The sequence below is a fragment of the Notolepis coatsorum genome (genome assembly GCF_963971535.1).
Source record: "Notolepis coatsorum genome assembly, chromosome: 17".
Classification (NCBI taxonomy): Eukaryota; Metazoa; Chordata; class Actinopteri; order Aulopiformes; family Paralepididae; genus Notolepis; species Notolepis coatsorum.
The window spans coordinates 72,677,076-72,821,254 of record NC_140181.1 but is presented as its reverse complement, the minus strand read 5'-3'; the positions used below and the strand labels follow the sequence as shown (position 1 = coordinate 72,821,254).

At 43.8% G+C, this 144,179-nt stretch overlaps 1 protein-coding gene across 2 annotated transcripts; it reads left to right on the top strand.

Moving 5' to 3' along the window:
- The first annotated feature begins 57,010 nt into the window (after positions 1-57,010).
- calcoco1a (calcium binding and coiled-coil domain 1a) lies at positions 57,011-137,570 on the top strand. 2 transcript variants are annotated; one of them, XM_084332887.1, is made up of 15 exons: positions 57,011-57,113; positions 91,849-92,014; positions 92,825-92,927; positions 103,177-103,379; positions 103,604-103,816; positions 105,279-105,427; positions 112,937-113,006; positions 113,143-113,298; positions 121,208-121,462; positions 123,870-123,995; positions 126,536-126,631; positions 129,757-129,844; positions 130,145-130,497; positions 135,192-135,283; positions 135,735-137,570. In XM_084332887.1, the coding sequence occupies exons 2-15, from the start codon at positions 91,883-91,885 to the stop codon at positions 135,760-135,762; spliced, it is 2,064 nt and encodes a 687-aa protein (XP_084189013.1). In that variant the 5' UTR covers positions 57,011-57,113; positions 91,849-91,882; the 3' UTR covers positions 135,763-137,570. The 2 variants fall into 2 exon arrangements, with proteins under 2 accessions (XP_084189013.1, XP_084189012.1); XM_084332886.1 differs by lacking the exon at positions 57,011-57,113 and adding an exon at positions 90,342-90,478.
- The last annotated feature ends 6,609 nt before the right edge of the window (positions 137,571-144,179 follow it).

Below are 144,179 nucleotides of genomic sequence, written 5' to 3'. Positions count from 1 at the left end.
CCTCAAAAGTGTGTCTATAGAAACTCATCTGAAATGTCTTGTCATGTCAAAATAATACCTTCAAAAGTTGCTGTACTACTTTGCAGATGTTCAGCCAATAGGTCCAAACTACTCAATGTACCTTGTTCTTTATTTTTTATGTAATATGTTTACATTTGAGAGTTTTACAGTTCGAATTTTCTTAACAGTCTATAGCTGGCATTATTGTAATTTCATCCAAGTAAGTTTTAGAGTTGAAAGAGTTTATCAGAATCTCAAAGGCAACATCCAAGTCCCAAACGTTTGTTTCTCGAGGAACAATAGGAGGCAATGGGCATAAATGCCACTCTGCTCTGACTGCTTCCATTGCTTGTAGGCAGTGGTAGAGTTAGTGTTCTCAGTACAGAGTACAAGGCGATATACCAGGAGCCATAAACGCAACACAGAAGCGTTATTATTAACATATACAGAATATGAACTTATACAGAATATGAACTGGTCAATTACACAACTAGAGTGAATAAAGACACAATAATTGATTAATAAAATAACTATTCACCATTAGCTGGACTCAGTTCCGTTTCACTTGAATGAATCGCTTGGGAGTCAGCAGCAGCAGACCATCGATCTTGTATGCTGAGAGTGGGACTGTATCCTTGAGACCTTGTAGGCAGTAGTATACTGCCCTGTCAAGGGCTAACCGCAGTAACTTGAAAAAAGTAAAAATTTAGTTATGAGTGAAATTGACCTTGTCAATAAATGTTTTATCTTGTGACCAAGTTTCAGATGTTAATGTCGCTCAGTTTTGGAGATATGGGGTTTTAAGAACTGCAGTAACTACAAAATCACACTCAAAACCCAGGCAGACCGCAGTAACTTCCAAACAGTGAAAAATGGCTTTAAAGTGTTTTGACTTGCCATCCAAAATGTGTTATAGGTAAATAGATGATAGTACCCAGATTTAACATGTATTAATGAAGTAATCTTTAGGCATACAAAAATATGACATAATTATTTTAATTAACCCCAAAAAAGCAGATATTGCACTCTGCTGCACGATTTCCTTAAATAATTATACAGGTAATGTACAGGCAAAGTGCAGTAACTTCAAATACAATGTTGTTTTCCCTCCAGCTTTCATAACTTAACCTAGCCATTTTGAAAATGAAATTTAATACCTGAATATATTGGAATGATGATGATCCAAATAAAATGGCTAGGTGAAGTTATGAAAGCTGGAGGGAAAACAACATTGCATTTGAAGTTACTGCACTTTGCCTGTACATTACCTGTATAATTATTTAAGGAAACCGTGCAGCAGAGTGCAGTATCTGCTTTTTTGGGGTTAATTAAAATAACTACGTCATATTTTTGTATGCCTAAAGATTACTTCATTAATACATGTTAAATCTGGGTACTATCATCTATCTACCTATAACACATTTTGGATGGCAAGTCAAAAAACTTTAAAGCCATTTTTCTCAGTTTCACTGTTTGGAAGTTACTGCGGTCTGCCTTGACAGGGCAGTATAGTTAGTGTACTGTATAGTGTTCTTAGTACAGAGTACTGTAGTGTTCTAGTTATCATTCTGCAAACATAGCCTGCTCTAAATGACGGATGGTGCCTCTGACATTCTGACTAACTCTTTCAATGAAAACACCATCTTGTTCCATGATACATCATGGAGCAAATACATGCAGCTGCATTTCCATATGAGGTATGTGCACTATTAACAGTATTGCCAGCTGTATAGCATGTAATGTGGATTGGTATTTTGGTTCCACATTGGCAGGACCCAATATACAGCACAACGTTTGTGAATTTTACATGTGCCAAGCGGATTGACAATTTTCAGATAATCTATACATTTTATTCTGTACTGTACATAGATACACTGTGTTATCCCAACGGTCACAATAGTTGCCGTCAACATGTTTGCTCATTCTATGACCACACTATACAAATTTGAGTAATTCAGCCAGGATGTAAACGGCTCTGGTCATGTGCACTGCACATATTGAGACCCTTTATTATTTCAATATTTGCTGGAAATTCATTGATACATCATTCAGTAACATTTTCAGAGCCTTATAACAAACATTATTACACTATTGTGGCCAGAGGGATTAAATGTGTAATATACATTACATTGTATGTACATGTTATAACATGCATGTATTTATTTTCTATATATATTTTCTATATATATATATTTTCAATTTTAACATTGCCATAATGTTGGAGAGGGCAACACAATGTTTTTGTAAGATAAATAGATGTATACTGTTTGAATAGAAATAAATATAAAGAGTTTGAAGTTGTAACACAATGTTTTTGTAAGATAAATAGTTTCGATGAAGAACAAAACCTCCTAAATGCATACAAAAAAAGGGGAAAACTTCATATCTGCACTTTGCAAGGCACTAATACCTGGTCGGTATTGTTAACATATATAGTCCAAAAACAGTGTACGGTGTTTACAGTGTTATTGTACATTGCTAACATACAGATTATATATGTATACTCTTTGAATAGAAAAAAATAAAAGAGTTGTTTGAAGTTGATATAATGTGCTTGTGTAGTTATTTTTCTGTTAACTTATTCACATGGATTTTAAAACTGAACCTTAAGTTATAGTAACTGCAAATATTTGAGTTGATTAACTTAAAAATTTGAGTTGATTAACTTAAAAGAAATTAGGCATGGGATGGCCTCAATGTCGTTGAGTTCTGTTAACTTAATCACATGGATTTAAGGTTGAACCTTAAGTCACAGTAACTGAACATATTTGAGTTGCCTCCACTTGAGAACCTTAAGTCACAGTAACTGAACATATTTGAGGTGACTCTACTAGAGAACCTTAAGTCACAGTAACTGAACATATTTGAACTGCCTTAACTGAGAACTGTAAGTCACAGTAACTGAACATATTTGAGTTGACACCACTTGAGAACCTTAAGTCACAGTAACTGAACATATTTGAACTGCCTTAACTGAGAACTGTAAGTCACAGTAACTGAACATATTTGAGTTGACACCACTTGAGAACCTTAAGTCACAGTAACTGAATATATTTGAATTGCCTTAACTGAGAACTGTAAGTCACAGTAACTGAACATATTTGAGTTGACACCACTTGAGAACCTTAAGTCACAGTAACTGAATATATTTGAATTGCCTTAACTGAGAACTGTAAGTCACAGTAACTGAACATATTTGAGTTGACACCACTTGAGAACCTTAATAAGTCACAGTAACTGAATATATTTGAATTGCCTTAACTGAGAACTGTAAGTCACAGTAACTGAACATATTTGAGTTGACACCACTTGAGAACCTTAAGTCACAGTAACTTAATATATTTGAATTGCCTTAACTGAGAACTGTAAGTCACAGTAACTGAACATATTTGAGTTGACTCCACTTGAGAACTGTAAGTCAGAGTAACTGACCATATTTGATTTGACTTAACTGAGAACCTTAAGTCACAGTAACAGACCATATTTGAGTTGCCTTAACTGAGAATTGTAAGTCTTAGCCAACTGAAAACATTTGAGTTTATCAACTTAAAGAAATTGAGGCATGGGATGGCCTCAATTTTTTTAAGTTCTGGAAACTTATTCGGGTTTACAGTGCAGTCGAACTGGAAAGGTTTACCAAACAACACACACTCCCGGCATTCATAACTCGGACAATTATATTATTATTAACGTCCCGCATTCGAAAAAAAGATATCCGGACCTCATACGTTCATCTTCCATACGCTTAACCATAACATAACTGACTTACCCAAACTACGTGTTCCCGGGTCCACATTCACACACGAATCCGTACTCTCAAAACTTTAGAAAAACGCTTCGATACCTGAATCCACAATCATCCGATGTCTGGAAGTTGACCCATGGTCCATTCGACCTTAAATTCTCGGCTGATGACGTGTTAACACGTCATTCTCCGCCATGCGTAATCTGCCAATAACGCTGTAAGGCGTCTTTGAGATCAATATTTCATATTTTCGTCATGGTATTCACATTTCACCCATGGAGTCTTGGCTGGTGCTGTAGGACTCCGCTCAACTCTGCAACGCTTCAATACCGCCACCTCGTGGCCGATCGACGAGTTGCCAAACCGAAAGTGGCAGGGAAGTGCTTGGTCCGTCCCCTATTCCGTCCGGCCACTCGTTATCGCACCTGGGACTCAATCCAGACACCGTGGATATCGATCCGTTGCCATAACTCAATAAACAACATGATTTGGACGTATATTAGTATTATACAAACCGGAACTGGATCACCTCGATCAACATCACATAACTGGGATCTGTTTGCGCCAGTGTGATCGCCCAACGGTAAGAGGAGGCTGACGTTACTTTCAGCCTGTTTGTTTATTATTATCCATACAAACTGCTCTGATCAATATATCACCCATACTACATAAATGATTTAACGTCGGCCACGGAATTATAAACGACCCCCCCCCCCCTCCGTTCACCCGCAGATGATAAGTCATAACGTCTAGGACCATGTACAGTTGACATTTTTTAATATAACGTTCATCGGTGTCAAGCGGCATTTGATAATCTAATATATGCATTTATGTCTATATCTCACGTTCTAGGAAATACTGCAGAAAACGATAAAAACATATTTATACTCTAGACGGTATTTTTGTATGAATGTGTGAATGAAAAAGTAAAACGTTCCTACATCCTGAACGATAGATAATTGATGTTGAATGGGCCATAGTCATGTCAATTTAGCAATACAATTTAAAAAGTTATAGCCCTGCAAAGAAGGTGAACATCTCCATAGACAAATAGCGCTGGCAGAGATCAAACAGCGATGGATATAAGCTCCGGCAGAGAATGGGTTAATAAACGGACGGCCACCGGTCCATAACCGCATTCTATAGAAGAATAAGTCTTTATTTGTCGTGCAGATGAACACACATGCAAGATGGAAGACCGACAGGAACACGCACGTTGCGTCATCCTGCTCTGCTGAGCTCTGACTGAGAGAAGGAAAGACAGACTGCCCTGCCCTCTGCTGGCGCGTGCTGTGCACTACAACGAACCAGCCGTCCCTGTTAAAACTCTGTGTCAATGAAAAAAGAGCCACTGGCTGTCTCCACATGTGTCGGAGGAAGCAAGTGGTGGACTTCAGGGTTCCCTTGTACCGACCAGTAGGAGGAACATGCACACAACAACCAGGTAGGGGAGGGGGGGAATTGGCATAACGACTAAATTGGGATGGGGAGAAAAATAGAAAATCAGGCGGAGACGTGTACGTCACGGTATTGAAAATCATACCGACGGGATTTCGAAATACCCTGGTATACCGTAATACCGTCATACCGCCCAAGCCCAACAAAAAATGCTCTGAGTTTCGTAAAAGTCAGTCAAAGCTTACTAAAAGCACGAGCAGTGAACTCCAAGCCCACGTGACTGAACTCAAACTAGAAAGAAACAGACTAAGAAACGACGTAAACTCCATGATCAAAACTGCAAAAAAGAATTTCATCAATGACAAAACTGAGGAAAACAAAAACAAACCACGTGAACTTTGGAAATTACTCAATAATCAACTAGGATGCAGTAAAAAACTTAAAACCAGATTCTCAAACATAAACATAAAAACGGACAACACGCTCATCACAGACAAGCTGGATGTAGCCAATTACTTAAACATTTTCTTCACAAACATAGCCACAACACTGGTAAACAAACTACCCTCCCACTCAGGGCTTTATGGGGTAGAACACATAGTAGCTTACTACAAAAACCTAGGGGTCCGCAAGGACGACTTCAAGCTGGAAATGGTAACAACAGATGAGGTACTCAATAAACTGAGCGCCCTCCAACCTAACAAGGCCACTGGCCACGACAACATCCCTTCCAAATTCCTCAGAGACTCAGCAGCCGCCATCACCCCAATCATCACACACATAATAAACCTCTCCATAAAACAGGGACACATCCCCAAGGACTTCAAAATTGCGAGGGTGACCCCTCTGCACAAAAAGGGCAGCAAATTAGACCCAGGCAACTACTGCCCTGTTTCTATTCTCACCTCCATCTCGAAAGTCATGGAAAAAATAGTCTACGAACAGGTCGAAAAGTACCTAGCGGAAAAAAATCTAATCTACGAATTCCAATCTGGCTTCAGAACATCCCACTCCACTGACACATGCCTTCTCTATTTGAATGACCACATCAAACAAGAGGTGGACGCAGGCAAATACTGCGGCATGGTCATGCTGGACCTACAAAAGGCCTTTGACACGGTCAATCACTCCATTCTGATTGACAAGCTAAAAGCAATTGGTTTTGATAGTCTATCAGTGAGCTGGATGCAATCCTACCTTGAGGGGAGGGAACAGATGGTGGAGGTAAACGGTACCCTATCCCCCCCCCCTCACAGTGAGCTGTGGTGTTCCACAAGGAAGCATACTAGGACCGCTACTGTTCCTAATTTATGCAAATGACATGTCGTCAGCTTGTGACTGCAACTTGTTCCTGTTTGCGGACGACTCAGCCCTGCTGGTCTCTGACAAGAACAAGTTACAGGTTGAAAAAACCCTCAGCTCGGAACTAGGCAGAATCTGCATATGGCTCGCTGATAACAAACTATCATTACACATGGGCAAAACAGAGTCCATTCTCTTCGGTTCAAATAACAAACTCAGCAAGACCGACGGCTTCTCAGTTACAGTGGGTGACAATATTGTCACAAGGAAAGATGAAATTACCTACCTGGGTTCCATCCTAGAGGCTAATCTCTCCTGTGACAAAATGGCATCCAATGTAATTAAAAAAGTCAACCAACGAACTCGATTCTTGTACCGGATCTCCTCTCTGGTAAACAAGAATACCCTGAAGACTCTGGCAGGAGCACTCATTCAGGGGTACTACGACTATGCTTGCACCTCATGGTACCAAAGCACCTCAAAGGCGCTAAAAACAAAATTACAAACATCTCAAAACAAACTGGTCAGACTACTGCTTGACCTTACTCCTAGAACCCACCTCACCCCTGCCCACTTTGACAACCTAGGATGGCTTAGAGTAGACGACAGAGTACAGCAACTTGCAATGGGCCTGGTCTACAAGATACACTACACGACCAAGGTACCCATGTACATGTCAAAATACTTCCCAAAGGTCAGTGAATACCACGATCACAACACCAGAGGGAGCTCCACAAATCATGTTAAACCCAGATTCGGCTCAAATAAGGGACTAAACACGTTTCGCAATTATGCCACATCAATGTGGAACGCCCTACCCAAAGCTGTAAAGGAATGTGGATCACTACCCACTTTCAAAACCTCTCTCAAGGGACACCTACGGGAGACTGCAATTCAACACTGGCCCCTGTAAATATCCTAACCCAACCCCCTCCAATGTACAGTCATTTACCTAGTATGGTTTTGTCAATAGTCCAATGTACAATTTTGTTTGTTTGTACAGTGTCTCCCCCCCCCCCCCCTCAATGTACAGTTTTGCTTGTATATACAGTGTGCCCCCCCCCCCCCCCCCAACCACCTCCAATGTAGATTACCCAGTATGGTTGTCAATATCCCAGTGTACCCAACCCCCCCCCCACCCAACCTCCTCCAATGTACAGTTTCTACATCAAATGTATATACTCCCTTTTCCTGACTCCTTCTGTATCACAAACAGTACTGTATTTGCAAATCTGGTATGTCATAAATGTATAGATGTAGCAGTACTGACTATCTGTATGTCATGTATGTCATATATGTCCAGATGAATTGAAAATGGGGGACCCTGATGTAAACAAGACGAAAGTCTTTCTCTGGTCTGCATCCCCTTAACAATTGTGTGTATTGAGCTGTACTGTATTGTACCCATTCTGCAATCTGTTAATAAAGTTTTCAATCAATCAATCAATCAATCAGCCTAGTTAAGCGCAGAGGAGTATCGCATCGGCGATCCTACGAACAATGCATGCGTGTGTGTTCCGGTGTGTGTGTGTGTGCTAACCGTGTGTGCTAACCGCTAACATTGAGTGTCGTTGCATGCCCATTGAAAGACCTCTGCGACTGGTCCTGCATTATATTATATACTTCTGCAGACAACGGGCTAGTACTTTGGCAAACATTTTTAGATCGGCCCGAGAAGACTCAGGGGCCTATAGCTGCCACAGTCATTGGGGTCCTTGTCTTTTTTAAGTAACAAGGAGATCAAAGCCATATTAACATCTCTCGAGAATCCCCCCTGTTTAATAGTATGTTTAATCATCTCAAACAGCAATGGGCCCAACTGGTCCCAGAATGCTAAATACAACTCAGGTGGAATCCCATCCCAGCCCGGTGCTTTACCCCTCTGCATCTCAACAATTGTCTCTCTGAGTTCTACAAGAATGATTGGTCTCCCCAATTCCCCAGCCTCTTCCTCTGATAATTTTGGTATTTTAACACTTTCTATGCCAGAGACGCCTAAATTCGTCATTCCCCGCCATGCTAATTCTGCCAATGACGCCGTAACACGTCATTGAGATCAATATTTCAAAAATCTGTGATCGCAATCATATTTCTCCCCCGGAGACTTGAGATCTACTGTTGATCCCCTCTCAACTCTCCAACGGTTCAAGAGCGCCATCTGGTGGCCGATCGGCGGATTGCCCAAACCGGAAACAGGAAACGGAAGCTGGTGCGCATTCCAATTCGGTCCAATCACTTGCTAATAGTCCCGGGACTCGAGCTAGACACAATGGATAGCAATCCGTTACCAATAACTCAATAAACAACATGATTTGGACGTATATACTATTATACAACCTGGAGATGGATCGCATATTTCAACATCCCATAATAGGAATATTTCTGCTCCACGCTCATCGCCCAACGCTACGAGGAAGCTACGGTGAGTTTTCGTTTTTTTTTAACGTGTTCGATACTAACTGCTCTAATGATCATATCACCCACACTAGATGAATCATCTAACGTTGGCCACGGAATTATAAACGACCCCCCCCCCCCATCCGGTCAACATCAGATGATAAGTAGTAACTTCTAGAAGCACGTCCATTTGACATTTTTTATCTCGCGCAGATCGCTATCAAACTGTATTTGATCATCAATATAATGCATTTAGGGCTATAAATCACGTTCTGGAGAAAGCTGCAGAAAACGATAAAAACATACTTATACTTTAGACCGTATTTTAGTATGAATATGTGAATGAAAAAGTATAACGTTCCTACGTCCTGAACGATAGATAATTGACGTTGAATGGGCCATAGTAATGTCAATTTAGCAATACAATTTAAAAAGTTATAGCCCTGCAAAGAAGGGGAACTTCTCCATAGACAAATAGAGCTGGCAGAGAGGGGTATAATGATGTACATAAGCCTGGCGAAGAAAGTGTTAAAGGGGAACTATCTTATAAATTGCATTTTCCAGTGTTCAGCATTGTTTTCTAGCAATGTGTGTTTGTATCAATGGGGTCTATGTCTCTAATTCAAATTTCCGCGCATTCGTCTAGTTTACATGTCACGAGATTCTCCCTCACTGAACTAAGCCATTCTTTTTTTTTATCTACTTTTTCTCCTCCTTTTTCTGTATTTTTCTCCCATCCCAATTTAGTCGTTATGCCAATTCCCCCCTCCCCTTCCTGGTCGTTGCGCGCATTTGCCCCCCATTTTCCGGTCTGGGGAGGGTTGATAGATACTATCACATGTCCCCTCCGATAAATGCGGAGTCAGCCAGCTGCTTCTTTTCACCTGACATCGAGGACTCTCACTGGGGGAGCGTAACGCGTGGGAGGCTCACACTACTTCCCCCAGTTCCCTCCCTCGCTGAGCAGGCCCCCCGACCGACCTGTAGGAGTCGCTGTTTACAACGACCAGGATACACGAAGTCAGCATTGCCCTGCGGCTTGGGCCGGTCGTCATACTAACTCGTTTGGCTGAGTTAGGGGGAGGGAAGTCGTGGGTTGTAATCTGGCATTGTGGACAGCGACGCCTACAGGTCAGGTATGGGCGCCTGCTCAGCGAAAGGCAGGAAATGGTGAAGGAAGCGTGACCTCCCACGCGTTACGCTTCACCAATGAGAGTCCTCGCTGCCAGGTGAGAAGAGAGCCACTGGCTGTCTCCACATGTGTCGGAGGAAGCATGTGGTGGACTTCAGGGTTCCCTTGTACCGAACAGTAGGAGGAACATGCGCACAACAACCAGGTAGGGGAGGGGGGGGAATTGGCATAACGACTAAATTGGGATGGGGAGAAAAATAGAAAATCAGGCGGAGAAAAAGAAGATAAAAACATTTTAATATCTGATAGTGTATGCGCGTTCACGCGAGGGGGAGTCGGATTCTGGCAGGAGGTCCGAATTCGCCACAAAATGCCACCGGCCGAGGCATTATTTGTAGCCGAGTTGAGAGCTCCCCAGAGTCCAGACTACAGCTGGGCGATCGCCTACAATGGCGATTGCCTAGAGCAAACTATTGAATATTATTATGACGAGGAAGAGGACAAACGGTGATGATCCATCCATAACATAAGGTGCGTTTTCACCAGACTATGTTGGATTCTAGTATTTTCAAACAGGCTGGATGTAACGTTGGTTGGTGACTGTCACTCAAAGCGCTTTGCGAGTATGGGCGGAGCCCAGTCCAAAACAGCTTGAAATCTTCAAGTGGAAAAATGCTGCTTTAGAGTACTTGATTAGAAATACAAAACAATGAAAAATAAAAAATAAAAAATTACAAATGTGTTCCATAGACTCACAGGAATTGTGTAAAATTGCCCAAATAGTGAAAGAAATAGTAAGATAGTTCCCCTTTAAGACCGCCAATAAATGTAAAAAATTTTGAATGATCGGGCGCTCCAGTAGCACACCATATAGCGCGCAGAGTCGCGAAGCGGTCGTCCCAGGTTCGCTTCCCACACCCGGTGACCATTTGCAGTTTTTTTGCAGTCTTTCCTACTTCTCCTCCCGTTCTCCCTCTCCTCTGTCGGTCCTGCGTGGCCAGAAAAAGCTGTAAAAATGCTAAAAGATAATTAAAAAAAAAACAATATTTGGAATGATCAAAGTTGACCTCTGAGCTATATAGTTGTGAATAGAATTCTCTAAAAGTGTCATTAATCTTTTTAAATCAGTGGTAACTAGGGGTGTAACGGTATGTGTATCCGTTCCGCAAATTTACGGTACAGGCTTGACGGTGCGGTACGTGCAGCCATACAAAGAATACGTCTCATACCACTAGGTGAAACTAGGGTTGCACATTTTACAAATCTATGCTCAATATCTTTACTTTACTTTACACTGGCTTACATTGATCTTTAACATTGAATATTAAGCTTGTATTGCCAAATTTAGATAATGAATAAAACGTTGAAGCTTGTAAACGCAGGCACGATGACAAGCACAGAACAAATAAACAACACGCACTGACCCTCTGCACTGCAGGCTGTTTCTCCCCTCCCCCTCCCCTGCATTACTACAGGTGTCGGGTGTCCCTAAAACAAAACTATGAATTAATTATATCATGTTTGTAACACAGCAGGGTCATTACAATTTTACAGTTTTCTTTCGTTTTCTTGTTCGCCCAATAATGTTAACCAATGGAAAGACACACACACAGACACACACCAAGTTGGTGTGTCACCAATACACACGCCGACTTTCTCCGCAGACTTTCTCAGTCACAGCTGATCAAAAAAAATTAAAAGCACTAAATACTTTTGGGCTGATCATCTGAGCTCCTCTCCATGGGCCATGTTCCTCGTACCTGGCTAACTGAGTTAGCCGGATAATTTTCAGCATAGCTTGACTTAAGCCATGCAGACCTTTCCGTTCCCCGACGTTGGATTGTCTAAATCACCATGGTAACAGATCAGAAAGTTTGAACCTGGTCGAGGGTAGAGTTTAGTTCAGCTGGATAACCCATGGCCACACCCTCGCAAAGAAATGCAGCTCCCTTCCTGAAATAATTCTCACAGTCTAGATCCCATTATACCATTCTGAATTATGTTTTTGTGCTTCGTTTTTCTAGAGGGGGCTTTTGAAATGTAAAATAATAGACCTAAAATGCTGATAATAAATCATATTCAGCCTATGAATTTACTTTGTCCTATATAATGCACGTCATATTTATACGGATACGGCGCTCGCGATCGTGACACACAGTTATTTTAATAACAGACTAAACGGATCATTGCAAATGTGAATCCTGCGGGGATATTTTTAATGAATGAAACCTATCGGGCGTTTGGCTCTGATTAGTTTAAAGGGGCTATGTACTATAAATGTAATTTTTCAGTCTCTAGCATTGTATTATAGTAATAGGAGTTCGTATCAATGTGTTTTAGTGTCTAAATACCATATTGGCGGATTGCTCAGATTCAGCCCAGCCCCTTTCCTCCTCCAGTAAATCAGGCAATTATTTTTTTGAACGGCCGATATACATCATACGGCCGCTGGGTAGCGCACAGTGATGCGATTGGCTCTGTGGTTGGAGCTAATGCCCGCCCCCATTCTACCTAGAATAGAGAGGTACCTAGAAACAGGAGTACGGTCACTTGCATATCTTCCACGATGAGCAAACCCCGCAGGCCTTACAGGACATGTTCTGTTCCTGGCTGTAAAGCTACTACTAATACGTCTTTGCACGCTTTTCCCGTGGATGCCGAACTTCGCCAGCAATGGACAAAGTTCGTTTTTGGGGACCCTCCTAGTTCTGTCGCAACGTCTCATACTCGGGTTTGTACTGCACATTTTTCCGCCGAAGACGTTGTCAATCAAGGTCTTTTTTATGCTGGGGCGGCATCCTGGATTCTTCTAAAGAAAGGAGTTGTGCCTACTATTCGGGACACGACAGAAGTAGTAAGTAGATATGTCGTAATTAGTCAGCTAACTAACTAACTGTTGCTACGTTCACTGTGTGTGTGTGTGTGGGGGGGGGAACCATTGTTTGGGGGGTGGGGTGAGGTATGTTTTCATCATTACAATCTAACGTTAGTGTGTGTGTTCGACGGTGGAGTATATAATTCATTTTTTGATGCTGGGGTGTTTACCTGGATTGTTCTAAAGAAACGAGTTGTACCAAATATTCGGGACGTGACAGAAGTAGTAAGTAGATATGTCGTAATTAGTCAGCTAACTAACTAACTGTTGCTACGTTCACTGTGTGTGTGTGGGGGGGGGAACCATTGTTTGGGGGGTGGGGTGAGGTATGTTTTCATCATTACAATCTAACGTTAGTGTGTGTGTTCGACGGTGGAGTATATAATACATTTTTTGATGCTGGGGTGTTTACCTGGATTGTTCTAAAGAAACGAGTTGTACCAAATATTCGGGACGCGACAGAAGTAGTAAGTAAATATGTCGTAATTAGTCAGCTAACTAACTAACTGTTGCTACGTTCACTGTGTGTGTGTGGGGGGGGGAACCATTGTTTGGGGGGTGGGGTGAGGTATGTTTTCATCAATACAATCTAACGTTAGTGTGTGTGTTCGACGGTGGGGTATATAATTTCTGTTTATTTATATTTGTGGCTTGGATTATATAATGTAATTGTTTTACTATTTGGCCATTCTTAGGCCACAAGCTCCAGCGCCCATGTATGCCTGCCTCCAGCTTCCAGGGACATCACCCATGTACGCCTGCCTCCAGCTTCCAGGGACATCAGTTGCCAGACCGACCCCCCAAATATGAGTTCTGTTGATACACAGCTGTCTATGAAAACTCTACGGTCACATGTCAAGAGTCGAGGTTTGTAACATTTCTGATCAATTAGCAATTAATGTACTCCAACACACATGTCGTTTTGGCAGCTATATATAATAGCCTTTACATATAACCCCCCCCCCCCCACCCAGTTTTGTGCCTGCTCTGATCTGACACCCTTCCCCCCCCCAACCAATCACTAAAGCACATTTTTAACTGCAGCCTGTTTAACTGCACATGACAATAAACAATCTTGTATCTATAGCAATATGTACAGTTTGAACTATAGTCTCCCTTGTTTGACTCCCTTGTTTGACTAAACTATGTTTTGTAAATAGGTGTTCAGGCGAAAGTCGTGTCTGTATCTGTCGGGGTGGCGACCACAACTACTGGCTACTGGTCTAGTCAACAGGGACCCTCCACGTCAACACCTGTGAAGGCGTTTAGACCCAGTAAAAGACCACGACTGGAGTCTGATGACGATGAAGTGACCTACAGCTCGATAGACGTTCCAGAGCCTCATGATTCCACGTTCAACATTGACTCATTGATGAGCGAGCCCTCGATTGTAGCGTAAGTTGTTACAAAAATCTCCATGGCCGGTAAATAGAAAAGCTGTATAGTTGTGCCGTGTTATTTATTTGTGTTTTTCTCCCTTGAGCGAGCAGGGAACCGTCAAAACCAATCTATGAGGTCCAGAAATACATTGTTTACGAAGACAGTCTACTAGAATTATTCCAACAGTGTCCGGTGTGCGATGCTGGATGTCATATCACGAAGACTACGCGAGGGACCTTCTTGGCTGTCCGCCAGCTCTGCCCGAGTTGTAAATATAGCCAAAAGTGGGCCAGTCAGCCAATCATAGGGAGCACACCAGCCGGAAATATCCAGCTGTCGGCTGCTGTTTATTTCACTGGCTCATCTTTCACCCAAATGGAGAAGGTATTTGATTTGATTGATTTGATTGACAAGTCAAATATACATTATGTTTTTGTTTGTGATTCACACATGCATATTAACAAAGCGTTATTCATTTATTCTTTTAGGTTCTCAATGCGTTACACGCCTCGACAATCAAGTACAGAGCGTTTCGGAAACACGCCAAGATGTTCTTGGAACCGGCTGTTATGAGTATGTGGAATACCGAGCAAGAGGTTACCCTCGCCAGTTTAAGCCAGGAGGAGATGGTCATAATCGGAGGTGACATGCGCGCAGACTCTCCAGGTTAGAAAACAGCTCCCCAATGTCAGATTTCGACTTTATGAATACATTTTTAATATTGCACTACATTGATTGAAATTGTTATTATTATTTTCAACAGGCCACAGTGCTAAGTACGGTAGTTACTCTGTGATGGAACTCGCCACCAATCATGTCATAGACGTCCAACTAATTCAGGTAATTAACAAGTCTGAAGACACCGCACCCTTCATTGTGCTCAAACAAACACATCTCACAAAGCTCTTGCTCTTGAATCTTGAATCGCTGTAGGTGTGAAGTGGTCTGGCTGTATGTGTGGGCGGGGGTTAGGAAATGGAAATTGTGGGATGGGGGATGTAGTGTTTTTAACACGGGTGACTATTTTGAAAAGGCTATTTCATTGCTCTCATTGCTCTGTGTCTCTTCCCTTGCTTGTACCTCAACAGAGCAATGAGGTAGGGGGGAGTTACCCTATGGAAAAAGAAGGCTTGAAGAGAAGCCTCGCTCTTCTGAAGGACCGAGATGTGACCTTGGACTGTATTGTCACAGATCGTCACCCGCAGATTCAAAAGTACCTGAGAGATCTGGGCATCAAACACTTCTACGATGTGTGGCACGTGGCCAAAGGTATGACACTTATGTCGAAAGGCATCCCACATTCAATCTCTTAGGATGTTGTTATCCTGTTCTGTTTAGATTGACGACTGTTATGTTCTGCTTAATTCAAATTCAAGGCCTGTCTAAGAAGCTGGACAAGGTGGCACAAGATAAAGACTGCAAGGTGATAAAAAAATGGCGCCAACACATATCTAACCACCTCTACTGGACTGCTGCCACATCAAAGACGCCGGCTGAGAGGGTGGCCAAGTGGAAGTCATGTCTCAATCACATGATGAATGTACATGAACACGACGAAGAACCACTCTATCCACGTTGTCTTCATGCTGACCGTTTGTCGAGAGATAGTAGCAAGTGGGTTAAACCTGGTATGTCTGTCTGTCTTTCATCATGATTATATACTCAACATATTTATTTATGTTCTCATTCTAGATTGGTGTGATTTACAAATGTATACTTGCTTGAATAATTCTAATCTACTGTAATATACTCTAATGAAATATCTGAATGCAATTTCTTTTTTACTTTAGACTCAAAACCGGCCCACCAGCTCGAGAAGGTGCTGCTAAACACGAGGCTCATCAAAGATGTCTCCAAACTAAGTCCACACCATCAAACGTCTTCACTGGAGTCCTATCACAGTGTCATTTTACGTTTTGCCCCGAAGAACGTTGTCTTTACATACATTGGAATGCTTTGCAGGTATTTTATATTGTGTACATTATGTTGCATTAGATAACCTCAGATCAACTACAAATATATTGCTTATCGAAATTTTCCTTTCAGACTATACCTAGCTGCAATGCATTTCAATGAAAACGCCAACCGCCAGCAAGCTACAGATGCTTCGGGAGCCCCGGCTTACAGAATGAGCTTCCCCAAGGCCAAAAAGGGTGGACACACTATAAAACGAAGGAAAACCGCTCCCACAGTCAGTAAGTCAAAATATCAACATTTATTATTGCACACACATGACCTATATAAATAGAACAATATTTACACTTACAGTGGAACAGCATTAACAACAATAACAATAAATTGAATAAATAATAACCTTTTTAACATGACAAAACAAATAACAATTTCTCATTTACAGACTATGTGAACCAGCTTATGGAGCTCCTGTTTGACTCCGTCATTCGTGACCCCCAACCATATCTCCAGGTGGTTGAGCAGATTCCCATCCCAGAACATCTGTGCGCACAGTTCGACAGGCCTTCCATGGAAGAAGCGGTTGCTGCCTATGTGTCACGCTTCAATCTTGTACCGGCCTGAAGCCAGTGTAGACACCATCAGCATCCGGAAATTCGGTGCGGATTCTTAGCACTACACAGGAAGGGATTACTACCCTCACTCTGCGTCCTAAGAACCCCCAACACCAGGCCACAAAACACCGGTACGAGATATATCTGAAACGGCTAAAGAAAAAGAAGGAAGTATTATATTTATGCACAAATAAAAAAAATAAACAAACGCTGTGAAATTACATGTCATGTGTCACATAGCAATGTCACAAGACAATATAGAATAAGCTGGAACGGGCTGTATGTGAAAACCAGCCCGTCCAGTAGTGCTTTTAAAGCACCGGTCCCAGGCAGGTAAAGAAAATAACACAAGGCGTTGTTCCAAATAGTAAATGATATTTTATTATAGCGGGGATTTAAACCCACTGTTCCCAAAGAGTAAATTATATTTATTCTTGTAGGGTAGGACTTGAAACCTCCTCTGATCTAACTGGGCAACAAAGGGAAAAAACAACCCACAAACATGTAAACAAATAGGGAAAAAGGTAATTGGAGAACAGACAAAGTGAGGTATAGGTAAATACTAAATATATATATATATTACCATATGATATAAGATATAGTATACTTCCGATAAATATATATATATATAGATACTTACTTCCACGCAGGAAGGCAAATGGCTCTAAGGCCCACAACACAATACCTATCAGGGGCAACCAATCCAATCAGGGAGATGAGTGGCATCTGTGAATAGAAACAGAAATTAGGACATGACACAACACCACACATAACAGACAACACAATAAATATACTAACCTGATGTTCAGATGGTGTCATAAATACAGGAATAATGATAATGCTCAACCCACGTACCCATGTACGTCACACCTCCCCCCATAAGAGCGAACCTGCAGGGTGAGCAAAACATTATTACTTATTACCCAACATGAGGTTAGTACACACACTAGGGAGAACAGAAACAACAACAAAAATTCTCCTCCCACAACCAATGCATGTATGCAAAAATAGACGCGCAGTGACGTCAGTAGCACACACCGGCTACCGTATGCAAACCGGTCTCAAAATGTGGTGAGATCTAACTCACCAATAACCATGTCAAATGCACATGGTCAGCTACACACCCAGCCTCCACCGCTTTAGAGCTCGCTTTAGAGTTTTTCTGCTCGGGCGACCCTGCTTGACGAATGCAACTTCAGGTGGTAGTGGTATGTCTTCCATCATCAACTCTCCAATAGAGGGTTCGGGAACTACCAGCTCCCCCTGAACGCTACATACAGCAACCTCTTCCATCTCTCCAACAGATGGCCCCCTGTCCTCGACACCGACAGAGTCACTCAACGCCAAAACTTGAGTTCGCTCTCCGTCCTGTGCCTTGGTGACAACACAAGCAGAAAACACATTGGGGTGATCATCAATCAATTCATCACAACACAAGTCGGTCAATAGAGCCTTTTTAACCTCCACTACAGGGATCACACTCTCCCCAGCAAACTTGTTTTTGTCCCCCATGACAAAATCAACCCTCACACCTTTTGGTTTCTTGGCTGACTTTCTTTTGTCCTGTCGCTTCCTCAGCGTATGACATCCTTTTACCACATGGCCTGTCTCTTTACAATAATTGCACACCACCGGTCTCCTAGACGGCGGCGAGCGTGGCCGGAATGCTGAATGCTCAATCAACGCATCGCACAGAACTTTCCCCCCAGCTATATCATTCCCCATGATAAAATCAATCCCGGCTACCGGAAAAGAGGAACGAACCGCCACGGGAAAACAACCTGTGACCAGTTTTTACCTCACATGTATCATATGTAACGGAGCGGGCGCGTAGCCCATCTCTATCCCGCACACAATAGCACTTGTATTACAAGACGACTCCACACTTAACGGCAATACATCCGCCAGCATAAAGGACTGTGAACCACCTGTATCACGAAGGATCCTCACCTCGCGCTGGTCACAGACTTTACCCGACAGTGACACAAAACCAGAAGATATAAAAGGATCAAAACAACTGTCTGGTTTCTCCCGCCCAGGGCGTGAGACAGTGCTAATCAACCCCACCACCTTTGGTTCCTGAGCTGGCCTGTCAGTATTTTGCCGATCGCGCACAAATGCATAACAGTCCGCCACCAAATGACCTGGCTTCCTACAATAATTACAATGTCTCTTTTCAGACGGAGGCGAGCGCGGCCGATACGCACGCTCGCCACTTCCCCGAAATGGTCATTCCCGAGAGGGAAACGCACCGTTTTTAACACACACAGTATCGTTACGCACCGAAGCATGTTTGTGCGTCAACGCCAATTCATCCGCCAAAACAGCAGCGTCTTGGAGAGTAGACACTTTCTGTTCATTCAGATACAGTTCGGTTCGTTCGGGCATACAGAGTTTAAATTGTTCCATGAGTACTAACTCGCTCATGGCTGCAAGATCCTGCACCTTACTCGCCGCGCACCATCGTTCAAAAAGATTTCTCTGTTCACGGGAGAAATCAGTATTTGTTTGAGAAGGGGATTTTCTGAGCGAGCGAAAACGCTGTCTATATGCTTCGGGAACCAACTCATACACACGTAAAACAACATTCTTCACCCGCTCATAATTTTGACTGTCAGCCATAGTTAACGACGCTACCGCTGCACTGGCTTTGCCAGTGAGCCTGGTCTGAAGCAAAATTACCCACATCTCCACCGGCCAATGCAGAGCCTGTGCAATACGCTCAAAAGCAGAAAAATAAGCCTCTACTTCTGATTCTCGGAACATGGGTACCAGATTAACGTGCTGGCCGATATTGAAGTGAGCCGGGGAAACCCCAGCTGGAGAGGAGGTAGCACTACCACTACCTGCTTCCAACCGCATTCTCTCTATTGTCAGTTGAAGTTCCCTGTCTTTCTCCCTCTCCTTTTCTCGCTCTTCCCTGTCTTTCTCCCTCTCCTCTCTGTCTCGTACAGCTGCTCTGTCCTCTCTGTCTCTCTCTCTCTCTTCCCTGTCTCGCTCCTCCCTGCGTAAAAGCGCTCTCTCCTCCATCTGGAGACGGGCAAAACGCAGACTAGAGCGCGTATGGCCAGAAGACGTGGATCCTTTATCTGAATCGCCCGCGCCCTCACTTTCAGCTCTGGGCGTACTACCATTCTTCCTAATAGCACCACCCTCCGGGTTAAGATCACGCAAGGGAGAGTCAACCCATTCGCCAGTGTTTTCAACCTCCTGGTCACTATGACTCACTACTCCCCGAGCCGTGCTGAACACCTGTTGCTCCACCAACCCCGCTATTACAGCCGCTTTCATATCAGTCTTGGACTGGGCACTTTGCACCGCAATATTATAATGCTTAGCAATAAGGCCTAATTCCGCCTTAGTGCAACCTTCCACCTGATCCTGTTGGATCCGCCACAAAGACTTCAAAAACAAACGCTGACGCCGCCATAATATGTCGTTCTGCGTGACTATGATATGATATATATAACGTCCTCACTTAGTCAACCATGACCGTGCGCAATAATAATAGACACATTCTGCTTTTATACCTCTTAACCAAAACAATCCAACTGACCACATCTACTAAATGAAAACAATAACAAATGTTCCTAACCACTCAATTAGGAGTCACCTGTGTCACTCTAGCCTATCCCAGCTAAACTACTCCACTACCTGGATGAAAAGGCTACACATATCTTCAGTCGCTTACCGATTTCATTGCGCACTCCACCGGAATCACGACTCGTGCCCCCCACCCTCTAGCCAAGCAGGTGACCCCCCCAGTTACCTATGTGGTAGAAAAAGAGATCTGGTTAAGAGCATACACGAATGGTTAATTATTATATAAAACACAGCATGGATACATAAATACCAATAAACAACAACGCCACTTTACCTGATACCATCAGCCCCTATGTCAAACGTACACAGCAGACCGGCATTGAGCCCCCCATGTCACAAGGACACGAAAGACCGGAAATGAGCCCCCATGTCACATAGCAATGTCACAAGACAATATAGAATAAGCTGGAACGGGCTGTATGTGAAAACCAGCCCGTCCAGTAGTGCTTTTAAAGCACCGGTCCCAGGCAGGTAAAGAAAATAACACAAGGCGTTGTTCCAAATAGTAAATGATATTTTATTATAGCGGGGATTTAAACCCACTGTTCCCAAAGAGTAAATTATATTTATTCTTGTAGGGTAGGACTTGAAACCTCCTCTGATCTAACTGGGCAACAAAGGGAAAAAACAACCCACAAACATGTAAACAAATAGGGAAAAAGGTAATTGGAGAACAGACAAAGTGAGGTATAGGTAAATACTAAATATATATATATAATACCATATGATATAAGATATAGTATACTTCCGATAAATATATATATATATAGATACTTACTTCCACGCAGGAAGGCAAATGGCTCTAAGGCCCACAACACAATACCTATATATTTGGCTACTGGTAAGTCCACACACAGTGGCCAACATAAGCACAAGGTAATCCACACCCAGTGATCAATCAATGGCAACCTCACGAAACTCTATACTGTCAACTGACAGAGTGAGGCGCCCCGATGTTGTGTCATCTCCACTCTATTAACCACCCATCTCCCCTGCCTGTTCCAAGGTGCACCAATCAGGGGCAACCAATCCAATCAGGGAGATGAGTGGCATCTGTGAATAGAAACAGAAATTAGGACATGACACAACACCACACATAACAGACAACACAATAAATATACTAACCTGATGTTCAGATGGTGTCATAAATACAGGAATAATGATAATGCTCAACCCACGTACCCATGTACGTCACATCATGTCATTGGACAGAAGCAAGCATTGATTATATGGGATGTGCAATAAGGATTCGATCGTGTTTGCAAGAAAGATTAGTATAGTCTGAGAGATGCAAGATGGAGAAACACCTGTAAAAAAAAATATAAATCTGTAATAAATATTATTTACTTATTGATTCCGCGGGCTGGTATCCGGCCAAAATCTGCCTTGTAGATATTGGTTGCCATTTGGATTGTATAGGGGTTGAAGCAGACTGGTGGCAATCCAGGATGAACAACCATGCACAGAAGTCCCTCGGGCTCCTGATTTATTCTCCTCCTGACCTATATATAGAAAATTAAATAGTTAGCCATATGCATGGTTTTCAGTGCTACCAAGATGCAAGGTTGTGTGACATTACTACTGTACCTGAGGAACCTCCATGCAGCACACATTCTCCGCCTCGGTTGGCATCCTTTCACAATTTCCACACGTACACCTAGTAGATTGATTTGAGGGTGAAGGAAATCAATCTATCAATGATCAAAATGGCTACAATACAGTACTGCTCAATACCAACACAACTGCTATAGGATGGAGACCAGGAAAATACTTTCGTCTTGTTTACATCAGGGTCCCCCATTTTCAATTCATTATTACAATTGACATACAGTGGATGCATGCATGTTCCCAAATAACTTTTCTTTATAATTGCGGGGGGACATTAGGTCAAATGTGCAGTACTACCAAAGGTCTGGTCGCACGTACAGAACTGTTGCATATAACGGTATGCTGCTCTTTATAAAGTAACGTTATAGCAAACTATTGAAGCAAGCTACTGAAGCTAGTCATTACAATACAGTACTGCTCAATACCAACACAACTGCTATAGGATGCTAGGATGGAGACCAGGAAAATACTTTCGTCTTGTTTACATCAGGGTCCCCCATTTTCAATTCATTATTACAATTGACATACAGTGGATGCATGCATGTTCCCAAATAACTTTTCTTTATAATTGCGGGGGGACATTAGGTCAAATGTGCAGTACTACCAAAGGTCTGGTCGCACGTACAGAACTGTTGCATATAACGGTATGCTGCTCTTTATAAAGTAACGTTATAGCAAACTATTGAAGCAAGCTAGTCATAATTAAAAACTGCTCAATACAAACACAACTAGTCAGAGGTAAACAAGGTAACGTTACTTATAGCAAGCTATCGAAGCAAGCTGGTCAGAAGTAAGTACTAACGTTACTCGCTCTTTTCGGCAAGCCATTATACTAACGTTACAACATAAACTTACCACTCGGAAACGATTTGCAAGCCTCGCTGTTGCAACTCAACTTCTTCTTCCGAAACATAGTCTGGGTCGCTCTCTGGATCCCAAATATACGGTACAGCCATGTTGTATTAGTAGTATAAAGTGTTCACCTGGAAGGAAGGACGGGGAGATGGGCGGAGCTATTTGGTGGGTGGCTGTCACTCAAAGCATTCTGCTAGTATGGGTGGAGCCAAGCCAATAACAGCTTGAAATCTTGAGGCAGAAAAATGCTGGTTTTGAGTACTTGATTAGAAATATAAAACAATGATTATTTTTGGAATAAACCTTACAGATGTGTTACATAGACTCACAGGAATTGTGTAAAGTTGCCCAAATAGTGCTAGGAATAGCAGTACATAGCCCCTTTAATATTCTTCGCTGTGTATTTGCTTAACGGAGCGCCCGGATTGTTTGAGCATATGCGTGGATTGTGGATATGAATTATGAGGAATCTGAATCTGTGGATTGTTTAATTGTATCACTGTCACTGTGACAGTATCACACGTTATTGTGATATTGTAACTGGGTTTAAAATATATGAGGAGATGCGCTGTTTGATGGATTTGATGACGTGACGTGACTTGATCAATTGAATGAGCCTTTGACGTTTTTGATGAATGAATTTGAGAAAATGCATTTATCTTTTCAAGCACTGTTATCTGATGATGAACATGAGGTGTCACTGGTATAAACCAAAGGTTAATCAATTCAATGCATGTATGGATTATGTCCGAAACAGATTAAAACCTGATTAATAGTGTAACTGCAAGCCTCCCTCCAAGCCTCTCTTTGGGAACCATGTATAATATTATATAGTACATAATACCTAAGCACATACAGTACAGATATCCTCATAATATAATTCGTATCAATTAGATATACTATTTGGGCTTGTTTTTATCCTTATTCTGAAAGAGTTGAACTAATTATTTTCGCTAGCAAGATCTCATTTGATTATTCATTCCATTAAGCCTACTGCCAGCAGGCACATTTAAAGAAATATAATCTGATTGATTGGGGTAATGAGGGACTTAAAATTAGCCTATAGATTATGCATTTAACTTGTCGGCTAGGCTATTGAGCCATACTATATTGTACCCATTCTGCAATCTTGTTAATAACGTTTTTTTTTTTATATGTCTGTTTATTGGTTTTTTTTCCAGTGCAACCAACATTTACAAATTACATGTACTTGAAAAAGTTCTATTTGAAACACAAAAACAAAATACAAAGAACAGCGGACATCAAGACAAAGTAACATGTAGACAAAAAAAGAAAAAGAAAAAAACAGTTTCAGAGAGAGATTATAGTGATGGTAATAAGAAATATATAAAGGAGAAAAAAAATGAAATATATATATATATAATAATAATCATAATAAAGTAAAAATAAAGTAAATAATAATAATTGAAAAATAAAAAGTTAGTTAGTTTTATTTTTTAAATAAGGCGATACCTTTGAAAAAGTGAGTACAGCAATTCATAGGTCAACCAACTCTGGTGTTGATTTGGTGCATCATAGGAGAAATTTTGAAGGGGAGGGATGGGTGAGTAGTGTACCAAGGGTATTGTGTGAGTGAGTATCAGTCTGGAACTATGGGAAGGTGGGTCCTCTCAACATAGGAAAAGAAGGGAGCCCACATAGAAAAGAACTTGTCTGTAGATCCTCGGAGTGTGTGTCGGATTTTTTCTAGTTTAATACAGTTAAGAATAGATTTAATCCAAAGGGCATGTGAAGGGGGTGAGACGGATTTCCACTGAAGTAGGATTAACCGTCTTGCTAACAGAGTAACAAAGGCCAAGACCTCTTTGTTATTATTTGTCAGTTGTAGTAAGGGTGAGGTAACACCAAATAGCGCAGTCAAAGGATCTGGTTCCACCTGAGTACTGCATATTTCAGAGAGTGTATTGAATATATTGAATAAAGTTTTAAATCAATCAATCAATCAATGCTGTTAGAAAATCAGGATTTCTGCGATCGACACCTGCTGTCTTTTCAACTGAGGCGGCAGCGCGCAATTATCCTGAGTATCAAGTCTGGTTAGAATTAACGAGACTGAATCAGCGTTCGAGGAACAGGGAAAGCCCGGATTCAAACATTGGGTTAATTGAATCTGGATAATGGGACTTTTGATCGACTTAGTTGAACCAGGTACGGGGAATAGGGCCCTTGCTGCCAGGGGCGGACCTAGCACATTTGGCGCCCTAGGCGAGGTTCACCACTGCTTTAAAAGAAAAGTATGTATTGTAAAATATGTTACACATATATAATCAAAATATAATATGCTAAATAAACAAACAAATAAATAAAAATTACAAATTTACTTTGTCTAAAGAACTATTTACATTCCACTCCCTATCATCACACTTCAAGGTTAGCCTGTAGCTCCTACTGGTTTCCATTTACAGTGCAATCCTTCTGGCCTTCCTCGCTGCAAAGTCATCAATCACATCAAATTGTCCAACTCCTGAGCCAGCTCCTTCCCATCCAAATCAGATTGCCCTCCATGGTTTAAGGTGTGTACAAGTGCCTCTGCTTGCTTCATCAGCTCTTGGTGTGGCAGGTCTTGGAAGTTGTACAAAATTCCATACCTTTCACCTTGGCACGTTTCTCGTCTTCTTCTTTTCTTCACTTTTTATACTGGATGGCCGGATGGCTTTTGCCTCTTTATAGTTCTCTAACGTTAGTCTTTCTTTCCTCAACGCTCAATTCTATAAACACTTGACCGATACCCATCAATGCACAGCGCTCTAGCATGTTCTGACTGTGAACACCTAAAGATTTATATTTGTGGCTCATTTTCCCTTGTTATAATTTTTTTATGTCAAAATAATGGTTGCCGATATAGAGGGGGCGCCAAAACTATGCATTTAAAATATTTTTTTGATTTTTTTTATATTTTGGCGCCCCCCTCTGGGTGGCGCCCTAGGCAACCGCCTATATCGCCTGTAGGAAGCTCCGCCCCTGCTTGCTGCTACTGTGTTTAAATCCAAAATATTGATAAATCCTCTGCCATTGTTGTGTAACATGTCATCTGGGGGCGCCCCAGTGGCGAACCACATAGCGCGCTCAGCCGCGACACGGCCGACCCGGGTTCGACTCCCGAACCCGTTGTTATTTGCCGAATGTCTTCCCCCCACTCTGTCTCCCATTCCGCCTCTGTCTCTCTCTACTGGACTGCCCAGTAGCAATAAAGCGATAAAAACGCCAAAAAAGAAATCTTAAAAAAAAAAAACATGTCATCTGTTCTCCAGTCTTCTTCAGTCTCGGCTTCACATGAAGTTAAATCCTCTCTACAAGTGAAACTGAAACTAAGTTGTTGCATAAGTTGTTAAGGGGGCAGTAGGCAGGCATGCGTTCGTCATGGGACGGGGTTGCACTCCGTGCAGGCCCAGGGTAAGATAAGTACTCGCTATAAGTAGCCTACCCACCTGGGCTACTTTGCATGTCAATAGCGCCGGTCGTCAGGTGTGTTAAATACGTTCTCAGATACATTCACACTTAACTTGTTGTGAATGATAAGTGTGCGCATTCGCGGGAGCGCGCGCACGCGCCGCCATTAGGTGCGTGCAACCCCAGTTGATTTCAGGAACGCACGCCCCTGCAGTAGGCAATTAATTTACTCATTGGATGCCTGAACACAGAATGACACCACTGACTACCACGGCAAGCCTATAGAATATCATTCTATTTAACACTTTGATCGCCGGGGTTAAATTCATAATTTACCATCCCTCGCCAGCCCTATTTAACATGGAGAAGTTCCCCTTCTTTGCAGGGCTATAACTTTTTTAATTTTATTGCTAAATTGACATTACTATGGCCCATTCAACGTCCTATATCTATTGTTCAGGGTGTAGCAACGTTATACTTTTTCATTCACATATTCATACTAAAATACGGTCTAAAGTATAAGTATGTTTTTATCGTTTTCTGCAGCTTTCTCCAGAACTTGATTTATAGCCCTAAATGCATTATATTGATGATCAAATACAGTTTGGTAGGAATCTGTGCGAGATAAAACATTTCAAATGACGTACTTCTAGAAGTTACTACGTATGATCTGATGATGACCGGATGGGGGGGGGGTCGTTTATAATTCCGTGGGCAACGTTATATCATTCATCTAGTGTGGGTGATATGATCATTAGAGCAGTTAGTATCGAAGACATTAAAAAATAATGCTGAAACTCACCGTAGCTTCCTCTCGCCGTTGGGAGATGAGCGTGGAACAGAATTTTTTCTATTATGGGATGTCGAAATATCCGATCCATTTCCAGGTTGTATAATAGTATATACGTCCAAATCATGTTGTTTATCGAGTTATTGGTAACGGATCACTATCCGTTGTGATCAGCTCGAGTCCTGGGACTATTAGCGAGTGATCGGACCGAATTGAAATGAGCACCAGCTTCCACTTCCTGTTTATGCCCTGGGCGATCCGCCGATCGGCCACCAGATGGCGCTCTTGAACCGTTGTAGAGTTGAGAGGGGCTCAACAGTACATCTCATGTCTCCGGGGGAGAAATATGATTTCGATCACAGTTTTTTGAAATATTGATATCAAAGACGCTGTCCAGCGTCTTCGGCAGAATGAGCATGGCGGGGAAAGACGTGTTTCAGCGTCTCCGGCGATTAAAGTGTTAATATTTATAATTATAATAATAATAATAAATATATAAAAATTTAAAGTTCCTGTTGTACCGAAATCGTACCGAACCGTGACACCAATACCGAGGTACATACCGAACCATGGCTTATGTGTACCGTTACACCCCTAGTGGTAACTACTCCTTGTTGTGTCCTGATTGAATGGATATCCGAAAATGTATCATTTGAGCGTATTTTCTTTGCCAGTAAATGGCTTGGTCTGGAGCCATGAAAGTAATAATTTTGCCTCATCCTATGTATTAAAAACGCAGTGTTGTTTAACTCAATCTGCGCCATCCACGTATATACGTGTTTGCTCGCCAAACGTTGAACGCCAATCACGTATATATATTTTTTTTCTTCGAATTTAATATTCTATTCAGTGTCACGGACCTCTATGTTACCGTTAAAATGCATACTGAGACCCCTAGAGTGCAGTACCGGCCAGATCCTGCTAGGTGGCAGTATCGCCCACCCTTTGAAACCCTGTTCCAGACTGTGTGTCACATCTAATCTCGTCCGGGCGGAGAATTTTGGTCCAGGCAAGTCTAGCTGTTCACCCGATCACATTGGAACACGTCCATGGCCCCTCGATGCGTGTGTTGTACCAGATTATGTCGCGGACCCGATGGACAATACAATCAATACTGGAAATCGTGATGAGACAATTGTAATATTATTTTTGGAATACCCCCAATCAAAGGTACGGACTATCTGACGTCAATTCCACCTTGATCCTACAATGATTTCATATCGATCCAGTCGATCAACGTATGTAGTGTTCAAAACGAATGCCGTTGATGACCATTCCGCCATTCTCACCAAATATGCAAATGTTGCTTGCAAAGGATGCATGCACACATTGCATTATGGTGCATGTCAAATGTGGAAGAGCCGGTATAGGCAAGGCAAGAGGTGGAACTCTTGGATTTGCAGTTTGAAAACATACTGATGTTACCACCAGTTACCACAGGTGTCACAAAATCCACCAAAGAGATGATTTTTAGGATTAACACTTTAAATCACCCTAACTATAAAAGGATCTCTGTCAGAATCTGTCTGTCTGCGTGAGTGTCTGTCCGTCTGTCCTGTGCTTCAAGAACCGTTCATCGGAACACCCAGGGAAGTTGTGTTGAATTTGGTGCCATTTGGCCAGATGGTGGCGCTATAGTGCGTGTCTGTCCTTTGCATATCTTGAGAATCGGCCATCCGATTGACTTCACACTTGGCGGGTTTATTGCTGAGGTCCCAAGGGAGTGCAGTGCCGAATGTGAAGTGCACGGTTCTCGAGAACACTTGCAAGCAGCAATACAACACACTTACGAGGGCCAAGCAATCCCCCCGTTCCAAATGGGCACATGCTCCAAATGGAAATATCTTTAACAGGCACTAGAAGCTTATAATGTGAAATTGTTACCCAAACATGTTGACAAACAAACATTACAAACATGTTGACAGAAGGCCAACAGAGTTGAGAATGTGGTATTTGTGTGCTGGTGTTCAACTCATTATTGTTCAAATCTATCATTACAAAGGTAAATGTGATAATGTACCATGATATCGATTTCAGGTCATAGCCTACCGCCCAGCCTTAGTTACTTGTGAACGTTTTGCACAGGGCTGTCCCTGTTGGAGTTATTCACATCAGTTATTCACATCAGTTATTCACGTCAAGAACCACACCGACTCCCATGTCATGGCCGCTACGCATTTCATAAAAAAATTGCTTTTCTAGCATCAAAATGATAAAAGTGGAAATCGTTTTCATAACTGTTCCTACATGGCAACAATATTATATTACTACCTACTATGTGTAGGGGATGCAAATAGATGTTTATTCTACCATCGTAATTCTACACATAGTGGAATCATTATGAACAGGTACATGGTCCTATCACAAGCGGGGGCGGGAGTTTTCAGAACCAGCCTATCAGAATGGAGTACCTGAGAGGAGTCCCACAGTGACGGGCGTGTCCAGGCATGTTGGAACGAGACGGGATGTTGAGACAAGACGTTGCCCAAGAGAGAAGCACGGAAAGATACTGTCTCTTCACGAAACTACTAGAAGTTGACGATTAAGCCAAAAACAACTTCTAAGAAGAAGTACCGAACATTAGAACGGACAGTCTAATAACCGTGTGTGGTCGCAGTGTTATCATAACGTGCGTTTTATGCGACAAGTACCCTTGTGTCTGAAGAGAATATCATGCTAACTACGACAATGGCGGCGTTCATTTCTGAAAAGTAACATTCGACTGAGAGCGAAAGAGCCTTCGTCAGTGCTGTGAGTTTCAAGAAATGTAATGACATTGTTGAAGAAAGGAGCAGATGAATATTCTGTGAGAGTTTTGATGGACTTTTAATAAGCTAAAAGTCAGTAGCTACCGCCGAGACTTGCGGTCAGTATGTGAAGTGTTAACGTGAAATGTAGCTTCGCGCCTTGAACGGCATGCGCAGTAAATACCAGTGAGTGCGTTATTGCGGTCGTGTTCGTTGATGTTCCTATCGTATCGAGTACAGAAGATGAAAGACAACCACAGCAAAGACTGAATTGTGCATTCGTTCTGGATTGAAGAAGACGGATTTTCGTTTAAAACACACGATCAATACATGGGGATACAAAAGGATAAAAGTCGCGACGCACAGGAATACAAAGGCGATACAAAAAGACGCACCAAACGTTCTTGCTGCCGACCGACTACATTACTTAACAGGTGCTTCCAGCTGTACTGATTAACGGTGCGCCAATAGGGACAGATTTATATAGGCATACGGTTATCGAACTCGGGTAAAATCCCACACGTCATTTCAAGGCATACATACAGTACATACTGAATATTATTTAGTAAACGGAAAAGGATATTGTCTAGACATGTTTAATCTCAAGTGGTCCGTTACACTCTCTCTGGGAAGTTGTAAAAGAGTTCTTGTTGTGAGGTAATTGCAACTATTATAAGTGAACTGTCATAATCATATGCAACTATCATAAGTGAACTGCCATACTTATATGTAACTGTTACAGGTGAACTGTTATAATATTGGGATATATTGAAATGTGCACTGTGAATCCATTTTTGAAGTAGAAATAACTATCTAGGTTATGTGTACACTGTGAATCCATTGAAGAAGTAATAATAACTATCCAGATTGGGTATTGGTTATAATGTGAGCTGAAACAGATGTTGTTGCTGTGAAAAGTGCATTATTGTGTTGTTTGGGATAATTGTCCTTAAAGGAAAGAGATGTCCAGCAGAAGGAAGGACTAAGAGAAAGAGAGTATTTCTCTTCCTCAAAATAAATATTCATTTTGATTGACAAACTGAATCAACTTCTCAGGTGTTCTTTAAGTAATGGTTTACCTTGGAGTAGGGGCGTCTCACCTATCCTGCTAGACTTGGGGAGGGAGGGTTTATGTTTCAGCTAAAGCTGTTGAGAGTTGAGCATAATTGTACACTTCAGGTTGCCACTGTGTCAGAGTTAAACCCTGAAGCCCACCTTGTCATATCTATTTATATTCATACTAACTGTAGAGTAGGGCGGGATAGTTACAAACATACTTACACACGTAGGTAGTGAGGCTAATTGTATTGGGGACGGGGTCTTAGCTCCTTCGTCGTCTCGATCTTCCAAGGTAAGAACACACCATATTAACCCCTACAAGGGCGGGCACACTTACCCCCGCTACATATGCTAATATGCCTTTACTACTATGCACTCAAGACTGTAGCACCCAATTTCAACACTGTTTGACAAACATTGTTACTTAGTTGAAAGAATTGTACCCTTCCTGCTGACCTGTACATAACTTGTAAGTCGCTTTGGACAAAAGCTTCAGCTAAATTACTAAATGTAAATGAATGTTATTCACTATGAACACATTTCAGTGAGTAGATGACTAATTCCCTCCCATACAATTCAGAACACAAAAGCTACGGTGGTTAATTAAAACCTCTGAAAAATCTGATTCAAGTAATCATGAGTCTGTAATTACATGTGTTTATTCTACCTGTTGTTCTGACTATTCCCGTTCTTGAAGTGGCATTTTTGCAGCAAAGTTTTAACATTGAAGTGAATGGGCACTTCCTCCCACCCCATCAACTAGTATGGTGGCTTCAGTAGTAATTATCTGCCAATAATGGAAGCTTCATCCTTCCCTCATGTAAAGTTTCAATGCAAGGTGTTGAAATGGAGAACTATGGTGTAACTTTTCTGAAAGTTCAGATAAATTAACATTCTTGTCTGATAAGCACTGATTTTCAAAATGATGTTTTGATGATTATTTTATATGTACTGGAGGTATGTGGTACAGTAGTCTACATGTACTGGAGGTATGTGGTACAGTGTTACGATGGCACCAGGTAAGAGTGTAGAGTTCCAATAGTGGTTGGCAATAAGGAGACTGGGAGTAGGTTTGTTCTTCACAATTCGGGTATCCTCTTTATTAGGAACAACCGTAGAGCAGTTTAGGTAAATAGGAGTACTGATCAACAGAGAACAAAAGGATAGAATGCTAGTTATTGCAGCACTTGTCTCTTGGTACCGCCGCATACTGGTTCTGGAGATTGTGTGAAGAGCCGACAAGGAACAGAGAAGACAGGAGTTATTTGAGGGCAACATACCAGACATTCCACACGTTCCACAGAGTGACAGCCAATACCAGGTGACAACCAATAATACAATCAAGGGAGAGGAAAGTGACAGGTGACAGGATGGTAGCCGGGATCTCAGGTCAACCAGACCCGAGAACCCAGAACGTTACAGTACCTCCCCCCGACGAACGGCACCCGACGTTCACCTAGGGGCCTCGGGATGCAGCCGCCGGAAATCAACGATCAGGCTGGGATCCAAAATATCCCTTTGAGGCACCCAAGAACGCTCTTCTACCCCGTACCCCTCCCAATCCACCAAAAACTGAAACCCCCTACCCCTCCGTCTACAACCTAGGATCCTCCGCACCGTGTAGGCCGGCTGACCCCCGATCAACCGGGGCGGAGGAACCGCGGGCAGAGGCGGGGACAAGGGCGATGAGAGGAACGGCTTCAACAGGGACACATGAAACGTCGGATGAACCCTCATCGAACTCGGAAGCCGCAACCTGTAAGCCACAGGGTTCACCCTATGAAGCGAGGAGCCAGCTTCCTGGACTCCACCCGGAGAGGGAGATCACAGGTGCAGAGCCAAACCTGCTGCCCAAGATGGAAAACCGGAGCCGGACGGCGCTTGCGGTTAGCCTGATGCTGGGCCTTAACTGAAGCCTTCTGCAGCGCCGTTCGAACCCGATTCCACGTCCGGCGACAGCGAGCCACATGTGCCTGGACCGAAGGCACCTCCTGCTCCTGCTCGGGAAACAGAGGAGGTTGAAAACCATATTGACACTGAAATGGAGACATACCGGTAGAGGAGGAGAGGAGGGTATTATGCGCGTACTCAGCCCAGGCCAAATTCCTACTCCACGTTGCCGGACACCCGGCAACGTAACACCTCAAGATCCCCTCCAGATCCTGGTTGACGCGCTCCGTCTGCCCGTTTGACTGCGGGTGAAACCCAGACGACAGGCTGACGGAGGCGCTGAGACTGGTGGCAAACGCCTTCCAGAACCTGGAGGCGAACTGAGGACCCCGGTCCGACACGATATCCACTGGGAGCCCGTGGACCCGAAAGACGTGTTGTACCACCAGATCAGCCGTCTCTCGGGCCGAGGGAAGTTTGGGAAGGGGAAGGAAGTGAGCCGCCTTGGAGAAACGGTCCACCACCACCAAAATGGCAGTGAACCCATCTGACAAGGGTAGGCCTGAAATAAAATCCAGGGATATGTGCGACCAGGGACGTTTGGGAATAGGAAGAGGCCGGAGGAGACCTGCTGGTGCACGGCGAGAGGTCTTACTGCGCGCACACACCGGGCAGGCCGCCACAAAGGAACGCGTATCCCCCTCCACTGTCGACCACCAGAACCTCCTACGGATAAACTCCAGGGTTCTAGTGGCCCCAGGGTGGCCGGTGAGTGAAGATGTGCCCACTGCAGCAGGCGTGAGCGTGCAGCCTTGGGCACATACTGCCGTCCCGGAGGACCCCCACCAGGATCAGGCTCCCCTGCCAGAGCCGATCTTACCACCTTATCTATTCCCCAAGACACGGGTGCCAAAATCAAGGCCTGTGGAATAATGGGATGGGGGCTCTTCTCTCGACCCGGAGGATCAAATTGGCGCGACAACGCGTCAGGCTTAACGTTTTTGGAACCGGCTCGATAGGAGATGGTAAATCGAAATCGAGTGAAGAATAACGCCCACCTGGCCTGGCGAGAGTTAAGGCGTTTAGCCCCTTGGATGTAAGCCAAGTTCTTATGATCAGTCCAAACAATGAAGGGATGTGCCGCCCCCTCCAACCAATGTCTCCACTCCTGTAGTGCCAATTTGATTGCCAATAACTCCCGATTACCCACGTCGTAGTTACGCCCGGCCGAAGACAGCCGGCGAGAAAAAAAAACGCAGGGATTAAGGCTGAGCCCGAACGTTCGAACGTTCGTTCGTTACGCTGACATTCGGACTTTAATTAATGGGTTTGAACGTTCGGTGAAAAAAAAATAAAGGAGGCGCACGGGGTTGAGGCGATGTGAAGCGGCGCGTCCCCCCGCGGCGCTCGGCTCAACCAGTATGGTCTGTCGGGCTGTAGCTGGATACTATTGTCTCAACCAGAGCTCTCAACCAATGCAATAGAACAATTTTGATTGACAGGCGATTCTGCCAATTACGTCACACCGCTTGCACCCGCCTCTGCTGTTACCACCAATCGGCAAGCGTTTATTCGTTTTTTACTTCCGGCAATGCCGCCATTGATCTGCTTGAGAGAAGCACAACATTCTTACCGTAGCTAATACGTTAGCTCCCCGCCGAGGAAGTAAAAGTCGTAACAAGGTTTCTGTTACAAAGGGTCAGATTAAACCGAATATATATATTTATTACTTGAGATATATTGTATAGTATTTGTATATCGTCTGATATCCCTTGTATATTCTTTGTACATATACACGGAATATCCCTTTAGCTAGTACAGGCCAGACCATAATATTCGTTCTCCTATTGGATAGCGATCCCCTAGGCGCCACGGCCATACCCCCAACAACATTTCTTAAAGTAGTTGACAGATTAGCACCCAGGAAGATGGTCAGGATAAAGCAGAGGACACAGCCCTGGATTAATGATGACATTTTAAAAGCTATTAAAATAAGGAACAATCTTTTTAAACTATTTAAGAAGTCCAGGACAGAACAGGCTTTCCTGGATTTAAAGAAACACAAAAACTATGTAAATAGTTTGATTAAAGGGGCGAAGAAGGGTTTTTTTAATGAAAAAATAACAGAGTATAGGAACAACTCAAGGAAACTCTGGAGGACACTTAAAGAGGTAGGATACAGTAAGAAATTAAAGACTAAATCGGGCAATATCAGTTTAGAAATAGGAGACAAAATTTCAGCAGACAAATCAGAGGTGGCAGACTGTCTGAATAGCTATTTTACATCCATTGCAAAAACTATATCTGATAAGATCCCAGCTAAACCCGGCAACAACATAGAGAGTGAAGTCCATAAATTCTACCTAGATCAGGGGGTTAAAGCAAATGCTTTCTCCTTTAGGAAAGTGACTGAGATGGAGGTCCAGGAAAAGCTTAAAAAACTTGACACCTCAAGGGCTACTGGATTAGACAACATCCCTGGTAAATTCTTGCAGGATGCTGCAGAAATCATTGCCCCATATGTAGCTCACATTACCAACCTAGCCATTGACACAGGAACATTTCCAAGCGAAATGAAATCGGCAAGAGTTATTCCTCTCCACAAAAAGGGAAACAAATTGGAACCGGGTAACTACAGACCCATTTCCATCCTGGGCATTCTATCAAAAACCATTGAGAGGCTAGTATATGAGCAAATAGACGGGTATTTCTCCACTAATAACATCATGTACAAATACCAATCTGGTTTCAGGAGGTCCCACTCCACAGACACCTGCCTGCTGTTCCTCACAGATTACATCAGGAAAGAGGTAGACGAGGGAAAGTTCTGTGGAATGGTAATGTTAGACCTCCAGAAGGCATTTGATTCAGTGGATCACAACATCTTGTTAATGAAGCTTAGGGCCCTAGGCTTTAATGAGGCAGCTCAGAAATTAATTGGTTCCTACCTAACAGGGAGACAACAGGTGGTAGATATAAACGGAGTACTCTCCAGTCCTCGGACAGTAGAGTGCGGGGTCCCACAAGGGAGTGTTTTGGGTCCGCTCCTCTTTCTACTGTATATAAATGACCTGAAAGCAGCTTGCTCATGTGACCTTTTTTTATACGCAGACGACTCCGCCCTATTAGTGTCTCACAAAGACAAAAAAGTGGTTGAGCAGACATTGAGTGCAGAACTAGAGAAGGTTAGCGACTGGCTAGGCCACAACAAGCTGTCCCTCCACGTGGGGAAGACTGAGTCAATTTTATTCGGGTCAAAGGTCAGGCTCAGAAAATCGCCAGGTTTTAACATTAGAATAGGAGATACTGTTCTCACAGACAAAACATCTGTGAAATATCTCGGTTGCGTCCTGGAAAACAGCTTATCAGGGGAAAGCATGGCTCACCAAGCACTTACAAAGATAAATAACAGGACTAGATACCTAGCCAGAATCTCTCATTTTTTAGATCAGTCAGCGATGAAGATTCTTGCTGGAGCTCTCATACAGTGTCACTATGACTATGCGTGTGGCTCCTGGTACAACAGTGCCCCCAAAAGTCAGAAAATAAAACTACAGACATCACAAAACAAGCTAATCAGGGTAATACTAAGGCTACCTGCTCGAACCCACCTTGACCCATCTCACTTTGAGGTCATGAGATGGCTTAAGGTGGAAGACAGAGTAAACCAGATAGGGATGTGCCTAGTTCACAGAATAGTGCATGGGGTAGTGCCAGTGTACTTTAACAATTACTTCAACCGAATCAGAGATACCCATGCTTACCAAACAAGGCGCAGCTCAACTGACTTTGTGCCAGTCAGATTCAGGAGCTGTATGGGGAAGGAGTCATTTTTATATTCAGCAGCTGTCTTTTGGAATAGTCTGCCCAGTGAACTGAAAACCATAGACAGTGCCGTTAGATTCAAGTCCAGCCTGAAGACATGGCTCAAAAGGGACTATACCTAGACACTTAGCTTAAGGCACCCTTGCATGTTGTATGAGTCTGTATGTATATAAATGTTAAATGGTATATGTGATGTGTTGTGATGTCACGTTTTGTATGATGCATGTGTTAAGCATCACATTCCCCCACCCCCCTACAAGGACCACAATGGAAATAAGCTCTGAGCTTTTTTGTGTTACATCCTTGGCAGTATATCCCGACTGTGCTCTTCTGTCACATGTTTATTTTTTATATTGTCAAATAAAGTCATTCATTCATTCATTAGTTCAAAGTCACCGCTAAGACATGCCTGGACATGCCCGGTTCTGCGCAGGAATACGAGACAGAAATAAGGCTGGTACTAGATTGTTCACCTTACGTATAAATACGGCGCAGGTGAATACAGCAGTTAGTTACCCCAATAAGTTGAAGCCTCACACCACGATACAACGTGCTGTGAAGTGGGCCCGTTTTGCCCCGAAATAGAGCCTTGAGACCGCGTGCGAATTGATAGCTGAAGTGTCAGAGTTTAACGCTGTATCGTCGAGTTCGACCTATTCTATTATTAAGTAATAGTCTATTATGTATAGTGTATCGTGCGGCTACCGTTCTACAGTGACCAGCATTACCAACGTTTCATCGTACCGAGCTAGTGTGCTTATCCAGGCTGGGCGGCCTAACCTGGTGCCGTCATCCGAGGAGCCCTAGACGAGAACCGTGTGGATATGTACACTGGATAACCTACCCGACGACTACAGAGCCCTTTTCGGCTGGATTATATTTGCTTTGGTCCTGTAGCTGTTGGAGCGGAGAATCGTCTACACCCACTACTGTGTGGGATCTACCCTGTGAGGAGCACCGTCGAGCCCGCCTCTAGTACTCTGAGGCTGGCTAGCTTTCCTCCATGCGGCACTGCATACCGGAGAATAGCTGTTGCTTCGTCTACGGATCAAGGGATTATTGCACTCCTGTACCTGGAGTCTCCTTATTCCTCGTTGACCCAGACTTTTGCTACCGACAAATCCTCTCCCCTGCTGGCTTACAACCGGAGGGAACCCTCTTAGTATCTCCAGCTGATCTACTAGTGTACCATATATAATTCTTATGATACAGGTGGTATTAATTATCTCCTGCGTAATATGCTCATGGACTTACGCTCTTGACCTATTCATGCACATTCTTCGCCTTACAAGCGCAACTCTCAATCTTGATAAGTAATGTAAGATAATCTTCGTGCTCTTCTAATAAATATTATTCTAAACAGTATTTCTTGTGAAGCCGTGTTATTGTGGGGGTGTTCATCTCATATACAATTGTACTGTATGGCCAGTAGTAATGTACATAACTCAGTAGTGGTTTAATGATACCATACTTATTCAATACAGTCAGGGAATTGTACCCCTCAGTTACAGTTTCCGTAGGTGAACCTGCGGAAGGATCATTAATGAATACCAGCCTTTTTCGGCCACGGAGCGCGAGCTTCATGGCGGGAGGTGGTTGCGTTGGAAACAACTCTGGCCGAGGGCGGACGGGCGCCAGGCGTGTTGGGAGCCCGGCGGGACCCCTCCGGTGTCTCTCTGTCTTTCTGCCGTCCCCCGTTCCGAGGTAGACGGTGGACGGGTCTGTTGAGGAGCCGAGGCACACGCCTCTCTCCTCTTCCCGTCGACCAAGAGTGAATACCTGTTATTGAACGTGTAACACTAACTATATAACGTTAATGCCACAAAACGAATGCCTTTGTTTATCTAGCCCCTTACGTGACTGCGGTGTGCAAGGGCTATTGTTTATCATAAGTAGTAACTTTGATGCAGTAGCTTGTTTATTTTCTTCTGAGTGCTTTGTTTAATTACATGTTTACATGAACAGCCACCACTGTAAACAACATGTTTTTCACCAATAGACTATGCAATGCCGCCCTCCGTAGAATCTATAATAATACAATAAAAAAAAAATATATTATTAAAAAAATAAAAAAAACGAACGTTCGAACGTTCGTTCGATAAACCCTGGCGAACGTTCGAACCCTAAAAACAGGGTTTGGGGACAGCCTTAGCAAGGATGCACTTTACCGTCCTTTAAACATCTCTGAGAGATCTCCCCCCCACCGCGATGTCAGAGGCATCCACCTCCACAATAGACTGAGCCTCTGCATTGTGGCGGATCAGTACAGGGGCGGAGGTAAATCGACGTTTGAGGTCGCAGAAGGCCGACTCTGCCCTAGGCGACCATTCAAAGCCAGGGAGAGAGGACTTAGTGAGAGCTGTTAACGGATTGGCTAAGGCGCTAAAATTGCGAATTAAACGCCTGTCAAAATTTGCAAAGCCCAAAAACCGTTGCAGCTCCTTGAGCGACGAAGGCCGTGGCCAATCCAAGACTGCACTCAACTTGGCTGGATCCATGCGAAGATCACCCTTCGTCAACACAAAGCCCATGAAGGAAACGGTGTCAGCGTGAAACACACACTTCTCTGCCTTAACAAATAGCTGATGCTCAAGGAGACGGCGAAGCACCTCACGAACATGCAGTTAGTGTTGCACCATATTGCGAGAAAAAATCAGGATGTCATCTAGGTAAACAAAAACTGACACCCCAATTAAGTCCCGCAGCACGTCGTTAACCAGGGCTTGGAAGACTGCTGGAGCATTAGCCAAACCAAAGGGCATGACTAAATACTCATAATGCCCATTAGGAGTATTAAACGCAGTCTTTCACTCGTCCCCTTCTCTAATCCTGACCAGATTGTATGCATTACGTAAGTCAAGTTTAGAGAAGACCTGTGCCCCCTGTAAGCACTCAAAGGCGGTGTCCATGAGAGGTAGGGGATAACGGTTTTTAACGGAAACGTTGTTCAATCCCCTATAATCAATGCACGGTCGCTGACCCCCATCCTTTTTAGCAATGAAAAAGAAGCCAGCGCCGGCAGGGGATGTGGACGGGCGGATATGCCCCGCAAGCAATGCCTCCTGAATGTAATCGTTCATAGACACAGTCTCAGGGCAAGAGAGGGAGAACATACACCCACGGGGTGGAGAGGCGCCGGGTAGAAGATCAATGGGGCAGTGGTATGACCTATGAGGCGGTAGTGCTTTAGCACGCGCTTTACTAAAAACTTCCGCAAGGTCCCAATAGATCTCGGGCACACCCATTAAATCAGGATTAGGAGGTATGACAGAATCTGCAACGCTCACCACCATCCTGGAGAGAGAAGAGGGAGACAAAAAAGAAGAAGGGGTGGGTAAACCCTCACCGGGGGACGACTCGACGCCGCTCCCCACCGAAAGTTTGGGCTAACCACGGATGACCCAAAACAACAACACACTGGGGAGATCTGATGACATAAAACTGTACCCATTCCCACCCCCCACCGACCACTTGGATGTGTAATCGCGCCGTCCTCTGGGTAATGATCCCATCACCCAGTGGCTGTCCATCCAACGCCTGGACCGGAATAGGTACCTGCAATGTCTCTAAGGCTAAACCCCACTGTTCAGCCAACCCCACATGAATCAAATTCCCCGCTGCCCCCGAATCCACCAATGCCCTGGTTCTTTTGAAAGTCTCCCCACAACCCACAGTAACCTCAAAAAATTGGGTGAAAGGAGTGAGTGAAATCCCGGGTGAAAGGAGAAAGGAGCCCACCTGCTAAAGCCTCTCCGGAGCCTAGCGAGCCCTCCCGTTTCCCGACTCAGCCCGACAACTGCCGAAGCGGTGACCGGTCCGCCCACACCGGAAGCAATGCTTCTGCTCCACGTACCTCCTCCTCTCGGCGTCGGAGAGCGACAGCGCTTCCAACTGCATTGGTTCGTCACCCAGTGGTTCGCCTGTGTATCGCGGAATGGGATCAGCACCGGAAGAGAAAGGGAATCGTACCTGAGGCTGAGACGCTGTTGATCCTCTCTCCCGTCCTCTCTCCCGATGCCAATTGTCCATCTTAATGGCTAGGTTTATGATGCCATCCAGGCAGGGCTTGACGTTGACACCTGCCCACCTGCCCAGGGCTAGTGAAAATGCTGAGTGGCTAGTGACTTTGGAAAACCACTAGCCACAGTGGCTAGTGAGCCAAAAAGTTAACGTCAAGCCCTGCATAGGTGTGTCAATGATAATGTTCACGCCGTTTGGAGCAATAATATAATTGCTAGGTTCAACACAGCCAAGGCATAGGTGTGTCAATGATAATGTTCACGGCATTTGGAGAAACAATGTAATTGCTAGGTTCAACACAACTCTTCCACAACTACACCCTCCATCTTGTCCCAGTCAGCCGTTGCCCCAACTGGAGCTCCTTTATGCGGCTGAGTCACTGGTCGCAGGCAGTAGTAAACAATGGAGTCAACAGTCAGAAGCACAGTTGTACAGTTGGCGTGTAGCAGTATGATTACAATGATACTGTCCCCAGCAGGGGTTAGTGAAGAAGAAATGACCTATATTTATAACTTTTTGGGTGGGGGCGCGAGTGCAGGGATTTTTGGCTAGTGAAAATGCTGAGTGGCTAGTGACTTTGGAAAACCACTAGCCACAGTGGCTAGTGAGCCAAAAAGTTAACGTCAAGCCCTGCATCCAGGTTCTCCGTCAACTCGCGAACTGACAGCTCATCCTTCATGCGAACCGAGAACCCCTGGACAAACAGAACACAGCAGGGTATTTCGGGCCAGGCCGCCTCCCGGGCCAGAATGCGGAAATCAATGGCATAATCTGCCACGGTGCAGAGGCCTTGCCGGCAAGCGATAAGCCGCCCACCGGCTTCATAAATGGAAATTACACAGGAAGTGTCGAACACACGTCTTAACTCCCCGGTAAAGGCGTCCGCATCGTGGCAGATCATCGACCCGCTTTCCCATTCTGCCGTAGCCCAGGAGAGGGCCCGGCCGGTGAGAAGGGTGATGATGTAGGCCACCCGGGACATGGCGGAAGGGAATGACAGTGGCTGGAGCTGGAATATAAGCGAACACTGGGTGACAAACTTTCGACACCCCTCCGGGGCTCCCCCGTAGCGCCCAGGCGGCGTCAGCCTCGGCTCCCGAACTTCCTCCGGAAACGATCGCCCTCCTTCGCTGCTGGAAGCCGCATTCTCCGACGAAAGACTTCCTGTAGCCCCCGTCCCGGCAACCGTCTGTCGAGCGATGTTGGCCGATGCCAGGGCCGAATCCGCCGTCTTCTGGGCAGTACCGGATATACTGCCCAGGCGTCCCAGCTCGCTGCCCACCTCCTTCTGACGCTCCACTACCACTCGCAGACCGTCCTTCTGTGTCTGGAGTTCCGCCCAGATCGCCTCCGTGGAACTCATCTTGGTCGGCTCTTCTGTTACGATGGCACCAGGTAAGAGTGTAGAGTTCCAATAGTGGTTGGCAATAAGGAGACGGGGAGTAGGTTCGTTCTTCACAATTCGGGTATCCTCTTTATTAGGAACAACCGTAGAGCAGTTTAGGTAAATAGGAGTACTGATCAACAGAGAACAAAAGGATAGAATGCTAGTTATTGCAGCACTTGTCTCTTGGTACCGCCGCGTACTGGTTCTGGAGATTGCGTGAAGAGCCGACGAGGAACAGAGAAGACAGGAGTTATTTGAGGGCAACATACCAGACATTCCACACTTTCCACAGAGTGACAGCCAATACCAGGTGACAACCAATAATACAATCAAGGGAGAGGAAAGTGACAGGTGACAGGATGGTAGCCGGGATCTCAGGTCAACCAGACCCGAGAACCCAGAACGTTACAGTACAGTAGTCTACATGTACTGGAGGTATGTGGTGCAGTAGTCTACATGTACTGGAGGTATGTGGTACAGTAGTCTACATGTACTGGAGGTATGTGGTACAGTAGTCTACATGTACTGGAGGTATGTGGTGCAGTAGTCTACATGTACTGGAGGTATGTGGTGCAGTAGTCTACATGTACTGGAGGTATGTGGTACAGTAGTCTATATGTACTGGAGGTATGTGGTGCAGTAGTCTACATGTACTGGAGGTATGTGGTGCAGTAGTCTACATGTACTGGAGGAGGTATGTGGTACAGTAGTCTACATGTACTGGAGGTATGTGGTACAGTAGTCTACATGTACTGGAGGAGGTATGTGGTACAGTAGTCTACATGTACTGAAGGAGGTATGTGGTACAGTAGTCTACATGTACTGGAGGTATGTGATACAGTAGTCTACATGTACTGGAGGAGGTATGTGGTACAGTAGTCTACATGTACTGGAGGTATGTGGTACAGTAGTCTACATGTACTGGAGGTATGTGGTACAGTAGTCTACATGTACTGGAGGTATGTGGTGCAGTAGTCTACATGTACTGGAGGTATGTGGTACAGTAGTCTACATGTACTGGAGGAGGTATGTGGTACAGTAGTCTACATGTACTGGAGGTATGTGATACAGTAGTCTACATGTACTGGAGGAGGTATGTGGTACAGTAGTCTACATGTACTGGAGGTATGTGATACAGTAGTCTACATGTACTGGAGGAGGTATGTGGTACAGTAGTCTACATGTACTGGAGGTATGTGGTACAGTAGTCTACATGTACTGGAGGTATGTGGTACAGTAGTCTACATGTACTGGAGGTATGTGGTGCAGTAGTCTACATGTACTGGAGGTATGTGGTACAGTAGTCTACATGTACTGGAGGTATGTGGTGCAGTAGTCTACATGTACTGGAGGTATGTGATACAGTAGTCTACATGTACTGGAGGTATGTGATACAGTAGTCTACAGACCGACAGGAAGAGAGTTGGTATAATGACTGCAATTGGGGGATGAGGGCAAATTATAAAAGACAAAAAAAAATTGATGCATACCAATCTTGATTATGGCATCGATTACCTGTGGGAGGAGGGGGGTGGTTCTGGTGTCGGCTGTAGAGGGGGGCGCCAAAAAAAAAAATTTTTTTTTTTTTTTTTTTTTTTTTTGCAGTCTTGGCGCCCCCTCTATATCTGCAACCATTATTTTTACATAAAAAATTTCTAACATAAGGGAAAATGAGCCAAAAATCTAAAACGGTCGGTCGGTCTGAGCCTCAGCTTTAGGTGTTCACAGTCAGAACATGCTAGAGCGCTGTGCATTGATGGGTATCGGTCAAGTGTTTATAGAATTGAGCGTTGAGGAAAGAAATACTAACATTAGAGAACTATGAAGAGGCAAAAGCCATAAATTAAATAAAAAAAAATAAAAAATTACTCGCCTAGGGCGCCAAATGTGCTAGGTCCGCCCCTGAGTAAGAGAAGTTAATTGACACAGGTGTGGTTGGTTAGGTTAATGAACCGCTCCCCTTTATCATTCACAGTGACACTGGGGCTAGAAGAACTCACTCGGCCGACTCCGGCCAAGTCTGGCAGAGCGGCTGCTTTCAATTCATTTCCTATGTAGAGGAGCATATGCAGCCACGAGGTACACGGAAATGAATTGAATGCAGCCACGCTGCTAGACTTGGCCGGAGGCGGTTGGAACGAGCCTTCACACACGGACAACGACTGAGAGAGAAGTCTGCAGAGTCTGGAGAGCTCTCTTAGGTTTACCTGTTATATTCAAGTTAAAAGTCTGTGTGTATGAATAAAATAAAGACCAGCATGACCGGTGTTCAGCACGGACTGTACCACGCTGGCCCGAACCCAGGGGGTAGCACCCACCACTGACACAGCGGTGTTATTCTCACAAAACAAAACAGAATCAACAGCTTGTCTGATCACGACGACGTTTGAAATGTGTTGTCCATCTGTGATATCTTACTGATGGTATCAATGTATTATATTGACGGTTGATAAAGCAGACCATATGGCCCCCAGATCCAATACAAAAAAGATTTGACCCAGTAAAATGTTGAGTGTGAAAGTAACGGCAAAGAGGAGAGATTGTTAAGCCTTGGTGGAGGTCTGCTTCTACGGAGTGCATTCTTCTAGTATTTTTAAGGAAGTGCCCTTTTTTAAGTTTCTCCCCCCCTGCTCTTGTAAAAGTGTGTGCACACTGCACGCCAGTGCGAGAGGCGGAAAGGGTTCAGAGTAGAAGGACCGTTTAGAACAGTCTCACCATTTTCAATCAAGAGGATTGCAAATCAGCTGCGTAAATCAGCGGTGCACAGCAGCGTCAGCAGCCCAACAATTCCGCTGTTGTCATAAAAATGAATTCGAACAGACGGAAAATCCCTGCAAGATGTTTGCTCCTTTATTTTAGCTTCAAGTATAATAAATATCCTATACAGTATAAGCAGCTTAAGACTATTGGTGTTTCAATCAAACAAAGAATATACATTAAGTCTAAGTGATTCACACTTACAGAAATTAAGATCTGCACCCAAGTCTGCCCTTATAGCTCCAACACTGGTGGCCAATTTCTCAGTGCTGCAAAATGTCACTAAAAGTCCACAATAGAGAGCTGGATACGTCTGCATGAGGAACCTCTTGGACTTGAATGCAGCCTTTGAAAATTGAACTTGACACAAGTACAAATAACAAGATAATTGCGGTGGATTGGTCCATCATTTTGGACTTGTCAACATAATAAAGGGAAATGTTTACCTTGTCCGGTTTAGCATGTTAATTTATTATAAAGATAATTGGTCTTGGATGCCAAATATCTTGTAGGCCAAAATGCCAAAACCTAAATAATAATTGTATTTACATTTACATTTACATTTACATTTAGTCATTTAGCTGACGTTTTTATCCAAAGCGACTTACAAGTTCTGAACGACAAGTCATCAGGAAGGGCACAACTCTATTTATATTATTATCATCATCATCATTATTTATAGATAATTTTTTATTAAAACACATTTTTCAAGATATAGTGAATTATCAATAAAAGAAATGTAGCGGCGTTAGTGACGGTGAAACTGCTTCCAGGTTCTTTCATTGCAGCATTTTGTATGATGTTTTTACCCTTAAATACCCATGTACAGTATAATGCAGAATGCTAAATGTCTAGTGGAGCAGTCGAAAAAAGATATGTAACCACCATGTATCAAATTGCTGTCAATAATTGTCACAGAAAACACCTTTTCCTATTAATTTCTATAGAAAAACAGCAGGGATTAGCATTACTGTTAAAGTGCTCCTGGTGCATGGTGTTAGGAGGGTTATAAAAAGGTATGAATGTCCTGAAACAGAATCAGAGAGTCAGTCCTGGGCTGTTGTTGTCTCTCAGAGGCATCAATCACTATACAGCACAGTGGTCTGAGCAAAACCTTCGACACATTGACAGTGAAAGCCCTGCTGGTACCACAGTTATGAAAGCTAATACTAGCTCGCCTCTTTTCATAATTGAGATACCATAGCTAACAGGCACTGAATTACACTGAACAGTTAAAAAACACTGCTATTCTCTTATACCTGGGACCTAACTTAATATTGTACACTGTGAAAGCGTCGTCCACAATGTTCTCATATTTCCTCTGCCAACAGCCACAACTCCATTCACGAAATATCATAAATGCTCTGACGATGTGCTGGCTAATTCATGCCAAAGCATGTCTGCCGATTCTACAGTGAGCTCTGAGTAAAGTGTTTGGTATTTTGACACATCCTCTGATGTTCTGACTCCATACTCTTATCGTTCTGGCTGTGAAATTACACAATGATAATCATGTTAATGTGAGGATTGGTAGCTGCTATTTGAGGGTATTTTCAACCATATCAGAGGTTTAAAAGGTTTAAAAGGCCTTTTTGTACATGGTCCCCATTTCACAGTGTCAAAAGCATGTGGACAGCAGACCTGGGTGTTTGCAAAATGATCCTTGGCATTTGTTTTAACCTGCCTGCAGTACCAGATGGATGGAGTTTGCCACATGGAATAATACAATGAGTGTTAAGAAGGTTTTAATCATTTATTATAATTTTTATGATTGACAACTTACTTCACACTATCTGATTTTATGCTGATGCTAAGATCCCCGTTCATACGGCACTCAAAAAAACAAACGCTACAAATGATTTGGAAGTAATGTTGGACCCAGGTCTGGTGGACAGATCAAGATTCTATTTGGTAGAATAGTTTGGATTACACTACTGTATAGGGCTTCAGCCGTGACTATGCTTGGGTTGAAATCACACTAAAGCAGTATGGACTATACTGGTTTGGGGGGAAATGAGTGCAAATCAATAAGGGTCTGAGTTATCGAGCCATTTGATGAACATCTTTTTTTTTTGTTTTTACATTTTTATTAACATTTATAGACAGACAACACTTAGACAATATGATGAACATCTTAATGACCCAAAGCTGCTCTGATAACTCAAGTCTCCTGTTTACTTTGTTGTTGTTTATCCCAACCACAGATTCTGAGAAGGACCAGTGCGGCACATTTGAGAAGCCAACATCATCAGTCTTTGTAACAAAAACGCATACATCTCTGATCGAATCCAATCACTCACAAATTCCGTATTCAACGATCCACAGGTGATTAAATTCTATACAGACACAGTAGATACAGGACCATTAAGATTTGATTTGATTCCGTCCGTGCACAGTTCAGCGGGGTTGTTTTGCTCGTCGTTAACTGTATAAAAAATGGCGGGGCAGCGACCAGAGACTGCATGAGATCCACTCGCTGTGCAGGAGCACCTTTTCTCCCCCTCTCCCTCCCTCCCTCCCTCCCTCCCCCTCTCCCTCCCTCCCTCCCCCCCTCCCTCCCTCCCTCCCCCCTGACTTGTGCATAACACACAGAGGCGGGGCCGGTTGACAGACACACAGTCTCAGAGAAAGCATGACAGACAACTTAAGATATTTTCCTAGCAGTTTTTCAGAACACCACATTATGGTGATTTATATTTCTCAAAAGGGGGTTAATGGGCTATTGTAAAGATAAGAGACTGGGAGAATAATGAGCACACAAAATATGTCTGAACATACCCTTGGCTACACACCGTCATTTCTCCCTCCTATGCTTCTCTCTCGCCACTATTCCAGTCTGAAAACCCAAATAAAATACAGAGGAGGTGGCGTGTTGCGAGGTGGACCATTCACTGTTTTTTTTTTTTTTTTTAAGATGCTATATTTAGGACTTTCGCTAAATGTATTGCAGTGAAAATGAAATGTTTTAACGACCATTGTTCCCAGGTTCTACGGGCCCTGTGAGCCGCTTGCTGCTGGCAGCTTTCATTTCCTGTCCGTTCTCTTGCATTTAAAATGTCACACTTACCAGTCTGCCGCAGAGGAGTTGTGGCGATTTTGGTCAGCGGTGGAGTGCATTTTCACCACAGATTTGACCATGGTATATTGAGACAAAGCTATGAATGAGAAAATTACTCAAATAAAAACGTGTTCACCTTAATAAAAAAAGAAAAACACTCATTGGAATTCAAATGGAAGTAATGATTAGCATTCATTATTTTCATTTCAAATGAATATAAGGAAATCAATGAAAGGAACTATACATCTCCTATACTGTAACTGAACTTCCACTAGGACACGGTCCAGCCACACTAAAATACCCACCGACACACTGAAGAGACAAACAATACAATGTGGTTTAGGTTAGTGACGTTAAGTTCATGCAAGATCAATATTTTAAAGATGTGTTTTGTTTATTCACAAAACATTGAGGTTTCCCAAAGGCGAAAAACATTGCATGCCCAATTTGAAAAAATAAAAATAAATAAATAAATCAAATGACTGGACAAAGTACATAAAGATGGTGGCCCAAGTTTGACATCATGTCCTCCAAGCAAAATCCCAGTGGGTATAATCTGATTTGTACGTCCCCACCCCTACAGTATAGCTTCTGAAAGACTTACAGATAGAAAATACGCTTTTTTGTAACCTTTTCATCACACCATAACTCAAAATAAAGGTCTCCTTCACACAATCTTTACAATCCATAAACTTGATTTTTAAAATCATGTTCAACATTTATTGTCAGTCTTTGTATAAAAACCTTTGTCAATAAATATGAGAATGAAAAGTGTACTCCGCTCCTTTGTTTTAACTACCTGTAGGGGGCCTTCCTATTATTTACATTCGGGTTCAAGATTCGGCCTTAAAAATAATCTACAATTGCAAATACCATAAGTCATTGTCACTTTTTTACGGCATGAAAGTCTGTAGACTTGTAGGATAGCGCCACTCTCATCCGACCTCAAAACACTTTGCATGCATTTTGTTGGTTGCGTTGAACCAAACTATAAACTTGGGAGGATAGATGAAAATGTCCGCGCTGTGCAATAAAGTCCAAAGACTTAAAGCGCAGAGTGTCACAGGGGAACAAATTACACAGAGGTTTCGGAGACTTGGGTTCGAGTTACTATATAGTCTTGATTACCACTGGTCTCCTTCCAGACTGATAGCCACCAACAGTCATTGCAGACAAAGGCTCTAATTCCCCTGATCTAAGCAAATTCTCCCCCCTAACTTGCAGTGGGTTTTCCATGTCTCCCTCCAGCACACACCCATGTCTGGAGCCTTAATGTGTCCCTGTAAATAATTACACAGAGATATGCATATACCATTACTCTAAAACCCCTGGCAAAAGGAAAAGTATTATTTTTAAGCTACGACCATAACACTTAGCTTTGTGGCAGAGGAGGAGGAGGAGGAGTATAGCGTGGCACGGTTCACTTAGAGGCTTATTTGGACATAGAGGGGTGGAGTCGACAGGGACTTACTCAAAGCCACAAATGTGACGCAAAAGGATGTATCTTCTCAGTTCCAATTCTGACCAAACAGGGGAAATATGCCTCGGCACCACCGGCTCCACCAGGACCCCCATGCCCCCTCCAAACTCTTTCCACATTCATTACTGTTTCCCTGTCTTCTTCTGACACCTGTGAAGGGGCTTGAGCTCACTTTCCATTACAGCATGATCCTACTTAATTAGCCTTCATATGTTTCCAGTTAAGCACGCTGATGTCAGTCCCTTCTCTCTCTCTCTCTCTCTCTCTCTCTCTCTCTCTCTCTCTCTCTCTCTCTCTCTCTCTCTCTCTCTCTCTCTCTCTCTCTCTCTCTCTCTCTCTCTCCATCTCTCCACCACCACCACCACCACCACTACCAGCCATTCCAGGGCAACGTGGAAGCCATTAGGTAGCCTCTAATTAAATAGCCAGAAAGCCTTTGTCACTATTTATGTCTGGCCAACGATTGACTGGCACATCGAGAGCTGCGTTTGGGTTTTTGTGGAATATCTAACAATGCCACTTTTTATATGCATTTTTCTTCCCCCAAACTCAAAAGTACATTGGAAACGAATCAATTACCTATATGTAGGCAGGGAAAGCACTTTAGATCCCACATACGTACAGATAGTTCAGTCTTGCAGTTTGAAACAGTTGCTCCGAGAGCCTCATGGAATAAATTCAATATAATCCACTAATCAATATAACCTCAGCCAAACGGTTAACTCTCAGTGGCTGTTGTGTTTGTGTCTCCGTCACTGGAGAGTCTGCTCGTCTTAATCATTTTTCCTTATGTCAGCTTTTGCTTAGGTACTGACATCTGGGCATTTATAGTGCTGGCAAGAAGTGGCTGACTGAGGTTTATCATACTTCAAGCCGTACCTGAGAGAGCTAGCAGTAGTTTGTTAAAATGGCTAGTATCTGGAATATTCCTCTTCTGTTCCCGACTCCGGACTGATCTAGCTGAGGGCGATACTAGTTAAAGTTACTGTGATTGGATAATAGTTTCAAGTTTGTTTATTATTTGTCACAACAAAATACAGAATACTTTATGATGAAATGCTTGTTTCTGTATGAGCCCCTGAGAGTGTGCTACATACAGTAAAATAAAGTAAGTAAAAAAAGTAATTAAGAAGTAAGTAAAAAGTAAGTAAAGTCAATATACATATATACAATACAGAGTAAAATGAGAAACAGTGAGGTACAATGCAGAGGTACAAAACTTAGGGTAGGGTGCAAATGAGGTATGAATGTAGTGCAAATCTCTTTAATAATAGATAAATATAAAGTGTGTTAAAGTGTCTAAAGTGAGTGGTAAGTGAGTGTGTACATGTGGACGTGTGTGCAGTGGGTGTAGATGATGGGTTGTTACATAGTGTCATTGCCATTGAGCATCCTGATGGCCTGGGGATAGAAGCTCCTTCTGAGTCTCTCTATACTGGCCATGAGACTCCGGTAGCGCTTGCCTGACCACAGCAGTTCAAAGAGGCAGCCTCTGAATTATTTTATTGATGATGAAGACTTTATTTCAGACTCAAGGTCCATATTACACATACAAAACAACATCAAGAATACAATAACAAAAGAAACAAGGCCAACAACATAGATTAAAATACATTAAAATACATAGAGGCATCGGTTCCAATGTTTCCACAGATCAGAGTACCTTGTATCACTTCGTTTTACATCACTAATGGCACCTATTATCTTGTTTTTTTACTCTAATAAACGACACATAAATTTAAACAGGTTCCTCAGCAGAGCATGGAAGGTGGGAACATTTGTAGTCACAAACAAATGGCTTGCACTAGTCCGTCTTGGGAGCTTAACACTAGCACAGCCGACAAGGGGTCAAATGACCCCTAGGCATTTTCAATAAATGTATCCTCGTCACTCGGTCGAGCTCCAGCTCTGTCACTCAATGACTTTTCCTAAAAGTACCTGTTTTATCTGGCACGGTTTCTGAAATTTCTAAATGACTTCAGGAAAATGTAATTAGAACGTTATTCCACATATGGGCCGTTGGAACAGACGAAAGTCACAGCACTTTGCGAGTGTCTAGCGCAGGGGTGGCCAACCCGTGGCTCACGAGCCGCATGTGGCTCTTTGCCCGTCAATGTGTGGCTCTTCCATCCAAAAAATAATAATAAAAAATATTCTAATATATATTTAAAAAGAATTATAATAATTATGTCACTCAAACCTACATTTCACTGTGGTAAACCTCATATTTTTATATTCAGAGGTAATTATATAGTTTACACTGTTTATTTTTCTCATATAAGCTGTCGGGTCATCTGACCCGTTCCTGGCGGGAATTAGTGGCATTTTCTCCATGGCTGTGCTAGTGTTAAGGAGGATCCTAAATGCATCATTATGCTACCTGCAGTTTATTTTTTTTTATTTTTGCTGTGCTATAATTACACCATAGGTGTGCAGTATAAAATGGAGTACAATAGGCTCTAAACAGGCTTATTTTTACATTGTCTGTACACATATAATATTTTCGTGCCAGCATATTGGCCTGTGCATACAGTTTGCAGCACTGCCGCTGCACATCAACATCATCACACATGTCATCAGTGATATTGTGACTCAAATATCGCATACTCTTCACCACATATAGAGCGCAGTCAGACAGCAAGAAGGAGGGAAACTTTTAGTCCTCCTTAGTTTTCACTATCATAACAACACTCTTTTTAGGGTTGAATTTGATATCATGTTGTATACCATACACAGAGCAGATTTTAAGCAGTTGCTGTAAACCAGCACTATAGGGGGACAGTATGACTAAGTCATCAGCATAGATCAGATGGTTGATAAGGCTCTCCCCCACCATACATCCAGTCTTACATTCCCTTAGTTTAGTGGATAGGTCATCCATATATACATTGAACAGGAAGGGAGACAAAATCCCGCCCTGTCTTACTCCATTAACCACATTAAAATGAGAAAATCGAGTTACCCCATTTAACTTGTATAAGCTGATGGGCATACCAAAATGCTAAAATCCTAACTATGACCTTAGGAACCCCTCTTTGGGACAGTTTGTGGAACAGTATGTTATGGTTTATTCTATCGAATGCCTTAGAGGCATCCATAAAGCATAATAACATTGTAGAGTTCTGTCTTCTATACTTGGCTACTATTTCTTTTAAAGCATATACAGTATGCACATGTCTGTTCCATGGTTTTGTTTAAAGCCAAATTGATTATCACTGGTGAGAATGTACATTTCTATTCTATACAATAAGATTCTCTCCAGCACCTTAGATAGTATGCTGGCTAATGCAATTGCTATTCACCAGTCGAATAGATAGCTAACGTGTGCCATTAATTTCACAGTCAAACAGAAGCCTGGATACCCAGTTGTGGTTAGAATTAAACTGTCAAAATGAATGGGATAGCCATTAATGTGAGTTATCCATTAATAACATTGTTTTGTGTACAATGTAGCTATCAAAATGTCAATCAAATGTCAATTTCTCTCACAAACTCATATGTGTAAGAGTCATAATCCTTGAATAACTGCTCAGTAGTGAAAGATTTTCACCTCATTCACTTTCACCACAGGTTTACGGCTTCTGAAACACAATGGCAATATCATCTGCCGACGAGATCAAAACTCACTATTCAGCTCTCTATGATGAATTTACAACTCATCACAAATTGCATATCCATAAAGAAAATAGCCTTGCTTACTTCTTACTTATGGAAATACACAGAAAATATAGTTGATCTTATTAAAAAATAAACCTTGTTGAAAAAGATTTGTTATAAATGTTATTTGTTTCGGTTATTGTTAACAAATCCTACAATGTCTTTTTAACGTATAAATGTGCTTTGGCTTACTTTATGTTGACATTTGCCGTTTTTTCTCGCAACCGACATGGAAGTTGTAAATATAAAAAGCACATAAATTCGGTTCATAAAGAAAAAATCACAATGCTGCCTCGCTGCCCGCCTCTTTCGCTTTCCCCCCAAGATGCCAGCCTTTGTGCCACCCTCACCTGAGCCATTTATATCAATAATCATGTTTATGGGAGCACATAACATTTGACTGTAAATATGTCTAAGCCAACACACGGCTAAATGTACGCCAACTGAGCTCCACATGCAACTAATTATGAAGTATTTTCTCTTTGTGCTTTAACTAGACTGGGAGGGAGAGACTGAGGCCGGAGGCGAGGGAGACACCACATTCTACATTTGATCTTTTCAGCCCATTTTTCCCCATTGTGTGCGCAAATTATTATCATTTATTTTTTCTTCATCCACAACACAAGAGAACAGATTTAAATATGTGAAGAAAAAAAGATTCATGACCTTTACAGCAAAGCGTTATTTTTATTATTATTATTGTTGTTCGGGAATTAAACTTAATACAACACTGCGAAACCATTATAATGATAGATGGGGGAGTATAATCCAGATCTCTGAATGTAGCTACAGAGAGAGAGAGCGCTTTGTGGTTTAGCTATTGGCAATAACACAGAGGCATTGCTCCACTCATTAAGGCGAACAGCCATCCAAGTGAGAAGACGTGTTAGGCGGTGCACCAGACACGCACACGGGCTCAGCAGAGCGGTTCTCTTTCACGCAAGTCGCTCTCTATATGTCAAACACCGACCAAATGTCAAAAGATATCACTAAAATAAAGAAGTTTGAGAGTTTTTCTTTAGTGGCTGAATTGAGTTGTCCTCGGTCTGTAGAAACAAAAGACTTGAGGGTGTGCTATAAATCAATGCTTGTTTCCCCGAGGCCATTCAGCCACTTGGGGTGTAAAACGCTCAGAGGCAATGAGCACTTGAAAGTCTGGAGCTGTGGACAGATTCTGCCCACCAATTATCCTGTCTGCGAGCCTCCTAAACGCCGCATACCAGATATGTTTGGGCCTCTTCAGCGACAGTCCCAGTTATGGAGACACAGATGCTAATGACACCATATTTTCAGAGCTGCGGAGACAGAAGGCCTCTGGCCATCACTTCTAAAACACATGCCACACAGCCTGCACCACCCACACCACGCAGACCTGTTATTGACGACCATTGACAGCTCTCCCCTGCTCTCGGGTCAGGGTGGCCGCCATAGGCAAAACAGCAAAACACACAGCAACTTGTCACGACAAAGTAAAAGTAACATATTCGTCAGCGCTTATCAGTCGCGCTTCGACGCGTCTGGTTAATGAAGACAGATAATCTATAAAGATAGCTGCGTATAGACAGATTTTTTTTGTCTCTCGCCTGCCGTGGAGATATGCTGTCTGAGAGTTTTTTTTGGTGTGTTTCCTTTTTTGGCTGTTACCCAATAAGGAGCAGACTGACAAGCACCTGTCAACGTGGATTGATGTGTCCAGCTGGTGAGCAAGCGGTGGGGCTAAGAGGCACAGCAGTAGGAGCAGCATAACATTAAAATGTGATGGCCGGGATGAGAGGGGTGTGGTTGAGGCCCAAGCAGAAGGTTTGAAGGTGATAGATAGTAAGATGAGGTAAGATGGAGAGAGGGGGGGGGGGGGTTGAGGGAGAAGGTGGCAGGAAGTGACTCTACCTTGGATACCTTCAAGGTGACTCAGTCTGACAGAACGTTCCCAAGGGTTTACTGCTGAGAGAGAGAGAGAGAGAGAGAGAGAGAGAGAGAGAGAGAGAGAGAGAGAGAGAGAGAGAGAGAGAGAGAGAGAGAATGTTCAAGGTGCAAAAGCTCTTTGCAGATGTCCAAATAAGCAGTAAATCACTCTGAGGACCTGAGGTACTCAAATGCTTTTTGACTGAATCCGTCTCCCAGTCCGGGGGCTCCAGAATGACTAAAACATTAACAGGAGTCTTCGGGGTAGCAGCAGCAGCAGCCGCAACCCATCCCCCACCCCAGCGCCTGCACAATCCCAGAGGCTGTGCAAACACAAGGCCCGACTAAAATGGCCTCCATTCAGATGTTGTCCAAATGCGCTTTTTGTTTGAAACCGTAAGAGAGAGAGAAAGAGAGAGAGAATGCTCAAGGGGAAGATAGGGGTTGTACACAAACTATCTATTTAGCAGTGTGTCCCTGTTCCCATGAGTCATAAACTTGCCCCTGGCATTTCGGCAGAGAGGTCTGTGTGTCGAGTTACAGGTGTTCTTTTTAACACAGTTGCTTGAAAAAAAAGAAGAGGTTTATGACTTTTCGTCTATGGAGGGCTGAGGAAACAGAAGTGACATCGAGCTAAAAAAAAAAAAAAAAAACAAGCCCAAACCTTAGGATGTAATCACTTTTAGAAGAAGAAAAAAAGAACAATAACAAATACATTTATGCTGCACACTGCGACCGCATGTTTGTGATCAACAAAACTTTTTCTTAGCAAACACCCTCTAGCCACACCAGAGTGTGGAGAAAAAGGAGGAAGCAAATCCCTGCGGATTGAAAACAAATGACATTATTTAAATGTATTATGTTCTGTCGTAAACGCGTACAGTATTACAATGAAAAGAAATAAAGGAAGATTTTTTTAAGTGCAGGGAAAAGCTATTAGATGTCAGAACAGTAATGTGCTCCTGAGCAGCACCGTGGTCCTAATATATGTTTGCATGGGTTTCCTGCGGGTACTCCGGTTTCCTCCCACACCGTAAAAGACATGCATACTAGGTATACTCCTGTCATTGGCATTGACCAACGCTCTGGCATTGCAAGTGGAGTTGGTCCCCGGGCACTGGACTCTGGCTGCCCCACTACTCTAGGATAGGAGTTAGGGTTAAATGCAAAAGGACACATTTCAGGGTAAACAAAAACGTACTCGACAACAAAGATATTCTATATTCCATTCTACGCAACAACATTACTCAATCTATTTCTTATTGCTAATAAATGACCCGAGTACTGACACGAATGAAATTCCTTTAACGATTTTATGGGTACAAAATTACAGCTCCACATTTCAAAACCACTGAACTGTAACTTGCTAGCTTACTTTGGGAGGGTGAGCAACTACTCCATTTTTTTTTTTTTAAATACATGCTTTTTAAAGTTATTGAACAGCCTACTTTAACACTAGCTTGTCGTCGTACTATCAACATGCTAGTGTGTTCTTTTCCAGACGCTGCTCTGGACATTAGATCATCTTCACTCCTACATTTTGCCCCGTCCGACCTCTAAATGGAAAATGACTGACATGATTTAATGCTAATGAAGAGAACATTAATAGAGGACATAAAACAAGGGAGCGCTGATAGTTACAGCGCATTTTTCAGAGACAAACGACAAACGTCTTTCTCAGGTCTGCATCCCCTTAACAATTGTATGTATTGAGCCGTACTGTATTGTACCCATTCTGCAATCTGTTAAATAAAGTTTTCATTCATTCATTCATTCAGAGGAAAAGTCCAAGGAGCAAGACGTGGTTCAAATGCACTTCAGCAATTTGTCCGTCCGCTCATCGATTCCAGCGTTTTGGAGATAACGCCTGACGGGGCTGTTTGTTATTCTCTCCAGAAGAGAGGACATATTGATATTGGCACATGGGGGGAAAATGGAGATCACGCAGAGGCGGAGTGCTCTCTCTCTCTCTGGTTCTCCACTGGCTTTTATGTGTGTGCTCCGCTGCCCCCTGGCAGATCCCACTGGCACTGCAACTACATTCCTTTTACAAGTGAAACCACTCCCTGCAGTGGAACAACCTAAAAGAGGATCCCTCCTCGAGTCCTCGACACACGGTTCAGATACAACCCCACATTTCACGCCGTCTATGTAGTGCGATTGTGCAACGATCTGATGGTGAAATCCGGTGACAGACGCCGCAGTCACCGGGACCTCGCGAGGAGGCAACAGGAAGCCAAGGCAGCAATGCCTCGCGGTTCATTTCAGTGGTCGATCGTTGCTCTGAAATCTTTCACCCATAAGTCAAAGGTATGAGTCACTGGTTATAAAAACATCGCATGCAAACTGGCTTTCACTGCCATGATGGATGGAACTGTAGTTCAGAATGGAGGGCTACTCCAGGCGTATAAAGCACATGGTGCAGAGAGAACCATAGGAGTTCAGAATGGAGGCTACTCCAGGCGTATAAAGCACACGGTGCAGAGAGGAACCGTAGGAGTTCAGAATGGAGGCTACTCCAGGCTTATAAAGCACATGTAGGAGTTCAGAATGGAGGCTACTCCAGGCTTATAAAGCACACGTAGGAGTTCAGAATGGAGGCTACTCCAGGCTTATAAAGCACATGTAGGAGTTCAGAATGGAGGCTACTCCAGGCTTATAAAGCACACGTAGGAGTTCAGAATGGAGGCTACTCCAGGCTTATAAAGCACATGTAGGAGTTCAGAATGGAGGCTACTCCAGGCTTATAAAGCACATATAGGAGTTCAGAATGGAGGCTACTCCAGGCAGGAGCATGTCTATGTTCCCCGGGTCCTATGTTCCCCGGGTTCTATGTTCCCCGCTTTGATTGATTGATTTATTGAAAATGTTAGACCACCAGCCTTGATTCCAAACTCTAACATTAACCAGTTCGAAAGAGGGCCTAAGCTTAACCGTTCAAAACAAGGCGGACATTAATAATTAATAAAATAATAAAAATTTATAAAAATTTCAATCTATTAATCAATCAAAGCGGGGAACATAGAACCCGGGGAACATAGGGATGATCCCCTCCAGGCTTATAAAGCACACGTAGGAGTTCAGAATGGAGGCTACTCCAGGCTTATAAAGCACACGTAGGAGTTCAGAATGGAGGCTACTCCAGGCTTATAAAGCACACGTAGGAGTTCAGAATGGAGGCTACTCCAGGCTTATAAAGCACAAGTAGGAGTTCAGAATGGAGGCTACTCCAGGCTTATAAAGCACACGTAGGAGTTCAGAATGGAGGCTACTCCAGGCTTATAAAGCACAAGTAGGAGTTCAGAATGGAGGCTACTCCAGGCTTATAAAGCACAAGTAGGAGTTCAGAATGGAGGCTACTCCAGGCTTATAAAGCACATGTAGGAGTTCAGAATGGAGGCAACTCCAGGCTTATAAATGGCCCCTGTAAATGTCCTAACCTAACCCCCTCCAATGTACAGTAAATTACCAAGTATGGTTTTGTCAATATTCCAATGTACAGTTTTGCTTGTACAGTGTACCCCACCCACCCCTCCTACCCAACCCCCACCCCAACCACCTCCAATGTACAGTCCCCCCCCAACCCCACCCCACCTACCCAACCTCCTCCAATGTACAGTTTCTACGTCAAATGTATATACTCTCTTTTCTTGACTCTTTTTGTATCACAAACAGTACTGTATTTGCAAATCTGGTATGACATAAATGTATAGATGTAGCAGTACTGTCTATCTGTATGTCGTGTATGTCATATATGTTATGATGAATTGAAAATAGGGGACCCTGATGTAAACAAGACGAAAGTCTTTTTCTGGTCTGCATCCCCTTAACAATTGTATGTATTGAGCTGTACTGTACTGTACCCATTCTGCAATCTGTTAATAAAGTTTTTAATCAATCAATCAATATAGCACACGTAGGAGTTCAGAATGGAGGCTACTCCGGGCGTATAAAGCACACGTAGGAGTTAAGAATGGAGGCTACTCCGGGCACATAAAGCAGATGGTGCAGAGAGGAACCGTAGGAGTTCGGAATGGAGGGCTACTCCAGGCGTATAAAGCAGACGGTGCACAGAGGAGAGAATACAAATCATAAGACCGTATGTTTCTCAATCGTATTTGAGATACAAGGATAATGGAATTAAAACATTCCCTATCTAATGACTTGAATAGTAAGTGCATGGCAGTCATCAAGGCAGTACTGACGTGAATGGTGTTTCTCCAACACAGAGGGTTAGATCTTTTTTCTTTTTCATTTGGAATTCATTTGCAATGTTGAACAATTGCATCTTGTGTTATTTCAAGCCATAGCTTGGTTTATTCTATCATTGTAAACACAAGGGCAGTAAGCCCTGTCGTGTCAGATCAGTTTGTATGGGCTTATATTCTAGGTACAATGTGTGAGAAATTAAATATAGCACAGAAAAACACATTTTCAATCTACAAGTCCAGGATAAATATCAACAACGGCGATCCATGACACAGAAAGCACTTCTGAAAAGAAGTGAAATCAAGTACGAACATGTCCTAATCAGAGCAAATTAATCTACTTGACATTGGATGCGGTCAATACACACATAACTATAAAATGCACAGGCCTACAAAATCGACCAAACAGGGTTGGTCTTAGTATGAATTAAAGTTCCCACTTGGAGAATAGAAAACCTTCAACGGAGGTGGAAGTTGCATTTATGTCATATTTTTCAGTTGACAATGACACGTCATACACACAACTAGCATGTATACACACTACAACGTGTATAGATCTTAGTTGTCTTATCAAAGTAGTAGGCTCTCCTACAGTGACAACAACACTGTGTAGTGTCTGAACTAGCCCACCAGTCATAAAGCTCCAGCAGGGATAGGTTACTGCATTACAGTACCTTCCTCTAACTACAGGTGGCAGCACAGCCCCTGACACAAGCTGCTAATTCCTCGAGCTGCCATCTTTGGTGTCATGAGCACAGGCCATCAGGGCCACAGAGAAGCACTTGATATCTGACTGGTGACACTCACTTAAATGCAATCAGGTTTTTTTTCGTGTGCACCTGCATAATGTTAATGTCAGTTATGAGCCCGATACTCTACCCTTTGACCTATGATCTTTATGACTATAGGTGAGGAATACAACATCGGCACTTTGTCTCTTGGAAGAGAAGCTCTTGGGAGCTCTCGGTCACACCGTCAGGCTGGGACTCAACAGGGAGGACTCAACAGGGAGGACTCAGCAGGGAGGACAGGGGGGACTCAACAGGGAGGACTTAACAGGGAGGACAGGGGGGACTCAACAGGGGGGACTCAACAGGGAGGACTCAGCAGGGAGGACTCAGCAGGGTGGACTCAACAGGGAGGACTCAGCAGGGAGGACTCAGCAGGGAGGACTCAACAGGGAGGACTCAACAGGGAGGACTCAGCAGGGAGGACTCAGCAGGGAGGACTCAGCAGGGAGGACTCAGCAGGGAGGACTCAACAGGGAGGACTCAACAGGGAGGACTCAGCAGGGAGGACTCAGCAGGGAGGACTCAGCAGGGAGGACTCAGCAGGGAGGACTCAACAGGGAGGACTCAGCAGGGAGGACTCAGCAGGGAGGACTCAACAGGGAGGACTCAACAGGGAGGACTCAGCAGGGAGGACTCAGCAGGGAGGACTCAGCAGGGAGGACTCAACAGGGAGGACTCAGCAGGGAGGACTCAACAGGGAGGACTCAGCAGGGAGGACTCAACAGGGAGGACTCAGCAGGGAGGACTCAGCAGGGTGGACTCAACAGGGAGGACTCAGCAGGGAGGACTCAGCAGGGAGGACTCAACAGGGAGGACTCAACAGGGAGGACTCAGCAGGGAGGACTCAACAGGGAGGACTCAGCAGGGAGGACTCAACAGGGAGGACTCAACAGGGAGGACTCAACGGGGAGGACTCAACGGGGAGGACTCAGCAGGGAGGACTCAGCAGGGAGGACTCAACAGGGAGGACTCAACAGGGAGGACTCAGCAGGGAGGACTCAGGAGGGAGGACTCAGGAGGGAGGACTCAACAGGGAGGACTCAGGAGGGAGGACTCAACAGGGAGGACTCAGCAGGGAGGACTCAGGAGGGAGGACTCAGGAGGGAGGACTCAGGAGGGAGGACTCAGGAGGGAGGACTCAACAGGGAGGACTCAGCAGGGAGGACTCAGCAGGGAGGACTCAACAGGGAGGACTCAACAGGGAGGACTCAGCAGGGAGGACTCAGGAGGGAGGACTCAGCAGGGAGGACTCAGGAGGGAGGACTCAGCAGGGAGGACTCAACAGGGAGGACTCAGCAGGGAGGACTCAACAGGGAGGACTCAGCAGGGAGGACTCAGCAGGGAGGACTCAACAGGGAGGACTCAACAGGGAGGACTCAGCAGGGAGGACTCAGCAGGGAGGACTCAGCAGGGAGGACTCAGCAGGGAGGACTCAACAGGGAGGACTCAACAGGGAGGACTCAGCAGGGAGGACTCAACAGGGAGGACTCAACAGGGAGGACTCAGCAGGGAGGACTCAACAGAGGAACGAGCACCACTGCGTCCGTTCTGCAGCGCTTTAAGTCGGCTCGGCGGAGAATGACATCACTCAACTGAGACCACTAGAGCAGAACCGAAGCCTGTAAGGCTATTCAAATTAATTAACAAACGACCTTAGATTAAAAAGGGGAGCCACAGATCAGACAATGAGGGCATTTGTCAATTCCAACTGGCAGTGGGCACGCAACTCTCACATGTTGTGTTTTATCTTCCCACTCTGATGCTATATGGCCACAGTCCCCTCCATTGTACAGGAATAAGACATGCATTGCGTGCTACGCAAAGTGATGGGACAAAAATGACATAATGGTACACCATGATTTAATTTAATCACATCGCGTTTTAAGCATGCCGGCCATATCTGACGAATTGACTCATATTAAAATGCCTTTTTAATATGAGTTACATCATCACTGGTTGGTCTTTCTATTTTGGAAGAAAGAAAAAGAAACCAGCAATAGAAGATCCCAACCGTGAACGCTGTTGCTGTCGCATAACCATCTGATATAGTCTGAAATAAGCTGCGGATACATTTTTATTTCCTTTCTTTTATTTCAAGAACCAACTATATCTGGACCATCTCTGAGGAAACAAGTCAATCTCAAGGTTCGCCAATACAGTCCCTTAGACAGGGGATAAATCCCTGGTAGGCTACAAAATGCAGATCAATAAAGCAAGCATGTAAACAAAACCACAGTGGAAATGAAGCCCGAGATGGATGGAGAGAGAGAGAAAGGGGGAACGAGAGAGAAAGAGAAGGAAAAAAAGAGGGGAGAGAGAGAGGGGGAGGGTTGTGGAGGATGACCAGAGCTGCATCACATGAGAGAGAGAGAGAAAGAGGGTAAAAGAGAGAGAGAGGGTTGTGGGGGATGACCAGAGCTGCATCACATAAAAGAAAGAAGAAAGAGAGAGGGGGGGGGGGGGGGGGTTGTGAGGGGCGACAGAGCTGCATCACATAAAGCACATGGCAAGGAAGTGAGAGGAATAAAGGGCAGAAAGCCAGAGGGAGAGGAGCCCTGAGAGTGCAAATGAGGAGATAGAGCCATGAAGTAGCACAGAGAGAGAATGAGAGAGAGAGAGAGAACGAGAGAGAGAGAGATACAGGGACATGAAGGAGAGTGAGTATATAGCACAGAGAGAGAGAACGAGAGAGAGAGATAGAGAGAGACCAAGAGAGAGAGATAGAATGAGAGAGAGATGCAGGGACATGAAGGAGAGCGAGTATATAGCACAGAGAGAGAAAGAGATAGAACGAGAGAGAGTGAGAGAGAACGAGAGAGTGAGAGAGATGCAGGGACATGAAGGAGAGCGAGTAACAGAAATAGAGAGAGATGCAGGGACATGAAGGAGAGTGAGTAACAGAAAGAGAGAGAGAGAACGAGAGAGATGCAGGGACATGAAGGAGAGTGAGTAACAGAAAGAGAGAGAGAACGAGAGAGATGCAGGGATATGAAGGAGAGTGAGTAACAGAAAGAGAGAGAGAGATGCAGGGACATGAAGGAGAGAGTAACAGAAAGAGAGAGAGAGATGCAGGGACATGAAGGAGAGCGAGTAACAGAAAGAGAGAGAGATGCAGGGACATGAAGGAGAGCGAGTAACAGAAAGAGAGAGAGAGATGCAGGGATATGAAGGAGAGTGAGTAACAGAAAGAGCGAGAGAGATGCAGGGACATGAAGGAGAGTGAGTAACAGAAAGAGAGAGAGAGAGATGCAGGGACATGAAGGAGAGTGAGTAACAGAAAGAGAGAGAGAGATGCAGGGACATGAAGGAGAGCGAGTAACAGAAAGAGAGAGAGATGCAGGGACATGAAGGAGAGCGAGTAACAGAAAGAGAGAGAGAGATGCAGGGACATGAAGGAGAGCGAGTAACAGAGAGAGAGAGATGCAGGGACATGACGGAGAGCGAGTAACAGAAAAAGAGAGAGAGATGCAGGGACATGACGGAGAGTGAGTAACAGAGAGAGAGAGAGAGATGCAGGGACATGAAGGAGAGCGAGTAACAGAGAGAGAGAGAGAGAGAGATGCAGGGACATGAAGGAGAGTGAGTAACAGAGATAGAGAGAGATGCAGGGACATGAAGGAGAGCGAGTAACAGAGAGAGAGAGAGAGATGCAGGGACATGAAGGAGAGTGAGTAACAGAGAGAGAGAGATGCAGGGACATGAAGGAGAGCGAGTAACAGAGAGAGAGAGAGATGCAGGGACATGAAGGAGAGTGAGTAACAGAGAGAGAGAGAGATGCAGGGACATGAAGGAGAGCGAGTAACAGAGAGAGAGAGAGATGCAGGGACATGAAGAAGAGCGAGTAACAGAGAGAGAGAGAGATGCAGGGACATGAAGGAGAGTGAGTAACAGAGAGAGAGAGAGAGAGAGATGCAGGGACATGAAGAAGAGCGAGTAACAGAGAGAGAGAGATGCAGGGACATGAAGAGCGAGTAACAGAGAGAGAGAGAGATGCAGGGACATGAAGAAGAGCGAGTAACAGAGAGAGAGAGATGCAGGGACATGAAGGAGAGCGAGTAGCAGAGAAAGAAAGAGAAAGGAAAGAGGGAGATGGGGATATGAGAAATTGAGGGAGGCAGATAAACGGTAGTGTAGAAGTGATTTATGCCAGTTGTATAATTTTCTACAACGCTGAGCCCCCACCACACACCCCTACCCCACCTCTCCCTCTCTACCCCTCCCCTCCACAGTATCCCACCCTCCCGCTAGGGTGTGCTCCTCCGCACTGTCACACGGAGAGGCAGGTCCCCGTCCGGGCGTCCACACCAGCCCAGTGATTAAGATTCAGTCGTGATGCGACTGCAGCACTTTGCAAATGGAAGACTGGACATAATTTCCCTAAAATGCTGTTTTTTATCACCTATTTCTCCTTCATCAGCTTGCCGCACACGATTGATAGCTGATGGCACCTCTGACAACTTAACGTTTTTATGGCTAGATTTATGGGCTATCTGCTCCTCGCCTTTTACAGCTCAAACTCTGTAAAAATGCTTATTTCTCAGATAAGGAGAGGGAGGGTGTGTGTGTATGGAAGAGTGTCACACCCAGCTAAATGTATGTATGAGAGAGCAGGGCCCACCTCACTGCATTGCAGTCCAGCACACTGCTGAGCCTCCCAGGGTTTATAGCCATTCCGAGGCTGGAATTGCCTCTGCATAGCATTCTGTATCACATTATACTTCCTACAGCTTAGACAGCGAATGCCCACCCGGCATCTCATGGCCCCCCTTAGCAACAAACGTTGCTTCCTCTCTAGGAATTAATGAAGCACTTGAAGAACACAGAAATGATAGCCTCACCTGCACAAACGATACTGTAGGTGCATTTATGCCCGGTGGTCCCTCCCAGATACATCACTGCATGATTCAATTTATTGTCTATCATATAAGATGCAAAATAAATAAACCACTTCACCTTTTATTGTAGGCCATCTACAATAAAGAAAATAACCTCTCATTAGAGAATGCACTTTAGACGCTTTAAAGGGTCTCCCTGTGTATCCCAGTGTACAGTAAAAGGTCCTGTTGACTGTCAGCGTGTGTATACACGCTGCTTGGTTGTGTGAAAGAATGGCCAAGACCTGCCCGCAGAGATGCACAAGAGCTCATTATCATTCTCGTGTTAAGACAGGTTGGGCTAATTGCAGCGAGTAGGGTGACAGTGAACACCTGCCTAAGTATACACTACCTGTATGAGTATGTGTGTGTGCCTGTGCAACGCACGCCTATTGGTACACGCAAAAGGTGTGCGTGACAAAGAGAATGTACATGGTGGGCCTTGCTGGACTTACTGTGGCTGCAGTGGGAGTGTGCAGGGCTCCCTCTCCCTCCTCCACTCAGATTTACAGCCTGTACAGGCTCCTGGTTCGCCCTCGCCTCTCCTCTGCTCCATAGATGAGCGTGGCAGATCGCAGACAGACGCCCGGGGGGACTGGAGTGTGACAAGCCCTGGGGGGAGGGGAGAGAAGAAAGACGAAGGGAAGGGGAGGGGAACGGAGCGAGAGAGAGAGAGTGAGGGGAACCAGTCTGATGAGATCAATGATTCATAGACACCCAGGAGGACACACCCAGGAATGGGGTAATACCGCACATGTTTTAACTGGGCTGGCCCATAATTCATTAGGGTTACCAAGGCTACAGGGAGCACCCCGAGAGGGGGAACCTAGAAATCATCTCTGCATGCTGTTATGTACGGCCATATAGGAGCAGATTAATATTCATGCCCACACAGTGTGCTCATTTCTTCAGAATGGAAGCCTAATCTGTTGAGTGCAGGGGAGCAGAGGGCTCGATATTGTCTGCGTGTTTCCACATCAAGTCACAGGTTGCTCAGAATTTTCCACTCCTGTCTTGTCGTTGTTTCCCAGAGTGCCGTGTCTGTGTATGTGGGGGTGATGCTGGGAATTTTATTAGGCAGAATCTGGAAAAAAGGGGAAAAGTGTGTTTCTGACGTGCTCGAGGACGCAGCCATCTTCTTAACGCAATAAACACAGGGCTGAACATCTCCCAAAGAAAATAAAATAATAATAACAATTTAACCCAGGAACCCAACGTCTGTGAATATGAAATAGTGAATAATACTGAGATGTTTGTGTTTTGGAGTAGATCAAGTTTCCTTGGTGTGTATGACGGAGTGATACATTTGGAGGGGCCCTGCGCTACCCTTGCTATGTTTTTCTTTGCGCGTGTGCACACGTGTGTGTGTGTGCGTGTATGCGTGCACAGGTTTCTGTGTGTTCCTGCTCTGTTCCGTGTGCTCATGCAGCTATAATTGAGCCCATGCTGTGCATTTGGCCCGTACACTTGCAGAACCGGGCCTAACCGGGAGCCTTCTACCCATCAGGGCCAAGAACCCGGCTCCAGCTCAGCCCTCTCTGGGGAACTTAATTGCTCTAATTATTCCTCTGTAATTGCTCTTGCTTTCTCTGTCTCACTTTTATAGGGGCGCAGTGAGCAGGTATAGGGCCCTGACTGCAGCTTTCTGTAAGCGGACACGGCTCATGTTGTTTCCATTAAGTCCGAGGGCTTTTCTGTAGCACGGTTTTCTGGTGGAGTCAGGCAGATTCCCCGCTTCCAGACTCCAGAAAGCAGGGCAGCAGGAACAAGCAGGAGAACAATGGGATACAGTTACAAGGCCGTTACACACCTACTCAGCTCCTGGGAGGTACAGCGGCACGGAGGTTTAGTATCACCTCATTTCCTCTCTGGATCCCCGGATCAGCCTGGTGACATCAAACACGGCCATTCTGCACGCGCGCATGTGTGTGTGTATGTGTATGTATGTATGTGTGTGTGTGTGTGTATGAGTGTGTGCGTGTGCATGTGTGTGTGTATAGGTGTATGTGTGTGTGTGTGTGTGTGTGTATGTGTGTGTGTGTGTGTGTATGTGTGTGTATGTGTGTGTGTGCGCACGCGTGTGTGTGTGTGTGGCGGGGAGCCTGGTGAAGAAATGGAGAGCTATCACGTAACACCGCGGTTTCAGCGCAGCGCAAAGTTGTCCGTCATCCAAACGCGATTCAATAGCAGCCTATTAATCACCTAATGTAAAACACCATCTCTCCTAAAAGGCCACAAACTCGGTTATCCATTGAAAAATGGTCTCTTTCTGATTAAGCAATCATATTGCGAGCATTGGTCGCCCCACTTTTCATAAATCACTTCAAACATACATGGCATTTGATTAGAACCCATTAGTAATGAGCAACAACGTGCGTCGCTGTCTCTCTCTCTCTCTCTCTCTCTCTCTCTCTCTCTCTCTCTCTCTCTCTCTCTCTCTCTCTCTCTCTCTCACATTTTCCTAGGCTTTGCTCTTTAGGACGCTCCTCATTAGTGTGAATATTAATGCAACCAGAAAGGGGGGGAGAGAAAAATGTAAAAGGAATTTGGAAGAGCTTTTTAAAGGGGCCATTTCATCAGAATCGTTATTTTTTTTGCAGTCCTCCGAAGGCTCGTAACCGGCGGTCTATGAAGAGAGACGTGCCGCAGTGGGGCTTAATTTAAAACCAGAAAGGTCACCGCGCTGAGAAAGGTCCTCTGCTCAGCCAAAAATATAAAAATGAGGAGGAGAAAAAAGAAAGAAGAAGTGTGGGGGGGGGGACACACACACACAGAGTGAAAGGAGATCAGAGGATGCAGATTGGGAGGTGGAGGGGGGGGGGGGGGGGGGGGGGGGCATACGAGTAATACGGAAAGACAGTGTTATGGTGGGGCTTACACAAACTGAAAACTGTCGAGGAGAAGGGAAAACCGAGAGAGAGAGAGAGAGAGAGAGAGAGAGAGAGAGAGAGAGAGAGAGAGAGAGAGAGAGAGAGAGAGAGAGAAGAGAGCGGGATAATTAACTGAGGTGGAACTGAACTGGAACAGGCCTCAGCGTCCAAACAGATGCAAGAGGCTTCTCTGTTTACTTTAATGGTGTTGTGCAAGTCATTTGTTATAATGGGCTACGATTTGGAGAAAAAGCAAAAAATAAATTAAAAAAAAGCAACACTACATCCATCCACTGTGAGGGACTGCCAATCTGTCCGGCAATCTGTGTTGGCAGAGGCGCAACCCTCCCAAAGCCTTCGCTGAATTAGTCTCCCTGTGCTTGGTGTGGGACCAGAGCACTAATGGTCAGATGGGAAATTAACGTTGCCATATGCAACTCAGCACAAAATAGATATGACTTTCAAAACTACTATTTCCACCCGAATCGAGTCTCTATTCACACGAGATAACGATAGAGGAGGCGAGTTGATTTACTTGGATGGAAATGCATGTTGCTGTTGTGTTTTGAACTTGGCCTCGTAAACAATGGTAAACACAGTGGTAGAGCGCCGTCAATCCCCCCCCCCCCCCGGCTCCACCTCAACATTCCACCCGCCAACAACCCCCCCACCCCCCCCCCCCCCCCCCTCCGGTCTTCAAATCACTTGTTTATCTATCAGCTCACTTTAATTGTCCGCTGGGTTTTTGACTGCACCACATTACATAAAAGCAGGCAGGAGTCTCATGGCGGAGGCACGACAGCTTCTGATGTAAAGCCTTTGCGCTTTGCACAGATAAGACGGGTTCAATTTTAATGTTGCTAGCACACCGAGACGCACCAGGCTCACTTGTAAAACGGAATGCCCCGTCCGCTTGTAAACGCAGGCAGCCCAAGAGGAGAGAGGGGTGGGGGGTTGGGCCGTCTGGGGTGGGGCCCGGATTAAAAGGGAGGAGAGGAATTTCCACTTGCCTAACTCCCGCAATCCATCCGACGGATCAATTTCCCTCGCTCAAATTCCCGATCCATTCCCCATCTCCTTTAAAAACGAATACCCAATTCCAATCACTGCCGCAATAAAGCATATCTTGTAAAAGGTCACCGCGTGACCCCAGGCTTCTCTGTATTGGATGCCGGTTGGCCCACTTTTCTTTGAAATACTGCGCAGGCCGTTCTGAGTGATATAAAACCCAGCCTGGTGCCAAGTCACAGCGCCAGTGGGAGTTTGCATGGAGCCCATCAGTGGGTGTTTGTCTGGATGCGAGGTGCCAGAGCACAGTTAACGAGACACTGGTTCTCCATGTTGGAAGGAGCAGGGAACCCGAACTAGACCCAAGAGCATGGCGGTAGTACCAGGGAGGTTTTTGGGATAGGTGTAGCCCTGTGCGTGTGTGTGTGTGTGCGCATGCATCTATCTATGTACCGTGTGTGTGTGCGCGTGCGTGCGTGTGTGTGTGTGTGTGTGTGCGTGCGTGCGTGCGTGTGTGTGTGTATGATTGCCATGGGCAGCATGCTTGTATATGGTGGAGCATCCCTCCTCTGTAGCCAGGCAGGGGAGCTGATCAGATGGACGATCAAACACTAATCATTCCCTCACGGCCCATACCGAGTAAAGCTGTCATTAATTTTGCGGAATTACATCAAATCTGAGACATTCTTTATGTGGCCCACGGCCTGTAGACAGTTATACGACGGGGACTGCTGCGCTAAGCAGATGGGGCAGCTTGGCTGTGCATACTAAATACCACCGTCCCCCCATCTCCACCATCTCTCCGCCCTCACAACATTCTGCCCACCTTCCGGGCTACCAGCTCTCCCTCTCTCTCTCCCTTTGTTTTCTACCCTTCTAATGCCTTTGCTCAATTATCATATAACCCTGTTTACACCCCAGCCACCCACCACCCACTGATTGGCATTATTTAACTCATTTGCCTTCATTGCTTCATCTGTGTGAATAACACAATGGTTTTAATGGTAGAAAAAAATAAAGAAAGAAATACTGGCATCTTTGTTTGTTTAGCTTTGGCTGCGGAGAGGACACCATTTGTAGCAATTTAGTCTGGTGAAGAATGATAGCTCACCGAGGAAATAAATTATATGCTTCTTTGATTGCCTCTAAAAAAAAAAGAGAGAATGTTGGTCCTTGTTCCTCCCTTCAATAAGACAGGAGCTCCGAACCCCCATCATAGGTTTCCTTGGCAACTGATTAGTGCTGAAGGCAAGGTGCAATTTATGGCTACTGACACATACCTGCCATTCTCTTTGAATGAGACATGTGGCGAGCTATATTCAGGCAGGCCACCTCAGGTAATAAAGCAACAATGGTACACAGGGGCTATACTGCTATACTGCTACCATTCTGTAATGTTGAAAGGGACCCAACGCCAGCCTGCTATACAAGAATATAGAGCACAGACGTGAGCCAACCAACGTGGAATAGTCCTTTGGCCAATAAACAGTAGGCCTAAGCTAGGGCCTAATGTGCAAGTACAATTTGTGATATTTCTTTACCCTACTTACTACCCTAGTTACTTCTATTCTGCATCGAACATTGTACATATGTATATACTGAACACTGTGTCTACGTACGTGACTTCTATTTTTACTTCTATTTTTACATGCTATACTATTTTATTTCATACTTATCTTTTGTCTAGCACAGTCTCTGGAGCGTAACAGAAAGAAGCATTTTGTATAAAAGTATTCTGTACTTCTGTACTTACTTACTTATCCTCTTCGTCCCGGTTGGGGCATAAGGCCGCTGTACTTCTGTATGACAACTATTAAAGAAACTTGAAACTTGAACTTGAATGTTGTGTAAAAATAAATAAATGAAAAAACTTAAATAACACTGACCCACAACAGGCAGCAAGGTCAAGTTCAAGATATTTCATGGACAATCCACTTGTAGTTCAGAGAGTAGACAAATCTGACATTCAGACTGCACTACACCCCCTAGCTTCACACTTAAGATGGAGGTCATCTGGAAATGTGTTTTTTGGGGTTATTATTTAATCCATCATAACCTTCCACTCTCATCTCATCAATATCTAGATACATTTTTTTATTCATTTATTTTGGCAACTCTAGCAGGTTTTCAATGACTGGAAACACTGTAGGGTATAAGTGCACCATGTATTCCCACGTAGCCTATAGGCCCACAAGCAATGTTGACGCTTGATAAGAAAAATAATTGCTAATATATTTTGATTATTTGATTTCTCATCCAATTCATCAAGTTATTTAGTAAAATGTGTTTTCATTCTAAACAAATCAGATAATCGGTCGGTGAATTAGAGATGGCTATTCGTAAAGTTTACAAAAACAAACATTGCGACTCAGTTGACCCTTAGAAATAAATCACATTTTCACATTATTTCAAATGTTTAGTTAGTTTGTTTTTTTGTTAATAGTTACTGATCACTTTGGAGATTATTGTTTTATATCCAATTTAATAAAAATAAATATATATAAAGAAAATGCAAAGCATGTTAATTTGCTGTTTTCAGCTCATTCAAAATGGCTTTTTAGATTGAACCGTTGGTCCACATGATGTAGTCCATATAGTGATTTAACAAAGAACTTCATACCGATAATGTTTTTTTTGCTGCCAATATCAATATGTCTATAAGCCATATTGGCCAATACATTGCCCGATACAGACTATAGGTCAGTTTATATTGCAGATGGCATTTGTTACATCTGTCTCAGACAGAGTAATAGTTTCACACTGCCGACATGTTTTAGGTTAGTTAACATGCGACAATGACACCAACACAATGAATTGGCTCACAGTTTTCGCAATTGGCAACTAGAAAACATCGGAATTCCCCAAACTCATATTTATGAGTATCTGCTGATAATAATCTGTGGCTGATCGATCGATTTTATTGCCTTTCTTAACCTTAAAGGAGAACTATTTTACTATTTCTTTCACTATTTGGGCACTTTTACACAATTCCTGTGAGTTTATGGAACACCTCTGTAATTTTTTATTTTTTTTAATTCATTGTTTTGTATTTCTAATGAAGTCCTCAAAAACAGCATTTTTCTACCTCAAGATCTTAAGCCGTTTTGAGCCTGGGCACCTAAACCACTGCGCCGCCTGAACATTATCATGCAGCGGTGTCTCTCTGACATCACAAATCATCACATTTTCAGATGACTCAGTTCAGTGAGGGTGAATATTGTGAGAGGAGAATTGGAAGAATGCGCCAATATGAGAATTAGAGACATAGATCATATTAATATAAGTCCACATAGCTAGGAAACAATGCTAAACACTGAAAAAGGCCATTTATAAGATAGTTCCCCTTTAAATAACTTCAACAAATTGACCTTTCACAGTTGTACATTTGTTAGATCTTTGGTCAAATTTTAATGTTTCTCCTCTGGGCTTAAAAGATACAACAACAAACATTAAAGAATAACTAAACACGATATTTTCACGCAGCTGCACACACTTCCCCACCCAGATCTGTGATGTCATGTCAGAGTGCCTCTTTTCTTCAGACTTTGATAGTACTCTGACATCAGCAATGGTGGAGTTTCATAAAGCTGCCGTGAGGTCATGTGGGTCATGTGATGAGTCCACAATGCAACGTACACACAGGGCGTAGTTCTTCTGTGGGTAGAGGCAGGCGGCTGTAAGGTGGATGCCTTCTAGCCATTACCATCCTGTCTTTGGCAACACTAATGTCAATACCGCACTGGCAACCAACTAACGTTAGTGCAGCTAGCTAATGTTAACTAGCTAATAGCTAGCAACATCTTGGTGACGTGGCAGTCCTTACATCAGCATTTTTCGACATGTGATTAATAAGTTTCCCCCCTCAAAATGCTTGAATATGTGGTCCATGCTCAGACTCTAGGGCGATGGTATGGTGTTACCAGGAGAGCCGCCTGAGACCCACTCCTATTCAGGCTCCTGGGGAGTCATCAAAGCAAAGCAGGCTATTCTCTGTCCTCGCTGCACAATGGTGGAACCAACTTCTTCCCACCAGTCAGGACAGCTGAAACCCGCCCACTAAAAACACACCTCTTCAAATATAAAAATAATAATAATAATAACCTTCTTACTGTCTTTTACTATTATGTACTTTACTACTATGTCTATACTTATATCTACTGTGTACTATGCTACTATCCCAATATTACTACCTACCATGCTATTTCTATACTACTATGCACTAAAGCACTCAAGTTCGACACTGTTTGACGAACAATACCACTTACCCTTAGCTGCCAGAGGTGCAGCCCTCCTGCTGACTTGTTTTTCACAATTTGTAAGTCGCTTTGGATAAAAGCGTCAGCTAAATGTAAATGTAATGGCTAGAAGGCATCCACATTACAGCCGGCTGCCTCTGAATGAATGAATGAATGAAAACTTTATTTAACAGATTGCAGAATGGGTACAATACAGTACGGCTCAATACATACAATTGTTAAGGGGATGCAGACCTGAGAAAGACGTTTGTCTTGTTTCCATCAGGGTCCCCCATTTTCAATTCATATAGACATTTATGACATACATAACATACATGACATTTATGGCATAGGGACATATAGGTATTTAGTACTGATACATTTGTGACACAGAGGCAGCAAAATGACAGCAAAATGACCATGTGTTTAGTTACTCTTTAAAAACACTGAACCTATGTGGAATGTAAATGAGGGAGAAGGGTGACTAATCAATGTGATCAGTGCTGACTCTTTATTGTAGTTACTTTTTTAGTATCTTGTTTGTTAACAGAATAGTTTTTCACCAAAAATCACTGTTGCCCCTCATCTCAGGATGTTCCCAATGAAACCATCTCCAATCACTTTCAATGTAATGTGTGTGGATAAACATGTTTTACGTTTTCTTCAAGATATACAATGGGGTGACTAATCCTGTTTCGTCCACATTTAAATGCTTTAGGAGAGGTATTCAAGCCATTATGACAACACATATTAAAGGTTTTGTTAAAATTATTAATAATTCTTATTGGATTTCTGCTTTGTAGAAATAATTCTTGCTAAAGTATAATGCAGGTGTGTTATTTGTGCTTTATACATGCTAACAGCATAAAAAGTAGAAAGGACAGGCCTCATTCAACTGCTTGATACAGGTCATAGGACGCATGTTCAGACAAAAGGTCAACTTTCCATTTCTTTCTCTTTAGAAACTCAATAAAAGAGTGTAATATTGGTGGCAATGGTCAGTGTTCCCGTATATACATAACCTATTTATGGCAGCCCACCAATCAGACAGGCCTACCAAAAATGTATTTCCCAAACTGAAACTGACACACTTTGCTGCGCACACACAATACTTATACAATACAATACATATTCAATGTTTGGCTCTGTCCCCTTCCACTCTAGCCCCCCATGACCACAAATAACCTAACCCTACCACTCCAGCCCCCCATGACTAGGGCTGGGCGATATGGCCAAACATTTTATCATAGCGATAATTATCAATATTTTTATTAGTATTATTTATTTATTTATTATTATTTAAACAAAAAATTTATGTTTATTTTGCAGCAATTCTTTGTCGTTGCCCCCATCTTTAGTGTTACAGCCCCTCACACTCCAGTTCTCAGGCTGCAGCTGGTTTGAAAGCGAAAGTACCAAAAAAAGTGTCTGCGGCTCCAGGGGAGTTGAACAGTTCTGGCTCTGCTAGTTTCTTTTCTATCTTTTGGTGCTTTTTTGGTGGACAAACCACCGCACACATGCACTGTGACTCGCGACTGGAGACTAGCTCTGCTAGCACACATAGCTTACTGTGTACAGAGGGTTTTAAACTGTATTTTAAATGAGAAAGCAAACAAAATAAATGGACAAGAGAAAAATAAATCTCAATTTGGTCAGTATTGGACAAGTCATTTGGACAAGCAAAGCCATTACTTTAAGTTGCAGGCAAGAAAGACAAGTCTGTCCACTGTCTCTGGTTTTAAAGCTGCCGTGTTGCAGGTTCCATTTTTTTTTAATTATTATCGATTATTAAAATATATCGCGATAATTATCATTATCGTTTTATCGCCCAGCCCTACCCATGACCACAAATAACCTAACCTAACCTTTCCACCCTAGCCCCCCACGATCACAAATAACCTAACCCTAACCCTTCCACCCTAGCCCCACACGACCACAAATAACTTAAACCCCAACCCTTCCACTCTAGCCCCCCACAACCACAAATAACCTAACCCTAACCCTTACACCCTAGCCCCACACGACCACAAATAACTTAAACCCTAACCCTTCCACTCTAGCCCCCCACCACCACAAATAACCTAACCCTTCCACTCTAGGCCCCCATGACCACAAATAATCTAACCCTTCCACTCTAGCCCCCCACCACCACAAATAACATAACCCTTCCACTCTAGTCCCCCACACAGTGTTGCGATGCTCATATCAACACAGGCTGCACGCACGCTAATGACGCCACATGCACGCGCATAAATGTACCCTCGCATAAGGACAGACTAAAAACAATGCCTAATTGCCTCTACGAATGGAATGTAACACCTGACGACCGGCACTATTGATATGCAAAGTAGCCAGGTGTGTACTGCAAGTTGGTGCATCAGTCGAGTGCAGCGCATTCCTGTGTGCACGCGCGTGCACGCGCTTCTGCTCACAAAACTTAGGTTGCCCGAAGTGCAATCGTCCCATGAGCAACGCATCGCTGCCCCCACAACCATAAATAACCTAACTCTAACCCTTTCACTCTAGCCTCCCACCACCACAAATCCCTGACGACCATAAATGACCTAACCCTAACCCTTCCACTCTAGCCCCCCACCAGCACAAATAACCTAACCCTAACACTCTAGGCCCCCACGACCATAACCTAACCCTTCCACTCTAGGCCCCCACAACCACAAATAACCTAACCCTACCGCGTGTAGCTTTATGCCAAGCAAGCAGTGCAAAAACTTACCGTAGTGGCATGCAGTAATGCGCCTTTCATTTTCCGCCGCCCAGCGCCCAGGTCGTGCGGAAATAGGCTGTCTATTGCCATTCTCTTTGACAAACTCTAACCTTAACCAGCTCCTTAACAACGCCTAAACTTAACCGTTCTAACCTTAACCAACTCCGAAACAATGCCTAACCTTAACCATAGAAATTATATTGCCATTCTCTTTGACAAACTCTAACCTTAACCAGCTCCTTAACAGCGCCTAAACTTAACCGTTCTAACCTTAACCAACTCCGAAACAATGCCTAACCTTAACCGGCGAAAGAATACACGTTAAAAAAAAATCACGTTAAAAAATATTTTCGATGGGATTCGAACTCGCCAGCAAACAAGCCATAGGATCCACAGCCATGTGTCCTTGCCAATTGAGCTAGTGCCAGATAGTGAATAAGAGGCGGTGACTTATATATATTGAGCTCCAACCAAGGCGGGATCTCATGCGCATGCGCGGGCACCTCGCGCGAGCACGCCGGCGCACGCACGCACCTGAGCGAGCACGCCGCCGCCGGTGCACGCACGGTAGCATTTGTCTGAAAAGAAGGGCGCTTTACCGCACTAGCGTGCGGTGACGAATGCGGAAGCATTTTTGCACTGCTTGCTTGGCATTAACGTACAGGCAACCCTACCACTCCAGCCCCCCATGACCACAAATAACCTAACCCTTCCACCCTAGCCCCCCCACGACCACAAATAACCTAACCCTTCCACTCTAGCCCCCCACGACCACAAATAACCGAACCCTAACCCTTCCACTCCAGCCCCCCATGACCACAAATAACCTAACTCTAACCCTTCCACTCTAGCCCCCCACCACCACAAATCCCAGACGACCATGACCTAACCTACCAGGGAATGTACATGAAAACAAAAGCCTGTGTTACCGCTTCCACACCTCATGGGGTCGGGGTCGTTAAACCCTGATGCTGCCCGCGAGGCGTCCCGCGGGCGAAGCCGTAGCAGCGGGGCGCGAAGGAGGTCCCAGCCCCAGGCCACTCAAGGCAGGCTTACCACAGAGTCCGGGGGCCAGGACCCCTAAAAACAGACCTGGTGAGGTCAATGAGGCCGTGGCATCGAGACCTCTCCAGGCGTTCACTGGTGACACCACCCTCTACACCGCCAGCGTATCGAACAGGGCGTACAACAGGTGAAGGCCCTTCTCCGCCTGGCACGCAGCGAGGACCCCCTGAGGAAGAGGCTCTGAAAACTCCCGGAGGAGGAGGCTCTGTAAGGGCAGTATCGGGGTTTAACGACCCCGACCCCACAAGGTGTGGAAGCGGTAACACAGGCTTTTGTTTTCACGTACGTTCCCTGGTAGCGTGCGGGGCGCGCGGTCGGGTAGTCGCGGGCCCTTCTGTCCAGCGGTCTGCTCACCCTGTGCGTTTGTTGGGTGCTGTCCCCTCTTTCGCACAGTCGGTGTCCTGTTACCCCCCACCCCTCACTAGTCATAAAATATGCGGGGGCAGACCCTCGAGGAGCCGGAGCCGGACCCAGGCTCCGTCAGAGAGTTGACTCTGCTATCGGCATGCCGGGGAGACAACCATCCCAACAGAAAAAGCTTGCTCCCTTAACCCATTAAAAAACCGGGAAACACAACTGCACGTATATACAGGCTATATAATGCAGTTTAAGGCGTTTCAGACTTAAAAAAGGGTTAACCCAGGCCAACAGGTAACAAGGGCAAGGCCCGACCCGTGCCTGGAGGACCGGGAACTACACAGGAGCGCTTAGAGAGGCTGACTGATAACAAGCAGCCCCCTGACGCCCCCCCCCCCCCCCCCCCCGCCGAGTGGGGAGGGAGGGGTGACACAAATGGAGAAAGGAAAACCTACTTAACAGTTCGCAGAAAGGGTACAATATAGTACGGTTCAATGCACACAACTGTTAAGGGGATGTAGATTTGTCTTGTCTACATCGGGGTCCCCCATTTTCAACTCATAGTGGCATTTTTATGACACACAACATTCATGACATCAGCCCCTGTGGCGACCAGCCCGCCCTGGCATTTTCCCCCCGGAAAAGCTCAGGGCCCTTCGGGTTAACAGAACATATCTGTGACCGGCGGGCACCGGGTTGAATTGATCCGGTCCGGCGCGACCAGGATGAGTCCCGTGCCCTTTCATGCTGCCGCACCTCTCCAAAGGAGAGGAGGATAGGTACATGTTTCGATCAAAAAACATCACAGAGGCGGTCAGGTGGCGTAGCGGAGATTGTGCTCGTCACCAATGCAAGAGGCTGCTGTCTCGACTCCCGGAGAGTCAGCATTGCCTTGGCTCGGGCTGATCGCTATACTAACTCGTTTGGCTGAGTTAGGGGGAGGGGAGCCGTGGGTGGGTCCTGGGCGTTGTGGACAGCGACCCCTACAGTTCGGTCGGGGCGCCTGCTCAGCAAGGGTAGGATCTGGAGAGAGGTAGTGCGACCTTCCACACGTTACACTCTCCCGGTGAGAATCTGTGCGGCCAGGCTGGCTGCCGGCTGGCTGCACATGCGTCGGAGGAAAGCATGTGACAGTCTCCGGCCTCTCGGACCAACAGTAGGGGAAAGTGCGCAACAACCAGGAAGGGGGTTGGGAATTGGCATGGCGACTGGCAGTGGGATGGGAGAGAAATCGGAAAAAAGAAGGAGGGGGGAAAAGATAATAAAAAAAAAAAAAAACATCACAGGGGGCGCCACCAAGACGGTCTGTATACGTGAACGCACAGCTCCCGGTGGCCCACCTAACGGGCGTGAAACCCCCCCCGTCAATGTTTGATCTACCCCATCACTTCCACCCGGAAATGCACGCAAGCCCTCGAGCTAGCCTAGTGAGCTGGCGCTTGGTAGAGAAAAACCCCCTTCTCGGCCGACCACATAAGAAACGCTGTTTATGCCGTTGGACAGACCAGGGCGCGCTGGCCCCAAAAGGCTGTTTCAAATAAACACCTGAGAACACGCCTGGGTCAGACGCCGAAACCGGTCCCGTAAGACCAAGCGCTGATATTGAACAGCGTGTGGGCACATAAAACCTGAGAACAGTGGCGGACGAGTTCTGACAAGAAAAGAGCACCCACAACGTTTCTCCCCCCTGTCTGGGTAGAAACAGGCGGGAGCCGGTCCCCGAAAGGACCCGACACAGGGTTTATATACTGAGCCTGGGGAAAAAACCATCCGTCACAAATTCCGCTCACACGAGAGGGGAAGACGCCGGGTTTATCCCGGAGAGACCTCCCAATTGACATCGTGAGTTGGGACCTGGCTGCCACGCAGACCTCAACTCACGGATAGATCTCTCGAGCCAATAAGAGAACGCAACGCCTGCGCCGTTTTCAATGGCCGCATGGGGTTTACACACAGAGCCTGAGGACTCATGACTAGGGTTACAGAGTAACCCTCGTTATACCCCGTTTCAGGTGCACGTCCAAACATATTAGGGGACATCGCTGAAATATTGGGAGTAAGCACCACCCCGTGGGACCGCGACGATGGTCTGCCTTGCCAACAGGGATTGAATCTCGTCGGCCAGGGCTGTCGTTGCCGCGGACTCCGATAGTAGAGTCTGTTTCAGAACCCAAAAACGGAGGGCGGGGGCGTGCAAATTGCCACACGAGCCCCGCTCTCAACGTTCCCTCCATCCACACCGACATGTGGTACTGCTGTAGCCACGTGGTAAGAATCACAAAGCGGCCTCGTAGCCAACTGGCGCTGGCCTGCTAAGAATCGTAGATAGGTAACCCGGTCCCTCACGCTGTGCTTTGCGAACCCTGGCTTCGCCGACGAGGGGTCCCGTGGGGCGGGGTTCCTCCCAACTGTGCCAGCAAGGTATCTCGTGGGGTTGGGGTTTCGTACCCTGACTCAGCCAACGAGGCTGGGGTCGGGGAAATTGCACCCATAGAATAACCCTCGTTATATCCCGTTTCAGGCGCATGTTCAAACATGTTTAAAAGACACGTCCACTTAGAGCCCGGCTGTTTCATAAGCGAAAAACGTGTCGCCCGTCATGTGTCTTTACCCTAGCACGTAAGGTAACACACAGACGGGGAGAGGGGCAGCGCCCTTGGTTGCACGTTAACACAAAGTAGCAAAACCACTCGCTGATTCAAGGTATACAACTGTTTAAAAGACGCGTTCCCATATGAATCAAGCAATCTTTCCTCACAAGAGAAACGCTGCTCGCCAGCCCTTAGCTGTTCAATATCCCAAAATACACAGTGAATAATCACACGCTTTATTTGAAACGTAGTATTTCGAGGAGGGAGGGGAGAAGAACAGGAGGTTAACTAAGACAGGGGCATGAGCCCTGCCCTTTGTTACCCTCCATTCTACGTTTTGAGGTATACACAACACATTCAGTGAAAAGGTTATTTACACATTGCTTCAATAAAAACACACCCTACGAGGGTCTCTACATTGAAGGAAACGTAGTTGCATTCTTCGAGGGGGAATATGGAGGTTTTTAGGCATAAGAGCTGAAAAACACTAGATGAAGATATGGAATTAAAGGGGAATATGGCTTGAGATGCATCCAGCTGCCGTGTCGTGATGGTGACCTCTGGCGTTTCCCAGGCGGTGGTGATGCCATTTTGACAAAAATAGCAACACAAGAATCTAAACTAAAATAAACTAACTATCACTGCTGACGTGGGCCTGTAGCAAAAACACTTCCGTTGTGAAAGAATAGGGAAGAGCGGAAGTACGGTCACACCCCTCTCTTAAGTGCATGGGCGAGAGTGGGCGTGGCTGGACAGGTGCAGGTGCATTGGTAGCTAAATTCTTTCAAGTAGCCTTATGCTAAAGGGGTCTTCCCATAAAGCAGAGCATAAGCTATCTACGAAATATAACCTAACCCTTCCACTCTAGCCCCCCACGACCATAAATAACCTAATCCTTCCACGCTAGCCCCCCACGACCATAAATAACCTAACTCTAACCCTTCCACTCTAGCCCCCCATGACCATAAATAACCTAACTCTAACCCTTCCACTCTAGCCCCCCATGACCATAAATAACCTAACTCTAACCCTTCCACTCTAGCCCCCCATGACCATAAATAACCTAACTCTAAACCTTCCACTCTAGGCCCCCACGACCATAAATAACCTAACCCTTCCACTCTAGGCCCCCACAACCATAAATTACCTAACCCTTCCACACTAGGCCCCCAAGACCATAAATAACCTAACTCTAACCCTTCCACTCTAGGTCCCAACGACTAGAGATGCCCCGATCATGTTTTTTGCCACCGATACCGATCACCGATCGTCTATGAGCCATATCGGCCGATACACTGCCGATACCGATCGTTTTTGGTTTTGTTATAGCAGCTGGCAGTATTATACTGTAGGTCTAACACAGGCATTCTCAATGTCCGGACTAAATTATCTAATCTAATCTTAGAAATTAAGTAAAGTGAATAGTACTGGCCTGGGTGTTAAGCATAACAGCATCTAAGTTAATTTACTTCTGACCATTATAGTCAAAGTATTTTCATGTGAACTGAAACTCATAAGATCACATAAGGCAGGGGGGCTAGGTGGCGCAGCGGACTAAGCGCTCATCACCAACGCGAGAGACACTGGTATCGAATCCGGCTGTCAGCGTTGCCTCCGGCTTGGCCGGCCGTCATACTGGCTCAATTGGCAGAGTCAGCGGGAGGGAAGCCGGTGGGTTGGTCCAGGTCGTTGTAAACAGCGACTCCTACAGTTCGGTCGGGGCGCCTGCACAGCGAGGGAAGGATCTGGAGGGAGGTAGTGTGACCTTCCACACGTTACACTCTCCCAGTGAGAGTCTGCGCTGCCAGGTGAAAAGAAGTGGTGGGCTGGGTACACATGTGTCGGAGGAAGCATGTGATAGTCTCCGCCCTCCCAGACCGACGGTAGGGGGTAGAGTGCGCAACGACCAGGAAGGGGATTGGGAATTGGCATAACGACTAACATTGGGAGGGGAGAAAAACGGAAAAAGAAGGGGGAAAAAGATTAAAAAAAAAAAAAATCACATAAGGCTAGCATCATTGGCCTTCAGTTACAGCTATGAAGAACGATAGCTAGTTAGCCAACGCTAGCCAACAGCTGCAAAAACGTGTGCACTGCACAGCGTGTGTGAGTAGTAGGAGAGAAGACGGAGAGATTCCAACTCCGCTGAGAATTGGATCATGTTTTTCGCGCGCGTCATCGATCGGTTTTCGCAATCGGCGACTGGAAAGCATTATTGGAATTCCCCAATCTCATATTTATACTGAATATCGGCCGATACCGATCACTGGCCGATCGATGGGGCATCCCTACCAATGACCATAAATAACCTAACCCTTCCACTCTAGCCCCCCACCACCACAAATAACATAACCCTTCCACTCTAGCCCCCCACAACCATAAATAACCTAACCCTAACCCTTCCACTCTAGCCCCCCACGACCATAAATAACCTAACCCTTCCTCTAGCCCCCACCACCACAAATAACCCAGTAACCACTGGGAAACACTAGCCTGTAGGGGTGAGGGAAAAAATCCATACAGTATAGTATTGCAATATTTTGCATTGCAAGATTGTATTGATACACGGGCGCCAGATATCGATCTAAAAAAAATAAATAATACATTCTGCTCAACAATCCCATTTTACTGCAATAAAAATGATTGAGGTGAGAAGAACGGACTGAAAACGTTATCTTATTAGATTAAACAGACCCCTACTAGCCTGTGTAGTGCAGTTGTGAAGAAAGGTCTGCTGGCTTTGTTTCTATTTAGCCTATAGGCCTATATCTAGCACTTTGAACTGCAATTTCTGTATGAAAAGTGCTATACAAATGAAGTTTATTATTATTATCTAATTGATTTGAAGACACAATTTCATTTCATGTCAGAGCAGCCAAGGGCAATAAAGTAGAATGGTTAGAATTAAGCCTAATTTTAATCACAATTAGTTTGAGCCCATGATCAAGGACGAATAGGCCTATGACAGCAAAACATGTAGCCTATATCAAGGCTGTAAAAGGTTTGTTTCCATTTGTTAGTATTGAGTTATTACTTATTCACACACTGCTGGATCCATCTAGCACAATAGAGCTCTCACGTGTGTTGTATTTCCGGCTGCTCATGTCTCTCAGGAATCTCCTGTAGCTATAGGAAAATGAATGGACTATTAATATAACGCTCCTCGCTTCGTCTGTGGTACGTTTGCAGGCTTGCTTCCTCTATGTCTCTGTTTTAATATTGATTTCTCTCTCTGCTAAAGAAGGGGATTTAGAATTTTGTGGCAGTTTAAAAAAAAAAGGAAAAATCACTAGCCAAGATTAGCTTAGCATTGCAGATCAGGTCACCCGACGTCACCATGAAATTGCAACATCCGGTCATTTAGTGTTTAGCATTATGTGGCTCTAAAAAATTGGCTAGTTAACAAAACATATAGGGCTAGATCCACAAAGAGTGGATTGCACGGAGCAAGTTGCACCCTTACTTACAATTCATTATGAATTGAAAATGGGGGACCCTGATGTAAACAAGACGAAAGTCTTTCTCTGGTCTGCATCCCCTTAACAATTGTGTGTATTGAGCCGTACTGTTTTGTACCCATTCTGCAATCTGTTAATAAAATGTTCATTCAATCAATCACCGTGCAGATTGCAGAATGGGTACAAAACAGTACGGCTCAATACACACAATTGTTAAGAAGATGCAGACCAGAGAAAGACTTTCGTCTTGTTTACATCAGGGTCCCCCATTTTCAATTCATAATGAATTGTAAGTAAGGGTGCAACTTGCTCTGTGCAATCCATTCTTTGTGGATCTAGCCCTAGGCTAATCCTCCAGTAAAACATAATTTTACCTCTCACACCACATTTAGTTTAAAGGTAAATCTGTAATGCCGTCAAACAGCGACCTCTAGGCAAAAGTACCCTGCTTGGTATTGCGCTTTGTTTACTATTTTATTTTGGTGTGACATGTGGGTTGAACTTTAGCAACTTATTACACTGTGAATTTCTCCAGACCTCTCTTGGTAGAGCCTGCGGTCTGACCAGCAGTAGCAACCAGGGACCTATACCACTGAAATCCAATCCACACATCAGACAAAAACAGAAACCAAGCGCAGTACCATGTTGTCATCTTTTGCCTAGAGGTCGCTGTTTGATGACATCACAGATTCTACCTGTAATGGACAAAATAAACGGGGAAGGAAAACACCATTCATTTTCACCACCAAAAAAAAGTAACCAGGGCTCGTCAAAACAACACTTGAGAGGTCTATGGGGAACTGTATTAAATATGGCTGCTCCCATTAATGACATCACTCAGTCTTACTCCACACTGCAAATCATCTAACACATTCTCTTTTGCTATTAGCTAACATTATTGCTAACATTAGCTAATAGCTACCATACCAAATGAAGCACTAACTAGCATTAGCTGTAACATTTGGTAGCTGCTATTCATATATATCATATTATGAATTATGACATGTTTTGCCATATAATATGGCACAATGCCATAGCTCATTGGCCAAGGTTGTCATTTCATTATAATCACCAGCTGTTTCATTACAATCACATGGATAGCAGCTCTAATGTTTGGCACAGTAGCATATGTTAACACTAATACTTGCTAACAGACAAAAAGGATGCTAAATGCATTATGGGATGGGCAATTTTATATACCCTTGGTTGTTTCAACATTGTTATAACACAATTCGAACATTGAGAAAAGCTAAAATGGGAAGATAGACTAATTGAGAGGCAAATGTCTAAATAGACAATAAACTGGCCCAGGTCTATGTCATACATATTAAGCATATAAGCACCTATCAGTTGTTTGTTTAACTTTTAGCCAACGCTGAAGAGGGATTTTAACCTACCTGTTAGCTTGTCGCCCGCCATGTGTCGAATCAAATCGAATTAGAATAACGCCCCTCTTTTTGCCTCCATTTAAAAAGTTTGAGCGTGCGCCATTAGTGTGCGCTGGCTTCACAAGCTTGGATTATTGTTCACATGTAATTCTATGAGGTATCGGCTAACCCTCTGCCTACACGCGTTTTGTTCGGAGGACTTTCTTTTTGCTTTCTGCGTAATTACACAAAAAGTACAAGTCTGATTTTTCTTTATTTTGTTATATCTACCGAAAAATATATAAAAATCTATATATATTTGTATTTTATACCACGTCTTTGTAAAGATAAGAAGTGCATTTGTTACAATTATCCCACTGCCAGGGGCCGATGTATGCACTGCCCTGGGGCAGTTCATGCTTAAAACGACGTCATTCAAAATATTTGAGTTCATCTCAATAAACTTTTTTTTAACTATTCATGAAATACAGTTATATCCAATTTTGCAGTGGCCATAGATTCCCTTTTTTTTTATTTTTTTTTATTGATCTTTTCCCCCCTCCATTTTCCTCCGATTTTTCTCCCATCCCAATGTTAGTCGTATGCCAATTCCCAATCCCCTTCCTGGTCGCTGCGCACTTACCCCCCACAGTCAGATCATCTGGGAGAGTGGAGGCTATCTTCCTCTGACACACGTCCAGCCAATCAACCGCTTCTTTTCACCTGGCAGCGCGGATCCTCCCTGAGAGGGCGTAGCGCAGGGCTATTCAACTGGCAGCCCGTGGGCCAGATCCGGCCCGCGGGATGATTCTGACCGGCCCGCCAAAGATTACATGATAATAAAAAAAAATAAAATAAAAAATACTTTTTTCTTTTCATGTCAACGTTAACACGCACAATTGAGCCAAAAGTCACTAAATTAATGACAGATTTCATTGATAAATTGAGGGAAAACTTTGCAAGTCGATTTGATGAATTTGACATGTCCAGAGAATTGATGCATTTTGTGAGCAACCCATTTGCCAATGTAGCTGCTATTTCCACAAAAGGACAAGAGTTCCTTGCATCACTTCACATTGATGAAGGTCTCCTGCAACTTGAAATAATTGACATGCAAATGCAAGCATCATCTGCTCTGAAGCAGGCACTTGAGAATGAATCCACCACAACATTTTGGATAAAGTGTATTCATGTCAAGACATTCCCCAAAATAAAAACGCTGGCAATATCTGTGCTAACAATGTTTGGCTCAACATACACCTGTGAATCCAGTTTCTCTCACATGAATGCCATTAAAACAAGCAACGTGCCTCCTTGACAAATGAGCATTTGCATCACTGTTTGCGGGTAGCCCTCACTTCCTATGAACCCTCTTTCTCTGCCATTGCCCAGTCAAAGAAGTGCAATCGCTCTCATTAGATGTGTGTATGTAGGCTAGGCCTGTCTGCCCCCCACCCCCCTGATGTTTGAGAGTTAAGAGTGGACAATAAGTGCTAATAAGATGCTGTGATTTGCTGTTGTTGCACAGACATGAAGCACTTTTTCATAAGCTCAGCTGCACTATAAATGTGTTTTTTTGTTCAAGTGTTGATGTTAGAATGTTCAGATGCACATCATGCACTTGTTTGTTTTTTATTTTTATATTGAAATGTTGAAGAGGCGATGTTGCAGTTGTTGCACAGTCATAAATGAAGCACTTTCTGCAGGAGATGTTGCAGATGTGGCACATAAATGAAGCACTTTTTTTGAAAAGTATACTACTTTTGCAATGTAGTTAAATAAAAGTTGTGAAAATGTGGTTGCGTGTTGTGTCAAGTGTACATATATTCATAGCACGGGGAGGCGCCGTGGCAGTCCGGCCCCTGGCCGCTTGGGTTTCTGACAATGTGGCCCCCTGAACAATTTAGTTGAATAGCCCCGTAGCGTGTGGAAGGATCCCACTATCCCACTCAGGTCCTATCCGCGCTTAGCAGGCGCCCCGACCGAACTGAATAGGAGTCGCTGTTTACAACGACCCGGACCCACCCCGCCAGCTTCTCCCACCCTCTAATACAGCCAATTGTATTAGTGTGAACGGCCATAGATTCCTTTTGAAAGTAACCACTGTTTTTTTTTTTAATACTGAGCGTGTGTGATTATTCAATCTTCTCAAAGTACAATGAATATCGAAGCAACTTGTTTTTTGGTTCAGAATGATATGCAATTAATATACTGTTTCATCCTTTGGTCTATCCACAAAAAAAAAATATGCATTTAATTTATTAAATACATTTTCATTCAAGACACGTTATAGGCCTTAGGCTATAGTTTATGTGTTAGGAGAACACTAGTCCTATCTTTGATGCTTATTTGATTTATAGAGACAATAACATTACAACTACTGTATTGTATTGCATTATTTACTGTGATTTCTGACCTATAATTCCAGAATGTGAGAGTTGACTGAACACTTTCTGGGCACAAGTTCCATGCCTTTTTGTGTGTTACAACTATTTCCAGTTTAGCACCTGTTACTTTCATCTGAATATCACAAAATGCTAACATCTCTTTAGAAGAAAACAGATATCACCTTTCAGAATACTTACCATTTAGAAGACTTAGATTAGGCCTATCTACGTAAACACAAGGTTATATGTAATAAATAAAAGAAAAATGAAAAACTACCCCAAAACAAATAATCTCCACTATTTTCTGAACAAACATAAGCTGAACCCATATTCTGTTACACGCGTATACTCCCCTCTTTAATCATGGACAATTAAAAAAAATCCCCATTTCTTATCCAAAAACACACCCATTGTGCATGTATGTATGCATCAGTGGCCTGCAGGAGTTTTACAACTTTTTTAATGGCCAAGATGTGCTCCAAACCTCAACAAATGACACCATAAAAATGAAGACACATTATTCCATTCCATTATTATAATTGCATTCTCTATCTGGTTGACTCTTGATACAACAACTAGCTGCACTGATGCAAACAACAGATACATACATTTTGTATTGCTTTTGCTGTGTATTTTGTGGCTGTAAAATATATATTTCTTACTTGGGTAATGTAAACAGTGGAATAGAACAGATATTCAGATTTACAATGGGTAATTTTACATCAAGTTCTTACAGAATGTAGGCCAAGCCTATGTGAATAGTTACCCCACATTAATATTGTTAAACACACACACACACACACACGCACGCATGCACACGCACACACACACACACACACACACACACACACACACACACACACACACACACACACACACACACACACACACACACATCAGGGCTTTAATACTGATTACCCCCAATAGCGTAGGCATTTGGCAGTGGATCCTGAAATAAAGGCATTTTGCTGGGGGCCCCGAATAGACAAAGGAATACATAAATGCCCTCATTGTGCCAACTAGTAAACTAAATAGGCCTAGCCTTTATTTTATTAAATGTTCTGGGGACCTACATGGACATATTCTAAAAGGCATTTAGGACATATTCTAAATGGCATTTAGCTATCTTAATACAAACTTTTTTTTAGTTTTACTTTAATTGCAAGGGGCACTATTTATTTATTTATGTTGGGAGTGGGGGGCTATTGTGACACACAACCAAGTGATAGAAAACAAGGAATGTCTTCTGTTCTGAAGTCTGGTAGTCAGAGGGTAGAGGCAGGTACGCCTGTAGGCTGCTATATGCATCATATGCAGTCCTAGTCTAGTGTGCCCTGGGTATTCAAGATAATATACTGCCATCTACTGTTGAGGAGCGCAGTTTCATATTAAAGGGGACATTATGGAAAATGGGGGTTGCCTAGTCTTTCTATATGGGTTTGGCAGTCTGAAATGTTATTTAGGGTTAGTCTTTCATGGGTTTGGCAGTCTGAAATGTTATTTAGGGTTAGTCTTTCTATGGGTTTGGCTGTCTGCAATGTTATTTAGGGTTAGGGTTAGTCTTTCTATGGGTTTGGCAGTCTGAAATGTTATTTAAGGTTAGTCTTTCTATGGGTTTGGCAGTCTGAAATGTTATTTAGGGTTAGTCTTTCTATGGGTTTGGCAGTCTGAAATGTTATTTAATGTTAGTCTTTCTATGGGTTTGGCAGTCTGAAATGTTATTTAGGGTTAGTCTTTCTATGGGTTTGGCAGTCTGAAATGTTATTTAGGGTTAGGGTTAGTCTTGGTATATTTGACAGTCTGAAATGTTACATAGGATTAGGGTTAATATTGGTATGAGTTGGCAGTCTGAAATGTTATATAGGATTAGGGTTAATCTTGTTATGAGTTGGCAGTCTGAAATGTTATTTAGGATTAGGGTTAATCTTGGTATGAGTTGGCAGTCTGAAATGTTATTTACGATTAGGGTTAATATTGGTATAATTTGGCACTGGCAGAATGAAATGTTATTTACGATTAGGGTTAATCTTGGGATTTGGGCAGTCTGAAATGTTATGATTAGGATTAATCTTTGTATGGATTTGGCAGTCTGAAATGTTATTTGGATGCCGGGGGAAAATAGTACTCCTTATACGGTTTGAAGCCTTCAAATTAGCAAACCTAAGCAAACTGTCTAGAATTATTGCCATTTGCCATTTGTGATGACATAGGAGGATGGATTAGCTTTGATGAATCAATTGTTCTTTTTGGAGACAGGAACGCTGTCTATAAATGTACTGCCCAGTTTGTACAAGTTTACTCTTGAGTGGGGGGTAGCCAGACAGGGAAGAAAATAATTACTTTAAAAGTTGGTGTGACCTATATCCCCATCATAATGGTCTGTTTGATACATGGGAAGAAAGGGTGCTGGAAAATAAATGATTAAAATTGGATTTAGACTAGTAAAATATTGCACACATTCAAGGAAGGCCTATAAAATATTTGAAAAGATAGATGATATGTCCTGGAGTGGCCCATGTTGACAATATTCTAATTTGGGTTATATATACTGCATGTGTATTCATGTGAGGCTATTCCATCCAGACACCTTGGTCGGCAAACAATAGGTGATTGTACTCAATTGGTGATTATCATTAAACGGCAACAGTATACCCAATTAGCTGTGGCATTGCGCCATATTGGTTGGCAAGACATGGCTTTCAGGAGAAAACTGTGCATAGCTATTTAACATAACCCTATATCAGAAGGCTACGCTACCCTTTTATGTTTTGTGATCAATGAGTTTTATTATATGTTTGTGATACGGGGGATGAATAAACCAAATGTCAGACATCTGAAATTGCAGAACATTATCTGATATGTCACAAATGTATAGATAGCAGTACTGTCTATCTGTAATATGATGAATTGAAAATGGGGGACCCTGATGTAAACAAGACGAAAGTCTTTCTCTGGTCTGCATCCCCTTAACAATTGTGTGTATTGAGCTGTACTGTACCTACTGTATTGTACTTGTACCCATTCTGCAATCTGTTAATACAATTTTCAATCAATCAATCAATCAATCAATCAATCAATCAATCAATGTTTATTGTTGTGCATTGCAAATTGAACTATGGCTTCTGCAATATGCAACATAGTCTTCTATGGCCTGTACTAGATATATAAATAAATACTAGTATTTACATTATTCTCCGTGAAATGGTGAGGGAAAAACGCGTACGGTATGAGTAATACAAACATCTTGCTTGAACCCTCATGGCACTTCCATTTCGCATTGCCGCAATTAGATAGTTGTTTTTTCATCGCACTGGTGAGGTGCCACTATTCCATTGGATATTATACTTCGCTACACCGAACTACATCCAATGTGTGTTGGAAATAGATGAGAAAAACAACCACGGTCGCATAGAAGCATCACGTTGCCTTTAATGCGAACTTTGCCCTTCACTTTTGTTATTGGGGGTTGTAGTTTAAACCATGGCATTGAAGGTTTATGTCATCTGTCTAAGAACACCAACTCCCATGATTCAGTGGTAGTTCCGAAATTGTCATGCCTGTGTTTTGCTTTGGTTTTTGTTATTGTTGTAGGTTTGTGGCACAGCTGAGCCAGAGGGTAATATCACAGACAGTTGAGAATTGCCAAGGCATAGTTGTTTTCTAATGTAATGGACTGTGACTTGTTCATTTGATACGGGCGGCTTATTTGGATAATTTACAGGGAACCGACGCGTAAAAGGTAAGTGCGTTATCAAAGACTGTCGAGCAATATCTGCGTAGACCTCGCTTGCAATTAACAAAGCCTTGCCAAAATTGTCTTGGATGACGCACGCAATTATTTCAAACGCGCTGCACTTTGACAAGTATTGTTTATATTCCGCGGTCATATCAATGCACCGCCTTCTTGTTGCACCCGCAAACTGGCATCATTTCGGGCATTTTCTTTGTAACGTGCTAAATTAATAAAATTATTGTATCACGAGAGTAGAGGCCCAATAGTAGCACATGTTGTTCTGGGAGAAAAACATTGTTCTAAGAACGTCGTTACAATGTTATTCTCGCAGAACAACATGTGCTACTGTCGGGCCTCTATACTCTCGTGCAGTGTAATTTGAGCTTCCTAAAATATGGTGCTTATATATTTTTTAAATCACAAATTCACACTTCTCGAGCTTCTACAATGTTATATTGACTAATTTAGCCCCCCCCATACTTGCATACAGTAGGTTTAATTAAGCACATCGCTGCGAGTGTACGTGTGTCACTCATACATAGCCTATTATTGCTCATTAAGTATTTATTTAGATAGCTAACCTATAGTTTGTGTTAAATTGTATTATTTACTAGTTGTTTTACTCACTCTGTGGCCTTTGTTATTCGATGTCAGGCTAGGTTTAAAAAATAGATGAAAAATTACATTTAGCGTGAAATACATGTATTAATATGCTATATTCTATATTAATATACATTAATATAATGCCTACAACCCGTCTGTTTTAATGTGAGAGAGTGCATTGTATTAGCAAGGAGTATGTCATAGAGTCAATATGCACTATGTGGAATTAATTAATAATCACTTGGCTGCTGTGTTCCTGAACAGTTAAGATAACTGTCTTTTAATTCATCAATATACATTTTCAAATACACAGCCTGTTCAAATGCAACCCCCCCCCCCCCCCCTCAACACATACATACACAGGTTTGTTGAGTCTTAACAGCCACTGTGCATGTTGTTCACACATGATGGTGGTAATAACTTTCATGGAGAGGCGCCAACTGAAATAGTCATAGTGACAAGTAATGTTATATAGAGGTGTAATATGTCGTCGGGCTTTAACACTGGTAGTGTCCTTCCCTCAAGGCCCTTGTGTGCTCACAGAGGATCCTCTTACACTGAACAAACATTCTCTGACCATGTCTCTCTCTCTCTCTCTCTCTCTCTCTCTCTCTAGATTGCTCCCCAGTGATCACCTCTCACCTATTTCTCAATCCGCTCATGCCAGCTTGCTTATTGGTATCTATCTAGAGGTGTAGCGAACTGCAAAATAAGAAATCTCTCATTTCTGTTTTGTTGTTGTCGTTGTTTTTTTGTACATGTTTTTCCTGTAGGTGCTGAACAGCCTAGCTTTTGTTTTGCGTTGCCATGGAGACCGTGTGGCGGGTGGAGTTTAGAAACGTGGGCTGCAGCTACTTCCCAGAGAGCAGAGTGGAGTGCCACTACACCCTGAGCTCGGAGCACACATGGGCCAGCAACGACTGGATCGGCCTCTTCAAGGTACCGTTCTATACCGTGGTGATGACACAGAGGGTCAGATCCAAGGCACTGTTGACCTGTCAAAAAAAAGAAATCAAATTAAATCCGTTGTGTGTATTCAAGTACGGCCTGCCCCGAGACATTTTGATGAAATCACAACATCGTTACACCGCCGACGCCGTCGCACAATTCAGTTGAATTCTGTCTCTGAATTAATGACAACAAGCACATTTTCACTCACAAACCGAAATCAGGAAATCAAATATAATTTGTAAATGACAAGAGTCTTGGTCTGGTATCACCGTTACGTCACCATGCAATTCAATGCGATGAGCGTCAGTGAATTATGTGATGTTTATATGCGACCAGATGTCATGACGAAGGAACGTATGATCTTTGTGACGTCGGTTTCTTCCCTATGACCCTGCCTCTGTATCCAAGTTCAACATGATATCATTTTGGCGTGCGTGCGTACATGTGCTATGTGTCACAACAAATCGACTGAATCAAACAAATCGTTAACTGCGGCGACGCTTGGAAACATTTCACTGGTGCCGCTTAAATGTTCCAAAGCATCCAGTCTGACAGAAATACAAAAGAAGAAGAATTTCAATCAGAAGCGGAAACAATATTAGAAAATGCCCTGTTAAAGTGCACGCTTTAGCTTGATTTCAGTGTGAATTCATGTGATAAGTAAAATGCCAGTAAACATAAATGTAAATGTTCAGTTGTTTGCGGGTGTTTTTGGGATGAAAATGTATAATTTAGATGCATCGATTAATCATTAGTAGCAGCTCTTAACATGTGTGTGTGTGTGTTGTCCTCCCTCAGGAAGGATGGTCCTCGGTCAGAGACTACCACACGTTCGTGTGGGCGCTGTCCCCGGCAGATTACCAGGAGGGCACGGATGTCAACTGCTGTGTACACTTCCACGGTACTCAATCTCTCGCTCTGTAACTGTATTTTATTTGCCATAGTTGTAGTCGTAATCCATACTAGTACTCCGCTCAAGCCTACAAATAAAACCTTCAGGCGCGAGGATTGATCTTCTTGGAAATTGAATTACTCCGTTGAGGTGAAGGGCCTGTGACTGTCCTGTAGAGTAGAGGAGGCTTTTATTGTTTCCGAGTTATCTTCTGTCACAAAGGGCATTTTCCCCCACTGGGAAAAGTAAAAGAAAATATATAAAAAGAGAAATATCCTGCTTTGAGGAAGGCAAAGTTTCCCTCTTGCGTGCGCACACACATTTACACATACATTTACATTTAGTCATTTAGCTGAATGTTTTTATCCAAAGCGACTTACAAGTTCTGTACAACAAGTCAGCAGGAAGGGTACAACTCTGGCAGCTAAGGGTCAGTAACATTGTTTGTCAAACAGTGTTGAACTTGAGTGCTACAGACTTGAGTGCATATTAGCATAGTAGGTAATATAGACATGGTAGATTCCTTAGTAGCAGAGTGCATACTAGTGAAAGACAGTACAAGGCTAGTTAGAGCTGCCGCGGTATTGATATTTTCCTTACCGCACGAATTTGCGAAATATTTTCTACCGCCGCGGTATTACCGCACAGTGCGCACAAAAAAAAAAAAAGTTTGAATGCATTTTTTTTTTTTTAGTAGTCTACTCTTATAGCCTGCCTCTAGTCTAATGGCGCTTTTCCACTGCATAGTACCTACTCGACTCGACCCGCTTTAGGCACCTGGTACTTCGTTCCTTTTCCACTGCAGTCAGGTACTACTCCGTTTGTCTCCGTGTGGGGACGCAGGCGGCGCCGCTTGTGTACACTGAAAGCTCCGTGGGCATAGATGTCCGAGGGCTTGCAGCAAGCCAGAGTTTAACACAGTTTCAATCAATCAATCAATCAATAACAACATTAACCAGACTCTCGTTGCGTCTATTCTGCCAAAGCTAACGTTACCTCTCATTGTGTATTCTACCAAGCAAACCCGGGTTTAACGTTACCTCTCGTGTATATCGGCTGACGGTAGCATTAGGCTAATAACAACAACAAACTTAACACATCAGCGATCTTGTTGTGACACTAAACTCTCCGCTCGGGTTGATGTCGGTTTTGTTTCATCAATAAATAAGGCAGAATACACAGTGAATCCATTCTTTTTTGTTTATTGCACTTGGTTCTGTCGCAAACAAATCCTGAATGAAATGCATCCTTAGCGAGGCAGTAAAGATGGCGGCGCGGCGTTCTGTTTTCGTTCAGAGGCTACAAAGTGTGACGCGTCTCTCTTCTGACCAGTCAGTGGTCTGCAATGTTTCACATGCCTTTTCTGGTACCACTTCTACCCAATAGGGTCGCTTGGAACCGAGTAGGGTATATCTGCAGAGCCGCAAGCCAACTTTATTATTATGATAAAAAACAGCGGTGACGCGGTATTCAGCCTAACTCTGCGGTGAGCGTGATGCAACAGCGATACCGCGGTAATGCGGTTATCGCAGCAGCTCTAAGGCTAGTATTTGTTTTCATTTCTTTATATATATTTTTTCATTCACGTCACACACACATACAGACACATGACCTTTGTCATACGTCACCTCTCTCGCTTTCCTTCTCTTTCTTTCTCTCTCTCTCACACACACAAACACTTTAACACACTCACACTCTCTCTCTCTCTCTGTCTCTCTCACACACACACAGACAGACTCAATTTCAATCACTCATTGTCAGGGTTTCAATCAGTTCCTTTAGGAAGCAGGCGGGTGAGTAATGAGGACGAGGAAGACAGTGGCACAAAGCCTGGTGTGATTACGTCTCCTACTCTGGACAAGACAAGAGAGGGCACAGAGACCGGTGTCCTGCCCTGTCCCGTCTGGGTCAGTGGCAACGAGGCGTGGGGGGTGGTGGTGGTGGTGGTGATGGTGAGGTTGGCGGATGGGGGTGAACTCATGCAAAGCGGATGAAGTGTAAGCAGCACAGCGCTGATGGTTACTTATCACCAGTGATGTAGCATTTAACAAAGGAAATGATTGGACACATGCCAGCGAACACTGTCATGGTATAGAGGACAACTCGTAACCGTTGTCATACGTCACCTCTCTCTCTCTCTCTCTCTCTCTCTCTCTCTCTCTCTCTCTCTCTCTCTCTCTCTCTCTCTCTCTCTCTCTCAATTCAATGGGGCTTTTTCTTGACATGGGAATATGTTTACATTTAGTCTGGTCAGTTTGGGGCAAATATGGGGTCAAGGCTGCAAATCATGATTAACATTTGAGCCAATGTTTTTCTGTTCATTTAGGGTCCAATAAAGAAAAAAAAGCAAGGAGCCCAAAAGATTTGGTAGGCGAAGTCTCTGAAACAGCCACGCCCACTTTTTAGACCTGACATTTTGTATCTCGGCTCCTGGAAGTCGCAGAGAGTTGATTTTTGGGCTCAAAAGTTGCGGAAACACCACATTTATATTAGTGTCTTAACCTTTAGAGATATTCATGAAAAACCTTATTTATCTCTGAATTGATCAGCGCCCAAGCCACTTCAGCCAAATCTGCTCATGAAGGCCATGCAGTTAGTTTGGGCCAAAGTTCTAAATCATACTAGTGTTAGGTTGAGGCTTTGTTATAAGATGAGGACCCCAACAACCACCCAAGAAACAAAGCAAACCACTTGAAGTCCAAAAAAACTTTTTTTTATCCACTTTTCTCCTCTTTTTCTATTTTCCATCCCAATTCCACTGTGCCAATTCTTCCCTCCCCTGTCTTGAACGTTGCTCGCATATGCCCCCCACTGGCCGGTTGTAGGGAGGATAGAAGCCTTGCATCACGTGTCCCCTCCGATACACGAGGAGGCAGCCTGTCACATCTTTTCACCTGCCAGCGCGGACTCTCATTTGTGAGGTGTAACGTGTGGGAGGCTCACACTACCCCCGCCATTTCCTGTCTCTGCTGTGCAGGCGTCCCCAACGCGTGTATGCTTTTACCAACGCAGTTGTGTTTCCGGGTTCCCGTTTTGCACTCTGATTGGCCGCTGACACAGCGTACGCCCCCCTCGCTATGAGTGACGCGCGAACAGCTGTTTCCACGCGCTACACGACTTTCGTCTTGTTTACATCAGGGTGAACCCTGTTGCGTGCCACCACCCACTTCAATGACCGAACTCTCATATTTGCAAATGCATAACTATATCTTAAATTATGGCTATGTGTCTAATATGGCCGTCGCTTATCAATGACTTGTTTGCAGTCAACATTGTCGAAACGGATTGTTTTTTAATCGGTTCATTTTACGGATTGTTTTTAATCGGTTAATTTCAGTTTTATACCATTTTGAAAAACGCTACACGCGTACAGTACAGTACGCGTACAGTACAGCTCAATACATACAATTGTTAAGGGGATGCAGACCAGAGAAAGACTTTCTTCTTGTTTACATCAGGGTCCCCCATTTTCAATTCATCATAATAAGCGTGACTTTATATGTGCGCTAAAGTTCGCGTTTAAAGTGCTTAGAAATGCCGGTAAATGCCGGTTCATTCATGCTTTGAGGCACGCTTCCTGACGGGATTTTATAATATTGTATTTTATAATATTGTAGCTTGACAACGCTCTCAGCTGAGAGTCAAGAAACGACGCTCTCAGCAGTCATCTTATGCAGCATCACTTTTCACATCAAAACAAAAGTAGAACTGTAATGTGGAGTGGACTTAAACATATTTACAATTAGCATTTTATAAAGTAGAACTGTAATGTTTACTTTCTCAGTCAGTGCTAAGTGCAGCATCCCTTTTCACATCAAAACATGTAAAATATTTAAAGAACCATTAAGCAGTGTTGGGCAAGTTACTCATGAAGTATAGGAGTTTCGGAAAGCAGGATGAGAGAGCGGCTCATCTTTAACTGACTGCTTGAACAGCTGGAATCTGAGTCCATCTATACTTGCACAGTCATACAATCCAGTCTTGTTGTACAAGCTCATTACCCAGGGTTCAATAACTTCCATGCTGTTCCTAACAGTCTCAATACTAGGGCAGCAACTTAGTCCTCTCAATGTAGCAGTGAGCTCTGTCAACTTACTGTGGTTCATCCAGGCTTTGAATTGAGCATTCTTTGAGTGGCCAAAGAAGGCGCTCACAGAATCACAGCCACTGAAAGAATGGAACACAGGCATGGCATCAGCCACATCTCCACCAAGCTTCTTGTGTGCTTCTGTGATTGAGTAGAACTGGCATTTGTCCGGAACAGCAATGTCGACGAAGTTGCAAATCACAACATACTGACAGGAACTTCGTAGTGAACCCTAGTAGGATGACAACTACATCGGAGTCGACTGTTCTAACCGTAACTGACTTGATCCCCTTGTTTAGCATGTCCATCTCATGGCAAATGATGCGGTTGTTAGCCTCCTCAAGCATCTCTATGCGGTCATAAAGCTGGATCTCAACATTTTCGCCAACGTTTGCAAGGATCTTCCTGCCGTAGGTGATGCTGAACTCCTTGCTCCAGTTCCATGCATGTTCCTTAGCAATCCTGGCAAACATTAAATTCAGGGCTACCTTGTTGTCTTGATTAGACAGAAAACCTTCAAAGAATTGCTTAGATTCCGGCACGGTGTCATTCTCACTGAAGGCCATCTGTGAACTACCTGCTGACCCCCGATTATTCCTAGTCGCAGTCTTAATGTTCATAGTCTGGTAGAGGTCAGCCACAATGTCAATACGATTTGCTCCCTTATGACCAATCACAACACTGTTCAACACCTTGAAGACAAAGTCCCGGAATGTCATGCCTTTGGTAAGAGACTTCGCCAGGATTCGTACTTGCACAGATAGATCTATCACAAGTCCCTCTGAGGCTGTAGATTGAACTTGTACTCCGATGTCCTTCAGGATTTGAGACTTTTGGCTGTGATAAATGTCTCCATCCTTTCTTGACAGGGCTTCTGGTAAACCTGTGATTGAAATGAATAGTTTTACCAAAACTAAATTAGCACTGTCAAATCAATTCACTTATAAAATGAATAATTGAACTCACTGTATCGAGAATCTGGTAAGACGAAAGTTGCCTGCGTCTAAGACATTGAATAACTTTGAAATTATATCAACTAGATTTACCTGTGAATTCACCACCAAAGAGCCTCCTTGTCTCTTCTTCTCTTGATCTGCAGGCCTCCTTCAGCTTTGCAAAGGTTCCTTTAGGTGGCTTGATTACAGGGCTAGCAAGCTGGACTTTTGCACCTGAACTTGGGAGTTTCAGGGCATTTCGGGAGATTTTCGCACTAACATCCTTCTGAGCCATATACAAATCGCTCCTGCACAAACTGGTCATGCTGTGTTTTGCCAACTGTAAAAACAAGGCTGGCATCTTTAGTTACCACATATGGGAAGGGAATGGATGAGTTCAACCTCATGAACTGAGCTTGGTTGAAGGGGTTGGTAAGGATCCCCTGATACACCTTGAGAGTGTGGCTTGAAAACGTTTCCTTGAAGGAGTCCAGCATTTCTTTGTGTCCGTGTGCTAGATCTTGACCTTCGACCTCAGCTAGGTAGCACTGGATTTCGGGTAGGGCAAGTTCGAGTTTCCTGAACAGGGCTGTACACTGCGACGAGATGGTCGCAAATTGCCCCTTAATTTGGTCGTTGCGATTGGTAAATAATATTTGGGGGCGGGCTTGCGAGTAGTGATTTCAACCCTTGCATTCGCATTTCACTCCTAAATTATCCAAGGCGTGTGATGAAGCCACTCACGCGAGCTGAGCACTCGGGTATGATCAGCGGGGAAAATTGACTGAGCACTCACTCTGATAGACTGGCTGACTGTCTGTGTAACGTCAGTGTAGTGGTCCCGACTGTAGCAGGGACGGCGGAGCTATAGGCTAACGTCAGTGTAGCAGGGTTTCCGTTAGAAAAAATTGTTGCCGGTCTCCGTGACCTGCAAGATTTCAATCTACCGGACAAATGAGATTAATTCCGGTCATAGTTTATTGAGCTTTAAAACAATTGATAGGCTATATAAAGAATGTCATCCTCAAGGCATGTAGATTTAGAATATTATTACTTAAAACTAGGTTACTTTTGCGTATACAGTCATTAATTAATATATTCCAAATAAAATAAGTCCCTCGATACTCCGTGCTGCTGCTGACTTGAAATAAAATAGACCGCGTATGTGGGCAGTCGGTCCGACACTAAACAGCAGTCTGTTATAATCACATTTTTATGAGCTAACGAATTCCGTTATATTGGACATTTGTATTAATTATATCAAGCGAAGAACTGAGAAAGCAGAGAGACGGCAACATTATCGTGGTTTGCGTGACGACTCTCTCCACCTCGCAACGACTTATTTGCAAAGAGTATGGCGCTGCAGAGAAGCTGATTTAGCTGTTATTGGCTCTTTTCTGGGAACCGCACAGCAGCGCCCCCCACCCAACATTGGCTGAAAATGGCTGAATTGGAGTACTGCTGGAATACTGCATTGTGCTGTTGCCTCTCTGGCTCTGCAGCTTCACAAAAGTTCGCACACCCAGCACTAAGCTCTCGCTGACGACGTCGTTGTCATTATTAGAAGCAACGAGGAAACAAATGTAATGATCGTTTCGTTCATCGCATAGGCTATTTAATTTTAGCCTATTTTAATACAATTCAAATAATCAAATTGTGCTTAGACTCAGGGAATTATTTCCACCGGACATTAAGACCGGAGATATTAAATATGTCGGACTTAAACAGATTTTGCCGGTCAAATACCGGTAATTACCGGCTAACGGAAACGCTGGTAGTGGTCCCGACTGTAGCAGGGACGGCGGAGCTATAGGCTAACGTCAGTGTAGTGGTCCCGACTGTAGCAGGGACGGCGGAGCTATAGGCTAACGTTACGGGGGACGGCGGAAAAGCGGTCAAAGCGGACTCCACAACACTAGTTCCATTCGTGAGGAAAGGGGGTGGGTTATATTGACAACGCTTGACAACAGAAGTTTAAACATAACTTCATATTTATTGGTTATTCGTTTCTGTATCATCCACTTTCCATCTCTGTGTGTTAGACTCTTCCTGTTTACATTCGAGTGTGACGTCATCACCTACGGCAGCTTAGACGATCAAACCGCGAACCTAGAACAAAACCCGAGGGGGGGGGGGGGGGGGGGGGGGGGGGGGCTGGCTCTCTCGTTCGTTCTCGCCCCCTCTCTCTCTCTCTCTCTACATTCAATGATTTTTAAAGTAGCCAAACGTTACAGACAGTATAAATACTAACTGGATAGTTGATGATACACATTTAATTTCATTATCTGAAATATTCTAAAATCATTAAGTCTGCTATAAGCCATTATCCCTTTGTATGTGATTATTATCTCACAGTAGTGTGTGTGTATATATATGTGTGTGTGTTTGGCTAAAGTGGATAGAAAACACAGTACTGTGCAAAAAAAAGGCACCCAAGAGTTTTTATATAAATAGTCTTAGATGTAAATTTTTTTATTATTAGTGTGTCAGTAGACTACTCTTAGTACATTTTAATAAAAAAAAATTTAAAGCATCTTCATGGTTTAATAATGCAAACATATGTTGCAGGGACTTATTATAATCATCTTATTGGCGTGACTGTATGCATCAAAGGGTTAAATCAAGCATTTTTAAGTGCTTTAGAGGAAATGTAAAAATATCACGATATGCATCGTGATATGGCCAAAAAATATCGTGATATCATTTAGAGGCCATATCGCCCAGCCCTACTATAATGGTAAAAGTTATTTAAAAATGTGCCCCTAAAAAATATTCTTTGCCCCTAAATTTCTCATTTAGGGGCAAGTGTGCCCCTAGTGAAAAAGCTTAGCGTACAGCCCTGCTGAAGAATTCCTGATCTTCCCGATTGATGATATCGACGTATCCAGTGTCAGACTTGATGACCTTTATATTATGCTCCTGCTTTTGATCACATACAATCTTCGAAAATCGGTTACCTCTGGTGTTTACTGCGAAAGAGCCTGATAGAAATTCCTTGAACAACTCTGGGTGCCATTTGAGCTCTTTGAGATCCTGAAGAAACACTGATGTCCATCTGGCATAGTGTGTATGATCAAGTGCAAAGTAAAGAGGAATGAGCTGCTCAAGTCCACTGACCATCATGATGAAGTTGGCCTCCCGAAAGTATCTGATGAAGATAAGATCCTTCTTGATTGCTTCAAGGACATTGGTCCAGTAGTGAAACATGGGGCTGTTTTCATTGGCCACCCAATTGCTCCAAATCAAACTGTTGTCCTCTAGATGTTTTGCCTGGAATGCCTCGTCTCTCTTATTGGCCAGGACCACAGCCAGGATTTGAATGCAGTATCTAGCCTTCTTTATGGAATTCACATCACATACAGCAGTTGTCAGACCAGTGATGTTCAGATTAGCTGAGGTTAAGATGGTATCCAGGCCAGTTCCTTTTATCAACTGGCCAACACAGACCAGAGAAACCTTCTCAAGGTGCAGCCCACCCATAAAAGCAAAGTATGAATGAGAAAACTCTTCTCCCATGATACGCGATACACCCAGAGCGGTTTTGAATTTCAGCCGTAGCCAAAACGGGCATGGCGGAATGGCAGTGATTTTTCACAAATATCTGAAAAAGTAAAGGTTTTAGGGCATATGTTTGTTCATAACACTAATATAAATGTGGTGTTTCCGCAACTTTTGAGCCCAAAATCAACTCTCTGTGACCTTCAGGAGCCGAGATACAAAATGCCAGGCCTAAAAAGTGGGCGTGGCCGTTTCAGGGACTTCGCCTAGCAAATTTTTTGGGCTCCTTGCATTTTTTTGTTTATCAGGCCCTAAATGAACAGAAAAACATTGGCTCAAATGTTAATCATTTTTTGCAGCCATTATGCCTAAACTGACCAGACTAATTGTCAAACCAAGCATCAAAACAATCAAACTTAAGCACTTATCGAAACTAAAATTATTTACAATTAAAATATAGGTCTACTAGAATAAAGAAATATGTGAACATAGCAGAGCTGTGGCACATTGCAACTCTGTAATCAAATATACTATGTAGAAAATCTCTAAATAAACGTGAGAATTGTGCAAAACATTTAAATAAAGATGCATATATCATATGTGTACATGTAAGTAAAGATAACTTGGTATAAACTTTATACTAAGTTCTCTGTCACACAAACACCTTTTAATTTGACTGCACCCTGTGTACTAGAGTCTAGTGAAGCAGAAACACTGCAACGGAAATACAGTATACATTACAGACATTAGGGTATAGCCGATTAACCCCTGTGTGTGTGTGTGTGTGTGTGTGTGTGTGTGGTCAAGACCGGGTGAACAACCACCAGCTGTGACCAAAATTAAATAATTTATTTAGACACGGCAGTGTCTTGTTTTCTCAGAAAGAGACCATGCTTTGTTGAAACTTGTATGAAGCTAATGCTACTTGGATAGATAGATGGATAGATATTTCTATTTGTCTTTGGCTCCACCATGGTTGCAATCAACAAGACAACACAATACAAACGCCACACAGGCACAAAAGACATTGGCCCAAAACAGCATTGCATTACAGCATTGTACATTGAATTTATTTGGTTAACTTGAAAAGACGGATTAACTATTTGAGGTGTGCAGACTACCTTTAGTAGGTTTGCACGACGTCCTTGCTTATCACTATTATTGAATACTATAGTATACTTGGTTTTATTAATCCCCTATAATAACTTGGTTTTATTAATGCCCTCTGGGGGAATCCGCCCTCTGCGTTTGACCCGTTCTAACTCTCTAGGAGCCGGTGGCGAGCCTCACGGTGTGGCGCCCGGGGACCCGCTCCGGTTACATCCAGTTGTAATGCCAGTGCCTTGGTCAAGGGCAACGGCAGGGCAATGGCAGGATATACCTAGCATGCGTGTGTTTTTATGATGTGGGGGAAACCGGAGTTCCCTGAGGAAACCCACACAAACACGGGGAAAACCCGCACAGAAAGGCCCCCTGCTGGGGTTTGAACCCGGGACCTTCTTGCTGTGAGGCAACAGTGCTAACCACGGTGTCACGTGCACTATTATTCTGTTATTAATTTATTGTTATTAACCATAGTTATGAAGATGCAGAGCATAAAAGCTATGATAGGTCGGTGAATATATAGTCATATGTACTGTATGTAGTAATAAATAATTGAATTAATGACTGCTATGAAATGTAATGCGTTCTGCCTGTAAGCAAATTGTAACCCCCCACCCATCCACTCATTTTTCAGCCTCCTACCTCCCCAAGACCAGTTCCCAGGAGTATCAATTTGTGTACATCGACAGGAAAGGGGAGGTGTGCTCTCGCAGCTCCAAGTTCGCGTTCTTAGCCCCCAAGCCACTTGAGGACCTGGTTACTCTAGAAGAAGGAGCTCACGGAGGAGAGGAAGGCACAGGCATGCTGCTGGTGGTGCCCAGGGCTGAACTACTGCAGGTGGGCGGACAACAACTACTAGCAAAGCAGAGCTTGGAGAGAGAGAGAGAATATAGTGCAGAGAGAGTACATTATCTGGCTCCTTTCAATTTAGCAGAATGAATGAGCATTGATGAACTTGAATGCGTTGGGAAAATCAATAGACCGTTTCAAAAGGGTGAAAATGCAATGATGGATTTCCCTCTCTCTCTTCTCCCCTCTCTCCTCTCTCCCATCTCCATCAGAGCCGCCTGCAGGAGTGTCTTCGGGAGCGGGCCGAGCTGCTGCAGGCCCGGGAGGCGGTGGACCGACAGAAGGAGAGGGAGCGGGAGAAGTACGAGAGGGCCAAGGCGGTCTGGGAGCGGGGGCGAGGGGAGCTGGAGAGCCACGTCGCCGGGCTGCAGGAGGACCTGAGGCGGAGCAGGGAGATGATGGGGGAGATGGAGCGCATGCAAGAGGTGCCGTATGATAGGCCAGGCAAATAAGACGGGCGCAGGGACCGGTTGATTATTATGGCCACTCCACCTGTGTCCCACGCGCCACTCAGCTTGACATTGTTTCCGGGAGACAAACAAAACATCTGTCTGAAACTAATTACATCCTGTTATTTTGAATAATATAGCGTCAGTGATTCGATTATGGCGGCCACTAGTATTCCAGTAAAACAAATAATTAAATTATAAACGTTATCATTTCAATGACTGCATCAATACACTCAAGCGTTTAGTCTAATCGTTTTATTCAGAAGCACTGTTCAAATCTTTTTAGAAAAACAGTTAAAATGCAATCTTGAGCTCAGTTTCAGTGTGCAGACATGCCTATAGTGTATCACATTTATATACAATAAAATGTCCTACATTAACACTTTGATTGCCTAAGGCTAAATTCATGATATACCATAGGTTGCCAGCTCTATTTGTCTATGTAGAAGTTCCCCTTCTTTGCAGGGCTATAACTTTTTAAATTCTATTGCTAAATTGCCATTATTAGGGCCCATTCAATGTCCTATATGTATTGTTCAGGGTGTATGAACGTTAAACTTTTTCATTCACATATTCATACTAAAATATGATCTAAAGTATAAGTATGTCTTCATCTCTTTCTGCAGCTTTCTCCAGAACGTGATTTATAGCCCCAAATGCATTATATTGATGATCAAATACAGTTTGATAGCAATCGGTGCGATATAAAAAAATCCAACTGGACGGACTTCTGGAAGTTACTACACGTAATCTGATGTTGACCGGATGGCCGAGGGGGCGTTTATAATTCCGTGGGCAGCGTTATACCATTCATCTAATGTGGGTCAAATGTTCATCATAGCAGTTAGTATCGTACACATTGAAAAATAACGCTGAATCTTACCGTATCTTCCTCGCGCCGTTGGGCGATGAGCGTGGAACAGACATTTTCCTATTATGGGATATAGAAATATCCGGTCCATTTCCAGGTTGTATAATAATATATACGTCCAAATCATGTTGTTTTTTCGAGTTATTTGCAGCGATCGATGTTCACTGTGTGAAGACTGAGTTTCTCTAACACTAGCGAGTGCCCGGACCCCATATGGAGTGAGTCCTACCGGGTTAAAGGTAACATCCGTTTTTTCGATCTGCCGATCGGCCACCAGATGGCGGTCTTGAACCGCTAGAGGATTGAGAGGAGATCACACTTGTGTCTCAGGGCCCCGGAAAGGAAATATGATTCCGATCACAGATTTTTGAAATATTGATATCAAAGACGAGTTACGGCGTCTTCGGCAACTTGAGCATGGCAGGGAAGGACGCCTAAAAGCGTCTTCCGGCAGTTAAAGTGTTAATATTGATATTAATATTGCATTGATTATTTTTTACACCTTTGTCTATATCCTGGATCCAGAGTAGAAATGAGAAACTCTCTATTTTGTCTGTCTACTGTTAGGAGGTGCAGGCTTCAGGAGACTTCCTGGCCCAAGAGAAGAGTGCCTTACAGGCCACAAAGGAAGCCGGCGAGCAGCACATCAGAGAGCTGGAGGATGACATCAAAACCCTGACACAGAGCGCTGCGGAGAGAGAGGCCGAGCTGGAGAGGTAAGACGCCATCTTTCCTTCTGCCTTTCTGTTCAAGTTTCGTTTTATTTGTCACATATAATACATCTCATATTTACATTATATGTGAAATGCTTGGTTCTGTATGACCCTCCTTAGATTGTGCTTCATACAGTGAAAGACTAAGGTCGCTTTCACACAGGGGCTGTTTGGTCTGGATTATCGGACCAGAATTCGATAGTCCGGTTTTTCGGGTTTGTGTGAATGCGCGTCGAACTCGGTCCGCGGACCAAGCAGGCGAACTCTGGTCCGCCTGAAAACGTAGGTCTCGGTTCGCTTCATCGAACCAAACACGAACCAAATATAGGAAGTGCTAATTATTACCACTGCTCGCAGCATTCAATGCAAAACAAGCACACTGCATCTATCTCTCTATCTATCTATATATATTTTTTTTTTGTTGATCCACTTTTTCTCCCATTTTTTCTATATTTTCTCCCATCCCAATTTCGTATCATCCAATTCAACCCTCCCCTGTCACGGACGCCTCCAGCATTTCGTGGCGAGCGCCTTGCCCACTACGCCACGTAGCCGCCCCTATCTATCTATATATCTAACTGTGCATCTTGGGAAGAAGGAAGAAAAAACGCAGCTTATTATATTGTTATTATTATATATATATAACAACGTGGTGTACAAGTTGTTTAGCGAGAGGATGGTGGTAATCGGCTTCAATAGAACAACTCGCCTCCGCTGATCTGGAGCCAGGGCTCGCAGTCCACACACAGACACACACACACGCGCGCGCGCACACAAGGGCTCGCAGCCACACACACATTTCCACTGTCCAATAGACGAGCGCCCTTTTCGACCGCGTGACATTGTTCAGATAGTTTGGTGCGCCTGACAGATTGCTATGTGAACGCAGGCGAACCAAATGAAGAATGCAACAATGTTGCAACTTCACCACCAGAACCGCACCGAGTCCACCAAAACTATATGTGAAAGCGACCTAAAAGACCAAAACGCTATACAAAATATAGAATATACCAAACTAAACTGCAAAATGCAAAAATGAGGTAAATCTGTACGAATAAATAGATAAAATACGGTGAATAAGTGAATGTTTAAAGTGAGTGTGTGCATGTGGATGTTGTGTGCAATGAATGTAGAATGGATGAATCTATGTACCATGTACACAAAAAGTCACAGTTCGGTAAGTACTTCGGTTTTGAAGTGACAAGTTATTATGTTTTGGTGGGGGGGGGGGGGGGGGGGGGGTGCGGCAAACACATGAAATTGCCTTTAATTTATTATGACGTCAAACGTGTAAACAGTGGCTAATTGGCCACAATTTCCTGAACAAATTAAGGCACATAAAGGCTATGGATGTGCGTGATTAAACAGCTACAACTACACTAAGTAGCAGATTTCAACTAGGCCAACGCTCTATGGTGAATAAAGTGTTTAGCAATAAATTGTAGGTGCTCTTGGGTCTTTGGGAGAAGAAGACTGTAGAAAAGACAGGATGCCAGGCACTCAAAAATAAATACGGAAGGAAAACCTTTTTAAAAGCCTTTTAATTGTGTCATGGCTACATAGTTAGATGTTTGGACCAAGCTGGTCTTCATCAGTGTTAGTGAAGTTGCTACAGGTTTATATAGAGGAGTTCATCAACACAGGTGACCGTCATACATTGGTGATTGAGCAATCAATCAATCAATTACAGATGAGCATATCAATAGAATCGCAACATGACATTAACCTCTTAACGGGCACCCAGAAAAGTGGCAATTATTTTACTTGAACTTGAGGACAGCATACCTTTTTTGCAAAGCTTAGCTTTATACTTTATACTTATAGCGCATGCATGAGCCTGGTCTGTTTTGAAAGATAACATTCTGAAGTTACTAATGCAAAAAAGGAAAATCACTTTAAGTGCTAATGAAATAGAGTAACAGAGCATAGAGGTCTGAACTTAAAGATAAGATAAGATAAGATATTCCTTTATTGATCCCCTTGGGGAAATTCAGGCATCATAGCAGCATGGGGGGGAGGGGGGGAGGGGTACAAGTAGTAAAACAACACAGTATACAGGTAGTAAAAGACAACACAGGCAGTGTAAACAATTTGATCAATATGGTCAATATAATTTACTATCTGACTAGCTGAGGAATATTCACATTATTCACAGTGTCACATGAGGTGCAGTATGCAAGAGGTAGTGTTATAATTTACTATCTACTGAGTGTACATTAATCAAAGTACCAGGGTAGTCTACTTTGTCCCCCTTGGGTTCCTATAAGTCCCAGGTCAATGTCTGGTAGCAGTCGCTGTCGCTGCCCCCTGTTGTGGGGCCTGGAGGCTGCTAGTCGCTGCCCACTGTTGTGGAGCCTGATGGCCGCTGGTATGAAGGACTGTCCGAGGCGGTTAGTTGAGTGTCGGGGGGGGATGAGTCTGTGGCTGAACGAGCTTCTCATCTTGACTAGCTCGTCGTAGAGGGGGTGGTAGGGGTTCTCCATGATGGCATCCAGCTTCCTTATCATCCCCCTCTCTCCCATCACCTCAAGTCTAGGTAGCTCGACTCCCACCACGGAGCTAGCCTTCCTCACCAGCTTGTTGAGCTTGTTGGTGTCCCTTGAGTTGATGTAGCCTCCCCAGCATGCCACAGCATAGAAGAGGATGCTGGCCACAACAGACTGGTAAAAAGACTGCAGCAGTTTGTTGCACACATTGAAGGACCTGAGTCTCCTCAGGAAGAACAGCCTGCTCTGTCCCTTCCTGTAGAGGGCCTCTGTGTTGTCCGACCAGTCCAGTTTATTGTCCAACTTGAGTTGAACTTGAACTTGTGTACTCAAATTTTTCTGTAGTGGTTGCAATATAAAAAAGAAAAAAAGCTGTAAAACACTGCGGATCCATAGCCTGAAGTCTTATGTAGTACTGGTCAAAATTTTATAAAAATCTGTTCAGAAATGGGTCTTTGAGAGAGATCCGGGTAAATCATGCAAAAAAAAAATCCCAAATCTCCAAAATCCATTTCCTCATCCACGGCCATTCATTCTGAATGATCATTTCTGGTTTTCGCTCATCAACTTTCACCTAGATCCCTTATTTGCACCCCCCACATGGGGTATCATTGGAAAGGTACACTCATCAGCGGATGATTGGCAGTTCTGGAGCGTCGGCAGTCTCGGGTGGTCATCTGACGCTCGGCACGTAAAAAGACGCTTGCCTGACATATCGTTATGTAACTCGAGAACCGAGGCACGGATTTGGTTGAGTGAAGTGGCGTTCGAACGGCAACAAATAGATCTTTCGAACAGTAATTGATATGTTCGGCTAGAAATGCAGCCCGAGCCGCTAGACACTCACAAAGTGCCGTGACTTTCGTGCGTTCCGCGCACAGGCATGTCGGGACGTACGTCCCGGTGCACATTATGTGGTTGAACACCAAACAGAAAATAAGTGTATATCAGGGTATCTTGTTTTTCACATAGAAATAACAATTGGTACATTATATAAAATAATAGAAAACATTTTCTTAGGAAATATTAGAATGTCTTCATTCAAACCAGGGTAATTTAAAGGATAACTCCACTTTTTTTTTAAATTAGCTTATTTAACATCTTCCCTGGAGTTAGACAAGAAGATGCATACCTTTTTTGTCTCTGTGCGTGCATTTTAGCTTTGGGAATAGACGCTCCGTTAGCATAGCTTAGCTTCATCACTGGAAGTGGGGGAGGACAGTAGCCTTACAGTGCCTTACAGTGTATTGCAAGGTCTGACATTGACCAAACTTGATATGCATGACCTTGGTGGGCTCTAGGTCAACTCCTGAAAAGGGGGTCAATGTCAGACCTTGCAATCAAAAGTTAGGGGCGCACTGAAATTATGGCAAGGGTTATTAGCCCCCTAACTTTTGATTGCAAAGTCTGACATTGACCCCCTTTTCAGGAGTTTACCTAGAGCCCACCAAGGTCATGCATATCAAGTTTGGTCAATGTCAGACCTTGCAATACACTGTAAGGCACTGTAAGGCTACTGTCCTCCCCCACTTCCAGTGATGAAGCTAAGCTATGCTAACGGAGCGTCTATTCCCAAAGCTAAAATGCACGCACAGAGACAAAAAAGGTATGCATCTTCTTGTCTAACTCCAGGGAAGATGTTAAATAAGCTAATTTAAAAAAAAAAGTGGAGTTATCCTTTAAGGCATCGAGACAGTGAATCCAAAATGGTTCTCGTTGGTAATTATTTTTTACAACAACTACACGTTTAAAATGTTTCTGCAACTAAGAGTCTAAACAACTAAGAGACACCTAAAATACTGTTCGGTTCGACTATTTTGATAAAACCAGCAGTTAAATGTATGAGAGCAGCTGTAGTTATATTTTGATTTGTGCATTCTAAAACACTGCTGTTCTTGAACGCATCCCTCAGCTGGCTCTCTCATAAGAAGAAGTCTTTATTTGTCATGCAGCAAACGCACACATGTAAGATGGGCGAGACACAGGAACACACACGCATGCATTGGGTCGCCGAGAGCAGACATGATAAGGGGGACCAATCCAAGAGACCTCCTGTCCGTCTTCGTCGTGATTTGTTCTGCATGTTTTTCCATTGAGTTTCTCTTTTTCTGGAGGGGAAACCCTTGTGAGCATGGGGAGAACATGCAAACTCCACACAGAAAGGCCCGGGAGATACCCCACCTGGGTACCTGGCAACCTGGTCCCCAAGCAGGAATCGAACCCAGGACCTTCCTGTGACAGTGCTAACCACTACTCCACCGTGCCGCTCCGTAGAGTCTTGCAAAGGGCAAGTATCGGTCCACTGTGACGGTACGATGATGTGTACCAACTAATGCTGGAGCAGCCTACCCAGCTGTGTAACGCTAATGTTAAAGTTTAATGGAGTTGGGAATATCCACAGCTGAACAGCCACCGCGTGCATTGGGAAATGGTGATATCACTGAAGGAAAACCATGTCAGGTATGACTGCGAGTTTCTGGAGATGATTGACAATTTCAGTAGCGGCAGCTGTACTGTATTACTGATGCTTCCCCACTTAGCCTAAGCATTTCAAATAGATTTGATATGGTCAAACTCTGCGAGGCTGGTCTGTGCTGAGATGCTAAATTCAGTTGCTAGGATGGCTCCGACAACATCTGGATCTTTGCGAAAGTTATGTCACCAGGGGGGAACTTGGAGATGTGAATTTAACTTCCGCATACAATTTAAGTTCCGTTCTGCACTTCCATGGTTAAAGCCGGACAATTAACTCGGTTCATACACGCACGGAACGGAATCTCCTGTATGATTCGGTACAAATACGTGCACCATTACACCCCCTAATGTAGCCTGGTAATCCGTTAATGGAACTAAATGAGCTCCACTCCATGTGAAATTACCTCATTTAAACATTATGGGAAATGTCCTCTCTGTGCCTTGAGTAGAAAGCTATCCGACTGCAAGCTAGCCTAGCTTAGCACAAAGCGGAAGCGGATATGGATCAGCAAGCCAAGCTTAGGAGAGGTGTTTTTGGCCAACAGCTAGGCTAGCTGATCCCATGTTTGAGTGAGATAGCTCTATGTGAACTGTTGACTGTGACCGAGTGGATTTGAACCTGGGACAAGGTTCCCATGGTCCCAGGTTCAAATCCACTCAGTTACAACTGCATCAGATAATCCAGTGCATGCTTCCACACACCTGATGGCAATGGGACAACGGAGGACTGTGTTAAAGGGGAATGTTGCTGATTTTCGACATTGACTAAAGGTATTTGACTTACTTTCAGGAAGTACTATGATGATATAGGGCTGGGCGATATGGCCAAAAATGATATCGCGATAACGATATCGAATATCACTCGATATTCGATATTATCGATATTGTTATAAGTATAAAAAAAAAATGTAAACAACAGATGTATGTTTATTTTGCAGCAATTCTTTGTCGTTGCCGCCATCTTTAGTGTTACATCCCCTCACACTCCAGTTCTCAGGCTGCAGCTGGTTTGAAAGCGAAAGTAAACCGGCTTCTCTGCTGGCTGTGGCTCCAGGGGGCGTCTATACTTCCCACAAGCCAGTTGTCCTTTTGCGCGATCTGATTGGCCACTGACGTTTCTGGTCATGTGACATGTGCGCCCAATTGTGTGACGGCAAGTTCTTTGGACGGTTAAGCTTAGACGCTCTTTCGAAGTTGTTTTAAGGTTAGAGTTTGTCTTAGAGCATGGCGATAGAACGCCAGCCCTGATTCCAAACTCGAACCTTAACCAACTGCGAAAGAGACGCCTAAGCTTAACCAGTGATAAACTAGGCGTTAGGTCGTTTGCAGGCTGTTCGACGTGGAAATGGGCTAAGACACTGCTCGTCATGCGATTGGGCGCACATGTCACATTTAAAATACAGTTTGAAACCGTCTGTACACAGTAGGCTATGTGTGCTAGCAGAGCTAGTCTCCAGTCACGAGTCACGGTGCACATGTGCGGTGGTTTGTCCACCAAAAAAGCGCCAAAACATAGAAAAGAAACTAGCAGAGCCAGAACTGTTCAACTCCCCTGGAGGCGTCTATACTTCCCACAAGCAAGTTGTCCTTCCGCGTTCCCGTTTTGCACTCTGATTGGCCACGCACGTTTCTGGACCAAAAATAAATTGACAAGAGAAAAATAAATCTCAATTTGGTCAGTATTGTCATTTGGACAAGAATAGCCATTACTTTAAGTTGCAGGCAAGAAAGACAAGTCTGTCCACTGTCTCTGGTTTTAAAACTGCACTGTTGCAGGTCACAAAAGAAAAAAGAATTCTATATTTCTTTTTCGATTTTTTTTTTATATCGATTATTAAAATATATGGCGATAATTATCTTTATCGTTATATCGCCCAGCCCTATGATGATAAACAGACTCTGGTTCCAGAGCCAAGATCTGTAGGCTCAGCCGGGTCAGGTCCCATGAGCTGCTTACGCACCTCAGATCTTAATTTGGCATGCCCCTATTCTCAGTGCAATGGATTCTAAACATGGGAGTTTAGAATCCCAAGATGTGAGCTGCACGATTTTGAGGGCAAACCGAGAGCTTATTAGGAGTGTTTCCAACTGAATGAGCTACAGAGATCCGAAGTGTTACCTGTTTTGCAAGAAAAGGGAAGCTGTGTCTGATCCACTTACAGTATCTTGTGTCTCTGCAATTATTTCACTTCTGAAATGAGAGCACATATGCCAAGTTGTTGTTGGGGAATTCCTTTCTCTATTATTATTACTAGATGAAGTGGGGAAAGATCCAACAATTGTAAAAACATTGCTTTTCCCCGTCTGATTCAAGTCACTTTATTGGCCATTTTGACCAAATCTTGGCCCAGATAAAGGTCACAACTCAGGTTATGCACGTAACTGCAAACACAAAAAAATCTGAATATACTCCATTTATGTGGTAGACAACAGTAGCCCACTCCAATATTCAGACTGATCAGTTTAATTGGTTTACCCAGTAGCTGTCTCCTTGTAGCCTTAGTCCCTGTTGACTGTTGACTTGATGCTGACTGCTTCTCTTTCTCCCCAGGATGAAGGAAAGGGCTAAAAAGGCGGCGTCTCAGAGGAAAGAGGAAGAGAAGGAGAGGAGGAGCCTGCAGGTAATGGAGGGTCTTGCCTTTTTAGACGACGTGGACATTTCCCTCCAACTGCGCTTGAGTACTTCCGTCGACTGACGCCTCTCTCTCTTTGACCCCTCCGCCTCCTCTCTCTTTGACCCCTCCGCCTCTCTCCCAGACCAAGCTGGAGCAGACTGAGGGCGAGCTGCGGAGTCTCTCCAAGGAGTTCCAGGGTCTGAGGAGCTCGCTGGCCCAGAGGGACACCAGCGCCCTGCAGCTCCAGAACACCATCACCACCCTCACGCACAAACTCACCACCGCCCACAGGAAAGAGGTCAGGCGGCACTTTGAACAGTGGGCTGGGGGGCGGGGCTTGGATGTTTGAGTTTGACTATGCAAAACGGCAGTCGAATGATATTGGTATAACTGTGTTGGGCTGGGCTGGGAAATAACTCTAGTTTTAACGAGGCACAGATTTGGCCGAGTGAGGTGGCGTTCGAACGGCAACAAATAGATCTTTCGAACAGTAATTGATATGTTCGGCGAGAAATGCAGCCCGAGCCGCTAGACACTCAAAGTGCCGTGACTTTCGTGCGTTCCGCGCACAGGCATGTCGGGACGTATACGTCCCGGTGCACATTATGTGGTTGAATACCAAACAGAAAATAAGTGTATATGAGGGTATCTTGTTTTTCACATAGAAATAACAATTGGTACATTATATAAAATAATAGAAAACATTTTCTTAGGAAATATTAGAATGTCTTCATTCAAACCAGGGTAATTTAAGGCATCGAGACAGTAAATCCAAAATGGTTCTCGTTGGTAATTTTTTTTGACAACAACTACACGTTTTAAATGTTTCTGCAACTAAGAGTCTAAACAACTAAGAGACACTTAAAATACTATTTGGTTCGACTATTTTGATAAAACCAGCAGTTAAATGTATAAGAGCAGCTGTAGTTATATTTTGTTGTGTTTTAAAGTGGGCACATTATTTGGTGTAAATGGTGCATTTATATAGCGCTTTATAATTTTTTGTTCCTCAAATTTTTACCCATTCACTACAGACACATTGACGGTTGAGGCAACTGCGCAAGGTGCCAACCTGCTCATCGGGAGCAATTATCGGGAGCAAATCTTTCGCTGTAGACTAAAAACACACTTCTTCAATATCTGAGATGAAGGGGAAAAATAACCTTCTACAATCATGCACTTTTCCATTAAATAATCTTCCTTGCCTATATTACTACCTACTATACTAATATGTCTTTACTACTATGCACTCAACACTGCAGCGCCCAAGTTTCAACACTGTTTAACCTCTTAAACTCTTTTTCTGAAAATCCGCCTAAAATACATACCTAAGTAAATGGAATATTGCTCCACTTTTACAAGGTCCATTTGCATATTCTTGGTATCTAGGGACATCTATGGACCTCAGGGAATGTATTCCCAGTGTCAGAAATATTGTGTCTATTACTAGGCTTGCTTAAATTGTGATGAAACAAAGAATATAAATTATGATTTTTCTTTGCATCTTTGACAGTGAATAACACCATGCTAATAATGACCAGACATGAAAAACTGGAACTGATCTCGTTCAGTACCTTCTTGAGATCATGTGTACAAAAATCTAAGGAAATGAAGATGATTAAACAGAAGGTTCTGTAGATACAGTACTGAATTCTCCCATCCGGACCAATGCAATTTGAAATATTATTATAGAATATAGAATAGCAGGCTTATAAATTACCTTATTATAGCCAATTTGCACATTTATATTATATATATATATATATATATATATATCTTTCAAATGCCCGAGTTCAATTTGGATTTAGTATCACCAGGCGTGCATGTAATGTACAGTAGCTTTTTAATTTTTACCAGGGTGGCACCATTTTGCAACTTTTCAAATTTAATTGTTGCTACATGCTAAAAATAGGCAAGAGAAACTAACTGTGCTTCAATATGTCAATAACGTTACGTTTTGTGGTTCATTATCCCGAGTAATAAGATAATAAAAAAATATTCATAACAAGCCATTTGCTTGCCGGGACCTAGAGGCTTCTGGGTAGGGTGTTTCTGAAAAATGTCAACACTCATTGAAAGCTGTGGCTGTCCTCTTCAAAATGGCGTCAAAAACGAAAAGTAAAATCTATCTAATAACACTTTAACCTATTGGTAAACTAACGTATTGATGATAATATACATTATAACTGCTGTTGTGACATGGTTATGATGTTTATACTTGAATACGTTTGAAAATAAAAACGATACTTTTGTCAAACAGTCTGGAGAGATTGATTTATGACATGATGTAATTTGTGGTCCGCCGACGGACCGCATGGGCGGAAGAGGTTAACACATTCAGTGCCAGGGATTAGTCGGGTCCTTGTGGCTAACGTGCCACGTTTCCATAACATATTTTTACTGTGCATCACTATGTTTGGAGAGCTATATCTATTCTATGTTATAGCTATGGAGACAATACTATAGTCATTTGACAGTGACTTTCTTCTGTCGAACATGCAAAAAAGAGAATTTTTTCATGCATACGTTCACGCTTTATCCCGTGGTGAATATAAGTATAGTTTAGGAGTAATCCGGGATAATTCCTGAAACGCTGAGTTATAGGGCGCTACGTGTATTCTACTATAAGCGTTGGCGTTTCTTGCCTAGACACGCTACTATTTCCAAATCAAATGTATATAATAGGTATTATGTTTCATCATGAATGCATGAAAGGGGGGGGGGTGGGCGGGGGGTAATTTTTTTATGCTTTGATGGCCAGTAACGGCATTCGCGTTACTACAGAAGCTGATCAGCTGGATCCATATCAAAACATTGTTGGATCAAGCTGAAATTGATGTCAGTCCTTACCTTTGGTCGGGGGTATTCCAAAAAGAATATTCCAATTGTCTGATCGCGATTTCCAGTATTTGTGTCCATCTGGTCCCGGACATAATTTGGCACAACTTATGGATCGAGTGTGTCAGTCTGCCAGATGCGTTTCGAAGTGGTTGGATGAAGCGATTTACTCTGCTTCGTCTAAATATAGCACCGGAGAGTTTAACACGAGGTTAGATATAAGGTTTCAAAGGGTGGGCGACACTGCCATCTGGCAGGATGTGGCCGGTATTGCACTTTGGTGATCTCAAAATCCTTTCCTATAGCAACACAGAGGTCAGTGGATGAATAATGAATACAAATATAGAATAAAGGGCACCCTATTATATTGGGCAAAGAATACAGGTGTAAATGATCTATGGCGATCACTCAACCCCACGACCCGGAAGTACTCTTGTCGATCAGCAAGACATAAAACACTCTCCAGAATAGATTATGTTTTCGCAACACCGAGACTATTTGATAACTATGAAGTGGAGATCACTGTTATTTACTCCTAAAAGTATCATTTGGTGTACTATCATCCCGAGCCCCAAGATGGCGCTTTAACACAACACTGCTGAATAACAAGGAATTCATTACACAACTCAAAGAAGCTCTTTCAGTATTCCTACCAGAGAATGTGAACTCGGTGCCGGACCCTAGAATATTATGGATGTCGGTAAAGGGAATGATCAAGGATTTCACGGATAGCTTTTCATCCAAAATACGCAAGAATCGATGCTCAAAACTGCCGGAATTAGAAACGCTCTACTCTACATTATTTACTTCTTTACAATATAACGACTCTGCTTGACTGGAATCTCAAGTTAATTTACTAAAAATAGAGATTAACGCCATTTACAGACAACAATCTGAAGTACAAATACGTAGCACAAGACAACAGCATTACTCTCAAGGTTCCAAACCAAGTCACCTACTAGCTACGCGATTAAGAGTTAACGCAAAATTTGCAGATATAACCTCCATTAAAGCACAACAAGGACTTGTAACAGACACCAAAGAAATAAACGCGACATTCAAAGAATTCTACTCCAACTTGTATAAATCAGAAACGACCTTCGATCAAAACAAAATGGACACATATCTTAATCAAATTTACCTCCCCAAACTTTCAGAGGATGATGCTAAACAGTTAGAAACACCAATCACACTGAAAGCTTTTGATAGGCTGGAATGGTCGTATCTATGGGCAGTATTAGGAAGGATGGGGTTAGGAAAAGGATTCATTGATATGATTAAAGTATTATACAAAGACCCATCGGCCATGATTACAACAGGTATAATCACCTCCGGAATATTTCCGGTATCACGCTCTTCTAGACAGGGTTGCCCTCTTAGTCCCGGACTATTCGATTTATCACTAGAACCTTTAGCACAATATATAAGACAATCCCAACTCATAGAACCAATCGTAATCAAGGGCACACAACACAAAATTAGTCTATATGCGGACGACGTAATACTGTTCATGCAAAACCCTAACACCGCAATGCCTCATCTTCTCAAGTTGATTAATGACTTTGGCGACCTATCGGGATTTAAAATAAACTGGCCAAAGTCGGCTTTCCTTCCACAGAACGCCCCTGCAAAGAATACAAGTCTTCCAGAAGAAATACCAATGGTTAAACACTTTAGATGCTTGGGAGTTGAAGTATTCCCTACCATAAGCCAAACGGTGAAACACAATTACATAGAAATCCAAAATAAAATCAAATACGACCTTGACAGGTGGTCAAAACTTAAAAACTCGGTACAGGCACGGGTTTCAATAGTTAAGATGGATGTCTTACCTAGAATCAACTTCATCAGCTCAACGCTTCCGTTACCCCCTCCAGATGGTTATTGGAAACAATTACACTCTTCCGCATATAAATTTATTTGGAATAACAAACCACCACGTATAAAAAGATCCACCGCACAGAGAAACAAAGCCGACGGAGGGATGGCAATTCCAAATTTTTTCCACTATTTTAAGGCGTACACTTTAAGACCACTGACAACCTGGTTTGAACCCCAAGCATCAGTATCCTGGAGAAATTTAGAAGTAAATATAGTAGCACCACAGAGACTGCAGGACATAGTATACACCAAAATATCAATTAAGCAATGCGAACTGAAATTTGGCCCCATAATTACACATGCGATCCGGATATGGCGTGAAACACACAAAAAATATTCGAACCCACATAAATGGCATAATCATACTCCCTTATTCAATAACAATGCACTCCTGATTAGAAAACGACCTATACGATTCCCTAGATGGGAAAAGCAAGGCATACATACATTAGGAGATGTTTTCAACAAACAGGGTATTTGTAGCTATGATGAAATAGAATTTTTTTTTTATCTCACCGGTTCCACATATCTTTTTTACGCACAATTATTGTTATGTTTGAAGTCTCATGGTGTTCCATTAACACTTTGATCGCCATGGTTAAATTCATAATTTACCATCTCTCGCCAGCTCTATTTGTCTATGGAGAAGTTCCCCTTCTTTGCAGGGCTATAACTTTTTAAATTCTATTGCTAAATTGACATTATTATGGCCCATTCAATGTCCTATATCTATTGTTCAGGGTGTAGCAACGTTATACTTTTTCATTCACATATTCATACTAAAATACGGTCTAAAGTATAAGTATGTTTTTATCGTTTTCTGCAGCTTTCTCCAGAACTTGATTTATAGCCCTAAATGCATTATATTGATGATCAAATACAGTTTGGTAGGAATCTGTGCGAGATAAAAAATTTCAAATGGACGTGCTTCTAGGAGTTACTACGTATGATCTGATGTTGACCGGATGGGCGGGGGGTCGTTTATAATTCCGTGGGCAACGTTATATCATTCATCTAGTGTGGGTGATATGATCATCAGAGCAGTTTATATGGAACATGTTAAAAAAACACGCTGAATCTTACCGTAGCTTCCTCATAGCGTTGGGCGATGAGCGTGGAGCAGAGATATTCCCATTATGGGATGTAGAAATACCCGATCCATTTCCAGGTTGTATAATAGTATATATGTCCAAATCATGTTGTTTACCAAGTTATTTGCAACCGATCGCTGTCCCGTGTTATCAAGATGGAGTCCCTCTAACGATAGCGAGTGCCCGGACGAAATATGGGTGAGCACCACTTCATCCACATGACTTCCTGTTGGGCGATCTGCCGATCGGCCACCAGATGGCGCTCTTGAACCGTTAGAGAGTTGAGTGGGGCTCTGCAGTATATCTCAGGTCTCTGGGGGAGAAATATGATTTCGATCACAGATTTTTGAAATATTGATATCAAAGACGTGTTACGGCGTCTTCGGCAGAATGAGCATGGCGGGGAAAGACGTGTTTTGGCGTCTCCAGCGATTAAAGTGTTAAGGATACCAATTGCACACCACAGATACCACAAATTTTTCTATGAAAGAGAGACATCGAGAGGTTTTGTATCAGATTTTTATCATCAATTACTAACGGCCTCGTATGAAACCCTCCACCTAGACTCTATTTGGAGGAGGGATATACCAGACCTGGAAATAGATTTTGAGTGGCAAGAAGCCTGGGCAAATGTTCGACTTGCATCAAGGAACCCGGACCATCAACAAATCAATCTTAACTATATCCAGACCATAGGACATACTTGACTCCTATAAGACTGAACAGAATGGGTCTTAAACAAGACTCCAAATGCTCCTTATGTACAAATGGGGACGAGGGGACATTTATGCACATGTACTGGGACTGCCCACCAGTTAAGATATTCTGGAAAGAAGTGACCCAGCAATTATCAAATCTCTTAACTCTGAATATACCTGTACACCCCTCTGTATTACTGCTGAATGATGTTTTTGGGTATGCAGTACATCCACAGCTAAAGAGATTGGTTTTATCTGGTATAACAGTGGCTAAAAAACTGATAGCATCACGATGGATTCAACCGGAAAAAATTTGTCGAAAGGTCTGGATCCTTACATATCTCGATGTGATTTATCTAGAAATATCTACAGCAAGAATTTTGGGTCTCAATGAATCTAAATTGACAATGTGGTTAGAAGTGGTGGAGAAAATAAAAGCTAGCATATAATGGTAGTGTCTGGTTAAGAGCGAATGAGAATGGATGGATTATCCATTGGGGGGTCCAGGGTGGGGGGTGCGAGCAAGCGCATATGTGTGTAGGGGAATAGATAGCAGGTATTAGGGGCATATCTTGTATAAGACATTTATTTAAACTGTGATTTAATTTGATGTGCACTGTTAATCAATTACAGCCCAATCAGGCCTTGTTTTGATAGCCATCCACCCAGTCAGCGAATTAGGCTACTGAGGCTAATGCCGTTATTGGTAATCAATAATCAGAAACGACGTCCCCCCCCCCCCCCCCTTTCATGCATTCATGGTGGACCATGATACAGATCAAATGCATTTTGATTTTTATCTCTAGCTTGTCTATGGCCGAAACGCCATTCGATTTAACGCTATTAGCTTAGCGCCCTGTATCTCGCGTTCCAAGAAATATCCCAGAACATTCTGCTATAACGTTCATATTCAAGACGCTATAAAATGGGAACGTATTGATGAAAAAATTATTTGTTTAAGGCATATTGAAGGGACGGTTTATAGTGTCAATTGACAATGAGAATGGACAGATAGCAATAATATAAAGTATAGATTTAGCTCTACAAACAGCCTCACGCACAATGAAACCTTATTATGATATGCTGGCCGTATAGAGTGGGGCCCGTCTAATCCCTGTGGCCGTCAATGTGTTAAGATCAAAAAGGGAGGTTTGAAAACAATTAAACGCAGCCTGGAGGTTCTCGATCACCTGAGTAAGGCGACTACAAACAAAATGGTGGCATCATTTCCTCGCGTCAATATTCACCTTTTTTCAACTAGATTTCTATAACTAATATTTCACTAATAACACTTAAAACCATTGGTAAACAAACGTAGTGCTGAAAATATACACTTTGACTGCTGTTTTGACAGGGTTAGGGTCTTTACTCTTGGCTACATATGAAGAAAAAAAACGCAACATTAATTCATACATTCTGTAGAGATGGATTTATGGCGTGATGGCATTGTCGGTCCAGTACCGGACCACTCAGGCTTAAGAGGTTAAGCTGCTATATACTATATTACTATACTCCTACTAGCCTATACTGTAATGCTATGCTATATTATCCTGTTATGTTAAACTGCTATACTAAACTGATGTACTGTCTATTTTTTTTTTTTTTTACAACCTTTTGAAGTGAAATATATTATACTTTGTTATACCAATGTCATACCCCTGGCGTTCTATCATAACACCTCCCGTTTCTTTCTGCTCAGGCGGAGAGCGAGGCGGCTCTGAAGGAGATGCGTGTCCTGCGGGAGCGCCTGAGCGCCGGCGAGCGCACGGTGGAGGGCCTGAAGGGGGACATGACCGCCATGGTGGCCCAGAGGGACCATGGGCAGGCCGAGCTGCACCAGGCCCGTCTGCAGGCCGCGCAGCTCACCTTGCAGTTGGCCGACTGCACCCTGGGCCTGAGGGAGGGCAGGGCTCACTGGGTGCAGGAGAGACAGAGTCTGCAGCGCACCGCCGAGGTACAGCATGGAGAGATGCCGCCCGTGATCACAGACACAGCGGAATATAGATCCTCTCCTTTTAACACATTGGGCGCCGGGGGTTGTGCCCATCATTGTACCCAGTCTGCCACCGTTGAAAGCCTATGGAGATGTTTACCTTCTTTGCAGGGCTATAACTTTAAATTGTATTGTATTGACATTACTATGGCCCATTCAACATCGATTATCGTTCAGGATGTGGGAACGTTATATTTTTTCATTCATACATTGTTGTGTTAATACCGTCTAGAATATAAGAATGTTTTTAATGTTTTCTGCTGTAATTCCAAAAACGAGAGTTATAGGCCCTGACGCATATGATAGATTATTGATTGGCGTTTCTTTCCTATACACGCTATATTAAAAAATTCAAATGTATATGATCGGTATACATTATGCTTCATGCGTGAAGGAAAGGGGGGGGGGGGTCGTTTATAATTCCTTGATCGTCAGTAACGGCTTTATTTAGTATGGGTTGATATGTTGAGCAGATGGTTTGCAGTGAAATGAATAAACAATCGGGCTGAAAATAACGTTAGTGTCCTCTTACCGTTCGCCGATGAGACTGGAGGAAAAAGATCCCAATTATTTGACGCCGATCTCCTAGGTCCATTTCCGGTTTGTATGGCGCAATAAACGCCGAAATCATATAGATTATTGCGTTTCGAAAGCGATCCAAATGCACTATAGTGTTTGTTTGGATCCACGTAACAAGATATGACTGCTGGAGGGATTTCCTCGACGCACCGATCACCACTTCCGATCTTGGCGAGAGTGTAACTCGCCCGACCATCCACCAGGCGGCGGTATTGAGGCGTTGCAATCTCATACAGGGTGCCGCTGCAGTCCGGAGGGAGGCTGGATGAATTATGAATGCCATGGCGAAAAAATGAAATATTGATCCCAAAAAACGATTTACGCCGTTGTTGCCGTTCAACGCATGGTGGGCAAAAACGGCGTAAGTCGTTTTTGGCGACCAATGTGTTAACACTAGTAGTCAATAACACTAGTATTCAATAACACTAGTAGTCATTAACACTAGTAGTCAATAACACTAGTAGTCAATAACACTAGTAGTCAATATCACTAGTAGTCGATAACACTAGTAGTCAATATCACTAGTAGTCAATAACACTAGTAGTCAATAACACTAGTAGTCAATAACACTAGTAGTCAATGACACTAGTAGTCAATAACACTAGTAGTCAATAACATTAGTAGTAACACTAGTAGTCATTAACACTAGTAGTCAATATCACTAGTAGTCAATATCACTAGTAGTCAATATCACTAGTAGTCAATAACACTAGTAGTAACACTAGTAGTCAATATCACTAGTAGTCAATAACACTAGTAGTCATTAACACTAGTAGTCAATAACACTAGTAGTAACACTAGTAGTCAACACTAGTAGTCATTAACACTAGTAGTCAATATCACTAGTAGTCAATATCACTAGTAGTCATTAACACTAGTAGTCAATAACACTAGTAGTAACACTAGTAGTCAACACTAGTAGTCATTAACACTAGTAGTCAATAACACTAGTAGTAACACTAGTAGTCATTAACACTAGTAGTCAATAACACTAGTAACACTAGTAGTCAACACTAGTAGTCATTAACACTAGTAGTCAATATCACTAGTAGTCATTAACACTAGTAGTCAATAACACTAGTAGTAACACTAGTAGTCAACACTAGTAGTCATTAACACTAGTAGTCAATAACACTAGTAGTCAATAACACTAGTAGTCATTAACACTAGTAGTCAATAACTCTAGTAGTAACACTAGTAGTCAATATCACTAGTAGTCATTAACACTAGTAGTCAATATCACTAGTAGTAACACTAGTAGTCAACATCACTAGTAGTCAATATCACTAGTAGTCAATATCACTAGTAGTCAATAACACCAGTAGTTGTCTAACAATGAATAAAGTTGAACATTAATCGAACGTTTGACTTTATTGTGGACGTTTGCTCTACTAAAGTATGCGGATAAATCTAAATAAAACACATATTTACACATATGTGTAAGAATAAATGCACAGAAGTGGCTGAATATTAACACAGAAGAGTAATGCCTGTAAAAGAGGTCAAGTAGTGAATAAAGAGCGAGCAGCATGTCCCTCTGTTCGGGAGCATGGGGCATGAGTTATGTTGCTGCACGCTCTGATGTTTCCGCTCAGTGTTTCATGCTTTGAAGATGAAATGTTCCCACACCTCTCACATGTGGCGTACCTGGCTTATCTACTGTGCATTGCAGCTGCCATGTGGTGCAGAAAACCAATTTCATGTGCGGTCCAGTGACCTCACTGAGTGAGGTGAACATATGATGATGTATTCGTGTGTGTGTGCGCTTTTCTTTCTTTTTTTTCTGCAGAGGGACCGTGAGCGTCTGGAGAAGCTGAACGCAGAGTTGCAGAGGATGGAGGAGAATCTGCAGGAGGAGAGGATGGAGAGAGAGAAAGCGGAGGTGGAGCTCGGGAGAGAGAAGGACTGTAATCGGGTAAATGTGAATGCGTGAAGTATTTGTGACTTAAGTCTTGTGTTCCCAAATCGCTTCTATTTTCATGAGCAAAGATGGTCAACCCATATTTGGATTGACTACACTATATACCATTTCAGTCTACGTACTTTAGTGTTTGTGTCCAACACTCCGTGAGGTGAGTTTAAATGCACATAAATATGCACATATTATTTGGGATAACCGAGTGTTCCATTTTAAACTCTTTATAATTGCCAGGATGAACTCATAGCCTGACTACAATAAGTATCCTGAATATGACAGCTGGGATGTACTGATATTTGTTGGCATACTGGGGCAAATTAACGATACCTTAGGGCTCATTCACATCTAATCCGACAATGCGGGGAAAATGTCCCCTTCTTTTGAATGGGGGTTGTTGCGCTGGGCTCCCGACAGTTGTTACCGCGTGACATCGCGGAGTGACATTCAGCAGCAAAGTTGAACTCTAGTCAACTTTTGCCGGACACAAGCCCTCCTCACGCCGTGGTGGCCAATCGATTACAGCGGAACACGAGGGATCGGGGGGGGGTTAAAAAGCTCACAGCATGATGTCACACAAATGGCCCATCCACACCAACCTGTGGCGAGATGCTTCATTGTCTGATTAGATCATGAACAAGCCCTGTTGGTGTTTGCATTTTGTATGAATCCGTTTACTCACGTGTGTATGGGGAGGTTGCCGATGTTCGTATGAAAATGCACCACCTCGGTGCGGCCGGGTAGCGCAGCGGACTAAGCGTCTGTCTACCACCACAGAGACAGTGGGATCGAATCCAGCTGTGGTGCTTCTGGGTTGGCCGACCGTCCATACTAACACAATTGGCAGTGTTAGCGGGTGGGAAACCCGGCGAGGGTGGGTCCTGGTCGTTGTAAACAGCGACTCCTACAGTTCGGTCAGGGCGCCGGCACAGCAAGGGAAGGATCTAGGAGAGGTAGTGTGACTAGGGATGGGTATCGTTAGGATTTTATCGATACTACTACTCTTATCGATACTGCTTAACGGTTCGGTACTTTATCGATACTCTTATCGGTTCTTTTTGATTATTTTGCAAGAAAAAAAACAATTAATTAAGAACAGAATCGACATTGCTTTATTATTCTTTTATATAACTATATAAATATAAATAAATATTATTTCTTCAGCAGTAACAGCAGCAGCAATGTTTTAAATGTGTCTGAATTATAGACTTTTTTATAATTAACTACAAATGTAAGATAAAAAAGTTGGAGTCATACAATACTATTTTGATTGACAGTCGATTCTGCCAATTACGTCACACCGCTTACACCCACCTCTTCTTCTTACCACCAATCGGAAGCTCTCATTCGTTTTTTTACTTCCGGAATTTCGGCCATTACTCTACTCTGAGCTCAGGCTAATAACGTTAGCTCCCCGCCAGCCACATTGACAAGTACCAGCGCTTATACATTACTGGCAAATGTCTTGTTGCACTTGTGGCAACGAGCGTTGTCAGCATCGACTTTAGTAAAATAGACCCAGACTTTTGAACGTTTCGTTCTGTCCGCCATGATGAGAGCAGAGCTGTCTGTACTGTGTGTGTGAGTGTGTGAGTGTGTGAGTGAGTGAGTGAGTGAGTGAGTGATATAGAAAACGGCCAACAAGATTAGTTTGCGACGTTTAAATTAAATTCCTCAAAAAAAAAAACTCCATAATTTCTCGAGTACCGATAGCAGTACCGATAACGTCGGAGCTTATAAATACTCCGGTCTTTTCTAATATAATACCGGTTCCCGTTTAGAACCGGGGTCCGGGGGTCATCCCTAAGTGTGACCTTCCACACGTTACACTCTCCCAGTGAGAGTCCGCGCTGCCAGGTGAAAAGAAGCGGTGGGCTGGGTACACATGTGTCGGAGGAAGCATGTGATAGTCTCCACCCCCTCCCGGACCGACGGTAGGGGGTAGAGTGCGCAACGACCAGGAAGGGGATTGGGAATTGGCATAACGACTAACATTGGGATGGGAGAAAAACGGAAAAAGAAGGGGGGAAAAGATAATAAAAAATTTATAAAAAAATGCACCACCTCATAAATCAATCAGGATATTAGGTTGTATCTGGAATAGGGCTGACCTCGAATAGTCGACTAATCGATCGAAAGGAGCCGTAGTCGACTGCCAATCTCTCAGTCTAATGCAAAAATAATTATCATTCCATTTGGGCTGTGGGGGGTGCTTAATGTCTGATTTAGACATTAAGCACGCCCCACAGCCCAAATGGAATGATAATTATTTTTGCATTCGACTAAGAGATTGGCAGTCGACTACGGCTCCTTTCGATCACTTAATCGACTATTCCACTTAACTTAAATCAGACATTAAGCACCCCCCACAGCCCAAATGGAATGATAAAAAACTGCCAGTCGACTATCTGCAAATTTTGGCCAATCAAAGTCGACTATACAAATCCTTAGTCTGAGACGGGCCTAATCTGGAATATTGTGTGCATGTGAACCAACTCTGTGAAAAAACAACAAGTTCTGTTCTGTTGTGTTCTGTGCAGGTCCAGCTGGGAGAGACCCGCAGGGAGCTGCAGGAGCTGAAGGCCAGCCTGAGGGTGGCACAGAAGGAGAAGGAGCAGCTCCTCATGGAGACGCGGGTAAGAAGCTCCTTCTGTCTCTAGAATCTGTTCTGCCCAACACTTGTTGTTCGGAAGCATGGGGCATGATGCAAGACTTGGGTCCGTTTGTGTGTGAATGGATGTGGCCCACGCCTGGCATGTCTTTAGAATTACCTTGGCCACCTTCCAGGGCAACCAAAAGCATCTTAATTATTATTAAAATCAACTGTACATTTAGTCATTTTAGCTTTTATCCAAAGCGACTTGGCAGGTGGGGTTTACACCTCTGCTAAGGGTCAGTGGAGTTGTGTTCTAGCAGTGTCCAATTTGAGTGCTTCACTTTGCATAGTAGTATAGACATATTAGCATAGTACATAGTATCGACTACTGCAATGCACTGCTAGCTGGTCTAACGACCACCACCACCCACAACTCACAGAACACAGCCACCCACCTGATGTCCAACCTACCAAAATCAGCCCATGTTACCCCACTTCTTATAGAGCTGCACTGGCTTCCCATTGCCGCACAAATCTGCTTCACTCAAAGTCCTTGACCTGGCATATCACGCAGCGAAGGGAACGGCTCCCACCTACCGGTCAATGGTCTCTAACTACACCCCCTCAAGACCCCTCCACTCTACATCTTCTGGTCGCCTCAGACCCACTCCTATCCGAGCTCTAACAAACTTCCCACCACAGTTAGGACAGCCAAAACCCCACCAATTTGCCACCGTCAACTAAAAACACATTTCTTCAGTCAATATCTTTCCTTACCTTCGTACAGTCTTTTACTATCATGCACTTTGCTACTAAATAATCTTCCTTGCCTATATTACTACCTACCATGCTAATATATCTTTACTACTTTGCACTAGTACTGTCACACCCAAGTTCAACACTGTTTGACGAACATTGTTACTTAGCTGAAAGAGTTGTACCCTTCCTGCTGACCTGTTGTACAGAACTTGTAAGTCGCTTTGGATCAAAACTAAATTACTAAATGTGAATGTAGTAGTAAAGACAGTAAGAAGGGTAGTTTGTATGACTCTGGCCATCATAATGTAAGATCCTGATCAAACTGGCCAGCAGGGGAGGAAATTAGGCCACTTTACTGGCCAAATGCTGGTATTTTTTACGTTTGGCTGGTAAAAAAAATCAGATACCCGCCAGTTGGCTGGTAAGCCAAAAAGTTAGTTTCCTCCCCTGCTGGCGAGTATACAAAAAAATAAAACATTCTGCAATCACTGCACTGGCAAACGGTGCGCGTCTTCTGAGTGTTCGCTTTAGTTGACAGTGCCACGAGAGCACTGCACAAGACCACCCGCGGACATATAATGTTTAATAAACGTTTGCGCAGTACTGGCCAACCCGCGGACATATAATAATAAAAGTCCCGCGGTACTAGGCTAGCCATCAGGAGCACTCGCAAACAGATAACGTTAAACACAGCAGAAGATGGAAAACAGACAGACTGACCAACGGGGAACTGCATCCAACCCTAGTACAACCCTTGAGTATAAGTTACTAAGGACACATTTAAATCACAGAGGTGTAATGTTAGTCTACTGGAACTGTATACAGTGGTTAGCTTCTAGTTAGCGTTTTAGCTATAGCTGCTTGCTAGCTAACGTTAGCCCCGTGTGCTCAAAGCAGCCAGCTAGGTGTATCTGTTATGACTATAATGTTTCCAAAAAAGCACCGGACTACGACGTAAGGTTAGACATTTTATTTCATGCTCAAAAGCCCCTGGCTTGCACATCGCAGTCACGAAAGGGGCTAGCTCAACCAGTGCACTGTGCACAACAGCACACCAACCCAACTGACGTTACCACAACACTTGACGGTACTTCACAGCACTGTCGTAAGACCACCGTGCTGTCTTAAAGGCACAGTGTGCCTACCCAGATGCATACACAACATTGACACGGCTTGACATACAAAGAAGTAATTATCACAATTAGCGATTTTTTTTGTCTGGTAAAAAATCTGTTTGGCTGGTAAAAAAAATCAGATACTCGCCAGTTGGCTGGTAAGCCAAAAAGTTAGTTTCCTCCCCTGCTGGCCAGTATCACGTCTTCGTCTGTTTGGCCCTCCATCCGATTCCTCTGCGTTGTGTACTTTTAATGGTCCTGACGTCTCCGATACTGGTAGATAAGATCCTTATCTCCCCCGTTAGTGCAATCCATAAACCATACTAATTCTCCACCTCCGTAAGAATTCGACACTTCGACACCGTGAAATACCTTATGAGGAGAAGCGTTGTTTTATTGCTATAAACAGAACCTCATAATCAGATGTTATCAAATTGTATCGTCCTTGAAGAGTCTATTCTAATGATCTTTCGGTGTGTTCGTCTATCGTCCTTTTGTGATTCAGTCCAATAGTGTTCAGGCCTGTTCGCTAGCCTAACCCTCCTCGCGTTAGCCGGAGCTAAATGATGATGTGGCCTTCTTCCTCCCCCCCCCCCCCCCCCCCTCTCAATGAGAGGAGAGAGTGTCCTCTGTGTGATCTCAGTCCTACTCGCTCTTGGTCAGATTCTAGTCCTACTCGCTCTTGGTCCGATTCTAGTCTGCCTTACACCCGGAAACACCGTTCGACTCATAGATGTTCGTCGTCGCAACGACGGCCCCGCCTTCTGGTTGTCATGCGACGTGTTGTCATGACAACTGCTAACCTTTCACACATTAAACGTTTCATTCACTGTTGCATTAAAATAAACCCCTCTCCCTCGCTCTGGGCCTACAGTACACTCTTATCAGTTTGTTCCTGCAAGGAATGCAAAACATTGGGCTGGCTGCTAAACATTCTGCAGTGCTGGCTACTGCCTCTTCTTCTATCACCGTTTTCTAAAGCGAACCATGCACATTTCGTTACCACCGTTTTAGCTGTGATCATCTCTCCCCAATCTATACATCACATACATTGAAAAAGCACCCCAAATCCTTCAATAATATGAAACATCTTTGCATTTTTGTGTTCTTATATAAACCGTTTTCATTCAAATGTTCATAATCTAACTGATTAGTGTGAATCTAAAGACGATAATTTCCCTTAAATAAGGTCCTAGTGAATATCGTGAGACGCTTGCGTCGACGTTGCATTAAATGATCTCCCCCGCCGTGTCTCGATCTGATGGCTCCATTTCTCCCTTGTGCGTTATAGGAGTTGACGGAGTACATGAGGCAGCTGGAGCAGAAGGTGGAAACGGTGGCTGATGCCAAGTGGAGCGCCGCCATGTTGGTCTCTCCAGGTGAGCGGAGCTCCACATAAATCTGCAGTTGTGCATGTCAGTAAGAGACCAGGGAGAGAGAGAGGGCTCCGCGAGACCTGAGAGGTGCTGCCCGAGGTGCGCCAAGAACGTTAAAACGCTCTTAAGTTGCCGCACACATGTAGAACTCTGTGTTAAAATATTTCATCTAACAAGACAAAAGTGTTTTTGCATGGAGGCTGTGAGCTTACCGTCGGGGAATAGTAATACAAAGTAAGTTCTAAAGATCTGACTGTGTAAAACCAACAACCCTGTATTTGTCTCCGCCCATGTCGTGAGCAGCGGGGCGTCCCGAGAGCCCACTGTCCGACTCCGAGGACGAGAACCCGGAGGCCCTGCAGCCTCCCCGCCCCCCCCGGGCCCTGGGCCACTACGGCCTGTGTGAGCAGGGCCAGCCCGACTCCCTGCTGCCTGTGACGCCTCCTCCTCGTCCCCCCAGGGAGCCTCCTCGCCCCCCCCGGCCCCTGGGCCACTACGGCCTGTGTGAGCAGGGCCAGCCCGACTCCCTGCTGCCTGCGACGCCTCCTCGTGCCCCCAGGGAGCCGGAGCGGGAGGCTGTAGTCATCAGCCAGCCCGCCCCACTCTCCTCGCCGCGCCAGGCAGGCGCCGACGCACTCGCGCACAGCTCCGAATCGGTGAGAGAGACGCCATCGGAGACACTCAATATCATTAGGGCTCAATTATATGCTGGAAATGGAGCTATATCCTCATGTTGATTGCCACACACAGTTGTCTACCGGTAGTGGTTCATTTAGTCCAGGCATTATCTGCTCCAAGGCAATTAGGCCTCTGCTGGTTATTACACTGTAATGGCCTTTAGGACAGACAGAGATATATGTATGACTGTGGTGAGTTTGAGTGTGTGTGTGTGTGTGGGCTTCATGTTATGTACCAGGAGCCTGATCACTCCTGTGTCACTGTGCAGGCAGGCCTGATCACTCCTGTGTCACAGGGCATGCAGGTGAGGGCTGCCAATTAGCCAATTAGTGCTGATTGGTTACCTGCTGGGAGCTTTAAAGCCAGCCCTAGTAACACATGCAGTGTCTGTGCTTAGAGGAAGAGCTGTCAGGTTCTTCCAGTCCTTGTCCATTGGGTTTACATTAGTACATTAGTTTACATTTACATTAATAGTTCCTTGATATAGTAGCACTTTGAGTTAGAGCACGGGGTTTTGGTGTTGGTTTGCACATAAGTTGCGTGCCCATGAGCCAGGGTCATAACAGTTGGGCGCTCGTCCGGGATATTTTACCCCTAGAAATTTGTTTGGTGGTTTTTTTTTGTGTTACACGGGGTGTCATGGTATTATGGTTTGGGTGGTGTTCGTTACATATGGTGTAACGTGGGGGCTTGAGCCATTTCATCAAACAGGTGAGTATGCCGTATTTGTTTGTAATTTGATGTGACTACTTATGCTATTCAAATATATAGTTTAGTGGGCACCACATGTAGATAGGGACATTATTTTCTGGTTGTTGGTTAGCGTCCTGTGCACCACGTACTCCTGGGGCAGTCAGGGAAGGGATTGGCACCATCTGCTTGTCTGGTACCGTATCATGTACTGGACGGGTGGATGGTCAAGTATGATCTTTGACTGGTAGCAGGTGTGGTTGAAGATGGTTAGGTCTACAGGGCATTAGTTTAAGGGTAGGTAGATTAGGGCGGCCAGAAAACACAGGTAGTGTGGTAGGGCTTGATTTAGTGTTTCTTAGGGTAGACATGTGGTGGGCCGGTTTTGACTGCAGTTTAGACGTAGAAGCATATGTAGTCATATCAGGTTAGAAGGCGCACCTGTTTGGAATTGTTGTTGGATTTATTTTGTTTGTTTGAGTGTTTGGTGAGCATACCTGGTAGCACCTAACACCCTGCGTGTATGACACGTCTATTTAGGGTGGGTGTGTTTTATTTTTATTTAATTTTTTGCAACCTAGAAAGGTGCGCTCCGTATAGCTCACATTTCCACCGCGTTCCCTTCTGGTTGTTATTATTGGCATTTAGCATTCTTCAGTGGTTCTTCAGTGGTTCTTCATGGTTCTTCGTGGTTCTTCAGTGGTTCGTTAGGGGGGTCTTCGTGGTTCGTTAGTGGTTCTTCGTGACTGTGAGGTAAAGTGTGTAGCTTGTGGTGGCTGGTACAGTGACGATGGCTTCCATCAAGGACTTTGTTGATCGCCCGTCTCATGACATGTTGGAGAAGTTTTCCAAAGAACAACTTCTAGAACTTGCTGTACACTACAGGGTAGAGCTTTCTGCAGGTGAGAAACGTTTGAAGCCGACTGCCTTGAGTGCTTTAAGGGTGTTACTCATTAGGGAGCAGGTGCTTGAGGAGAGGGTGGAGGAGCCTCCTTCGTCTGGCGCGTCTCCGCTATTACCTGGTGTAGAGGGTGAGTGGAGGATTAGGGAGTTGGAGTTTAAGGAAAGGCAGCTAGAGCGAGAGCGTGAGGAGAGGAGAGAGGAGCGTGAGCTTAAGGAGAGCGAGAGTAAAGAGGAGCGTGAGCTTAAGGAGAGAGAGAGGAAAGAGGAGCGTGAGCTTAAGGAGAGAGAGAGGAAAGAGGAGCGTGAGCATGAGCGTGAGGAGCGCGAGTTTAAGGAGAAACAAATGTTGCTGGAGCACGAGCGTGCACAGAAGGAGCTTGAATATAAGCATGCTGCCTTGCAGGCGGGTGCTCTGCATCCAGAGTCACGTTCCGGGTTTGATGTAGGCAGGAATATTAGGATGGTGCCACCATTTTTTGAGAAAGACGTGGAAAGATATTTTCCCCTTTTTGAACGGGTGGCAACCACATTGAAGTGGCCTGATACCGCCTGGACACTGCTGCTGCAATGTGTTTTAGTGTGTTTGAACAAAGCGCTGATTATGAGCTGGTTAAAGCTTCCATTTTGAGGGCTTATGAGTTGGTCCCCGAGGCCTATCGTCAGCGTTTTAGAGGTTATCGCAGGTCGGAGGGGCAGTCTTATGTTGAATTTGGAAGGGAGAAGGAGAACCTGTTTGACAGGTGGTGCACTTCTCAGAAGGCAGAGTCAAAAGAGCAGCTTAGGCAGTTGATTCTCCTAGAGGAATTTAAAAGATGTGTTCCTGATACCGTTTCCACACATCTAAATGAGCGTAAGGTATCGAAGATAGGCGACGCCGCTGTCTTCGCTGATGAGTTTGTGTTGACACACAAGTCCATGTTTTTGGAGGACTACCGTGTTGAGTCCGGGGATAGGCGTCCTGTTCAGGGGGGCCGTTTCCCAAAACCTGTGTCTGCTGGTCAGTTAACTTCACCTCCTAGGCGGGGTGGTTCTGCTGGTGCATTCCCAGAAGGGATTATCTGTTTCTACTGTAAAGAACCTGGTCATATCGTTGCTGGGTGCCCGGTGCTTGAGCAGAAAAATGTCAGAACCGTGGCTCTGGTAGAAACCATATGCAGAACGCCTATGCCAACGTTAGATGGGGATGGGGGAAGTATCAAACGTGTGGACAAAGAGCTCGAGGGTTCCTCAAGGTTTATGATGAATGGATTTGTTTCCCTGACTAATGCACTAGAGTCCAAACAGGCTATAACAATTTGGAGAGATACCAGTGCTTTTCAGTCCCTCATTCTGGAGGGGGTTTTGCCGTTTTCAGAAAACTCTTCTTTGCATTCCGGTGTCGTTGTTCAGGGCTTTGGGGGTGGATTTGTGGATGCACCTTTGCATGAGGTCACGCTCAATTCTCCCTTAGTATCAGGCAATGTTGTTGTGGGGGTATGTTCTCACATTCCCATAAAGGGGGTGTCCTTCATTCTAGGGAATGATTTGGCTGGTGACAAAGTGTTGGCTACTCCGGTTGTAACTCCCATTCCTGTGGTTTCTGAGGTCCCTAATGAGCTGGCACAGAAACATCCAGGAGTGTTTCCTGTGTGTGCTGTGGCTCGGGAAATGTCAAAGAACAAAAGTGATGTTGTTGATACTTCGACTTGGGACATTACACTTAGTGACACATTCTTTGTTGAATTAAAATGTGTACCTGTTGAGAATTTTGGAAAGCACACTGTGGATCTACCTCTGCATAATGATTCTCTTGATTGTGGCTTTGTGTTAGGCCCGGTGGTGAAACCAGAGTTGACATGCGAGCCGGAGAAGCATGTGGCAGGAGATGGTATGGCAGCGCAGTGTCTCAGGGTCTTCCCAGCCTGTATGGTGGCTGAGGCCACGAACGAATTGGAGGAGGAGTGTGGGAAGGATGCTATGAGAGGTGCTGTTGTTTCATGTGACACCGTTCTAGTTGGAGAGGCTACTAAGCCTGACTTAGGCTGCCAGCCTTCCCACAGTAGCTCTATTGTCCCTAATGTTTCACTTGTGGGCAGGGATGGTCCCAGTATGTCAGTTGATGATTCTGACATTGATCCACATGTCCACACTGATTCTCTGCCATGCACTAGGTGTGATGGTCAACCTAGTTACCTGTGTCCTGTGGAGCAGGAGCCGCCTTCGCGACCTGGTCTGTTGAGTGGCAGCCATTTTGATTTTGATCAGGACAATGTTATTTTGGGTGACGCCATTTTAGATGGTGTTCCAGACGTTTTTGTGACTGTCGTACTGCCATGTTCCAGGTACGGTGGGGCTGTACCTGAGGCGGTACATCCTACTCTGGATGTTCATGGTTTGCAGTATCCTGGACTGCCAGTGCCAGGTGGGATGGATATGGGCGCGGTGGTGGTATCAGTGATCTATGGTTTTTGTTTTGCTGTGTTCTGTTCTGTTGAGCGCAGTTCTCAGGTTGATTTTGGTTTGCAGTCTATTTTTGACAGGTCGGTATCGGTGGAGGGGCCTGTTGAAAGGGAGCATACAACACGGTTGGTGGTCGTGTTCGACAGGGGCCGACCCGCTATCACTGTTGTGGTGGTGGCCCTGACAACTAATGGGTCACAGTTGTTTTTTTTGTTTTGTTTATGGGTTGTTGTGTGGTGGTTGCCTCTGGGGCAACCAGTTTGGTGGGGGAGGTGTTATGTACCAGGAGCCTGATCACTCCTGTGTCACTGTGCAGGCAGGCCTGATCACTCCTGTGTCACGGGGCATGCAGGTGAGGGCTGCCAATTAGCCAATTAGTGCTGATTGGTTACCTGCTGGGAGCTTTAAAGCCAGCCCTAGTAACACATATGCAGTGCTTAGAGGAAGAGCTGTCAGGTTCTTCCAGTCCTTGTCCATTGGGTTTACATTAGTACATTAGTTTACATTTACATTAATAGTTCCTTGATATAGTAGCACTTTGAGTTAGAGCACGGGGTTTTGGTGTTGGTTTGCACATAGGTTGCGTGCCCATGAGCCAGGGTCATAACACTTCACAAGTTCTCTGTGTGTGTGTATGTAGGAGGAGGAGTCTGAAGCAGCTCCATGTGGAGGACACGGCTCGGGGGAAGAGACGGCTCTGCTGCTGCCCGACCACACAGACAGCATCCTCAGGTAGCCCCCCCCCCCCACACACACACACACACACACACACACACACACACACACCTACACGCAGAGCTACAGATAGAAGTGGCTCTGTGCCGCCAAAGCGAACGCGACACTCGCTAATACACACAAGACACATGCAGCCCATTATTTATGGCGACAGGCTTAGTGTGGCCGGGGAGATGGAAGTTTTGAATATGCGATCGTAAAAGAAGTTGAGTCAGGGGCAGAGCGTGGGAGGGGCGAGATGGGAGGACAAGGGGACAGATAAGTTGACAGGAAGCTATAGAAATGATTTACCTGCGGGGTGTACCGCAGTCACGGGCCAATTTTCAGCGTCATTAAAGCACTCGGCTCTCCCACTCTCCCACTGCCCCATTTCCCACCTCTTTTCTACCAAAATGTGGTCTCTTTCTTCATCTGTTCACGCTCTGCTCTCTGCCTCCCCGTCTCCCAGCGATCTGGCCGACACCTCTCTGTGGTAACCGGAGGTACACCCAGGCACAGTAGCAGCTCCAGGCCTCGGCCAACCGGAGCAGAAGACGACTTTCCTCGAGTCGGTGTGGTTCTCTACAGTACTTTATAATCAGTAACGAGCACATTATACACGCACACACACACATACAAACTTCCAGGCAACTCTACACACTGACATTAACAAATGTTGATATGCAATTTCCGTTGTATTTCCTATGAAGTTTCCGGCGTATCTCTTTCTCGTGTTGCCCTCTCTCTCCCCCCTCTCCAGCTCTTTTGTTTCTTAGGATGACATAGTGTCCGTCGCGGCGGGTCAACGCCACGTTTATGACTGATATCAGACTGTTATACAGTTTGAAGGGGCAGGCTTTTAAGTGCGGGGGGTTCGGGCCATTGGAAAGTTCAGCCGCTCCAGCGGGGATTGTTCCAGGTGAATCATGGCTTAACGTCGAGAGCTTTACGACGGGTGTTATGTCGTTTTTATGACAGCTGTGATTAGGAATCACGACAGCCACTGTAATTATGACATTTTGTGCAGGGCGCGGTGCCGCCTCCAAAAATCATGGCGAAACTTGCTTCTTCTTTTTCTTTTTTTCACGTTTACTTACCACGGGCGCTTTGAACGCTGTTCCAAGAGCGTAAAAAGAAATGTGCAGCATCACGGTTTAATTATAATGTGGTTATGTTGGCGTCTAACATCATGTTCCTCCTTTTACTGAAACCTAAGATTTGATATGCACTTTTTTTTACCTGTTGGCTATTGATTGTTGCCGTGGAGATGAAGTCGAGAGGAGATGATGGAGAAAACCCCAACAAGATGAAAAACGAGTTGTGAAAAGATTAGATTGTATCGATAAGATAGACACTAGACGCTACCTGCTGTTCTTATATTATCATGTTATTATCTTATACTTACTACAGCGTTATAAAGCTACTGTTCCTATAAGCATACAGCTATAGATTAGCTGCAGTATCTTGTTACATATAATAATGGATTTTACTTTACAGAAGATAGAAATGAGACGCTGATTTTCGTGTAAATCCTTTGTTACTTTACCAATGTTTATGACACTACATGGTATGCAGGAAATGGCTCTTTTTCACAATTATGTAGTTTTAAATTGTGTGCCTAAAATCACAAGATATGTTAAGAATTTCGTCAAAGATAATCTTTCTTGATACTGACCTTGTGAGTTGGCATTTCCCCTTATTGCTTCTGGCAAATTGCTGCCTTAAAAAGATGGCTGCCTACCTTTTTGAATTGATACTGTATGCATCTTTCATGATTTTCTCTTTATAATTAACTTGAGTTATACCGCAATTAAACTATATTCCAGTTAAGTTTGAAGTAAGTTTTAGGTTTTCACACAAATAATGTGTGAGCAGTGTTCATAAACGATCATTCAGAACACGGTTTTTGATGCTCGGCTTGGAGGAGAATTAGCTAGAGACACTTTTATGCTAGCTTGATTTGTATTTGCTGTATTTGCACCCTGGTTTTACTATAGAAGAGTTTTTGGATGAAAAGTTGATATATATATATATATATATGCTAATGTCGGTTGTGTCCTTTTTATCGGTATCACAATCATTACCATTGTGTGTTGTGTTTGCTCATGTTTTTATATACAATATACTTTTCAGTTTATTTTTCGTTGTGTTTTCTGAAAAGGTCACTTTAACTCTAATAAGATTTCAAGTTAGAGTTTTATCGTTTGAAAGAGACTTATTGATGATATTGACACAGTGGCCATTTTGCGCTTATGTCATGCTCGGATTGGGATTCCTTTCCACCCGGTGGCCATTTTGCGCTGGTGTCATGCTCAGGTTGGGATTCCTTTCCACCAATTCCAGCATGACAGTAAAGGAATCCCAACCTGAGCATGACACCAGCGCAAAATGGCCGCTGTGTGAATATCGTCAATACCAACATGTTGCTTTTTAGGAATAGTGAACATATAACAAAGATCTGCAGTTGATAAGATTACTCATATCAACACTAAGCGGTAATAGGCGTCTTTCACTGTGTCTGAAATCCCTCAGTACCTACACAATCAGACAAGTAACTAACCCTACTACCTACACTCTATGCTTTTAGAACCTACTGTTCAGTCAAAACTGCTCCTACTGTGCAGTAGGGAGCCCCCCCCCCCCCCTTGTCATGGAGAAAAATAAATCATGTCGCATATTATTAGTGTCAGTAGTAACAATATCCTACATCTAACTTGGTTGGGCATTACATCATCTGTGATGAACAGACAAAAGTAAACGGTTAATATACTTACACTTGAAAGTCACATTGGTTTAAATTGACGCCTGTGTCAGGGATTTTCAAGATGTCAAGTCAAACTATTTCATGAATTATCATGACCAAAAAAGTATAAAAGTGCAATAAATACACAGAATATAGGGTGTTCTTTTAGATAAGACATCAGATGAGCCGTACTGTATTGTACCCATTCTGCAATCTGTTAATAAAGTTTTCAATCAATCAATCAATCTTATACTGATTTTAAGGCTTCCGAGAGTTTGTTTTCTACAGAGCTTTGAAAGTGACAAGTTTACTGGCCTCCTTATTCCTATACAGCATTTATCAGGTGTTTTAATTAATTAGTTTTATGAGTCTCTTCTCACAAGGATTAAACTCAAAGTTCCTCTGGTGTGCATCTTGCTGGGTGTCAAACAAAAATAACTAGTATAATTTAACTTAAGCTAAATTGCTAAACCAAAAGTGAAACTCCTGCCAAGGGCTGCCGCCGTGACAGAGATTAAATCCAAAAGTATGAATCCACTTCCTAAAAGTAACCATTGAAAATTGAAAATTATATTAACAGATTGCAGAATGGGTACAATACAGTACGGCTCAATACACACAATTGTTAACTCATTCAGCGCCAGCTATTAGTGTCACCCGTCGTAGCAAGGCCACGCTTTAAGATAGGTGTGCGTCACCTAGTTTGTAGAGCTATAACTATATTCTATATTATAGCTATGGATACAATACTATGGCCCATTTGACATCACCTATCTATCGTTCAATATGTGAAAAACAATAAAAATTTTCCATCCATACGTTCCCGTGTTCTACCGTGGTGAATATAAGTATGGTTTTAGAGCGGTCTAGGGTCATTCATGAAATGCTGAGTTATAGCCTTATACGTCAATTCCACTATAGATGTTGCCGTTTCTTGCCTGTACACGCTATTATTCCAAAATCAAATCTATATCATAGGTATTATGTTCCATCATGAATGCATGAAAGGGGGGGGGGTCGTTTCTGATTATTTGATTGTCAGTAACGGCATTCGTATTGAACACTAAAAACGCTTATCAGCCCGATCGGTATAAAAGCATTGCAGGATCAAGCTAAAATTGACGTCTGATCGTCCTTACCTGTGATCGGGAGTATTCCAAAAATAATATTCCAATTGTTTGATCGCCATCTGGTACATCCAATGTCCATTTGGTCGACGGCATAACCCACCACAACATATGGATCGAGGATATTTGACGCGCTTCGATGGAACCGGGAGAACCGCTCCCCTCGCCCGACAAGGACAAATTAAACCGGAGACATTTGGCCATTACACAGGCCAAGATACAAGTTACAAAGGGTGCTCGATACTGCCGTCTAGCTGGATGCGGCCGGTATTGCACTTTGGCGACCTCAGACTCATTCCCTATGGTAACACCAAGGTCCCTGGATGAATAATGAATAAAAATATTGAATAAAGGAATAAACGACCAAAACCCGAGATATCTCTGGTCTGGCCTCCATTGAGTTAAGGGGATGCAGACCAGAGAGACTTTCGTCTTGTTTACATCAGGGTCCCCCATTTTCAATTCATCTTTCACCATGCTAAAGCATACTCAATAAAACCTGGAAGACGGTAAACATCCGGCATTTTTAAGATTACTGAAGGGGTAGCCAGAAAATGCCTACTCAACCGTCTCAAAAGTTACAAATACTGAACATCCCTACTGAACACAGTGCTGTGGAGGCTTTCAGACACAGTATTTGACTCGTCCCATGAAAGATGTGCTTCAGCAGGTTTTGAAGCAACCGGAAGCAGTCTGTACTACCTTTTCAAGTCCCCATTGCGACCTCGCATTCCTAATGTAGCAGTACATGCTCCTTTAGAACTGCGTGCATTCTAAGGATCCTAGTATGTGTACCCTGCAGTTAGCACACTACACTAGGGATGCACCGATTTATCGGCCGAACCATCAGTATCTTGTGGACTGCCATCGGCCTATCGACAAAATGACATTCACCCGATGGCAGTTGCTGATGTGCATCTGTTGTTGTGTCGCATCGGTTTTGCGCTAGCTAAATGTTCTGTTGATTATTTGTGGTCTACCCAGCTGCAGATTCGTAGAAGAAGCCACTGGCTGGTAAGAGTGCCGTGCGCAGTGCGCACGTGTGGTTTGTTTTCAAATAAAACATCTGTATCGGCTATCGGCCAAATTGTTATTTTAAACATCAGTGTCGGTATTGACCCAGAATGTCCCAATCGGTGCATCCCTATACACTCTACACACCCTCCATAGCAATCCATCTTATGTGGGTCTAGTTTAAGTTGATGACTTGGGGAAGTGATTGTTTTGTTGCCCCACTGAGCTCTGGTCTGAGGGCTCCTTGCCAGGACACTTATTCTCATTGCAATAAAGCTCCAGTGGTTATAGTTTTTTTTCCCCCTTAAGTTTTGTTTCGTGAAGGTTATCCCACATGTAAAACATGTATATTCTTAATAGTTATGTAAACGAGTTTGGGTGGGGTTCTGTAATAAAATAAATAACATAAGAAAAAAAACTGTTTATGTATCCATTGTTGGGTCTAATGTGTCTTTTATTTTTTGGCCAAAGATCATGGTAACATTTTCATCCCTGCATGACATTTCACTGGCAATTAACACTGCCATTTAATTCTCCATGTCTATAGCCTGTAGACCTTTCTGATGCACGTCTCGCCCGGTTTTTTTCTCTCTTCACCTCCAACCCCCCTAGGGATGACTGACCTCATTCTTCTTCACCCTTTTCTCATCTCACTCCTTCGCCAGTCTCTCTCTTTCTCTCTTCCTCCTGCCTCTCTCGCGGCCGAGCTCCTTCCATCTTAAGTCTTGGCGGGTGACGAGAGCTCATTATAAAATCAATGATGCCGGGCTGCCTAGTTTACGGCCCCCTCTAAAACCTTAACTGGGAAATCACTGTGGAATTGATGACTCCCTCACTCTTTATCTCTTTTAATTAGAAATGTAAAAGATATGAAGACCCAGGGGCCAGAACACATCCCCTAGTTTTTATGACCCCACCGCCTGCCCCCCAGCTCGCGCTCTCTACCCAAATCACCACACCAACTTCAAGCCCCCCCTTCTCCAATTTCTGTTTATTTCCTTTTCCTTCATATTCCTCCCTCCTGGCGTCCCTCCACAGTCCTCGCTGGTGATAGGCTACCATCACCCCGTTCCTTCATCACTTTCCCCCCATATACCCTTCCTTTAAGATCAACCCTTCTCTCCCCTGCCTCTCTCCTCGCGCGCAGAGGAACGCGTTAAATTGATTATCTTTGCACCTCAAAACGTTCCTCACCTTCCCCTAACCTTCCCCGTGCCTCTCCTCCCGTGATTGCTCCCCGCGCCCCCTTCCCCCCGTACCCACTGCATATCATGTAACGAATGATGAACATGTCCCCCATGTCTGGTGCCGGCCGCGGCCATGCGGAGTATTATGACGTGCTACAGTATTTCACGTTATGACCACGAGCCCAAGCAGCCACGCGCGTACATCCCCAGCGTGTGACATATGTCCCTCACTGCCTCTTATATGGCTCGCGGTCCACGTGGATAGAACCTTCGGCCTTTTATCGCGGAAAGTCCCCCAAGTCATGCGCGTGCGGTCACCATTCCCTCCCTTTATTGTACTCTGATGGGACCCTCATCCCTAACTGCTGCTCGGGAGAGGCCGTTGGCGTTCACTGGGCTCTATCCTCTCCTAAGTGCTCTCCGCTGCCCCATTATCCGTTTGGCATCTTGACTCAAGTCCATTTGTAATCAAGGTACCAGTGCAAATGGACCGGCGTTCGGAGAGAGAAACCCCAGCGGGCGCGAGGCGGGACGTGTGTCTCCCCAGGATGAGATATTCAAACGAGTTTCTCCGGTATGCTGCACCCGTGACCTACCTTCATGGATTCTTTACTATTCCTGTGAATAATTGATGCTCTGTGGCCAGCGGGATATTAAGAGGATGTGTTAACCCTTTGTTAATTCATAGCATGGTTCCACCTCTCCTCACCAAAGCCCTTAGTTGTAACTTATTTCTTTCCATTGCCAGTGAGCACGAGCAGCCCACCCCAGCTAATTAGTTAATTGATCAGTGGTGTGGAAGGATGAGTATATGGAAATCCTGTTCTACTACTTTAAATTTACCCCAAGCTCATCCAGAGACCTCTCTCTCTCTCTCTCTCTCTCTCTCTCTCTCTCTGATTCCCATGGCAACATCTTACAGGGGGTTGGATATATGAGGCCATTTGATTGTTCCTTGTAAAACAGTGTATAATGTATAGACCTTATTTTAATCCCAGTCTGGCTTTATTGATCTGTCTTTAATGATAGTTAATTATAGCAATCATATAATTGATAGAACCTCATCCCTGTTTATCACCCTCCTGCCCTCCCCCCTTCTCTATTAATAAAAACAACCAGAGGCATTAGTATACCAGGAACATAGCATTTAAAAGAAGTGTTTAGTATAGGTGGTGCTGCAATAGCAAGAGTCCTACTGGGGACTGATTTCCCAAGACGTGCAGGATCACTGTGTTAGGATGTTATGGAACTGTTTCCCCAAGACGTATCCAGGACCAGGATCACTGTGTTAGGATGTTATGGAACTGTTTCCCAAGACGTATCCAGGACCAGGATCACTGTTAGGATGTTATGGAACTGTTTCCCAAGACGTATCCAGGATCACTGTGTTAGGATGTTATGGAACTGTTTCCCCAAGACGTATCCAGGATCACTGTGTTAGGATGTTATGGAACTGTTTCCCCAAGACGTATCCAGGATCACTGTGTTAGGATGTTATGGAACTGTTTCCCCAAGACGTATCCAGGATCACTGTGTTAGGATGTTATGGAACTGTTTCCCCAAGACGTATCCAGGATCACTGTGTTAGGATGTTCTGGAACTGTTTCCCCAAGACGTATCCAGGATCACTGTGTTAGGATGTTCTGGATCTCAGAGGTGTTGTATAAATAAGGTAGTTGGTGTAAAGGATAATATAGTTATAGTGATATTAATAATATAACTTGTGATATTGATATAGCTAGTGCTATTGATAATATAGCTATTGATATCGATAATATAGCTAGTGATATTAATAATATAGCTAGTGCCATTGATAATAGCTAGTGATATCGATAATAGCTGATGTTAATATAGCTAGTGATGTCAATAATATAGCTAGTGATATTGATAATATAGCTAGTGAGATTAATAATATAGCTAGTGCTATTGATAATATAGCTAGTGCTATTGATAATATAGCTAGTGATATTGATAATAGCTAGTGATATCAATAATATAGCTAGTGATATTGATAATATAGCTAGTGAGATTAATAATATAGCTAGTGCTATTGATAATATAGCTAGTGCTATTGATAATATAGCTAGTGATTTTAATATAGCTAGTGCTATTGATAATATAGCGATATTGATATAGCTAGTGATATCGATAATATAGTCTAGTCGTGCCATTGAAGATATACATCTTATTTTTATCCTGCAGCATGCTGCTTTTACAAGACCATTCGTTTCCATGACATTCGATACATTTTCTTGCGTTTTCCTTCGTTGGTAAAAGCTTTTTAAGTCTTTACATTTCCAGGTTTTCTAGGACGCAAGGGGAGTCCTCTGTAATGAGTTGGGGGGGGGGGGTAAGACTATTCGTTTTTATCTTAGGATGTTGTGCCAGTAGCCTGCTCTTGGGGTGTTGTCAGTACTGTGGTGTGTGTGCATGACTGATAGGAGGTTCATTTTTTATAGCAATTATAGAATGAGGCCAAGATGGAGGTACTGATTAACAACCCTATATTATGGACATTTTATTCTCTTTACATCCTTTTTGTGTGTGTGTGCTGAATTTCACATCCCTACGGATCAGAGCTATCCCTCCACCTGCACTACTCCAATTGCGGTCTACAAATCTAGGGAGCAGAACCTTATCTGATGTCCTTGTTCAGCAGGAGGCAGTGATTTACTGCTCTCTGCACCCATAGCCTGCCATGACCTAATGGTATTATATCCTTGGTGCTGCTGCTGCATGCCCCGAGCCCTAGTAGCCACAGTGCAAGAGCTCCCTCTAGTGTTGGTCACCGGTATAGCGGTGCCACTGCAGTTCCAGGGTGATGAATTGGGCTCACTTGCAAG

Excerpts from the sequence above, each read along its gene's own strand:
- calcoco1a (XM_084332887.1), top strand. The coding sequence starts at position 91,883 with ATGGAGACCGTGTGGCGGGTGGAGTTTAGAAACGTGGGCTGCAGCTAC. Across the intron at positions 105,428-112,936 it reads AGAGAGGCCGAGCTGGAGAG|GATGAAGGAAAGGGCTAAAA; the intron begins GTAAGACGCCAT and ends CTTTCTCCCCAG. Across the intron at positions 113,299-121,207 it reads CCACCGCCCACAGGAAAGAG|GCGGAGAGCGAGGCGGCTCT; the intron begins GTCAGGCGGCAC and ends CTTTCTGCTCAG.